We start from the raw sequence: 118,074 nt of genomic DNA on the forward strand, positions 1-118,074 counted from the left end.
GCCCCCCCCCGCCTGCTTTTGCATTCATTTCCACCCCTTCTTCATTCCTCCCAGCTGCTCTCTTTTCTGCTGCCAGAGCCTCTGGTCCGGAGCCGTAGGGCCTGCTTGGTGGAGAAAGGCACACATAGGATGAGGGTCAGAAAAGCCACCTTAGGGATGAGTCGACCTCCCCTCCCTCCTTCCCCTCCCCAAGCCCTACAAACCGGGGCCATACCCACAAGAGGGAAGCGAGTCACTCATGCAGAGCTCAGGCTGGCGGGAGCGGAGAGTGCAGACAGGTAACATACCTGCAGAGGACGAAAAGTGAGGAGCAGAGAGAACAGGGACCCCGGCAGGGACCACTCTGAGCCCTGGGGGGGGCGGCAAAGAGCAGAGGGAAGGATGCGGGAGGCTGGGGAGTGGGGCAAGGTGGGAGGTAGGTGACAGTGCTGGGGTGGACAGGGAGGGGAGCAGGAGGGAGGGTCTGGAGGAAGAAAGAGTTTAGTGCAATCCCGAATAGATGGACAGTCTGCAAATAAAAAACATAACCGTATATAAACCAAACAGTTTAAAATACAAAGCAGCAGCCACGGTAACAGCTCTCCCCTGTCAGCTTTATCTCCAGAGAGACTCCCGCTCCTGGAGAGGACTGCCCCCGCACCCCACACCTGCCCTAGTCCTTCCCTGCTGCTAGCTGTGAGCTCTCACCAGAAAGGTGGACGGGTCTATGCTTGGGGGGTTATTTTTATCATTTTCCTCAAGGATTTGCTGCACCTTTCTCCTCTGCTTCTGCTTCTGCCTCTGCCTCCTCCTCCACCTCCTGCTCTTCCTCCTCCAGGTCCTCCTCTGTGCTCTGTGGCCCAGCATGCAGGACAAAGGGAAGAAAGAGTGGAGATACTTGCAAGATGAGCCATTGCGGTTCTTTCTGACACACAAGGGAACAAAACAATGGTCATGACACTGGAATAAAAAGGGACCTTTCCCCATGGCCAGGACAGCTCTGGATCAGGGAGCAAAGAGACTTGTCTTCCTCTGGAGCATCATGTCATGGCTCTCTAACCACTTACAAGTGCTGCGATCCCACTGCCCAACAACTGCCATCCACCACTAGTGCTCCTTCCTGTATCCAAGGTGTCTACAGGACGTCAAGCACTGCCACACGTTTCTGTCCTTCCCTCAAAAGGGGAACAGGTGATCTCCTGCCCCGTAGGCTGGGACTCAGCAAAAGGAAAGAGAACGCTGCAAAACCTTCAGGGAAATCACACCCTGGCAGCAGAGTGACACACACAGCATGGTCATGAGGAGGCATGAGGGGGATGTTAGAGGAGCATGAGAAATGCAAGGGTCACTTGCTATAGCCATTTGCCACACGCAGCCAGACACCACCACTCTCAACACACACACTCCTCCTTTTGGGCAATGGGTGTAATGCTATGGTGCCGAACACCAGGACAAGCCCCTGTATTTCACCATTGAGGTTCCCCACAGTCCCAGTGGGGAGCGGAAAGAAAGACAGAGCAAAGAGTGAAGGATCTCATAAGCAATGGGAGCAGGGCCATAGCAAAGTTGGCCTCACCTTGGCTTTGTGGCTGGGCTCAGAGCTCAGGCCGCTGGGGGAGTTGTACAACTCTTTGGAGACCACGCACAGGAACTCTGTCTGATCCTCATTCCCATAGTTATAGGATGAGCCAATGTTCACAAGCTAGAAAAGATGACAAGAGCGTGTTACTGCCAACAACCACTTCACCTGGGGAGCAAGGCAGAAAGCCCACCATGCAGCATGGAGTCCAAACCCTACCCTCAGTAGAAAGGCCTCATAATTAAGCTGGGAGGCAGCACAGAGAACCAGGAGAGGAGACAGCCACCATGCAAAACAGCTTTACCTCACACAGCATCCTCTAAACTGCTAGAGATGGGGCAAGAGACAGCCCACGTGACAGCACTGTCAATGAATGTATCCAATATTCTCAGAGAGGGAATGTGACTTGCCTGGGGACTGTATGGTATCCATGATCTTTTCCCCAAAAGACAACTCCTGCCCAGCCTCCTCTACCCTCTCCATACCTGCTCAAAGCACCATCCATCTGACATAGTGGAAACCATCTGAGTGAGCTCTTCTTCCTGGCACTGTAGCACACGGTAGACATGCTTAGGAGGCACCTGACAGCAAAATTGCAGAGCATGTTGACAACGGTCAGATGCCAAAGGCTGTTGTCCTCCTGCAGAAGGAAGTGGTAGTACCCCTCCTTGACAGACCTGTCCTCTTCCCCATGTCCCAGGATAAAGGGGAGTGGAAACCACAACCCACCTTCCTACTATAGTGTTGTGGGGAGCAAGAACAATGGTATCTCTTCTGGAGAGAAGGAACTGAGCTGAGAGCTTCCTGCATTGTCCCCAGAAGATACTGGGCTTTTTCGATGGGGAGTTTGCAGTTGTCATTACAAAGTCATTTATGCAAATGCCACAAATGCTGATGGGGTTTTGTGAGCACAAAGTGACTGTGTTGCTGGAGGCTTACAACCTGAGGCAGACATGATGAAAAGTGAGATATCAGCTGACGCTCCCAGAAGACAGATTTTAAAAGGTTATTGGCCAAGACAAGGTGTGGTTGTGCCACAGGATTGATTCCTTGTGCCTCATTGTCTGCATTTAGCTCTTCCACAGACATCTCTTCACTTGTTCCCTCCAGGTTTCTCTACAGGTATCCCCATGCTCTTCACTGTGATTACACTCCCAAGGTTCCCCACACCAGAGCCCTCCTCCCAACGCCTCCGCTCCCCTCACAAACATTCTTCCACATCCCACAGCAACTAGCTGCCTTCTTCCAAAAGCTAGAGGAGCTGATTTGGTTTCAGGGGCTACATCCAGCATTACTTCTGGGGATGTGAAACAAGCCTGTAACTTGTTTATTGCAACTAAAATGTGGTAGTCGGTCCCCTGCAAGGTTTTGCTAAGTAGACATTAGCCCATAAACTCTAATTAGTTGCTTCTTTCCATTCCTTGCTGCTTCTCCCAAGTCTGTCCTCCCTCTAGACTCACCTCTCCCTTTCCACATTCCCTCCTTCACCCACCCTACTCTATCTTTCCTTGACATTTGTCTCCATACCTGAGTTACTGTGTAGTCCTTCTCCTCTAGTCGATCCCTGATTATTCGGATTAAAGGACCAATGTTATAGAACTCGGCTTCTTCTAGGACCCCTGAGAAAGGAAGAGAGAAGGACCACAAAGACAGAAAGTTAATAGCCCATCTTTGGGTTTTGGCTTGCAAAAGATGAACTCTGAGCTTCCCAAGCTCCATAGGGAGAAATGACACTGCAGCCTCACTTTTTAACAGGTTTCTGTTGCTTGAAAATCTTACTGCAGAGAATTGAACCCTGACTGTCTGCATTGTGTTTCTAATGCTCACCCCAATTCCTTATGCTGCCTCCTAATACAGAAACAGGCACTGCCAGTGAAGGCTTGTGCTGAGGACTGCTAATACCATTCCCAGAAAACTAGCCAAGGAGAATAAATGTAAGCTCCAGCCTCTCTCAATGACCGCTAGTTATCACCTTGTTCAGGTCCTTTTCTTAAGGCAGAGAACCACAATTTGTTTTGACCTTGACACCAAAAGACCCTAGAAAATCCCAACTTTCCTCCTGGGCCAGTTGGAGTTGCACCCACCTTGCAGCCCCATATGACTTTAGATGATCTTTGGCTCTCTCCCCTGTGCTTCACCTCAAAGCAGATAAACAGAGAAGTGTTTTGGTTTTTTTCTCTATGGTATCTGCATCCATCACCTCTCCTGAGATACACTTGTTTGCTAACAGGCCTTCAGGGAAAGGGAGGTGGGTTCCCAGAGGGCTAGTGAGGGAAAGGTGGCTAGGAGCCAGCACTCACATGTCCCCAGGACAGTACATAGACAATGCAGGTGGGGAGATTGATCCTTCACTATCTGACACACTCAGACCTCTTCTGAGTCCCTCATTCAGACATGAATTGTCTAATGGGTTAGTTATATGCCAGCCTGAGTGTGTGCAGCACGAACAAAAGACAATGTTAAACTATGAACGGGACTCCTGTTCATGCTTTGGATTTGATGTTAAAACCTGTGGATGAACTCTGTCTGACCTCAGCACTACAAGAAATGTCAAGTAGAAAACACCTCAGAATTGTGTTTACTGCAATTCTGTACCATTGCTCAGATATTTTTTTGGAATTATAAGACGATTCTGAAGAAAACTTTCCTTGCATTAGATAAAAATATGTAAGAGAGAGAGGCAAGAAGACTAACGAACATGCAGAAACTGCTTGACAAGGTCTGGACAGCATAGCCTGTCTTTGGAATTGTCTCCTTGTTAGACTCTAGCATCCAAAAAATAACGAGGCATTGGGGACTGCTGGCTGGTAACACCATGCTGTTACTGAGTTATCCTATTGGACCCTCTATCAACCTCAAATGAGGGACTGGTTTGTCTGGCTTGCTCCACCGGAATTGCTGAAGGCCACAACCCACCAGAGCACTAGTAACCAACATTGCATATCACTGATTAACGATGGTCTTTATTACAGTCAGTAGAAGAGATGAGCTTGATTTTGTTTGGTCTTCTTGGTTTTCATTCCTAATGAGAAACACTCAGTCATTAACAGAAAACTCAGTCACAGAACCTGGTTAAAAGTGGATCAGGGACAAGTAATAAAATGGTTTATTGAGGCAGAGATCTTGCCTACTTCCATCTTGGTGACATCTCTGCTGAGCGAACAGTCATGAAGCCACAACACCTGTAGGATGCCTTCCTCTCCTACTCCAAACCCCTTTAGTAAATATCAGTATGCTTTCCAAGAGCTGCAGGGATAGTCCTCTCAAATCACCTAACACCAACCTCCAGAAGAAGAATGAGAGACAAGGTCAACGAGTCCTACTGTGTCATGGCGACAGCAGCGATGTTAAGTGGGAAGTTTCTGAGCTCCAAGACTCACCCTCTTCAGCCATATCTTTATTGAGGACCAGCTTCCCATGACGGAGGAAATTCAGGATGGGTCCAAAGTAGGTGGGGTCCCGGTCTATTAGGTATGCGCCAGTCTCATCCTAGCAACAGAGATAGACCGCAAGTAGAAAAAAAACCAAACATGAGAAACTTGTAACCAACTGTCAAGTGTTCCAGACTACAAAAAAATACAAATCTAAGCAAAAATGTCCACTATTTCTAAGGCTCCTTGGAAACCATGGGCCCTTGAGAGTCCCTAGCCAAGTCAGCCCAGCTTGGATTTTAACTCCTGTATTGACATGCTCAGCGTGCCCACATCAGGATGGAACAACTCAGCTGAGAAAGCCAAAAAAACAGGCCTCAATCTCCTTCTGCAACTGTGCATACAGCCCTGTGTGAAAAAGCAGAGTCCCCTTACAGGGGACATGGCTGAGTCAGGCAAATACAACTGGGAGGTAGACCCAGGGGATGTGGGGTGATAGAGAGGTGGGAGAGAAGAGGCAGGGGGGAGATGGCCTCTCTTTTCCCCAGCTCAGGAAGACCAGTGCCAGGCTACAACACAGCAAGGTGGGATCTGGCAAGGGGAAACCCTGCATGGGAGAAGGAGGAGAAAGAGCAGGCATTGTTCACTCAGTTACTCCTGCAGCTTTCAGGGTCTGGCTCCATCCCTTCATCCCTGCATCCCTCCCCATGCTCGGTGGGGCACGGTGTGGGAGGCAACCCAGCTGCCTTACCCGGTCCGACTGTAGCTCCTCGCCCTGGCACAAGCGACACAGGAAAGATTTCTGCTCCCGGCACAGGGTCTGCCTGGTGGTGAGGAAGACGGTGCCCCCCACATTGAGCCTCACCCACTTGGCCTGCGTGCCAGCGGGTGGTGGGATGTCCCAGGTGCAACGCAGCCCCACGGCACCCTGCATCTCCTCCCTGCCCTCCATCCTCATCCTCACCCTCCCTTCCCCGCTGGCGTGCAGGGACGGCCGCAGGTGCTGCCTGCCAGGGAATGCTGGGATCTGTAGTTTATCTGCCTCTCTCTCCGCAGCAGCCGTGGTTCCCGGGGGGCGACAGGGTCCTCCCTGTGACCACCAAGGGGACCCCGAGGGGAGGAAGGATGCTCTGTGCTGGAGGAGATCGCTGCAGCTATTAGGAGTGGGCAAACCCACAGCTCCACGGTGCTGACTAACAAAGGGCCGGCCAGCCCTTTGGAGGTGCAGGGTGTTATGCAAAAATCGCTGGCATTTATTTCCATAGACATCCTCTCTGGGCTCATTAAAAGGTTCTGGGAACTGTAGTTTGCAGGGACATGCACAACAGGGTGCTGGGAACTGTAGTCTTCCCAGCCCGCCGTCCCTGCAAAAGAGGATGCTGTAACGAAGGGGGCTGCACTGTACTACGTGCCCCCAGCCCTGTGGCTGGTGGGTTGCCTGCTTCCAGTCCTGGGTCTTCCCTGCAAGCTTCCTCAGAGTCAGGAAGAACAACCTGCCGCTCCCTGGCTGTCGGCAGATTAAGCCCGTCAGCGCTGTACTCCCCATCCCCAGCTTTCCCTTCAGGGAGAGCCATTACCCCAAGCTCACGGCTCGGTGCTGCGCAAGTTGCCACACTGTTCTTGCTGCAAAATGTGCAGACGGTTGCCTTCTTGCTAACGTGTGTATGGACACTTCTGGGAACTGCATCCTGCATCTGCATGAAGTGCTGGCAGGGGGGCAGGAAGATTTTTTCTTCCAGCTCAGAAGAGTGGCTGACTCAGCAAAATCCCCCCCTGCGCTGCCCTCCCAGCGCAAACCATGCCAGACAGAGGCCCCCTGCGTCCTTCCTCCGTGCTTCTGCCAGCCCTCTTTGTGTTCTGGGCAACAGAGAGCTCAGATTTTAACTTAGCTCCATGTGGAGTTTTTACCTCTGCCCCAGGCACATTGTCACCCGCTGAGGCTGATGTGCCAATCCCCCCCTACCAAATCTATCCCTGCCTCTCTGCCAGTGGCTCCTGCCAGGCTAAGCCTGGAGCTCCGCAACTCCTGCCCCATGGGACTCTGTTCAAATGCGCTCCTTGGCACCGACACAACCCGAACAAGCTCTCTCTCCAGCAGTTCTGCTTTCCCCACTCCCATCTAAGCACAGCCGTGCTTGCCAGCAGCTCGGGCATATTAGGAAAGGAAAGCAAAGGCTGATGTTTCACCTGAATGTGGCCCAAAGCCTTCCTTCACCTAAGCAACTTTCTGGCTCTTCCTTGCCAGGGCAATGCAGCACTGCAGAGACACCGTGGTGCCTTGCAGACGCTTCACTGTTCTTCCACCTAGATCTTTGTGCCACTTGAGGTAGGGGTTTGTTGGGGGAAGAGGGTGGATAAAAAGAAAGATTATGTTTTACTCTTATATTCCTTTCCTTTTTGTCCTTCCCTCTTTTCTTTTACTTATAAATCACTACCTTTTATCATTACAGCCGTGAAGGCAGTGCCACCCTTCCCCCAAATCACACAGGACTTCCTTGACAAAGACAGTATAACTGTGTACTTTGCTCCTTCTGTGGAGGAGTGCAAAGGGGAGGAGGGGAAGAGAGGGTAAGAAGGAAAAGGTTTCGAGATTGCTGACCTCCAGCTAATTTAAGCACAGGAACAATTCGGCTGCTGCAGGCTGCAAATTCAAATAACTCTGGATCTCCTTTAATTCATATCAGGAGCTGGACAGCACTGGAGTGATCAATAACAGAGAGAGGATGAAAAATTATTTTTGCCTAGCTGTATGAAGCAGGCTTTGGCCCAAATTAGTGCCCAGCCCTTGAACCAGTCTCCACTGAGCAGTGGAGATGCATCAAAGATGCTCTGGCTAACACTGCACTGAGCTGAAGCATCACACAATGCAACACAGCTCTGGGTTGTGGGACTGTTGCCCTTCTACTTCTGGCTCTGAGTCAAACCACGGCAAATCTGAGAGCTCTGCCCTGCCGCTCTGGTGTGCAAGGGATGCGGGACCCTGTCTGCACTGGCTGCAGCTCCAGAAGAGAATTAGGGTGAGGACTGCAGCTCTCTGATAGGAATATAGCAGTTGGGTGGCAGCCTATAGCCCCTTATCTTCTCCTCCAATAAATCTGCCCTGCCTTAGTTTTCTTCCTTCTATCAAGGGTTCACCATGTCTCCCTTTCTTCTTCTCACAGCCCCTCAGCCTCTTGCTGCTTTTTAGGTCTAATCTCTTGTTTTTGACGCCTTCTTCCCCAACCTCACCCATGCCAATGCCGCTCAGGGTTCAGGGTTGGTCTCTATTCAAAGCATACCTTCTTCCATCACCACCAGCCTCCCTCTGTGGCCAGCTCTTCAAGTCTTGGTCACCCCAGGGCCATGGTGTGAAAGGTTGATTGGCAAACCTGATGAGGTATACTATGAGTGAGGAAAGAGGTCAAGGTACACCACTCCCATCCCGAGAGCCTTCTTTTCTGCAATATACAGCACGAACTTTACTGGAAAACCCCCAAGGTAGGGTGTTCCCCGTAGTACCTGAAAGTGCTCTGTAGGAAGACGTCAGTCCGAGGTGAGTTACCAACCGAAATGCTGTGACGAGTCAGTGGTTTGGGCTAGATACAGGCCTGATTTGCACACCATCACCAGACATAGTTCTGAGATGCAACTAGCATGCCCTTGTTAAGGTCCATTAAAATTAAGCAACAGAACAGAGGAGAAAAAAATTTAAATGATCAAATGTCTGTTCCTCCTGCTTTGATGATAACTATATATAAAACACATGCACAGAAACAGAGAGACGCAAGAGTTTCCAATACCACACAGGTCCACTGAGTACCCAGTTAAATGATGGGGATAACTGCACAGATGGACTAGGGGGCAGGAAAAGCTGGACAGCCACCAGGGAGGTAGGTGATGGGGCTGAACAAGAGTTGAGGAAAACAGAACAGGGGGTAAACTGAGAGTTTGTTGGTTCAGCAGTCAGTAGGCCTGTGGTGCAAACCTGCAGTGTGCCATACGTACATTGCGGCCTGGCGAGTCAGCTGGGTACACCGAGCGCAATACATCACTGATGTTGTGGAGCTGCTTTTAGGGAACTGTTGCATTGCGGAGCTTCAGTGGGAACAGGGATCGCCGTGTGTTGGTGTCCTGCTTTAAGGTAAAACAGAACCAATTTTCCGTTCAGCAATTTTACTTTTTAGCTAAGCCTCTTCTAGCTAACTGAACTCTCTGAAACTAATGGTGTATTTTTAAGACTGTAGTCTGCTCCCAGAGTGATAAGATCTGATTATTTATAATTTATGCCAAGAAATGGTATGCAGAGAGTCTCTTGCTTATGCTTATTGCTATAACAACCAAGATCAGCTAACTTTGTTGTGTGCCCCGTTGGAGGGTCAGAAGCAGAAAAGCGTAGTGGGGTCCCACCTGCAGGGAGGAGCAGACAGGGCAGGTGACCCAAAACTGACCAACAGGGTATGTATGCCATCCCATCTGCCTCATGCTCAGTATAAAAGGTGAGGGTTCAAAGGCGTCAGCCTCTTTCTTCCATGGCCGGCATCCAAGGAGGACTCTGTCTGTTCATCTGCCTCTGATCCCAATCTGTGCACTCCGGAATCCAGATCCAGATCCAGTTCCCATCCATCACTGAGTCCAGTCTGGGACTTTCTCTGTGCCTGCCGGTGACATGTCATCGTTCTGGGAGCTCGATAGGGTTTTGTATATATTGTATATATTTCATTATTTTCTTTTTTATTAATTTATTCATATTTTCATTAAAGTAGTTTAGTTTTTTTCTAAACTCATAAGTGTCTTTCTCTCTCTCCCTCCCCTCCTTGGAGAAGAGAGGCGGGGGAGAGCATCCGTCATTCATTTCAGTGGCCAGTCCAGCTCAAATCACGACAGTTGGCACAGACAGCATCACCACTCTGGCAGGCTGGGATTAACCTTTCATGATCATTTAGTTAATGAACGCACAGTGGCATGAGGTACCAGAGAAGAAACTGCCTCCTCTCTCTTCTCTCCAGGAAGTGTGGTGGGGAGGACAAGTAATACTGTGAGATTTGCCATTAAGCCAACAGCGAACTGGGCAAAGAAAACTCTCCGCACTGGACTTGGGGGTGGGAGGAAGACAGTTCACTTGTAACCAACAGAGCCCAGCTTGACTGCCAGCTGAGCCAGGCTTATTGGAGCTGGAAGAGAAAGGTCCCATGGCATACAGGCGAGCTACTCTTTTCTCCAGCTCCTTGTGCTTGGTGCGGCCTGTAAGCAATGTACCTATATTCAGAACAGTGTGCGATGTCTGTCTGTGCGCATCACTTAGCACCTCTACTGGAAGAGTGTTGGGAGGAGGAGAGAAAACAGCCATGAAGCACCTGGTTGTGAGCTGGAACCAGGCAAAATGGGAGGAACAAGAAAAGTCCCTGCAGGTAATCGTGGTTACCATCGCTCATGCGGTGGTCACTAGTGGGAAGGGATAGCGGCGCTGGCAGAAGAAGGGCTGCTTTGGGATTTGGGAAAGTTTGCAGGGGAACAAAAGGTTTGCTGCAAAAGAAGGTGGGAAATAGCACAACCTGACTGCTAGGCAGCAGTACGGAAGGATGAGGACAGCAGGGGATGAAGATGACATGTGAGGAACAAGGGACTGTGGGATTACTGTTGGAGAACCATTGACCAGACTGTTTTTCACAGAGTCCAAAACTGCTTCAGGACAAAAGTGTTACAGACAGTAAAATATACGAATAAAGAGTTTACATGCTGGCTTGGGATTCTCAAATTTAGAGCTGTAAAAGCTCCAGTCTCAAGTTAGCCAGTTAGTGACCCTCTTCCTACATCAGGGATGCTTTTTAGGCTAATTTTTGGCCACCATTAGCCTTATCCCACCAAAGATATGCTATTCCCCTCTCCCTGTGGCAAATTTTCCACTGGAGGGTCATGAACGTTAGTGATTTGCATTCATATCCACTTCTCCCCTTCCCAGTTTCCAGTTCCCATAGGAAACCCACCCACTGAGTCAGGGACATAAAGATCTGCAGAACATTTATAGCCCTGGTGCAAGTCCCCTCAGCTGTTCCATATGTCCAGTAGCATCTGTTATGGCTCAAAATAGGTTTTTGAACAGGCTTTGAAAACATTGTCTCTGTCTCCACAGTGTTCTCAGTGCTTTGCCTGCAGTGTTAGAACAGATCTCAACTAAAAGGAGGGAGAATATCAGAAGACACTCTTGGACAGATTTTTGATATGTGACATAACAGGGCATACCCCAGAAAGACAAATTGTCTTGTTGTGGGGAGGAAGTTCTCAATTTCTCCTCTGTGGAGAAATCAAGGCAAAGCTAAGCATCTGGCAAAAGATTTGCCAAAAGTTGGTCAACTGAAGAACCACTGAGATTTTGTGGTTCAAAACCCAGACAGGAGACGGCCAGTTGAGTACTGTCAACCTTGACACATGTAGGGGAAGGGCCCTGCTAGATGTCATCGAGCCAAACAGCCAAAATGTAGAGCAAAGGGACAGCAAAATCTTTCACTTAGTTTGCCGTCTCCAGGGGGATGGCTGGGCTGCACCAGACACCTCCTCATGACACACAGGTCAGAGAAAAGCAGCTCAGTCTCATGAGGATGCAGAGAGATTCCCAGCAGTCCCTGGGGTCAGTGGGAAAAAAAGAAACATAGTGCTTAAGCTGCATTGCCAAATGTTCCAGAAGGACAGGAACAAAAGGCAGCCTGCGGCATCCACTAGAAATGATTAACAAAGTCTGAAAAAACATGTCAATTTTCTTTAAATTTTTCTGGAAGAACAAAGCAGGCACAGCATTCCTGTTTATCTGTTTGTACATAGGGGCCTGGCCATACAGTCACAAAATTAGTCTCACCTCCCAGCCACACCCAGGGTGTTAAACTTTAATGACCCATCACGTGAAAGCCTCTTAGCTTGGCCGATGGTGGCAGAAGCTAGAAATCCTTAACTATGTCACAAGCCAGACCCTGCTATAAGATCCCATACTGGACAACACTGTCTGTATAAGTATCTTTATGTTAAAGTCTCTTAAAAGCAGCCCCCTTGTTCCTCAGATTGGGAGACCCCTCCACACAGAGTTCAGCACCACTTGCTGTTTCCAACAGACACTCCAGCCAGTGCTTACCCTTTTGTTTTCCTGTCAACACCATACTTCAGCTTAAAAAAAAATGTTTTTTAAGTGCTGACAGTTACAGACTGCGATCAGATGTTCTACGTGACATACCGACTAGTTCTTCCCTTTCCCCTGCAGGAAAGAGTTGCGAGAAAATTACCCTACTTGGGATAAAGCAAGGTGTTGCTACCAGCCTTTAAAAACACAGTGATTACCTGGGTGGGGAAATTCATAAAACATGGGAGTAGAAAACTTTTCCCTAGCAGGAACGAGAAGAAAATTAATTTAACTGTCAATTAGATCCAGAACTGCAAGTCTCAGCAATTTGCAGGGCATGCTGTAACCGGCAAAGGAAGCCCTTTTAGGAAGTCTAAGCCCAAAGAACTAAATGGAAGCTGGCAAATATAAACGTTTGTTATTTTATCCTGATCTGTGTCTTGCACTGCGTAGGACAGGGTCGCTCATTTCAGACCCCTGCACACTCTGTGTACTCAGCACTTGCTGGGATGCCAGCCCCATGTCCCTGAAGAGCTAGGTTGTTAGACTAATGTAAATGGGGAAATTTAATGCTTTCAGTCACTGGAAATGGGTGGAAAGAAGGGTCAGGCTGTATGTGTGGGTAGGGAGGACACAGGAAGAAATCCTCTGGACAGTGAAACTCTAGCTCCACAGGAGGCGAGCAGAAACAGAGCTTGTGTGCATGCAAACCAAGCCCAGGAAGAAGCCAGGGTTGCAGCCAACAGATGCCAAAGGAAATGCAAAGAACAAACACTCTCCAACAGGGAAGGATACAGCCCTCGTATTCAATGGCTAGGAGGGGACCCTGCAAATCTGTGACCATAAGCATCCATAGCATCCCTAGAAAGGGCAACCCCAGCATCCTCAGATGTTCACTGGTACCTGTTGCTGCAAGCCCAAGAGCAGAACCTGTCTCATCAACTTCCTAAGTTACCAGTGGGCCAGAATAGGTGCAAGGGTGGGGACATGGGGGTTGTTTGTGGTTTTGGGGGGGAGGGGATTTTTGTGTGATGTTGTGTTTGGGTTTTGGTTTTTTTTTTTTTTTTTTTTTTTTAGGAGGAGAAAATCCTAGCGAGAACAAGTTCTTGAACATTGTCAAGGATACCCAGGGGAATTTCAGCTCCCAGATATAAGGCAATGGTCTTGGGGAAAAATATGTGCCATTGTAGGCTATTCCTCTGTAGGTCTCAGTTCCTCTAAGTTTTTTTTAAGGTTACACGGTAAGACTCATGGAAAGAACAGAAACACCCAGGCAGTCCAATTTTCACCATGTGAACTGATATCTAGTCTTTGAAGAAGAGAGCTGTGACTGACTAATGTGGAATTTTAGGCCAAAAAGCAAATGGACAAGGACTGAAAGGAAGAAGATGGTTAAAAGTCCCAAGAGAGAGGCGTGTCATTGTCTTTCCTGGCCCAAAGAGCTTATAAGGTAAGAGGTGGAGAGCAGGAAACATCTCATGGAATCATGAAGACAAAGGGATCCCATAAAGTTCATGGAATCAGCCAAGCAACGCTCACATAAGCTCCATACAGCAGAAAGACCTTGAAACACATGTTTATTTACTCTTTTTTTTAATCCCAGTATCTTTTCTTTTTTCCCCTCAAGGGGGATTTTGGATAATGGGGGTACAAAACTGGCTAAGTACACATTGCAGTTAGAGTCCAAGTGCAAGAAGAAATCCAAACCAAGTCTCTAATGTAAGTGCCAACCTGAAAGACACATTTGATCCTTTAACATATATGTCTTTCCCCTAAGTTTTGCACTCAAAACAGCCATAAAGTGCACAGATGGCTTCTACGACAGAGGCAGAAAACAAGATCATGAGGCACGGTTATACAAGTATGACCATCCTGCGAGTGAACATGGTGGAATGTCCTGAGTCATGAGCTTGACTTGACTCAATTACTTCCCCATGCTGCCACCAGCACTCTCTCCCTTCCATCTGATACTGTAAAACAGTCACAGCATCACAGAACAGCTAAGGTTGGAAGGGACCTCTGGAGATCATCTGGTTCATCCCACCTGCTCAAGAAGGGTCACCTAGAGCTGGCTGCCCAGGTCACACTTACATTCCTAAGCAGCAGTGGTAGGATAAGGAGAAAGTGCCAAAGCACCATCTGCCTGTACTTGTTATCCAACACCTTCATCTCACAACACTTAACCAGGGTTGCTAAACCCATCTTTTCCAAATCCTGTTTCAAGGCAAATTATCTGCACAGGTGGAAGACAAAGCAACTTATTATGCTGTCTTCCCCTTTCCCTCAGAAATAATATTTTCAGGCTGTGCCCGCATGTACCATTCCACCCAGGCCCCATCATACACAGCAACATCTGGTTTGCCACAGAGGTATGCCCCCAGAGCCACGTGGCAGGCAGTGACCCCAGAACCACATGTGGCTACCACTGGCTTTAAGAGATCCACCTTCTTCTCCTGGAACAGACTGCGGATCTGCTCTGGCGTCTTCTCTAAGCCAGACTCTGTAAGGAAATCGGTGAAGGGGATGTTCATCGACCCAGGGACATGACCAGGCTCAATTCCTGAAGGAAAAGCAATACAGATAGGAATTAACATCTATTGTCTAGGACAAATCCATTGCAAAACCTGTTCTCTGTTTCAGTGGGGATATTTATGCTTTATTGTATTTGTTATTTATTATTTAGTGTATGTTGTTAAAACAAATACATTTATTTTTGTTAAACTTTGCTTTACTAGATTACTGATTACTCAAGAAGAATGGCTCTAATCTTCAGGTTACCACATGGACACGTGTACTGTCAAGTTCTGTTCCTCCTCCTCCCAGTTCCCTCCACATCTTCCCTGCATCAGAGCGACCCACTCTGATAACGCACTGATCAAAGCGCCTCCACAGGCCCTTCTGAGGGGAAGTGTAGCACCAGTACATGAGGAGACCAATGATTATCTTTGAGGTGTATGAAAGCTACATTCCTCATCCCAGTCCCTCGTGATAAAAAAAAAACAAACAAAACCACTGCTTCCCCACTCCTAAATTTTCAAAAAGAGCAGCACTTGCTAGTCAAAAGGAGAGGAGGACAGGTGGATACACTGTCTCAAGTGCCATCCCATAAAGTACAACTGTATTTCCCTTCATTACCTCTAAAGGAGTCAAACTGATGGGCACCTTAAATGAAGCCCCTTTTTATTATGCCAATGTTTCAGGAGGCACATACCATCTCGGGGCTCTGGCTCTACTCCCCGGAACCGTCCTGCAGCACGCGCATCCACTAGTTGGAAGCGGTGGGAATCCAAGTTATCTAAGATGTCCTCGTACGTTTTCACCAGGGACTTGTCCAAGGATGCATGGAACTCAGAGGGAGCTACCTGGCTTTTCCCAGAGCTCAGTGCATTCCCCTCTCGCTGCCAGTTCTTCAGGCCGCCATCCAGAAGGGAAACGGCTTCATGTCCAAAGGCCCGGAACATCCACCACACCCGGGGCGCTGAGAAGAGACCTTGGTCGCTGCCATCATACACCACAACATGGGAATCATTCCCCACACCCAGCTTCCCCACATACTCAGCAAAGTCATCAGCCTTGGGCAGCATGTGATCATAAGGTGAAGTACGGTCGCTGCATTGGTCAATGTCAAAGAAAACCGCACCAGGGATATGGCGCTCCTCAAATTCCCGCTTCGGGTCACGCTTCATCTTTGGTAAATACCAGGATGCATCCACGATTTTCAAGGCCAGACCAGGTTGCTGGGACTTGATGGCTTCTGAAAGCCATTTTACAGACACCAAAGCACGGTAGAGGAGTTGTTGTGACATTGCTCCAGTACTGGCCGAGATTACCCGATACCTGGGGTTTGCCTGAATCTTCCTGACTGCAAAAGGAAGAAAATTGCAAATTAGCAACAGGCCATGTGGAAACCAACCGGACAAAGGTGCATCTTAGGACCAAAGACTAGACCAAAGAGGTCTGCGCTGAGGTGCTGGCTAAGCCTACAGTGAGGGGTCTGAAATGCTCCAGCCCTGAAAATAAAAGATTTCCAAAGATCTCGGCCCAAACTCTGCCCCAAGCGGGCCAGCCATGGCACAGTGCTGCCCTGCACCCAGCACCCCCCATAGCCCAGCTGGACCCTCCACCTCCAGCGACCACCAGCCAGCGCAGACAGCAGCAGGAGGGCAGCGGGGTGGCCCCAGGGACTCCGAGCAGAGAGGACCAAGCGCCCCGGGGCGAGGCGAGGCGACGCGAGGCGCAGCACCACGACAAAGCCCCCCGGAGCCCCTCACCAGCCGAGGCCTTGCGGGGGCCCTGGCGCCCCTCGCGCAGGCTGGACCCCCGCCGCGAACCTTCCCGCCCCGGACACCCCCCAGCCCCGGCGGGGCCGCGGTTCCCTCCGCGCAGCAGCAGGGGAAGGAGCGGGGCCGATCCCCCCGCGCCGCCCCGTACCTCCGTGCTGGGCCTCAGCCGAGCAGCACCCGCCCTTAGTCCCCACCAGCCATGGCCGCCGCCGGGGGTGGAGGGGGAAGCCGGGGCCCTCCCAGCGGGCCGGTCCCGGGCGGTGCCGCCCGCCCCCGCACCGCCCCCTCGGGCCGCGCCTCCCGGTCTGCGTTACACACACAACCCCCTCCCGCCGCCGCCATTTTGTGTGTGTGTGCGCGCCTGTGTGTGTGCCCGCCGGCGGCGCCCCCTCCCGGCCTCAGCCCTCTGAGATGGCGCCGCAGGTGCTCGGCAGGGCGCTGGTCACCGCCAAATGGCTCTCGGAGGCCGTGCGGGCCGGGCGGGTGGGTCCGAGCCTGCGGATACTGGACGCCTCCTGGTACCCGCCGCAGGAGCGAAATGCCCGGCAGGAGTTCAAGGAGAGGCACATCCCCGGGGCGTCCTTCTTCGACATTGAGGAGTGCCGGGACCAGTCCTCCCCTTATGACTTCATGCTGCCCAGCGAGTCCCACTTCGCCGACTACGTGGGGCGCCTGGGTGTCAGCAACGACACCCATGTGGTGGTGTATGATGGGGACAAGCTGGGCACCTTCTACGCCCCCCGCGCCTGGTGGATGTTCCGGGCCTTCGGGCACAAGGAGGTCTCCGTCCTGAACGGCGGCTTCAAGAACTGGGTGAAGGAGGGCCACCCTGTCACGGCAGAGGTCAGCCAGCCTGCCCCGGCCGTCTTTAAGGCCAGGCTGAACACAATCCTGCTGAAGACCTTTGAGGAGATGATCCAGAACGTGGGGTCCCTGCGGTTCCAGGTGGTGGATTCCCGCCCCGAGGGCCGGTTCCGGGGGACCGAGCTGGACCAAGGTAACGGAGGTGGGAACGGCACCCACCCCCTGCAGCAGAGCGGGATGAGTGTCGATGCTAGCCCAGGCATACCATCTCCTCCCAGCCAGCAAACAGATTTTCCTAACGCACAGGCATGCCTCAGCCTAACTTGTTCATTTACCTTAAGGGATCTGCAGTTGAGCGTTCGGATCCCAGTGCCCTTGCAGGTTGCTTTTCTTGTAACTGGTTGTAAAGCTGCAGGAGAAAATAGCAGGAAGGTGCTGCAGTCAGTTGGCTCCAGGATCCCCCATCCCACACCCTGCAGAAGTTAATCAGACAGAATGCAAACATGGGAGAGGAGAGCTCCCAGGGGTTTTATTCAGGGTCCTATCTAGCACGAGCAGACACACACAAACTATCAGTATTCATACAGGCACCTCTCACCATAATGAATGCACCAGCAAAAGCCAAGGTTTTAGGCAATAGAATGACCCAAGGGACATTTTCCTTCTTGCTCTGGTTCCTTGCAAATAGACAACTTGCTTGAGCTGATCTTTGTCCTTTTGCTCTCTGCTGTGAAATCTAACAAGCTTAAGTAAGAAGAGCCCCAAACCCTTCCCAAATGTATGGGCTGTCAACCTCTTTCTTTTGGATGCCCCCAGTACCAGGAACAAAAATTTATTTTGTCACCTTGGTCAAACACTGGACATGCAAGCAGCAGGGGTGGGAGAAGTCCTGTGCAGTGAGGACAACTGGTACAGCCATGTGCCTAGAATGAAATTCAAGTTGGTTGTTAAAAGAGGCCCTTCCTGCATAATTTAAGCCTTGGTATATCCCATAATAAACTTTCCTCTGAAAGGGAATCACAAAAATGGTTTAAAAAGAGATGCAGAGTTTCAAAAACAAAGCACAGAAAAGTTCAGTGATAGTTGTTGGGTCTGAGTTGAGGTCCATGCTGCAGGATGGGTGTGCAGCAGCCTTCTGCAGTCCCAAAGCAGTGCTGCACTGCTGCCTGGTGTGCAGGTTGTCATTCTGTTCTGACTGTTTTCTGATGTGCGTGCTGCTGTACAACCATTGAGTGTGACACAGTGTCCTGAAATAATTTCCAGCATCCAAACCTCAGGAGCGTTTGGTTGTAAATGGCTTTGTACACGTCGTTCACCAAAGTGCCTACAGTGAGCACCCCCAAACACACTCAACCTGTGCAAGACAGCACGGAAGGTGAGAAAGGTAACAGGATTGACAGAGGAGGCTGTTGCAGGGAGAGAGGGGGAGTTAGGCTTATCGCTCATTCTGTTTCTTCGCCTACTGCAGCCCATCAAAGTGAAGGTTGAATTTTAACCTCAAGACGTGAATAAAATGCTTCTTGCTGGGAGCTGGTGGATTTTGTATTCTCTTTCACAAAGTGGGAGTTGTCATCAGGTGACAAATACTGCAGCCCCTGACAGCGTCTTGAAAACAGATTTTTCCTTTGAAATGAGTCAGCACAGAACAGTTTATTTGTGGTGGTCCAGTTTTGCTTCCCACAGCAGATCCAGCAGGATAAGCACTCCAGCTGCAGCTGCTCATTCCACAGGAGCTTGACAGCCTTCTGAACCAGGCCGGCCAGTAGCTATGCTACAGCCAGCACCTAAAAGAGCAATTTGAAATCAATGCTGATTAATTACAGGGGTCATCCAATCAGGGAAGAGAAACATTGCCTGCAATTTAGAGAAGAAAAATGGTCTTGAGGTTAAGGAACTTGCTGTGTTCTCAGGTGATTTCAGTTTAATTATTGCCTCAGCTCTTGACTTCTTAATTAAGTCAATTAATCTCTCCAGTTCCATGAACTCCATCTCTAGAAGAGGCTAATTTCAGCTGACTCTTTTGCCTCTTCAGTTTTTCAGTTCCTTGTGGTAAGAATTAGTTGTCCCTGTTTTATTTTTATGCAGTATCTACCTTGCTGGGGCTTAGACCTCTGTAGCGCTTAAGATAAGCCATAACACATGGCTAATTTTTCAGTGCTGGGAGACATTTACCCAGGTTGCCAGGATGGAGAAAGATGGACGGTGTTTCTAGAAGCCAGGTCTCATAAGTCTTAAATGTAGGTATTGCTTTGGGTGAAAAAGCTTGGCTATTCGTGCATGGTGTGCAGTGTAAGCCCATCAGATGTGCAGCACTCACCTGTGCACTGACTGGTTAAAGGTGTCCCTGCACAGGGCTGTGTTTCTGGAGGAACGAGCAGCTCAGGCCTGTTCACTAGCTGTGGTTCAGCAATGGCCCAGCTGGGTTCTGCAAGGACCTCCTTACTCAGGCCCTGTAGGATGAAGGTCTGTGGAACCAGCATGAACGGAGGCAATCCCAGGCAATCCAGGGGCCAATAATGAAAATATTTACACGATGGTTACCAGTGCTGACTCTCTTTAAGTATTGGGCCCTGAAAACTGAGGAATAAGAATTTAGCTGAACAAATCCATACAGAAAAGTTGCAGATTTCTGAATTCTTTTGCAGACGCCTGAGAAAAGAGGGAAAAGTTACCAGACAAGAAATCTGTCACCTAAAAAAAGAAAGCAAACCCAAAGTCGTTTTGTGAGCTTCCAGCTGTTTTTCTTCTCATTCTCAGCCCTTGGGTAGTCCTTGTCTCCCTTGCGCATACACAGCTCTTAAGGTTTTGTCCATTTCCCCAGCTCTCAGTCCTTCCTGCCCCAAACATAAAGATTTTGCTCAGCTTGAATGTTCAGTGGCAGTGAGAATGAAATGTTGCTGTTTCTGCCCTCTCCTCTCCAAGTGGAGCTGGGAGTGGTCTGGCGCTACTTTCACCATGAATTAATACTCAAGGCACAACATGGAGACTGAGAGACTTTGTATCAAAGTCTGTTTCAACCTACAGGAACCTACAGTCCAAAGCTGTCCATCTGGGTGACGAGGCTGGTAAACATCGCCTGCCAGAATTAGCACCATGGCCCTGCTGGTTCTTAGAGTTGACTTTTCTGGCTGTATAGGCACGCAGTATGTTGGCATTGGTGGCAAAGGCCTATTGATCTGACTGTGAGGACCAAGCTTAGAGGTTCCTTCCAATGAGTTCTTGTAGATTAGGTGAGATCACTAATGGTCCCTTCTGAGCATACAATTTGAATGGAAGAGAGAGATAACAAAGGAGGCGTTTGGAAAGGAGTAGCTATCTGCAGCCAGCCAGCTCCAAGACCACAGGGAATTAAATGTGGATATGGCACACCTTTTATCTTTTTGACGTTAAGAAATTACATCTGGAGCTTTCATCACAAAGGGAAAGGCTAGAGAGAAGGGGCTGTAGTCTCAGCTAAATAAATAGCCAATGAAAAAATACATATTTAAGCAGAGAATATTAACAGATGTGGAAAAGGGGATTAAGCAGTGAAGAAGATAACATATTACATGTTATAAATTGTGAGGGAGGATTGCCAGAAGCCAAGCTGAGTGAGACTTGGCAAAAGGAATTAAAACAAATAACAAAAACTGCTGGAGCAAAGTGAATAAAAAGAGAACAAGGGGAGAAGGGATAAATAGGGTTGCTATGCAGTTAGCAGGGGTTCCAGATGAAAGATTATTTGTGTACAGCCTCAGAATTATACTGAGTCTATGCTACCAGTTTGTTTTTTTTTTTGTGAGGACAAGTCTGTAGAGTAGGGTGAGGGGTAGCAAGAAGAAGGGGAAAGAAGTGGAAATGATCACTTCTAAAGAGGGAGTATAACTGAAAGATATCCATGTGCTCGGATCTGCGAGGCAGACGATCTCCATCCCAAATATGTGTCAAAAATCATTTATGTGACATTGCAAGTCCATGAGGCAAGAATTTAATAAATTTAATCAGAGCATGGTTCTGTAGGACAAAAAGACTAGCAAAGTTTGTATTTGTATTTAGGATAGGAGGTACAGCACAACCTAGGCAGCTGTTGATCTATTATCATAACATGGAGGGACTGGAGGGCTTTCAAAAAAGTCTTCAAGAAAAATTATTTAAAATGACAGCAAAATTGAATAAAATACCTTGGTAAACTTGCACTGCAGCTGAGGGCTCTGTTTCCTTGCCAACAGGATTTATTTGCCAGATAAGACAAATGGGAACACACATACCTGGAAGTTATGTCTGATCTTTTCTTCCAGCCATTGGAAGCACCTGCAAGGTAGACTTGTTCCATTTGGACTTCATTAATATTTTAGACATAATATTAGAGGGGCAATTATTAGTTCAATGTGGGAAGAGGGCAAATAGCACAAGTACTGTTAGATTCCCGAAAAATTCACTTAAGGGGAGATAAGAATAGCTTGTGCTGAAAGCAGATCTGTGGGGCTGGAAGTTGCCATCATGTTCCCATCATTATGCTTCTGTGTTTTATTTCATATTTTTCTGAATCATCGAGGCACTGAAAATGGGGGGTTGCTACTGAAATGTGCTGCTGGCACAGCCTAGAGAAGGTTTAAATGATCACATGGGGAGTACTATGTGAGGTACCACCTGCAGTGATAGAAGTGACAGGAAATACAATGCTAGAGAGCAAGGTTGGATGCTTAGTAGCCTGAAATACATAATTCATAGAATCATAGAATCATCTAGGTTGGAAGGGACCTTTAAGATCATTGAGTCCAACCATCAACCTAACACTGCCAAAACCACCACTAAAAACCATGTCCCTAAGCACCACATCTACCCGTCTTTTAAATGCCTCCAGGGGTGGCGATTCCACCGCTTCCCTGGGCAGGCTGTTCCAATGTTTGATAACCCTTTTGGTGAAAAATTTTTTCCTAATATCCAATCTAAACCTCCCCTGGTGCAACTTGAGGCCATTTCCTCTTGTTCTATCAGTTGTTACTTGGGAGAAGAGACCACCCCCCACCTCTCTGCAACCTCCTTTCAGGTAGTTTCTAAGGCTGACTTCGTGAATCTGGTGTGGAGTATGCTCTCTGTCATATGAGGCAGGGCAGGTGTATCCTCTCCGCTGTTCAGATCCCAGCTGCGTCCAGCCTTGCCTTCCAGTCCTGTGTTTCTCTGCTCTTGTCCTAGCAGTGAGAACGCTGATAAAACTTCCTCAGTCACTCAAGAGCGCTTCTTAGGCAGTGCAAGGGCTTGTGGTTGTGCAATGTCAGCTCTTTCTTTCAGTTGAACACCCACGTACATGACTAAATGCAGTTTCTACAGAATTCCCCATCTTTCACTCACAGAGTGCAAGCACTGGTCTCTGACTCCAACAGACTTTTGAATCTCTGGAGCAAGGAAGTCTCCCTATAGATGAAAGTCAAAAATGCTCTGAAATGAGACTGTTCTTTTCAGATCTGCTCAGCTCCTAACTGAACAGTTGTTTAAAGGTGGTGAGTGTACGTCACAGCAGTCTGCAATAGAGAGTGGTACAAACCTACCTATTTTAAGATGCGTGAACAGTCTAGAAAAGTGACCATGACCGTGGGGCCTGGGACACCTAAGAACTGAATTGATGGTCCAGCAAGCTTGTTTGAGCAAGAGCTGGCCCTTCTAGTTCAGCCTCCAGGACTTCTTGATCTTAGTACACTTCCCAGTGCCCCAGGATGGTGTGAGAGCATTGTTCTGTGGCTCACAAACTTGTCTGTATTGGAGTAGTCACCAGTACTGCAGCAGAGCCTTGCAGAAATCCTTTGCCAAATGACAGGGTCAGGACCATTCACTCTGTAGGAAAGCAGTAGCCTAACCCAGGAATTTAACTCTCTCCAGTAGGAAGCTCTGCAGTCTGAGAACTACAAAGTTTTCTCACACTCTTTTTTTGTATTATTTTTGTTTCCTCTCTGTCATACAGACACTATATTAATGAGCGTGGGTTCTGCAGTTCTCCGTGCTGAAGTGGTGAACTGTTGTTTTCTGGAACTGGAAAATATGTGATGAAAGCATCAGTACAGAACACTGTCTTTTTTTTTTTTTTTTAAGTGTTAGTCCCTCCAGAAGTCAGCAGTTTTTCTCCTGGCTTCTCCCTGTAATGCTAAACACTTCTGAAGGATGCATGAGGTGATGCCTAGGCAGCAGTGCCAGATTTCTAAGGAACTCAGGGAGGATGAATCAAGAAACAAAGAGGGTCCATCTGGAACAGGGAGAGATCTTGTGAAGCTGACTCAGGGCAGCTTTGGTTTTCTTTAGGCTCTCATTCTTTGTCCAGCAGAGCAAAAATCCCCTCCTCAATACTGGGCCAAACCCCTGTTTTCCCCCATCATAAGACATATCTCATCATGACATGACATCACTCTGCATGAGTGATAAAACTGTCATGATGATGTGTGATGTCAATCTCTGACTAGGTATACTTTAATCATTTGACTGTGACAAAGGTTCCCTGCCCCAATCTCCCATCTCCTGAGATCAGTTACCCTGATGACTTAGGCAAGGGGGAAGCTGTCAGTGAAACAGATTACTATTTATATGATTTTCCCAGAGCTGTCTCATTAGAAGTTCAAACCTAGCAAGGAACCATTCCATAAAATGCATTTTCGACATAATATATGTTTCCTGCTCCAATGAGGCTTGATCCGAAGACTCTCAAAGTCAGTGGAAAAGCTTCCATTGAGTGTATTGGACTTTGATTAAGCCTATAGTGACAGAGTTTGAATTTCAAGGGCCTGATGAAAATCTTATCCCTTGTGTTTTTTTATCTCTTTCTAAAGACCTTGTTCTTGAGATGCAACTTTCAGCTTGCCTGAAGTGGTCAGTTACACCAGTAGAGAAACAGAACCCATGCTGATTTCATCCATGGAGTGGATAAAAGTGATACAGAATCTAAATTCTCACTTCTCTGACCCCATTGCTCCAGGACAGCTGCCTAACCAGTAACGTGGCTGAATTTAAGGTTGCTTTACGTCTCTGAAATATGATTTTAAGGTGACACAGGAATAAACTGTGAACAGAGAACTACTTTCACAAATTCCACATACAAGCCACACTTCCCGCTTCTGAAAGCTGTGTCGCTACACGCTGCTGACATACTCGGGGAAGGCCAGAAATGCACTGCTGCATTCCTCTCTACACAGATCCCCTTAATGCCTTTGTTAGGATCTTTTCGGTGGTGGTTCTTTGATTCTTGTCACGTCTAGGGCTTCTTCAGGTTCCTGCCTCTCATTGCTTTCAGGGGTGAATAGTTTGCTAAATATTCTGGTTGTTTTGACTTCAGCAAAGTTGAATAACCTTTTTCCTCCCCTTTTCAGCCCCATACTGCTTTTTATCTTCATCATCACCTGATTTTATATCTTGGAGAGAGTGGGAGTATCTGCAGTGATGTCTCTTTAATGCCTCTTTTGTAGGTGTCTTTCATCACCTACGTTAATGTCTCCTTGCTCATGTTTCCTTTTCTTGTTCACTCTTGCAGGGCTGGAATCTGGTCACATCCCTGGTGCTGTGAACATACCCTTCCACTCATTCCTAACAGAAACTGGCCATGAGAAGAGTATTGAGGAGATCCAACAAATATTCCGTGAGAAGAAAGTGGATCTCTCAAAGCCACTGACAGCCACGTGCCGCAAAGGTGTCACAGCATGTCACATTGCCTTGGCAGCCTACCTGTGCGGCAAGCGTGATGTGGCTGTTTATGATGGTTCCTGGTCAGAGTGGTTCCACCGTGCCCCACCTCGCTACAAGGTCTCTGAGTTGAAGCGCAACAAGGCCTAGAGGGGGAGTTGCTTCTTGGGCAATGAGATCTGCGAGCTGTCTCCAGCCCAGAGTACAGGAAAAAGGAGGAGGTGGAAGTAAAGAAAAAATATACTGATTTGTATTTTGCCAATTTTTCTAAGAACGATGAGTAGCTTTCTGTCTATCTTTCAGTTTCTCACAATGAATAAAATCTGCTTCTAAGATGATGCATCTGTGAATATTTCTAATTCTTCCCTGTTGCCTGTGACCTGCTTGTGCTGGGTGGGAGAAGCAGCTTTGCATCATGAAGGAGAGTTGCACTCTTCACTGGAGACTTACAGAAATTCCAGTGGCCTGGTGAGAGCTCAGGTCCATGGTGGAGCAGAACAGATGAGAAGTCCAGGGCTAAAATATAGCACTGGGTACTGGCCAATCTGTTGTCCTGTCATTGTCTCAATGTAGGACCTTTTACCAGCCCACTAACTCCCCTTTTCTAATGTGGAAAATGGGGGCACCTTCCTCTACCTGTCTGATGGGGGTCAGTGAGCTCATGTAAAGTGTTTGGAGATGCTAGAAGACCCAGTTCTGCTGAAATGCAGTCTTGTTGGTTATCACGACAGTGTTATGAAAGTCTCCAAGAAATCCTATGGATATGATGAGATCTTCTGGGCACAGGTGTTTCATGAGACACCAGCCTTTTACTGTCCTCCTTGTTTGTTTTTTTTTCATCAGCTAGGATGACCCTGATCTCTGCCATGTTTCTTCTGGTTCCCATGGAGACCACAGCTCATAGAGGGAGGGTTGTTCCCTAGCAACCATCTCTGCTCTTCAGCCTTCATCCCACCTCCATTCCTGGATTTCAGACTTGCCTGCTTGCTTGTACGAATCACTGTGTCACCACATCAGGGATCATGGACCAGGTGAGAGAGGCAGTTGTGGAAAAGGCTTTGCCTCTTGTTAAGTGCTGGATCTTTTCTCTTTTCTTTTCTTTTCTTTTCTTTTCTTTTCTTTTCTTTTCTTTTCTTTTCTTTTCTTTTCTTTTCTTTTCTTTTCTTTTCTTTTCTTTTCTTTTCTTTTCTTTTCTTTTCTTTTCTTTTCTTTTCTCTTTTCTTTTCTTTTCTTTTCTTTTCTTTTCTTTTCTTTTCTTTTCTTTTCTTTTCTTTTCTTTTCTTTTCTTTTCTTTTCTTTTCTTTTCTTTTCTTTTCTTTTCTTTTCTTTTCTTTTCTTTTCTTTTCTTTTCTTTAAAAAAAATAAATATAAAAGATCCATTTTGACACCCATGGGGCTTCTCAGGTCTGGAAAGTCACTGAAATCTCAAATTTTGAGGGCCCAGCCAGATTTTGAAGGCATATGAGACCATTCTTGACCACATCTGATGGCTGGCGAGAATGGCATACCAATTGCTCCACCTGTCTGAGGATGTTAATTTTCTGCCTGGGAAAGACAGCTCCCTCTTTCCTCCATGGCTGCATGGAGTCAGGAAAGTCAGAGTGTTAGGCTGTGCTAAACATACATTTGGGGGGGGGGGGGGGTGTCATGCAGAAAGAAAGACCAAGTTTAATAATTTTTAGCTCTTTGATCAAGATAGTCTTTTGTGGTATGTCCTATGTTGTCCCTCACAGAATTGGCTTAGCAAAGGAGTACGTAGACATAGTTCTGTGGCTTCTGTTATCCAGGAAGATGGTCAAATGACCTTCAAGTCCTTCTTGGTGTCAAGATGTAGGAGTCTCAGAGTGTGCTTTGACTTTGGACCTTCAGGCTCAGAAGTAAAATGAACAATAAGCAGTAACAATAACATCGTATACAGTTACAAACTAGAAAGTTGGAATAGTTGCAGGCTTCAGCGTCATTTTGTCCAGAAGGAAGTGGGGAAATGAAAGTTATCAGTGAACGGGATTTGGGAAATGGGCACATTGCCTAATTACACAGACATTCTGCTTTGTTGGAAGAAATGGGAGAAGAGGAATTTATACAACAGCAAACTGGAATGTTCTTTCCACTGAATATAGTAATAATAACAAACAGAGATGGTTTTGTTTTAAGTAGGAGGTGGGAGTTAACACAGGAGTTTATTTAGCAACCCAGATTCCTGCACTTTGATCATGTGTAAATGTTTGACTCTTCTTTAAAAAGAACGAAAAGCAATACAGAAAAGAAGCAGATCCTGCCCTGTGTGCCAGGACTGGCTTCCTCTCTTCCTCTCTTGTGGCCCTGTTCTTTTTGTGGGAGACTTTCTGTCTCTTAACACATTTGCAGAGCACACAGCACTGACTCCTGGAATCTGATTGATACAGTAACTTCAGCTTTGGGACCCCAATATTGTACCAGAAATGCTGCTGCAAAGTACTGGCACAGTGTAAAACAAGCTGCTGGTTCAAGCCGGCCCTGGTGAGTTAACAGAAGCGGTAGGCTTCCTGCCCCGTTGGCAACTGTGTCTTCATTCCAATGACTACCCTCAGGAGCAGAAAGTAAACATATATGTCACATCATGAGCTAATTCGACCAATGCAAACATATATCCCTACCTGATCCAGATCCCATTTGTACTGCTGCTGGTGCCAGCAGGCTCACAATAGCCATATTCACCACTGTGGGCCATGGCTCCAGTTGTAACCTGTCACAGGTTTCACAGGGCCTGTAGGGTCCCGCTGGGATGAGGAACACCAACCATCAGCAGGACACGACTGAGAGTTGCACACAGATATTCCCTCTGCAGGAAAGGCATGAGCTTCCTCCTAGTGCAGGAAGCAGTTTGTGAAGACTGGGTGTTAGATCAGTCCCATCAGCAGGACTAGCAAAGCAAACCAGGAGATAGTCTGTGCCAGAATCAGGGAAAAAACCCTTTTTCCAGCCTGTCTCCCTTCCTTTGCATAGCCGGCACTGCACAGACATTTCATGTTCATCACCTCCTCTCCCCATTTTTCTGACTTTACTTTAATGTACCGAAGGAAGATGTTTTAATTGCACGGCACATGACAGGTCTGACATCTCTACGTGCTTCAGAATAAAAAAAAAAGACATTTTCACTGAAGTGTTTTTTCCATTTTGGCTTGTGTCTGCACCACTGCCTGTGAAAACTCTTGCAGCTCAGTATTCCCCAGCAGCACTTGTTGGCCATGTCCTAGGCAGGCTCTTCTGTGTGAGCTGTTAATGTGAAATCCTGTAGGACTTCTGTGCTTTTTTAATCTAAGAGGATAATGAGTTGTAGGACCAACCATGCAGGCAGGCAGGGACAGCTCTATCTTGATCTGGAAAGGTGGAATATACATTTGTGTGAGAATAATCTATGTCATCTAAAGATGAGCAGAGCCACCGTCCCCTTCCTTCCTTCCTTCTCATCTCTGAGCCTGACACAGCCTTTGTTTCTCTTCCAAGGGTGTGGTAGAGGTTCCAGCTTCCCTTACACCTGATGTGGCAGGAAGAGACTGTGTGCTGTCAAACGGTACTTCAGGTAAGCAAGATGACAGAGAAGCCATCCCTCCTCTAGAGCTTGCTTTGCAGTACAGGTTGTGAGGCTGTGTGTCGTTCCTTCTCTCCTTTCATGCCGTCCAGTTTTGCATGTACCTCTGTGAGTGAAAACTACTCAGGCAGGGATATCAAGTGCCATGGGCTGATGGATTAATATCCCCCCTCCCCGAGTGTGTTTTCCTCCACTGGTGGACTTGTCTCACTACCACCCTGCTCAAGCTCAATAAGCCACTAATGTGCTGTAAAATCATCAGCAAATACCCATGAGCCACAGAGACTGTACGTGCATGTTCACAAGAGTGGTCATGGGTTGGAGGGGTCCCTACACGTGAGAAAACACAGACCTTTGTGTGCGTGTCTGACCACAAGATTTTTACTTCCGCACTTCTGTACATGTTCATCTCTCAAGAGCATTTAAGACTCCTGAGGAACCTTCAGCAGGAAGATTGGTATAATGCTGCTAGGTTGTTTTTTTCTCTTTTCTTTCCCTCTTTGAGACTGTCAATTTTTCTTTTGTTGTCTGGCAATGACACAATGACATGTCCAGTTGTTTCCAGCTCCATTTATGGTACCACCTGTCGTCAAAACAGTATCAAATTCATTTAGCTATTATTTTTGTCTTTTAAGAGGGACCTGAGAAACAGAAAATGGAGCATGTTGCAGAAGCATGTCCCAGCAGTCAAAGAACATCCCAAAGGAGCTCCAGCAGTGCCTCCTGGAAGATGTCCAAGGGCCCGGTGACTCAGGGAACAGCAAAGAGTTCCACATCTATTAAATCCCAGGCATCTCCTTCTGCAAAGTGTGTTCAAACTAAAACCCAGAGCAAACAGAGTCTCCAGGCCAAAACTCCCCTCACACAGAGTCTTCGTGCAAGAGGACTTGAAGGGGAAAGAGAAGATACTTCTCCCACCAAAGACCCCATAGTGGGGCATGAGCTAAGAAGGAGGAACAGCACTTACCACCTGTCTGCAAAATACATGCAGAGGAAGGCAGAAGACACCAAATCCATCTCAAATGTCAAAGAACCAGTAGCAGGCCAGCACCAAACACTGAGGTCTAGAGGGCCTGGATCTTCCCCAAAGACCATCAAAGCCAGCTGTAAAAAAGCCAAGGAGACCTGCAGCAGATTAAGTGCCAAAGAGTCCTCAGCATCATTAGGGTCAGATATGAAAGCAGAATGGAAGCTCCTTCTGGAGGACAAAGAAAGCTTGATCTGTGCCAACAGCAAATATAAATTTGCGAGTGCAGCTGAACTTACCAGTGATGAAGAGGTATTGAAGGAAGCTATTTCATCTATCCTTTGTGGCAGGTTGAAGGCTGTTTTTATGGTGTAGCAGGGGGCTGAGTGGGTGGGATATTAGCAGTATATTAGCAGTTTCTAGAAGACATGTAGAGAGATGTATTTGGGCTTCACACTACGGGGCAGAGACACATTCCACAGACAGCCTTTCCCATGTCTTTTTTTAGTTTTGTTTTTCCATCGCCCTTTCATTTATAAGGTTCCTGTAGCCAGGCAGAGTCCCAACTCAGTCAGGCAAAACAATGTGCTACCAGGACCCAGTCCAGGGCCCAACACCATCATCCCTTTCTAATTCGCCCCCCTTTTTACCAGTCCTAGTTGTCCCATGCAATTACAATGCCGACAGAAGCCGCTGAGAGAGACTCAAGGACATGTTATAGGTTAGTCCCACAAATTGATGCGAGGAGACGGAGCCAATTAAGACTGAAGTATTTATTTAGCAAGCGGCAGCAAGCAAAACAGTGCTGGGCAGCCCGGGAGTCTCACTCTGCCGACGGCTCGCGCCCGGTTCCCGAAAGTCCCTGGTTTTATACTCTTCTTTTTCTGGTAGAGGGGTACTCTGCATCTGCACGACACGACTTGTTGCTAGGGGGTCGTTTTCTGCTTTCCTTTTCCTCCTGGTTGTCGCAGGGATGAAAGATTCATGTCTTCCTCACATCATGTACTCTTCGTCTTCATGAGCCCCCCTCCCCTCCTCCAAGTCTTTTTCACATCCTACTTTGTTTGCATAACCTGACCTTTGCAGTTTTAGCCTTGGTCGCTCAACGGGATGCTGGCTATCTTGCAACAGCTGGTTCAGCAATTGCCTTTTTGTAAAAGTGTAACAATGTAAGTTTCTAGGTTTGGTGAACAAACAGCGCTGAGCTTATCACAGACAGACCCAGGTCCCAGGGATTAGTCATAGCTCAAAGACCTACGCAGGGGTGGAAACGCCAGGAGTTTGCTGCATTTAGGAACGTGGACTGACAGTGGTTCCTTGTTGTTCATGTTTTCAGGAACGGCGAGCTCTGTGTGAGGCAGCATTAATCATGGGACAGAAAAGACTCAGTGACCGTACCGAATTGCTAAACCCCTTGAACTCTACATCTTTTGCTGATTACAGCCAGTTGGGTTTCAACCTGAGATCAAATATCTTCCAAGGTGAGGGGACACGCGTACCTATGCTTGACCTTCAAAGCTGGTTCCATCTACACTTTGCCTGGGCTCAGGGCAGCCACGCTTCTTTGGGTAGAGATCTGACTGTAGGTGATCCTCACTTTCCCCTCTTATTCCTTCTATCCACAGTCACTGCTTTTCCAGTGTGTGATGCTTGAGGAAGTGAAAGCTAGAAACCTCCCTTTATATCTATTACATTCCTTTCTTTTCTCTTCTTTCACTCTTTTTTTTTAATCAAGGTGTGAAAAGTGAAGGTATATCATGACCCCTGTCCTCTGTGTTCAGAGCTGTCCAAATGGAAAACATTTGCAATTCAACATCCTCTGCCATCTACAGTTCCAAGTTACCTGCAGTTCCAATACTGATTTTATTTCTCTTCAAGACCTTTAGAGATGTGGGGCTCTGAAATGTCTTCCCCGAATCTCTGTTTCCAGGGTACCCAGGGATCCCTCCATCTAAACAAATATTCATTCCATTCTTGTTACCATCACATCCAAGAAACTTGGAAATAATTATCTTTGATTGCAGTTTTGCATGTGCCGACACGAGACAGATTCCTTTTCCTTATACAGTATGTTCCATGACGAGACCTTGCTGTATTGAAGACTGCATTGTCCTGGGTTTGTGCAGTCACACAGAAAGGAAGGACATCTTTCCCCAGGGAGCTCAAAATCATTATTGTCAAGGAATGGGTACAATAAAAAGGAAGGTGAAGAGGAAAGGATGAGAGATTAAAATAAAGCCCCCTCTAATGGTTAAAAGTCAAGAGGGGATAAAAAGAGAAGTCATAGTTGGGAACTGTTTGTTAAGTATGGTGGCCAGAAAAGGAGCTCAAGAAGGCCTGGAGTGGTAAGATGGTGCTTTTTGTGGAGCTGTGCTGCTGAATAGGAAGTTACTCACATGAATGAGGGGATTCAACAGGAGATAAGTGGGCACTTGTAAGGAAAGGGCACTGGGATACAAATAAAGATGATACCTTGCTACTTGAGGATGAAAAGCAGATAAATTGGCAAAGACAAGCTCCCTCTTGGGTGATGATGAAGCTATTATTCAGCACCTAGCCACACACCTGATCAAAGGTATTACAGTCAACGTGTGCCTTTTCTTGAGCCCTTGAAACTGCCAGTGTTGCTCTCCTGCTCAATTCCAGGACTGCAGTAGGGTGAATTCTCCATACAGTTCCTTATTTGCTGTTCCTTGCAGGGGGCCCACTGGAGAGCCGAAGCTTGATGAAAGATTCCTATACCCCTGATATACTTCAGAAGGTAATCAGGGATCCCAAGAACTGGCACGGAAGGAGGACTGATGAGCTAGGTATGGCTTCCACCTGGAAAAGTACATTGCTGAATTCCTGAGATGGGTGCTGCTTCTGCCAAGGAGAATGGATGGGTTTGGTGCAGGGGGACTAAAAATTGGCATTTTCAGAAGAGAGCAGCTCTACATCTAGAAAAATCCTCAAAGGATAATAGTATTAGAAGGGAGGCTGCAACTGAACTATGATTTGCATTTTTTTCAGGGAAATGGCATCGGAAAAATGCCTTAAATCTTAACCTGCAGAAAGCATTGGAGGACAAATATGGGAAGAAAAAAAGCAAGCCTTAAAAGATGAAGGTTGAGGATTGGAGGGCATTCGACAAGGGATCTTTTACCTCCACTGTCTAATAAACCTCCAGATAAAGCACGAACCCATTGCTTGCTCGTTGTCAACAGCAGATTTGTTGCTGGGGCTGTCTTCCTCTCACAATTAAGAGTGTCTTTGGGGAGAGCAATACAGGATAAATCTGAACATGAATACAAAAAATATCACTTTGTTAGTCACGGGTAAGGTGGGTCTGATTAGTGTGTGAGACACACACCCTTGCAGAGAGATGTGGTGGTGAGAGGAGGCCGTATAGAAATTCATCTGCTCAGCACATGAGGTGGAATAGGACCTGTGAGCAGTGTAAGATGGGGTGGGAGGGTGGTGGTGTGTGCGTGTGTGTGCAAACTCATGTTTGCTAGAAAATTCAAGGTACTTTGACAGCTGCCCCAACAGTCCAGAGAGAAGTACAGAGGATGCGCTGGGGATGAGCCAGGGTTGCCCAAGGACCTGAATGCTGCCCACCTCTCCCCACACTGAAGGCTGTAAAACTGCGGCTCGGAAGCTTCAGAGCTGTGTGTACATAGCAGCTCGACACACCAAGCACAGAACCAGCTCCCTTCCAAGGTGAATTCAGGCTCTCTTGCCAGAAAGGCACCAAAGAATGTCCACTCAATAGCCTGGGCACAACTCCGTATGATTGGCGCCAGATGCCTACGTGGGGCAGGAAAGGAGGGTTCTCTGCCCACCGGTCTAGTTTTGTTGTTACATCTGCCACATGGAGGATTTTGAGGAAAGGTGTTACCTTGGCAGGGAGCAGTGGCAATGTGTGAAAACAAATGCAAACTCACCTGAGAAGAGGAGGCATCAGGGTATCCCCTAAAGCCCGCGCTATTTGCAGGCCAAGCCAATGCCAAAAAAAACCAAACCCAGCTTATCCCACCTAAAAGGAACAGGAAAGCTGTAAGAAGCCCCAGGACTTCTTCGATCTGCAGATCACCCCACAATGTGAGTGGACGCTTACTGAAGTTCTCATAAGCCATACTTGCCCTGTCAGCCGTTTCCCTGACTCAAAGATAAGTGTCTCTCAGAGAGAAGCACATGCGACCACCATACAGTCTGCATAATCTGAAGTTCAGAGGGGGTATCAGGACAGTAACCAAGGGCTTGAACAATGCAGGGCATGCAGGGTCTTTTGGGCTTCCTGACATGTTTTTCTCACAGTATTTAATGGCCCTCATTGCAGGATCCTGCCTTCCAGCTCCAAAGCGTAGCAGTTTGGTGCAGCAGTCACAAAGTATGTGTCCGGGAATAGCAATGCCCTGATCTTTCCCATCTGGTCCCAGGCTTTCACCGTTTTAAAAGATTGATGCTTTGCTCCCTGATAGGAACTGTTTTGGGGCAGAATCAGGATTGTTACTTCCCCCTTCATCAGCTGGGAATTAGATAACAATATGCTGACTTCATAAAAATAGTGAAGGAAGTTAAAATGTAACTAATGATAATCAAGTGATAATCATTTTCCACAGCAATAATTAACCATTTGGAATTCGGATGTTTCCAGGCTCGTGTCCAAGTCTTTCAAATTAAGGAGACTGGCCAAATGGCAGCTTGTAGAAACCTCCCTGTGGGTTTTGCTTGTGCATCAGTACCAGGTGGCTCCTGCCTGATCACACACCACTCCAGCTTCAGCGGAGCAGCACAGCTCTGTAGGAACAACCTGTTCTCTGTGTTGCGTCCAGCACTGATGACCAACGTGACTCCAGCTACACAATAAATGCTGTCTTCTGAGACCTCAGCAAGTCCTAATCCAGAAAACATGGAGCTGAAATCTACTGACATTGCTTGGCATGCTGGAAGCAGGCAGTTCAGGGCACAGTCAGCTAACACATAAAACATAACATGTGGGCTGAATCAGTATACAAATTTACAGATCTATTTCCAATAGACATTAGAAATAGACATTAGGGCAGGTAGGCTGCAGGACTGTGGCACAGCTTGAAGCAAATGCCCTTTGCTACCCATGAAAGGCTTCTGAAGAGATGAGATCAAAAGGGAAATGGACTGAAAGGTCTTGTTGGTGCACCACCAAACTGTGGTGTTTGCCTCCTGCAGTGGAGTAAAGTAACTTTGTACACTTTTTACAAATTAAGATATGTTTATAAGCATTTAAATAATACAAAACAATTGGCATCGTATAACGTGCTCAAATGTGCAACAGCTGTTTGATGCCAAGTGGACATACATGTGGCAGTCCCCCTTCATCATCTTCTTTGCTTTGCCAAATGTTACAGCTCAGCCAGGGGCAAACGCTTTCTGATGGGTGACACATTGAAAGCTGCAGAGATATCTGAGATGATAGCTTTCAGTGAGACAGCTCAGCTACTGGGAGCAATCAATAACTGAAGTCTCTGAGAGCTGAACAGGCTAATTTAGCCAGAACCTTGGCAAGGAACATTACCCTGTGTGGCACTCCATGTTGACTGGAGTGTTTCGGGTACCCAAGCTTGTGTATTTAAAGCCAGCTTTGGAATCTCCAAATAGCATATCAGATGCAGTTAGACAAGAACAGGGCTGAAATCTCCCTTCTACCCATTCCTCTGCTCTCAGCAGTTCATTCCTTCTTGCTTGTCTGTGCTGGTGCTGACACATGCCCACACTCTGAACTGATTCAACCTGGTAAAACAGCAGATAAAATCAATACAGAAGAAAAAAGCAAAGTTAACAGGTTAACAAATTAAATTTTCTAAGCAAAGGACCTTGTTGTAGACAAGGCAATGAGTGATGGGGTATGCAGATATTGGGGAAGAGGATTGGAAAGGGAGTGGAGGGGGAAATGGCCTTTCACAGCCTTTTTTATCCAGTGAGAAATTAGTCGGTCTTCACTTTATCGTCCCACTGAACTCGGCACATTGCAACATAGGTACTCTGTGTTAAAGTGATTTTACGAGGTCTGATCATTGGGTGGCAGCTCTGAGCCAATGTTTTTATCTGGGAAGGCAGAACTTCGAAAAAAAATGGGTTGTCCTCCAGTTTAGCTAAACCATTCACCAAAAAAACTATTTAAGAATTGGTTTAGTCATCTATAAAGAGTCAATGCACTTGAAAAATAGATAATAATTCTGTAGCAATTTGACATAGAAGAAACCAATTACATACAAGCTTCTGCAGCACTCTCATAACTTCTGGTATTTCCGGCAGAAATGGAAATTTCCCTGTTTAGGCTTGTGCATCCCTGCAGTTGAGGCACAGATCATTCTGCAGGATATCCCTTTTTGTTATGGTTTGAGAAACCCACAACAATTTATTGTCGTTTAGACAATTATTCTATCACCCAATGACCCCTCCTCACCTGGGAAGGGGAATCAGGTAAAAACAAGGAAACCTGAGGGTTGAAATATAAACAGATTTAATAGAATAAGACTAAATAATTAACATTAATAATACTAAAGAACCAATACTGATCCTGAGGCCAATATAAAATACACAAGGATTATACCCAGCCAGTTCTATCAGTAGGAAGCTGCACGCTCCCAGCACTGGACAGAAAATGTCAGACATCACCCGCACTACGGCTTCGGGAGGAAGGGAAGGGCTCAGGGGTCTGGCAATGGGGCAAGAAGTTCTCAGGATCACAGCCATCACAGAAGAGAGAACTTTACAGCAAACTTTCTAACTTGTATTGAATGTGATATTCATGGTATGAAATAACCCTGTCGGCCACCTTGGGTCACGTGCCCGGGTCTCGCTCCTCCTCGTCCTTGCACCTGGTGAGCTCAGAAACACTGAGACCTTGAAACCCACACACATAGCTAGCTATAAAGTAAATATTTTCACAGATTCAGACACTAGAGTCTTCTAAAAGTGCAGTTTTCCCAAGCATTAGAAGAGAAACTAGTCCTATGTCACTCAAACCAGGACACTTTTTGTAAGGATTTCCTGTTCTCCTGTCAATCTTTTTTTTCTTTTCATTTAACCCCCTGACTTCTGCCTATCTCATGCTATCCTGAATGATTCCAACCTTTGGTATCTCCACTGCAGATGATTTTGAATGGCTCATTTTGAAATGGTAACAACTGTAAGAACAGGAGATAGCCACTGCAAGAACTCTTATCAGAGTCTTCAGTCTGCTATTAAATTCAGTCCTTTATGCTGTAAAGCTTGCAGTGAAATAAAACTTAAATTCAGAGCTACATCTATCCTGAAGTAAGCCCAGTATTCCTAAAAGAATGGAGTACTTACTGCTGATCTTGACTATAATGGGATAAAAGAGAAATCCAGAGCTACTTGAAGTGACTAGAGATCACAACAAAGAGGGAGCAAGTGAATTGACTTCAGTGGATTTCACTTTCAGGCACTGGGGTTGAAATACAATTCTGTGTTTAGTTTAAAGGTATTTAAAACACTTATCCATCAAGACTGAACGGTGTTTTGAGGGTTGGGAATTACCTGTGGTGTTTCCTTTGATAGTGGTAGAGCATGGGAGCCATGGAGCAAGAAAATAAAAAAAAAAAAAAAGACAAAAACCCAGCAAAACCCAAATGGTATGTTCCTCGGGGTTCTCTTTGGGTTTTGTTTGCCCCAGACTCCTCTAGGAGGATCCTGCTTAGTTGATGGAGGGCGAGCAGTGGACATTGTCTACCTGGATTTCTCCAAGGCTATTGATACAGTTTCCCACAGCCTCCTCCTGGAGAAACTGAAGGCTAATGTTCTAGACAAACCGTCTGCCTGGTGGGTGGGGACACGGTGGCTGTCAGGTTGCACCCACAGGGTGGTGGTGAATGTCTCCTTTTCCAACTGGCAACCTATCACAAATGAGGTACCCCAGGGATCGGTATTTTGCCCAATGCTGTTTAAAATCTTCACAAGTGATCTGGATGATGGGATCAAGTGTACCCTGATGAAGTTTGCTGATGATACCAAACTGATTGGGAAGTGGACATTTCAGAAGGGAGAGCCAGCCTGCAGGAATATCTCGATAGGCTGGAAGAGTGGGCTAACAAGAACCTTATGAAGTTCAACAAGGACATGTGTAAGGTCTTGCACCTGGGAAAATATAAACCAGGAGTACAGCACAGGCTGGGATCTACCCAGCTGAGGAGCGGCTCTGTAGAAAGGCTGTCCTGGTGGACAACAAGCTCACTGTGAGTGAACAGTGTGCTGCTGTGGCAAAGAAAGCCAACAGGATGGTGGGCTGCATCAACAAGGGCATCACTGGCAGAGACAAAAGAAGTCATTACCCCACTCTACTCAGCGCTTGTCAGGCCAACACCTGGAATACTGTGTTCAGTTTTGGTCCCCGCAACATAAAAAAGATATGGACAGGCTGGAGAGAGTCCAGAGGAGGGCCTCAAAGATGGTCAAAGGAGTGGGAAGCCTGCCATATGACGAAAAGCTGAGAGAATTGGGTTTGTTCAGCCTTGAGAAAAGAAGGCTTAGAGGAGACCTTATCACCATGTTCCAGTATTTAAAGGGTGGCTACAAAGAAGATGGAGACTTCCTTTTTACAAAGAGTCATGTGGAAAAGATGAGGGGTAATGGGTACAAGTTACTCCTGGGGTCATTCCGCTTGGACACAAGAGGAAAATTTTTCACAATGAGAAAAATCAGCCACTGGAATAATCTCCCCAGGGAAATGGCGGATTCCCCAACATTGGACGCTTTTAGGATTCAGCTGGACAGGGTGCTGGGCTGTCTTGTCTAGTCTGTGCTTTTGCCAAGAAAGGTTGGACCAGATGATCCTTGAGGTCCCTTCCAACCTACTCTTCTATAATTCTAAGATCTGAAATGTTGAGGGGGCAATGTGGGACTGTGGACAGAACCAAGGCATCATGGGCTGAAGCTGCCAAGAGCAACAACCCAGTATCAAAGGTGGGATCACTGCATTGGAAACAGAAAGAGAGGTTTAAGAGCAACATCTCCTTACAGATGGACAAGGGACTCTCTCAGCTCTGGGCAAAACAGTGGAGTGGGCTACATTACCATGAAGCTTTCAGGTTCTATTGCTGATTTTAGTAAATAGGCCTACCAGTGTTTATGCTGAGTTGCCATTTTATCCCTTTCAATAAAATTCCTTCTCTTTTAAACCCTTGGCTTCATTGCTCTTGAGCAGGAAAACTGATTACCTGAGCTCATGATGTGCCTAAGCAAAATCATTTTCTTTTCCTATAACCTGTGAGTCTTGTACTGAAATTGATTACCTATTTTTAGAAAGGAGCCCTATCTAAATCTGGCTTCTTCCCCTGCCAATCACACCTATCAGGGGAATGAGAAGCAAACCTATCTAAATGCAGGTACATGGGAATTATGGCCTGTCCCTTTTACCAAATACATTAATATAACTAAGAAAGAGGTAGAGTTGCTTGAAATCTTTCACCATGTTGGACTAGACGCTGGAGAGGAGAAGTAGTATTTGCAGAAAGAAAATGGGATTATAATGGAGTCATTTTTCAAATTTTTGTCTTGGTTACCTAAGACCCCTACAACTCCAGCAGGCTTTTCTGAACCTCAAAGCTGGCTACTTTCCTTTCCACAACAGCTCTCTTTAGTATTCTGAAGATCTGAATGATATCCATATTCTGTCCATTGCCTTCCTTGCCACTGAGGGATCCACCATCATGTGCAGGCTATTTCATAATTTTAATGCCTTTCCAAAACTTATTTACTTGTCTGCCAGATGCCCACCAAGCTGCTCTATCACTTCCCCTCTTCAACTGGACAGGGAGAGAAAAATATGATGAAAGACTCATGGGTCAAGATAAGGACAGGGAGATCACTCACCAGGTACCGGCACAGGCTAAAAAGACTTGACTTGGAGAAATTAATTTAATTTATTGCTGTTGTGGTTTAACCCCGGCTGGCAAATAAGCCCCACACAGCCACTCGCTCATTTCCCCCCTGGTGGGATGGGGGAGAGAATCAGAAGAGTAAAAGCGAGAGAACTCATGGGTTGAGATAAAGACAGTTTAATAAATAAAGCAAAAGCTGTGCATGAGAGCAAAGCAAACCAAGGAATTTATTCACCACTTCTCATCAGCAGGCAGGTGTTCAGCCATCTCCAGGAAAGCCGGGCTCCATCACGTGGAATGGTTACTTAAGAACACAAATGCCATCACTCCACATGTCCCTCCCTTCCTTCTTCCCCCAGCTTTATATACTGAGCATGATGTCACAGGGTATGGAATGTCCCTTTGGTCAGTTGGGGTCAACTGTCCCACCTGTGTCCCCTCCCAACTTTTTGTGCGCTCCCAGCCTGCTCACTGGTGGGGTGGTGTGAGGAGCAGAAAAGGCCTTGACTCTGTGTACGCACTGCTCAGCAGTAACTAAAACATCCCTGTATTACTGACACTGGTTTGAGCACAAATCCAAAGCATAGCCCCATACTAGCTACTATGAAGAAAATTAAATCTATCCCAGCCAAAACCATCACAATTGCCAATCAAATCAGAAAAGGATAATGAGAAATAAAACCATATCTTAAAAAACCACCTTCCCCCCACCCCTCCCTTCGTCCCAGGCTCAACCTCACTCTCAATTTCTCTACCTCCTCCCCCTGAGCAGTGCAGGGGGATGGAGAAGGAGGGTTGTGGTCAGTTCACCACATGTTGTCTCTGCTGCTCCTTCCTCCTCACGCTCTTCCCCTGCTCCAGCATGGGATCCCACCCACAGGAGACAGTTCTTCATGAACTTCTCCAACATGAGTCCTTCCAACGGACTGCAGTTCTTCACAAACTGCTCCAGCATGGGTCCTTTCCATGGGGCGCAGTCCTTCAGGAAAGGACTGCTCCCCACAGGGCCACAGGTCCTGCTGGGAACCTGCTCCAGCGTGGGCTTCCCATGGGGTCACAGCCTCCTTTGGGGCACATCCACCTGCTCTGGTGTGGGGTCCTCCACAGGCTGTAGGGTGGATATCTGCTCTACTGTGGACCTCCGTGGGCTTCAGGGGGACAACCTGCTTCACCATGGTCTTCAGCATGGGCTGCAGGGGAATCTCTGCTCCAGTGCCTGGAGCACCTCCTCCCCCTCCTTCTTCACTGACCTTGGTGTCTCCAGAGTTGTTTCTCTCATATTCTCACTCCTCTCTCTTAGCTGCTGTTGTGCAGTAGTTTTTACCCCTTCTTAAATATGTTATCACAGAGGTATCACCAACATCGTTGATTGGTTCAGCTTTGGCCAGTGGCACATCTGTCTTGAAGCTAGCTGGAACTGGCTCTGTCAGACATGGGGGAAGCATCTGGCATCTTCTCACAGAAGCCACCCCTGTAGCCCCCTGGCTACCAAAACCTTGCCACACAAACCCAATACACTTGGGGCTCTTTCTGACTCATCTGCACCTTCTTACTGGGTTTTAGGTTGGGGACAGGGTAGCAACTGCCCATACTGGAGGAAAATTGTTATGGTGCTGCCAGGATTAAATTTGACTACATAGTTCTCCAAAACAGGTTCTTCAGGAAAAAAAATACTCCTCTTCAAAAAATATGTAAGGACATGTTTGTGGGTTCTGAATGTCCATGGAAACCTGAAGTGTCTCCAAATGTATCCATCTGCAATTCAGGAGAAGAGGTTGGTGCTTGACCTGAAACTGGGACTGTGACACCAGTTTTCCCAGGAGAAAACTCATGGCAAGAGTGGTCGCTGGGGGGCTGGGGCTTCTGTGAGTCACAAGGTGACTCCCCAGCAGCGACAAGCAGCGGATGGTTGGAGTTCCTGGCTGATGGCAGTAACAGGCTCTCTGTGGTGATGTACCCCAAGGGGCACTGCTGAGGAGACCTGATACAGCTAAGAGCCTTTGGAGATTTCTGCTCTTCTGTTCTCACGTTCTTGCCTTTCCCACAGGCTGAGGGGCCAGTGAGAATTCTTTCTCATCGTCAAGGTGTTGTGTCACTTCCTTCTGATCTGGGAGCTGGAAGGGCTGTGAAGGACCTGCTCCTGGCTGTTCTTGCCTCAGTGGAGCCTGGGGACAGTCTTCCTTTGGGAGGGTCACATGCTGAAGGGAAACAGATTTCTTGCGGACTCCCACTGGGTCCACTTCCAGGGTCGGATGCATATCAGGCTGGGAGGACATCACTGGGCTGTACAAGTATGGACCATTGAAAGCAAAGCAAGTCTTGGTAACAGTACTTGCATGAGCAGCATTCTTGCTTGGAAGCTTGGCAAACAGGCAGGCTGGACCAGCAGTCTGATTCAATGGGCAGACAAGTGCAGATGATGAAAGTGAGGTTTTATGTGGCACTTCACAAGTCTGGCACAAGGTTTGTGGAGCCAGTGTAGCATGGGAAACCTGCACTGTCTTTGCCTCAGCTCCATGGAACTCTGCTGGACTGCTTTTTGTCATCCTGTTCAGGTGAAAAAACACAGGACTTACCTGTTATGGACAGCTAAATAACAGCTCTCTAAGGTGATAACTGCATACAAACAGGAGATGCTCTAAAGGGGTACACTGTCTTCCAGGAAGCTAGAAGGAACCTTTGGCCACATCTCTTGTACCTTCCTCAGAAGTGCCGTGCCACACAGCTGTTTACCGCCAACTCCAACTTTTCTCAATGCCAAGATATGCAGGCACAAATCAGCTATTGAGAAAAGCTATGTTTTTGCTGTAAATATAACAGAGCCAGGGACCATTCTTTGGCCCTCTGATAAAATGGCATAGACAATCTGTGTCCACACTGTATAGCCATGGTAGTCTTCTGGGTCTCCCACAGTGTCCCTGCAGTCTATAGCACAACTAAGGTTTTGTGTCTGTTTTTCAAGTTCAAAGCGCACAGCATAATGCAACCGCTGTATTAGAGCTGTATTCACAGTGTGAAAGAGGATGTGCGTCGCATGGCCTGGGTACAAAGCCTGGTTGAATACCGTTGAAGGACATCAGACAAAGCCTAACCTGGTACAGTTATGTCCATGTTGCCCACTGGGAATGGTTGCTACCCTGTGCTATGTCCCAAACTGTGCCAGGATGTTATCTTGGAAAGCACTAGTTGGCACAGGCCAAACCATGGCAGGAAGAGTGCTGACAACAAAGCAGTGCGAGCAGTTACAAGGCACTGCTTGATACTACATCTTGGCCCTGATTTATTTAGCAGTGTAGACTCGGGCAACGTGACTGCTAGCATCAGCATTTATGCAGGTCTCAAGCTTTCAGTGACGCTTTGCAGTTACTTCTTCAAAATAAAGGGCCACTGTCTCTTACATGCACTGAATGTGAAGCTAGACAAAGGGAGAAGATAAAGATTTCAAAGAAGTAATGAACATAACCCAAAACCTAGGACAATTTCCTGAACAGAGCACTGTGGTCACCTCCCCACTCTGTCTTTGAAGACCTGATACAATTTTGAGGCTGTATGGGTAATTTGGAGCTATTTCTGATCAGCCGCACACTGGCTGGAACCACTGCAGCTTTTCGTTGTTCACATTCCCCTTTCACAGTCAGACTTTGCTTCATGGAGCAGAAAGTACATAATTTCTAAAGAATGAAGAGATAAGGGAATATGTGAGTTTTCATGAGAGGGAGGTTGTGTTCAGGCATGCTGGGAGGAATTACGCCAACAAGATTTCCAGCCTATTAGGTCAATGCTTTTTATTCAAACCTATTTCCAAAGGAAATGCAGAGAAAGAAAGGGAGCAGGTTTCTATCTTTAAACTTCCAGCCAGGGAAGTCAAGGTCTGCAGCTGCAGCAATTCATTACAAGTTCCATAGATGCCTGGAAGGTGTACACAAACTTAGGAAATATCCAGGTGAAAATTCTTTGTCCTCCCCATCACAATGGGTGACATCTATGTGCAGTCTGCTTTTACCCCATGATTAGTAAAGAAGCTTTCAAGAAAGGAGTCAGGAGCGGGCTGCTTACTTACCCTTCCAGCACTTGAAGGCAGTTAACCTGCTCCACCTCCTCAGAAGTGTTCTGCCCATTGAAGTCCATTTGGCTGGCTGGCTGTTTGCTGACAGCTTCCTGAAGAAAGAAAATGAAGATCGTGACACTTGTGAGAAAAGAGAGATCACATTAAGGCCCAGAGGAGCCAGGAGCCATGGGCACAAAAACGCTAGTGGCACATTTGTGATAGGCAGTGCAAGAATGAGCTTCCAAGCATTCACATTACAGGATTAGTTTTACTGGTTTATCAACCTATGTTTTAGAAATAATCTTTTCTAAATAACTTTTGTCCCAACAACCTTGGGACAAAACACAGTAGTAATATTACTACAGGCAATATTTAATAGATTGATGCCAGTTTAAAAAACTGCCAGTCCGAATGTATTCATGGCACCTTCATACCACTTTGATTTGTTCTAACATCTGTCAGCTTTTCGCTCCTTTGTCCTGCTCCAATCTGCAGATCTCTTCACATTTCAACCTTCATTCTCTAGTCAGAACAAGCTGAGATCCATTTTTCTTCAATCTGCCAATCACAATGGATGGTAATGTGGAAGCAATCCCATGGCTGTGGCTGCAAAGTATGTTCTGTCCTCCAGAAGACCATTCCTTCACTTCCACATTATCTTTATGCAACATAGGAGTCAGGAGCTGCTGCAGCGGCAGGTTCCTGTCACAACAAACTTCAAAGCTGCTGGTTTGTGCAATGCCTACTCTGATTCAGCAGCATATGAGGACACTCTGAGCAACGTTTCACCCATAGAGCTAAAATGACTGTCCTTCTGTGCTGATGGACCAGAGAAACAGAATTGCTGGGATGTTTGCAAAGTTTAGGATAAGGGAATTTGCTACAGGTGAAAACTCTCAAAACCACGAGACTAAGAACAGAGAGCACTTGTGGATGGAGAGCTGGGTATGAGATGGGTAACAAAGCTACTGTGATGCTTTTTAGAGTGGTGGATGGCCTTGTACTGATGTTGATTATTGTGCGTGGACAGAGAAGGAAGTGGATGAAGTCTGTCGACAGCCAAATTAATCAGAAGGAATTTTAGAACAATGACTGATCTGCAAGGGGGGTTTACAGAGCCTGCAAAACACGCAGATATGCATCATAGAAAGAAGTCTGGTGTATCACACTTCCCCTATATCAACCGCTGACAGGATGCATGCCTAAGAGACATTGCTTGCGGACTGAGTAAGAGGCTCAGAAATACTGGGTGCTAAACGAACAGTTAGCTGAGGACCACAACAGCCCACCATGTGCAGCACCTTCACAAGCAATGCTAAAACCAGACTTCCCACTTAAGGTGAAAACATAAAATGGGACAAAAGGACTTACAAGGTAGAGAGTCAGGCTGATGGAGAAGACAGAGGTGGAAAGCTAAAAATGTTGCAACTGGAGAAGTAACTGTTAAGCTAATCTTTGTAAAGGCCACTCTTGCCTGGAGTTGTGCATCACTGACTTGCGCTGCAGGGAGCCAGAGATGAGGTGGAAGTCATTTAGCTTAAGTAGAAGATAAAACATAGTGGCAAAAATAGCGTGAGCTCTCTGTCTGTAGAATGGAGATTAGCAACATTGCCTTAAGGAGCTAGAGACGTTAGAGACGTGAGATCAAATACAAATCCAGCAGTTCCAGGGGAGACTCACAGATAGATAAGGCTGTGGAATTATGATAGTGAGAAACTGAAAGTCGCAAGAGTCAGCTCTGGGAAGGAACCTAGCCACTCCTGTCGTAAAACTCCAAGTATGCTTCATGCAGTGCCTTTTTTGGTGATATCCGCCTACTGGGATATAATTTCTATGTATCACAAGATTTTCATGGCCCTTGCAGGTGAAATCAGGAAATGGGTGAGGGAGAGAGAGGGGAAAAAAAAAAAATGCCACTTACTTTTAAAAATGCCTCCAAAGATAAGACTGTGCAAAGCATACATTTCCTTTCCTTTGCCCTCTCCTTTCTTATATGGAGGAAAATGTCCATGACCAGGAAGGATAGCATGTAGAAGGAAATACAGCTCTCACACTGTGAAGTCAACCTCCAGTGACTGCAGTGGAGTATACTGAGAGGTAATCATGCAAAGATTATAGAAGGTGGCACTGAAGAGAGTCAGGGAATATCCTGGCCAGAAACAGAGAAACGTCAAGTCTATCCAGGGACAACACATTACATGTATGAGGAGTCTGGGAGGCATTTTGCAGACAAGGGACGGCAAAACCGACCAGATGCAGCAGAAGGGAGAGTTGGTTTTATTTTTTAACTCTCAGGTCCTGGATACAAGGTAGGAAAATAGGCAGAAGACCAAAGTCTGTAGTGAAGGATTTCATGAGGCTGAGCCAGGCTCCATAATGCTCCTGGACAGGACAGAGTCTGTTCAGTGACAGTCCAGACCCTGAGTTGGCACCTCCCCCTCAACCAGACATCCCAACACACCCCTCCCTTCTTTCTTTTCACCCTGAAATAACTTCATGTTGTACTTCTCCAGAAGCACCCTCCAAAGTACAGTGCCCTCCTACCTCCTGGTAGCTCTGGATCAGGAGACTCTTGCTGGGGTTCGGGATCTTTTCCTCCCACATTTGCTTCTTCCTGCAACAACAACACACAGTTGTCAAGATTTGCTTCTCAGTGGCTGCAACCCAAAAAGACTGTGCCCCATACGCCACACTGCCAGGCACTGTGAGCACCACCAAGGCCCTGGCACACCACAACCCAACTCGCACCTTTGCACAGATGCACACAAGGCTGCCCATTGCACACCAAGGCTCATCTCCACATAGACCTCTCTCTCATGGGGGACAAGGAGTGCCTCAGACTTTACGCCACCCACATGGCCAACACGCTGCTAAATCTCCTGGTCACAACGCAAGCCTACCTGAGGAAATACTTATAGCTGCAATAAGCAACTATTAGCAAGATGATGATGAGAACTGGGAGCATCAGTGGGAGTAGGACTGGTGGCAGAACTGAAAGAGAGAAAAGAGAAATCAGTATCCACCTGCAGAGTGGCTGCTTCCCATTACAGGTTTTTCACCTGGGTCGCTCTTCCTGCAAGCAGATCAGGGAAATGTAGGTGGCATGTCACAGGATAGGATCATGAGGCTTTCAAACTGTTGGGAAAGCCTCCAAAATGGGAGAGACCAAACATGGCCTGAACAGCCTACTGACCAAAATGGTTTACTGTTTCCTTTACTGATTCTTTTTTATTTTCCATTGACAGCTTTCCTCTCCAATAGAGCTCAGACTGCTACAGTTTCTGAATACATCCATGAACGCCCCTACCTCTGTTCTGATCCACAAATTTATCTGATTTCACATTGGCCATGTTTAATTCTCACAGCATTTAAGTTTCAGTATACCTCAGGCTTAAGATACACATATCATGTGTGTGTACATACATGCCTGGGAACGTTAAAATCAAGTGACTCACCACAAATTTCTGATAAATCTTGAAGCCAAAAATATTATCAGACATTTTGAAAAATGGAAGAACTTTTTGTTTCTAAGCCACTGTGTGAAAACTGCTCTATCCTCAGCTTGCTCATACATTTCCGGGCCCTGATCTTCACAGTGACTTCATGAAGCTTTGCTCTCCATGCTTCCACAGTTTTGAGAACAGAAGGACAGGCCCAGCCAACAGGAGGACTCTGGGAGGAAACTTGGCTTGATTGTACCTGCCACATCCCCACCTGAAAGGATTCTTTTCCTAAGGAACAAATCACTTTTCCTACCACTCCCTTACAGCCTAGGAGAGAATCCAAACTGAAATATACCGCTCTTTGTTTCCCAAGTGAACTCCTCGCTCCATTCACTCCAAGGCCCCTTGAAATAATTTGGCATATGCACCCTTGCCCGCATTTTTATGGTATAAGATGTGGATGGCTCCAGGTTCTTCAGGTAGTAATAAGGCTCATCATTTTTAATGTCTATGGAAAACTGAGGAATAAAAAGAAAAAAACATGAAAGAGAAGAAATAACTTTCCCACCCATACTGCTCACAAGACACCCACAATCCCATGCATTACATCACCTACCTTTGGCATTTGGCTGGTTTTCCAGTATTCAGCTTCATATCTCTGTTTTATAAATCTTTTATCGAAGGTGTACTTTGTCCATCTCAGCTTATAATCTTGATCTTTTGTGATTGTCACTGTTACATTTTTGGGGGGTAGCACCTTGACTGGAACACAGTTTTGAGAATACGCATCAACACAACCACATTCCTGAATACTCTTTTCCTTCCTATGCATCTTTTTCCCCTTTTCCGCACTATATATAGTGTGGCTGAAGTGCAAAAGATGCAAGAGAAGTGTGCTTCAACTGGCACTTCACAAGAGCATCTTTTCCCTGACGTTATCTTGCTAATCAAGTGTAACAGCCAACTTCGATAAGTTCTTGAGAAAGCTTCTGCTTTTCATACTTGTCTTCCTCAGCCAAATCTAACAACCATGTATCATAACTGAAGAATTAAGACAATTTCAGATACATTTTTAAATGTACTAACAAGTACAGAAAAAGCATTGGTGAACCGGGGCAGTCCACAGGGGCCACCAAAATGTTCAGAGCGGGCTGGATCATATGATGGATGAGGAGAGGCAGAGGGAACTGGGCTTGTTCAGCCTGAAAAAGAAAAGGCTGAGAAGTATCTAATTGTTATTTTCAACTAACTAATAGGAAGTTGTAGAGAAGATGGATCCAGACTCGTCTCAGAGGTACCTAGTGAAAGGACGGTAGACAATGGCTACAAGTTGCAACTCAAGATAATGGTGGGGGAGGAAGCTACCGTGAGACTAGTCAAACACCGGGACAGGGACCCAGAGAGAGGGTGAAACCTCTGTCCCCGGAAATATTCAAAACTTACCTGAACAAGGCTCTGAACAACGCCATCTCAATGATCTGCTCTGAGCAGGAGCCTGGACTAAACGTCCTCCATTCTAGGCATGGCTTTATGAATCTATGATTTGAAGCAAAGCTCTGCAAAAGCCACATATAATCTGTTGGACCCCAGGTATTTCTTTAAGGTATCACCACCTCTCTACACAGATTGCAGCTATATCCGAAATCATTTCAGCCTGACTTCTGTCTGGCTGCTGACTTCTTCAGATTCTCTGAAACCCCAAGCACTTGTGTTGTCAGAGACCTGACACCTGGAAGGAAAGACACACTACATGGCTCTTAAGCGTGTTTTTTCCAGTGGTAGTTACTTGTCAGGGTCCTCTAGATTTCATATTATAAAATTTTTACAAAAGCCTTGTCAGTATGTGCACTCGCTAACTCCGTTCCTAGGGAAGTTCTTGGTTATGCTGTGCTATCGTGGTCTTTCAAAGAGAAGCGCAGGGACAGGATCATCAATGGATGGATCAACAGCATGTTCTGCCAAGGAGATAAAAGCTGCTGTGGGGAGACAATTAGAGTGTCTTTTTACATAGGAAGCACTAGAAACATTATACTGAGTGAAGAACGTGAGTGGCAAGACTGGTGGATCCAGCCCTGTGTCGTGGGGCAAAAGGGTTTTTGAGAGACTTTTCAGCCTGGCAGTAAATATGGTCTTTGCAGCATGAGTGTGATTTGCTTGAGAACTTGTTAGCCATGAGTAGTGAAGACATAAACCGGTCACTTCAACACCAGTTATTACCAATTTAAATGCAAACTTTCTTCCAAGATGTGGAGTTTTCAAACTGATTTATTCAGCATTTGATACTCGTTTGTTTCTTCTAAAAATTTGCTGAAGTGTGCCGTTATGGTAATTCTTTGTTTAGCACCTATATAATCTATTTATGCTTGTAAACTCCACTAATGCTCGAGGTTTTATTCCAGTTCTTATGGATATTCTTGGTAAGTTACCTACAGAGCATGCTCACCTTCAAGTACACTTATGTGGACTCAATTGCACAGTGTTTTCTGTTTCAAGAGCACTGCAGGAGTGTTTACCTCAGCTTCTTTGGGATAGTGCAGCTTCCTCTGCTTTTTTTTAAAAATTGAAGAACTTCAGAAATTATCAGAATCGGTAGACCTTCCCATGCTATGGCTTCTCCAGAAGAATAATTGTCTTATCACGTTCCTGTTTTGTACTACTATTGCACATTTTGTTAACTTCACTTTGACAACGCTCATATGAGACTGTGTAATAAACTGAATCAGTGAAAATATCTGAATATCACAACCAAACAAAACCAAACTGCGTTCAAGGAGAGCTTATTCCCTCATTAACAGAAATTAGTTCTGTTATGAGCTGGAATTCCTAATGAAAATTCTCAACTTGCACCTGACTTTTCTGATGCAGATTGTAATCAATATCTCATTTCATATCATAGACTCTCTATGCATTTTATTTTGGTACATGGTTAAATAAAAACCTTTAAAGTGGTTTGTTTTGGGTTTTTTTTTTTTTTCTGTGTGGGAACCAAAAAACACTCCTGCAATAACTGTAGCCTATTCTACCAAAATTAAGATAAAAAAAAAATACTAAGAACCTAGAGAAACAACGATTACCAGAAAAATAGCCATTTTCTGATCAAGAACATAAAGTCCACGGTCCATCCTTTGGTTTCCACGTACAGAAAAGCAGTAAAGCAATGTTTAAAACTTGTGTACTGGTCCGCCCCATTTTAGAGACTTCTAGTGCTCTTGGAGTGAGTACCTGGAATTTTCCTCTTCCCACCCACTTTTCCTCACCACTGCTGTCCTCAGCCCCACTTGTCCACACAGGCATCTCTCCAAGAAACAAACACGAGAAGCAAGACACAACACAGCCACTCACTGTTCTCATGGGATTTAATCAATTTCTCCTCCGTCTTGGCCCGGACAGACACACGGTACTGGCTCTGACTGCTGGAGTTGCTAACAAGGATCTCACAGCTCTGGACCACATACGGGACGTGGGGCAAATGCTTCTCATGCACAGGAGAGCACTCCTCTTCTCTGAGGGGAGAAAAAGAGAGGTTGAGCTGAGGTCAGGAGGAATGGGACAGAGCGGAAACTCTGTAGGAGAGGTGCAGGCACGCTGCCATGAGCAGAGCACGTACGCTGATGCTGGAGTGGCCCTGAAGAACAAGCCAAAGAGGACAGAGGTGATGATGGCTTTCTTCACTTCCCAGCTGCACCTCAGACGATCTGCACCATTGAAGAGACAGCGAAGGTTCCTGGGCTGAAGGCCACCTTCAGAAAAGATGAGAGTAAGCTAAGTGACAGGGAAGGACTGGCTTTTCAGCCAGTGCCTCCAGCCCTGCACGGCCCCACTCCGTCCCACGCTACCTTCAGGGGTCTCCCATGACACCTCCGTGCTCCACTCGCTGTACTGCCCAGAGAAGCCACTGGCCCGCCCCGGTCTGGCTCGTACACGGGCAACGTAGCTGCTCCCCGGGACAAGGTCCTTGTGGTTTAGATGGCAACTTGTGGTGTTGGAGAGCAAGAGCGAGGCAGCTTTCTGTCATTGGGGGAGAGGAAAGCAAAGGATATGCACTGTTAAAAACTTAAAAACATCAAACAAAACACACTTCTAGAAGGGGAAGCAGCTCCAAATGTATTTTGCTATTCTCCCACACGGACCCACAGGCTTCTGTTGGAACGTGATTTAGTTTCAGTTGGGAGGCATTCAGGGCAAAATCAATTCCAACTCAAAACCCAAGCACAGTGCTTTTTGTTCAGCGAAGAACAGATCTTTACATTCAATTCAGAGCAAGGGGTATTCCACTGGGCAAGTCACTTGCAAAGAGAAAGAGAGGCCCTTCTGCCCAACCTGAAACAGCATTTGTCGCCATCTCCTCATAGTGCCTGAGAACAGAAAGGCCACTCATTTGCACAACATTTACCACAGGCTCTCCACTGCCCAAAAGGGTGCAGCCCAAACCAGGACAGCCCGGCTCCTCCGCTCTTACCTCCCAGGACTCCCACTCCCGCTTGTAAGTGACTTCATACTCCAGTGCGTTGCGCAGCCCTTGGCTTCCATCAGCTGCTTTCCAGGTCAGCAAGAAGTCTCCTGATCTCACCGAGGTGACTGAGAGGTTTTGAGGAGGGAGGGTCCGAACTGGAAGGTGAAGGTACAACACATGAGAGGTGATAGTGGGGACAGGGACATGAAGAGGGGAAGAAATTTCCTAGCTGATATTCTCTGAATGTAGAATCTGGATTTTTAACAAATTCCCTGGATTGCTACAAATAATCCATGATTCTTTTTCACTGCAAAGTGCAAACTCTACAAGACCTGGGAAATATATCCATGAACAGAAGTGGAAAGTAGGGAGAGCAGTGCAGTTGTGCAGCTTTATAGTGACTTTGTGACAGTATATGCTGTAATACATGTACAGCATGGTGCCGAAACAGATGGCTTTTTCATTATCTTCCCCCAGTCCCAACCAAGACACTGGTTAGCTGGTTAACTCTTTTTTTCCATTGTAGTCGCTGAAGGTAGACTCAATTTTGTCTATCCTGAATACACTGAGTTTGAAGGTTGTATTATGGCCTTCGAGCCATTTAACTTCACTCTTGCTTACGTTTCAGATTAAGGGATAACCTAAGTATCTTTTAAGGATTCAATACATTAATCTGATAATCTTTTAAGTACTCAAGAATAGAGACAAGACTTAGTGGTTCATATTTACCATTCTGAAACAAGTGGACATTTAGCTCTGCCTGCAGTGTCAGGTCAAATTTGAAGGTGTAGTTTTCTTGATCATATCCATGGATGTCACACACCCAGTGCATTGTGAAGTTCTGACAGTCAGTGTGGTTTTCACCTGTGTGGGACCTGCAGGTCATTTCTTTGTTCCTGGTTACACAGAAAAAAAGCATGACTATCTGAATAGGAAGCTGCTAGATGACCCAAAGTGTGGTTTCTGAAACCTTCCCCAAATGCTATTTTATTCTGTTTCTAAATCAATGTTTATCACTACATTATGTTAGCATACTCCCATAGTTCATTAAGTGACATGAAAAAAATTCTCTAATAGCAAGCACCTCTGTTTTATTCTCTCTTCCTTTCCTCAAAGGAAGATGCACTCACAATAACTGTCTTGGGTTGGTAGGTGTCTGGGCCCTGAACACAACCTCTTTCACATTTTCCCCCACAAGGGGTTTGGCTACCCATGCTCAAGGCTGTCTAAGATGGAATCAGCCTGACTGAGGGCTTCCCCATCTTCACTCAGAAGCTGCTTTTAATTTCAGGCCCTTGCCTTTGGTCCTTGCCTGAGCTATGACACAGCCATATCTGTACCTGGTGATACACGTTGTTGACTGTGATCCGTGGAATTGACTTCCTAGCTTGACCTTAAGCCTGGCTACTGGATAGGGACTTCCTTGGGGATGTGGACTGATGGCTGATCCTGGTCACTCTCACTGTTCTGCTTTTCTTGTTACTGTGGCATTATGCCATTGTCAATGAGGTCAATGCCTTGCTGTCAACCTCAGCTCCTAGCTCACCTTCCCTTAGCAAGCAAAGCTTGTTACTTCCATAACAGTAGGGTTGCCAGTTTACATGTGTACTTGTGTATGTTATGCTATGCTTACACTAGAGAAGTCAAAGAAGGTCAGCCAAAGAAATGCAGCTAGCAGTTGGGACAGAAGTTTAGTGAGGACTATGGGACTGCAGTCCTCCTACACAAAAATGTTATTTCCACACAGACCTGTGGAGTCCTTTGTGCCACAGGAACAGTTCTGTGGTTTGTAGACCTCATTCCACAGCAAAGTACTAACATTTGGAATGTGATTCAATACTCTACGGACTGTAAGAAGCACCTTCTCCATTGACTTCAACAGCTGTCAGGTCAACTCATGAATGAATCCTACAGCTGTGTCTCAAAAATAAAACCAATATAACTTCTTCCTATTCTTATTTCACATGTTTTCTTCTCACCTTCCAATCTCTCTGCTGCTTATCCCTCCATTTCCTGCTTCTACTATTATTCTTTTTCTCTGTCCCCTATCTCTTCCTTCTTCTCTGCCCCTTCCTCTCTCTCATACTCTCCAGTTTGACTGTTCTTGAAAGGAAGCAGAAGTAGCAAAAAGATAGTGCAAGACGTAGCCTAGTATCTCTGAGAGGAAAACCAATGAGTGAAAGAAACACATACAACTTCTGTTTTTCTCACAGTTTGTTTTGCAGAATTTATTTCAACATAGCTATGCTCTTACTGGCCTAAGGAAGAAGACAACTTCTTAGCCATTCTGATTAGTTATTATCACCACTGCATCTAGTGTAACACATCCTTCTCCGCTTGGGTGCAATAATTAACATGTCCTGCCATATTTTGTGTGTGGGCTATGACAGTAAAAGCAGGGGAGAGTGATTGAAAAGATAATGAAAACAACTTGATTAGCATGTTCTCCTTCCTGTTCTTCCTCATCCTAGCCTTGACTTTCTCCCTAGCCTTGACATAACACTGGTGTCTGCAAGCTGGATACTATGCTGGCTGCAAGCCCGGCCCACTGTCCTTTCACCCAGCTCCATCTCTTAAGTTCGGGAGTCAAGCCCCTTTAGACCCTTCACAGAACACCAGCCACACTTACATTTCACAGCTGTTGTTAAAGTTCAGAGTCACATTCAGGAATTCATGAGCCTCTGAACACTCCATCCATGTGCAAGTTGTAAGAGAGACGTAGTCGTTGTAACACTGTAGGGTCTTCATTGGGATGGTCTCTGAAAAGAGGAAGCAGTGAGAAGATGGATGGGTCTTGTCGTGGGGCTAATGGGGGTAGTGGGAAATCATAGAATCATAGAATGGTTAGAGTTGGAAGGGACCTTAAAGATCATCTGGTTCCAACCCCCCTGCCATGGGCAGGGACATCTTCCACTAGACCAGGTTGCTCAAAGCCCCATCCAACCTGGCCTTAAACACTTCCAGGGATGGGACATCCACAACTTCTCTGGCACCCTGTTCCAGTGCCTCACCACCCTCGGAGTAAAGATTTTCTTCCTAATATCTAATTGTAAAACAAACACAAGCTTTGCTACTGTGCTGGAGAAGCAGAGACAGTGAAGTGAGGAGCTGGGTGATGAGACCCACTGGGAATATAGAAACAGAATAGTTTGGGTTGGAAGGGACATTTAAAGCTCATCTACACCAACCAACCTGCAATGAGCAGGGACATCTTCAACTAGATCTGATTGCTTAGAGCTCTGTCCAACCTGATCTTGAATGTTTCCAGGGATGAGGTGTCTACTACCTCTTTGGGCAACCTTTGCCAGTGTTTTACCACCCTCATTGCAAAAAAATTCTTCCTAATATCTAGTCTAAACCTACCCTCCTTTAGTTTAAAACCATTACCCCTTGTCCTATCACGACAGGCCCAGCTACAATGCTTGTCCTCATCTTTCCTGTAGGCCCCCTTTAGGTACTGAAAGGCCACAATAAAGTCTCCACAGAGCCTTCTCTTCTCCAGGCTGAATAACCACAACTCTCTCAGCCTGTACTCGTAGGAGAGGTCTGATCTCTCTGATCACTTTTGTGGCCCTCCTCTGGACCCTCTCCAACAGGTTAGTAAATACACTAACAGGCTTCTAGTCCATGAAGTTTGGGGTCTTGCCTAAATACCATTCACAACTCTCCCATTGGCATACATCGGGAGTGTTTGGTATAGCCCTGGTAATTACCTACGTGTACACTCACAGAGTGTCCTTCTCTTTCTGTCACCAAGATGAAAGCAGAAAATAAAGGGCGGATGGAGAAATATCAGGCTAAAAGAAAAGGAGCAATAATAGAAAAGAAAGGAGAAAAAAATAGAGGTAGGGAGTCTGAAACTCACCTTGAACAGATCTAACCCCCAAAACCAAGCATGGAGCCAGAAGAAGACTGATGAGCTCTCTCATCTTTACACCTTTGCACATGAGCATGATCTTATGTCAGGCAACAACTCCCTGCACCACTGGTTGTTCTTCCTCAAGTGCATGCTCAACAGCCACCATTCTTCCTCCGTTGTCACCAGTTGTAGCTGAAAGCAAAACTCATGTGATTAGCTGGGAAAGCCTTGGGCCTTCTGTTGGCCCCAAACCACCTCTTCCATCAACGTGATCTCTCAGAGTAGCTTCATATGAAGGTAATTTATTAAGGGGAAAACTTTTTGCCTCTTCATTAGAGGACAAAGACAAAGATTGTTGTTTGGAAATAGTGATAGGGCTTTCCACCTCCTTTCTTCACCTTAAGATTAAGAAATAACCCCTAAATTATGAGAAGGAATTAATTATCCATGTTGATTCACCCATCTGATCTGTACAGACTACATCCTGCTGTTCCATTGAATCATGAACCTGTCCAAAAAGAAACATTTCCTTGCCTCTCTACCACCCCTACTCCTCACAAAAATGTGCTTCTGGTGAACTGAGAAGAAAACCCTATTTCTTCACTTTAAGATCTGATTCACAGGGCTTTTAAGTCCTTGTTTGTTTGAGGAGAGGGGGCTCCTTGCCAATTCCTTCCCCACAGTAACAACACATTTGCCTTACCTGAACGCTGAGTGGCCTTCAGGGCAGGTGCTTCACAGCAAGTGGCTGTTTGACTTTCTCATTTATCATTCACGTGGAGTCGGTGCAAATGCAACTGCCGGTGGGAGACCCGCAGCCCTACCCCTTCAAATGAGCCTGTGCTCTATTCCCCTTTCAGTTGCGCGGTTGTAGTCTGCAGCACCAGAGGCATGTTTGATTTGTCCGCTCCGACCTTCCTGTTTATAGCATAGGTCCAGCAACTAGGTTCCTAATCAGATGTCGTACAATTAATAGGAAGAGGGAAGGAAGTACTTTACACTCTTCTATTTCACTTAAACAATTTCCAAGAAGCGTGACTAATTTTTCCGCAAATAAGAAGTAACGATCTCTTAACAGAGGCTGAACTTTGCTGCTTGTTCTCTTTTCTGTTGATCTGCACTCAAAACCTGTCCTTTAAATCATCATTCTCCTTGTGTGCAATGTTTTCTGAAAGGAAAATTCATTGCCATAAAGTTAAATAGTCATGAAATAAAACATTAGTTTACATTGTGAATGTTGTCTTAAAGACACATTGCTGTTGCTAAGTCTGACCTGTCTAAAACTGTCTCCATCCAAATAGTAGCACTAGAAGTGTGCATTCTACTTAAACCAAACCCACACTGTTACAGGATTAAAATTCAAGCCACACTCTGATTACGTATCTTATTTAAGTGGTAATATCACTCTGCATCGGTAGAAGTAAGGAAAATACACTCAAATGGAGACAGTGTAATTTAACACATATTTAGATCTTTTTAATCTTAGGAAAAAAAGGACAAGGAGTGGTGACATCTAATGAAGTGAGAGGCAGTGAAGCTTCTCACTGCTTTCTCTAACTTAGACTGCAGTCTCTGTGCAAAGACTACTATAGTTTTGGGCAATACCTTTATCAATTGAAAGTACCAGAGTCCGGGCAACTTTGGATTATATTCTCCATAGCATACACAATCTCTTATGAATCAGTAGCAGCTGGAAGTGCATTAGAGAAAATTTTAAAGACCTAAAAGAAAAGCAGAGTAAGCTAAAGACAGGAAGGAGAAGGGAAAGCTACTTGGCAATACTTCTGAGGATATGCTGTAAAAGTGAACGTTGCACACAGTGTATGGACATGCACTTGAGAATGGAGACTTTTCATCTTCACAGTTCCCAAAGGGCACAGATGCACTCTCCTTCTCTTCATGCTTCTTTCACACATAAAAAAGTGGTGTATGTTTACCCCTTCGGTTTCTTCTTAACAGGCAGAAAAATTATCCCACTTCCATGCAGAGGTCTCAGTGGAGAAAAATGAGAATTGGTAGTGAATACCCATACACTATGTCTCTTGAAACTTCAGTCATTCATCAGTAATTGCTTTTTGTTCTTTTCAGGCTTGTTAAGCACACTCACACTGTGTGTGATTCCAAGCAGCGCTCTGTTACTCCTCTCACTTAATTTACTCCAATTAAGTTTTGGCATCGCTAGACACGAAGGATCTACCTATCAGATGGAGTGCTTCTGCAACAGAGCAATGCTTGGTGAACGTGAGATTAAAGTTCCCTTGGATGGGACGAGGCATGCCTCTTCAGCAAAGCTGCTACGGTAATTTGAGCTTGTACGGAGTGTGACTGGATCAGTGATAGCAAATTTACCAGGCCAGTCTCATAGCAGGGTCCAACACCGGCAGTTACCTTATTAGTTCGCAGAGAAATCACCGTGCCAAGACATACCTATGCTACAAAGGCCTGAAGAGCTTTGGCTTCAGAAAGCTGAGAGAAACCTTTGTCTAGATAATCAGGCTGTGAAGTGATGTCTTTCTTTCTAAAGGCCTCACAAAGGGAGTTAACTAGCACGTTAATTCCCTATCTAAAGTGAAATCCAGTAACAACCTTTAGCAGCAAGTTAGGGTAAAGGTTGAAAAAAACTCTTCTGGTAAAAAGACCAGGTATGGGGGATGAGTCTAAAACCCTGAATTTCTCCTGCTCTGTTTGCTGAGCCATCGTGAAAGCCACTTTCATGGGTGTATATATAAAAAGGCAGTGAGCAGATTGCCATAAATTCAGTGGCAATTTCTTCAGGACTCCTGGGATGGGCTGTTTGACCAGAAAGATTTTAATTAGTCCTTTCACGAAACAGAATCGTGAATTGACAAGACACCAAAAGGCCATTTGTCAATCAGTTAAAATCTTTTATCCCAAAGTGAGATATAACTTGACTGAATGGATGGACAAGTCAAGCCTTTCAGCTCCAAGACAGGACATGAGGATGAAGCCAAATCTTACTTTAGACACTGTGTGGGTCTTGTCATATCTGTATAGGCCATCCATAGCCTCTCTTGCACTCAGTGGAATTTCTGTCTGGCATGTGATGTCACAGATTGATATTACAGTAGCCCAGTATCCCTGGGTGGGCCGAGAGGACCTCATCTGCTGGATCTAGTCTTCACCTCCGCGAGGAGGTGAACTCCCCAAAAGTGGTCCTGGGTGACATGAACGATAGCCAACACCGTGCCATGAGTTTCTCAACAGGTAGCATGTGCAGCAAAGGCTGATAGGTGTCTTAAGTAGGATGGGCTGCCTTCAGGAGCAGAAAAAGGAAAATATTTCCTTCATTTCTAATAAAATTTAGATCATGACCAAGTAAATAAAAAAAATGGAGAAACATTTTACTAGAAAAGATGCATGCACTTGAAAAGATGGCACATACCACGAGGAATCTAGACATTCTCTTAGAAAGCGCTAAGACAGACCCAATGGTTATGGCCCATATGCACACCACCACCAAAGAAACAGCAGGTGAGAGGCTAAAAATGCAATCCTACATAGTCCCATTCTTCAGGGGTCCTGATTTTATACGCTGTGTCAGATAGCAGAAGCTCAGTGCATGATTGATTAAACTGTGTAGGGAAAGGGGGTTATATTTATTAGTATCTGGTACATTTTTGAGGCAGATTAAGTTTATATAAGATGGGTTTCACCTAATCAAAACAGAATCAGTGCTGCTGACATTTAAGATGAAAAACACTATGAGGCAATTTTAAAATGAAAACCAAGGAAATCATGCCAGGTGTGGAAAGCAAATTGTTCAGACTGATATATCTGTGTGGTCTGAACTCACAGAAAGCCTATGACTTAGAAAAATGGATAGAATAGAAGGTAAGAAAAAAAACAAAGAAAAACAATAACAGAGGTAAGCAGAGCGTATAAAACTATGCAACCAAATCAAGACAAATGCCCAAATATGTCTATACAAATACTTCCCTTTTAAAATACGGTTTAAATGGCAGAACAATTGGCAAATGCCTTTAAAAAAACAAACAACTCAAATGTAATAGGCATTATGGAAGTTTGAAGAAAAGAAGATATTCAGTGGAACACTGATACATAAATATACATTCTGTACAAGAAGAGTAGTTTGCATTTACACATTAATGCTAAAGAAAGTATAGTGTCAAACAGAGTATGTGTCAACAGTTGTGTTGTATGACAGAATTTCAAGGGCTGCAGAATTTCATCCCATGCTAAAAGAAACTGTATGCTGTTAGTGCTATGCTATCAGTCACCTGACCAAAAGGAGGTGATTGAAATGCTAGAGGCAACCAAACACCCTGAAGGGCAGACAAACAGTAACAATGGGACAGTCCAGTCATACTAGACTACGTAAACATCACAGTGAACCGTGATGGGGCTATGTCTGCACCGGTAGACTAAACCAGGACAAGACAAAGGTTTGAGCTCTGGAATGAGATCATAGACTCCACTCAACTGTTAGCCAATGCTTTGACATGGTTTTTGTCTATGTCAATGAGCAAGCCAGGGACAGTTTCCAACATGCAATGTGGAAAAGGCCACCTTCTACGGTTGGGGAAAAGCCTGGACACACAAATCTTCCATGACTGCTCCACATCAGTTGCTCTTACGGCCAGAAAAGGACCTTGGTCTATTTTGTTTGCTGGTATGGATCTAGTCACAGATACTGCTTTTTTTAGCCACTAAGAATGATAGCTTCTTGGAGCTATTTGTGAAAGCACTCACAAGAAAAGAAACAAACTGATTTAGTCCTGAATAATATACAAGACCTAGTACAAGTTGAAACAACAAAAGACACAAGTTTGCTACAATAATGTTTTAAGGGCATACACAAAAATAACAAGACTTGCAAAAATAAGCCCAAGAAGCTGTTAAAAGGTTCAAATGTTTGCAATGCCAAAGGGGCTGTTTAAAGAATAATTTAAAAACTCAAAAGTGAACTTGGGCCTTTTGTAAGTCTACCCATGCTATAAAGGTAGGGTTATTGTAGCCTTAATGTTCTGAAAAAGTAAATGAGGCAAGACATATAGCAAAAAATTGTAACTTACAATGATCTTTTCCAGTTAGATCTTTCAGTTTAATAAAACATAATTACTTTCTTTATAAGCCTTGCATAACCTACATTCTCACTCAATTGCTTTCTTGCAATAAAATCTGTAAAGGAACTTAAAAATTCAATTGCCGAACAAATAGTTGTAGTAGATAATCAAAGGCTTTAACAGGCCTCAGTATCAGAGAAAAAGAAGTACCAAATGCAAGTTTTTGAGAAGAATCATGTCAGAGAAGAATCCAGGGAACTGCTGACCAATTAGACTGGCTTTTGTACAGGATAGGTGATACAAACTGTAATGAAAAATAGAAATAATAGAATGTTCTGGGGAAGAATTAACATAGCTTTTGTAGAGAGTAGTCATGCCTCATAAAATGAGTAGAGTTCTTGGAAGAACACCAGAAAGCAAAGTGATACAGGGTTATCCAATCAATGTATTATACCTATATGTCTAAAAAGCTTGATGAAGTCACTCGAGGAAGGTGCTTGTGTAGATTAAAGTCAGTTAAAGACAAAAAGCAAATGAGAGAAATTAATAGTTAGTTTTCATATTTGAGGCAAGCTTTAAATGAGTTCTCCCATAATTCAACATTATTATAAATCATATGGAAGTCCGAGTTATGGGAGATCTCTCACCTGAGAGATCTGGGTGACTGAGACAAAATTTTGTTTAGGGTACTCCAATCTAATGATGATAGATGGAACACTAAGCTATTAGGTATAAATGGGGTATAAAATTAGAATCATAGAACCATAGATTCATAGAATAGTTTGGTTTGGAAGAGTCCAAACCCCCTGCTATGGGGAGGGACACCTTTCACTAGTTCAGCTTTCTCAAAGCCTCCTCCAACCTGACTTTGAACACTTCCAATGATGGGGCATCCACAAATTCTCTGGGCAACCAGTTTCCATGTCTCACCAGCCTCATTATAAAAAAATTTCTTCCTTATATCCAATCTAAACCTATCCTCTTTCAATCTAAAACCATTGCCCCTTGTCTTGTTACTACAAGCCTTGGTAAAAAGTCTTTCTCCGTCTTTCTTACAAGCTCCCTTTTATATATTGAAAGGCTGAAATAAGGTCTCCCCAGAGCCTTTTCTTCTCCAGGCTGAACAACCCCAACCATCTCAGCCTTATTTCACATGAGAGGTGCTCCAGCCCCTCTGATCATTTTTGTGGCCCTCCTCTGGACCCACCCCAACAGATCCACATCTTCCCTGTCCTCAGGATTCCAGAGCTGGACGCAGTACTCCAGGTGGGGGTCTCACGAGAGCGGAGAAGAGGGGCAGAATCACCTCCCTTGCCCTGCTGGCCACGCTTCTTTTGATGCAGCCCAGGATACGGTTGGCTTTCTGGGCTGCGAGCTCACATTGCTGGCTCAGTCTAGGTTTTCACCCACCATTATCTCCAAGCCCTTCTCTGCAGGGCTGCTCTCAGCCAATTAATCAATTCAGAGTTAATAAATACTTAGAAATTCATGTGACAAAAAACTAATTCTAACTATACAACAAGATCAAAGAACCTGTGAGAGCAGGCAAATAATAATAGTAACGGGAGAGTCCAATTATCATGGACTGGCTAAATAACATGTTTCTTGAATACCATACTCAGTTGTTGTCATCTCATCTCTGAAGGAGTACTGTAGAATACTCTGTAGAAACAGAGAAAGTACAGAAGTGTTATCAGAAATATGGGACCTATAGGAAGAGGGACTAATGACTATGGAATTCTTCAGCTTGGAAAAAGAAACAACTGAGAGATGATTTGACAGAAGCTTCTAGCATCTCAAACAGGAGATGGTGAATAAGGAATGATTGTTTATCGGTTCTCCTAGAACAAGAACAAAGGAGCAAGTTATACAACTGGCACAAAATGAGTCAAGGAAAATGTGGGCATTTTTTTTCTTGAATGTTTTTATTTATAAACAAATGGACTAATTTTTTACTATCAGACATGATGAAACCAAAAATGAAGTGGTTTTAGAAAGGGATTAGTTGAATCTTTACAGGCCAGAGCTGTTAAGTACATATTATCTACAACAGCTTAGATGTAACCTTCAACTGAGGATGGCTCTGGGCCACATACCAGGTAAATATATTGGTTAAGGATTTGATTATTTACTGTATACTTTTCCATGTATACTACACCCTGGCTTTAAGCATCCACTGCAAATATTGGCAGAGGCAGAATATTTGGCAAGATGGAATGACTGTTTAGACCCAACGTGTTAGTCTTATGTTCCTATATTACAGCCTCTGCTGCAAGTAGAAGGGGAGAAAAGGGTGTCTTTTGATGCTGAAACAGCATCATGAATCCATCATGAATCTGCAGTGAATGAATAAACTTGAAAATTTACGTCAACATCCTATATGTACCTCCGAATGCAGCAGAAGGACAAACAGGTTAGAAATACACTGCAAGGCCACGGCGGATGCAAAAGTACTCATCTCAAGTTTGCAATGTATGTGCATGCTGTGAACAAGGAGCTGGAAAATTTTTAAAAAGACAATAGGAACAGCTGTTTCAGATAGTTTTACATCTACTTTTCTAGACAAACAAATTAGCCTTCAACAATGAGGACCATGTGCTCCGCTACTGACAAACTCGAAAGGACACAATGAATCTACAAAGCTTTTGACCTAAAGCTGGCTCATGTTGAGCAAGTTTGCAGAGGAGTCTGGGTTCACCTACCTAACACCATGGTGAAACATCCATCATGTAATATGAGTTGTTAGGATCAAGGATGGAGCACACGGTATCCTGGCAGCCACTTGGAAGGACTTAAAATGGGCCAAAACAGGCATGAAGTCATTGTGCTACTTATTCCCCACATACAGAACACGACACGCGGGGAAATTTCAGCTCTGTAGTGAGAGCAGAGGGAGCGTGTGGGAGAAGAGGCAGAGATCATTCATGGGAGTTGTATGGGAATAAGATTGTGTGTACAAATGTGTTTGACTGAATGAACAAGAAACTGCACAGGGACTAGCAGGATGGGTTGGGATTGTTTTCCGTTACCCTGCAGAGATAGAGCATTGTCAGAAATTTTCCAGCTATTGTTCCTTGAGGCCATGGAGGGCTTTCCACTGCAGGCTTCCTTTTCTAGCAAACCATTCAGCCTTGTTTTCCTCCCTTACATTAAAGACAACCCCCAGGTTAGCAGAAACAGAACAACAGGCTAGTTCGCATGGATCTTAATTAGAACTATTGAAGTCACAATACACTTACTACCCTAATCTCATGCAAATTCAGGTAATACATTTCTGGTTGAGGAAGATCATGATAAGGGAATAATAAACTGATTACTTCAGAGCAACAAAGGAAAAATACCTGCTGTTAAAACACAGGCAGAATCTTGGATGTTTGAGCAGTAAGGAAAGGGTTGCAAGGATTTCATAACTGTATATTCAATGTAAATAGAGTTGTAAAATATAATTTACAGTATTAATTGAGATGCCTACCTCTCCTTTTTTGACTATATAGGAAACATTGGTGAATCATCACTCAGATATACAGCCTGAGGGGCTGGAACTACTTAGTGGAAAGCCCTACAGAGAGGACCATGTCATAACTGGCTCCTGAATCATCACAATGATGATTCCTCTCCTGCATATCAGTACTTAGCACTGGGGAAGGTAGCAGCAACCTTCTTTTGCACAGCAACTTTATAGCTCAAGCTAATGATCAGGAAGTTGAAGACCTGAGACAGCTCCTAAGTCTTGAATCACCAGGTTACAGGATTGTAGAATGCTTTTTACCACCCCCCCACTGCAGCTGGACCTCATGCAGAAGAGAATGGAAGATTCATAGGATCAGCAATAGATGAAGTTTATGGAAGCTTTGGTTCTGTAACCCACTAAGAATTGGATTCCTCTGGCACAGCAGAGCCATAGGTTGTGACCCCTGCTTCCCATGTTCATTATATATTATATTTAATGATGCTTAGGTGGATATTCAACTGTGAGTCCCTAGAGCAGAAACTTGTTCTGCCCTAAAACAATTGTTATAATCACAAAAGCAAAACACTGTTCAGCTCCCCCAGCCTGACAATGGCATGTTACTCTGCAAGTTCCAGGCTCCAGAAGTGATCTTCAGGTCATATCTGCTCTGTAGGATCATATCAAATGTTCTTGTATCGATAAATCCTGTCTCCAAAAGCAGCCTCTGCAAATGTCTGGTGAAGTGCAGAAGGACAGGAGGAACAGATAGCTCTTAGAGTGTTGATCACAATGCAAATGAGCTTCATCCAAAAGTCACTGCACTGAACAAAAGTTCTCCAACTCACTGTTCTTCTTGGTTATTGTCCTGGTTTGAGGTAAAACAGGACCAATTTTGTTCAGTAACTTTTTCTTGTTAGCTAGGCCTCTTCTAACTACTGAAATTAACAGCATATTGTGCAGACACTGTTCGCTCTCAGAGTGATAAGAGCCATGTTTATAGTTGATGCCACGGAATGGTATGTAGAGACACTCTTGCTTACACTTATTGCTATAACACCCAAGGCCAGATAATTTTGTTATTTGCCCCATTGAAGGGTCAAAAGCGGAAAAGCGTAAAGGGGTCCCCCCTGTGAGGAGGACCACACAGAACAGGTGACCCAAAACTGACCAACAGGGTATTCCATCCCATCTGCCTCATGCTCAATATGAAAGCTGAGGGATCAAAGGGTCAGCCTTTTTTCTTCAATGGCTGATGTCTGAGGACTCTGTTCATCCGCCTTTGATCCCGATCCTGAGTCCAGGTCTGGAATCCAGTTCCCATCCATCACTGAGTCCAGTCTGGGACTTCCCCAGTGCCAGCTGGTGTCATGGTCGTCATCCTGGGAGCTTGATATGGTTCTGTATATATTTCATTATTTTCTTTTTAATTTATTTTATTATTAATATTCCATTAAAGTAGTTTAGTTCCTTCTAAACTCTTAAGTCTCTTCTTCCTCCTCTGCCTCTCTCTTTGAAGAGAGGTAGGGGGGAGCATCTGTCAGTCCCATCTGGGGTGCCCCATGTCCCCAGTAGCCAATTCGGCCTAAACCACAACAGTTATTAAAACCACAGCAATTCAAGGCCCAGTGAGGTGGTGCATATCTAAGATGTGAATCCAGATACCAAATTTGCATATCAGTTTGTACATTTCCTTTTAGTACATGCTTAGATAGAGGACAATCATACAGCCTGGAAGAAATTGTTTGTGCTACTCTAAAAGGCCAAAGAAGAGATTAACAAAAAATTGCATTGATTAGGAAAAGACTAAATTGACAATCTTTTAAAGTGTTCATTAATATTCTCTGTCAGCGGCTGCAACTGCCTGGCTTTTGCTGTCAAGAACACCAAATTGAATTTGCACACCTTTCAGATTTAAAATGGTATTTATAAGGATTTAAATTCTGAAAAAACAATGCATTTCACTTCATTTTCTGAATCAGCACTGTCCCATTAACCCAGCAGGAGGAATCAGCTGGCACAAACACAAACCTCCTTCTCATTATCTCTGTCAGATATAGCAAAGTCAGGAGAAAACATCCTACCTCACAGGTGACGTAGCTGAACCGACAGAATTTTCTGCAGCCTGTTCAGATGAGCTAATAGCAATGTTATTGTAATTGCAGTGCTCTTAACATATGAAAGGAAAGATTTATACGAAGAAATAACGTTTTTGTTAGTACAAATTTTATATTTGAAAAAAGAAACATGTTGTTTTAGAATGCAAGCCCACCTTCAGGTCTGAAACCAAAGCCTTTCACTGAGTGACACTTTCACAGAGTGGCAGCTCTGAACAAATGCTCTGACCTTGCACCACTTTCTTTACAGCAGAAATGGAGGAAAATGGCTCCTCTTTCTCAACAGTTTATTACTCGGAAAAAAAAAAAAAGCCACTAAGAATAAATTACATAGTTAAGATTTGTTATATCATGCATAAACAGCCAATGAACTTAAAAGAAATTCAGATAGTACTTCAACCCTTAGAAACAGAAAAACCCCAGCAGATACATGCTTGTGCACCTTCACATTTCTTGCCTGTCATTTTCTGTTACCTGCCCCACTCCCTTCCTCTCTCTGTACCTTACGAGTCCTTGGGTTTTCATTCAGTAATATATCTTCTTCCTCATGGCTTTCTACAGCCTAGTTTATGTATCCCAGTAATGTTTCCTTCTTACCAATAGAATACGCTGTGATACACTGCACCTAAATATTAAGAAAGGTTTCCTGGACTTCAACATGGTTTTCTCATTTTTTATTTAAACTTCTATTACTGTATGGGTTTTTTCACCTTAGACAATACATATTTCATGCCAGTAGTGGAAAGGTAGAGATATGAAAGGTCCTTGGTGACTCTTAGATCTATTTTACACACACGCAGAAGTTCAATAAAATTGCTCTTAAGCATATAAGTTTTCTTTCCAAGGTTTACAAGCCTGTCTTCTTCTGATAGCATTTCATGCTGTTAAGTCTGCATTTCCTGCCACAAGTTTTGCCTCAAGCGATCTGGTATTATTGAAAAATGACAGTGATCTGTCACAGGACCATGAGGGGTCTAAACTGTTCATTGTGGATAAGCCAAAAAGTTTGAAGAACAGCAAAGGGCAATGTTTGGATTGTCTTTCATGCCAAATCTGTGAAGGCCATTGCGAAGGATATTGAGCTACTGCAAATCTTTCAACATGTTGGACTGAAAGCTGGAAAAGGGAACTGGCATTTAATTGTTCTTAGGTTTGAGTTTTCATTTCCATCAGGCAGTTCAACCTCTTTCAGTTACCTGTAGCTTTGATATTCATTAATATTTGCCCATTTAACGGATTTCTGTGATCCTCAAAGATTGCTGCCAGGAAAAGTAATCATCTGATTTCAAGTTTTTGAAAAGCTGAATAGCCTGCATTTTTGATACATCCTTGTCCTTGCCAGTGATGGCTTCTTCATCAGATACAGGCTTCCCAGGTGTTGTCTTGCCTTCAGAAGGTTTCTTGACTTCGTGGTTTTCCTGACTAATATCCATCTTCACACTGGATTTTAGGCTGTGGAAGCAATAGTCACCAACCTGGCAAAGGAAAATTGGCTCAGTGCTGTCAGGGTTTAACACCACCAAGTTACCCTCTGACAAAGGCTGCTTTCTAAGAAGATCATTTTTCTTCTGTAAGACAGGCAAAGAAATCTTTGTGGGTTCTGAATGTCCATGGAGACCTAAAGGGACAGTAAGATAGTCTCCAAATGTATCCATCTGCAATTCAGGAGAAGAGGTTGGTGCTTGACCTGAAACTGGGACCGTGACACCAGTTTTTGCAGGAGAAAACTCACAGCAAGAGTGGTCGCTGGGGGGTTGGGGCTTCTGTGAGTCACAAGGTGACTCCCCAGCAGTGACAAGTGGCGGATGGTTGGAGTCGCTGGCTGATGGCAGTAACAGGCTCTCTGTGGTGATGTACCCCAAGGGGCACTGCTGAGGAGACCTGATACAGCTAAGAGCCTTTGGAGATTTCTGCTCTTCTGTTCTCACGTTCTTGCCTTTCCCACAGGCTGGTGGGGCCAGTGAGAATTCTTTCTCATTGTCGAGGTGTCGTGTCACTTCCTTCTGATCTGGGAGCTGGAAGGGCTGTGAAGGACCTGCTCCTGGCTGTTCTTGCCTCAGTGGAGCCTGGGGACAGTCTTCCTTTGGGAGGGTCACATACTGAAGGGAAACAGATTTCTCACGGACTCCCACTGGGTCCACTTCCAGGGTCTGATGCATATCAGGCTGGGAGGACATCACTGGGCTGTACAAGTATGGACCATTGAAAGCAAAGCAAGAGATTGCTGTCTGAGAAGCAGTACTTCCACCAACACTGTTTCTCCTTGAAATGGGAAAGAAATGACCAGCAATATGACTTGAGCAGACAACTGGGGCATGCTCTGGCTCATTTAAAGCATGGTATGAGTTTTGTAGGTCCAGTGCAACAGGGGAAACATCTGTCCTTTTAGCCTGCCCTTCAGGGGACGCTGCCAAAGTCTTCGTCTGCCTGAATGTGGGAAAGTTAAAAGTTGCTCATGAGAGATATTATTGTGGTAAACAATAAATATAAAACAAGCTTAGTTGAAAACACACGTAGCTACACATAGGGTTAGAAAAAGTCTTTTGTGGAGAAGCAGGCTAACCCAGATAGCAAAACAATTTAGCTCTTCTTCAAAAGCAACTTGTATAGGCTTTTTAGTGACAGAACATTTTATTATATCTTGACATGACTTAAGGAGCTCTTTGACATTATCATCCACAGTGTCACTCTAATATGCTGTTCACTCACCTGTCCACAACTTGAAGGAAGCTAGCCTGCTCCATCTTCTCTGAAAGGTTGTATTTGTTGAAGTCCAGCAGGCTGCTTGTTGACCAGTTTCCTAAAGGTACTTTCTGAAAATGAAAAAGCAGTGTCTCACTGGCAGTAGAATCAAGAACCATACATTCCTCATGGACAAAGAAAACGAATAGGAGAGCCTACAGCATCTGGCAATAGGGATACAACATCAGTAGTATGACTAGAAGGTGTGTTCTGTTCTCCAGAAGACAGTTACTTCAGACCCATATTGCCTTACCACTGACCTAACTACAAGTACTCAGTGAGCCAACTAGGAAAGATACCCTCCTAGACTTGTTATTTGTAAATAGAGAAGGACTCGTGGGAGATGTGATAGTGGGTGGCTCTGTTGGCTACAGTGATCACGAAATGATTAGGTTTAAAATTTTCAGAGTAATGAGAAGAAAGGACAGCAGAGTTGCTACCCTAGATTTCAAGAGAGCAAACATTAAGCTATTCAGGGAGCTACTTAGCAGTGTCCCCTGGGAATCTGCTTTGGAGGGCTTGGGAGTCCACAAGTGGTGGTCAGTTTCTGAGTACCACCTTTTAAAAGCACCGGAGCAGGCAATTCCACTGTGTCGTAAGTCAAGCAAGCAGGGCAGACAACCAGCTTGGCTGAACAGAGAACTCCTTCTGGAGCTCAAGAGGAAAAAGAAATGGTATGATCTCTGGAAGCAAGGTCAGGCTTTGAAGGAAGATTGCAGAACTGCGGTTCATATATGCAGAGAGAAGACACAAAAGGCCAAAGCTCAATTAGAATTGACACTGGCTAGTGTGTCAGACAAGAAAGGCTTTTTTAAGTACATTAATACCAAGAGGAGGTCTAAAGAAAACATTAGACCAATACTTGTTGATGATGGTCACCTGACTTATAGGGATGAAGAAAAAGCAGAGGCATTCAATGTGTTTTTTGCCTCAGTTTTTAATACTACTGATAGACCTTGGGCTGCCTAGTCTTCTGAGTTGGAGGACCATGAGTGCAAGAACAGTGATTTTCCCTTTGTGGACACTGAATTTGTAAGGGACCAGCTGTATCAGCTGAATGCTTTTAAGTCCATGAGGCCTTAGGGGATTCATCCCCGAGTATTGAAAGAGCAATTGGATGCTACAGCAGACTTCCTCTTGTTCATCTACCAAAGGTCTTCAGAGTCTGAGGAGGTTCCTGCTGCCTGGAAGCTAGCGAATGTTATTCTAATTTACAAAAAAAGCATGAGGGAAGACCCAGGAAACTACAGACCTGGTAGTATAACCTTAGTTCCTGAAAAAATTCTGGAGAGGATCATACTGGGTGCTATTGAAAGGCGTTTAAAGAGCAATGCAATCATCAAGCACAGTCAACATGGGTTCACAAAGGGAAAGTCCTGTTTGATATTCTTGTTTGATAAGATCACTTGCCTAGTGAATGAAGGGAAGGCACTGGATGAAGGTGTTTTTTTTATTTTAGTAATGCTTTTGACACTGTCCCTCACAGCATCCTTCTGTACAAGTTGTCCAGCTGTGAGATGAGCAGGTACAGTGTGCTGTGTGAAGAACTGGCTGAAGGGCAGATCTCAAAGGGTTGTAGTGAATGGGGCTACATCTGCTGGTGACCAGTCACCAGTGGTGTACCTCAGAGCTCAGTTCTAGGGCCAGTTCAATATTTTTATCAGTCATCTGGATGCAGGAGTTGAAGGCACCATTAGACAAGTTTGTAGATGACAGCAAACTGGGATGTTTGTTTCTCAAGCGACAAAAGGCCTTGCAGAGGGATCTAGATAGATTGGAACATTGGGCAATCATCAACAGAATGAAATTTGAGAAGTCCGAATGCCAGATTCTTCACCTGGGACAGAGTAATGCCGAGCACAGGTATAATTTGGGAGAGAAGCAGATGGAGAGCAGCCCTGCAGAAAGGGGTCTGGGGGTGCCGGTCGACAGCAGGTTCAATAGGAGTCCGCAGTGTGCCCTGGCAGCCAAGAGGGAAAACCACATCCCAGGGTGCACCAAACACAGATCACCAGCTGGTCAAAAGAGGTGATTATCCCAGTGTATTTAGCAATGGTGTGGCCTCACTGTGAGTACTGTATGCAGTTCTGGGCCTCACAATTTAAGGATTTTAAGGTACCTGAATGCACCCAGAGGAGGGAAACAAATCTGGTAAAAGGGCTGGAAGGATTGTCCTGTGAGGAGAGACTAAGGACTTTGGGTTTACCCAGTTTGGAGAAAAAGAGGCTGCGGGGTGATCTCATTGCTCTCTACAGCTTCCTGAGGAGGGGAATTGGAGAGGGAGGTGCCAATCTCTTCTCCCTGGTATCCAGTGATAGGATGCGTAGGAATGGTTCAAAGCTGCACCAAGGGAGGTTTAGGCTGGTCATTAGGAAGCATTTTTTTACTGAGAGGGTGGTCAAACATTGAAACAGGCTTCCCAGAGAGGTGGTCAATGCCCCAGTATTTAAGAGGCATTTGGACAATGCCCTTAATAATACGCTTTAATTTTCGGTCAGCCCTGAAGTGGCAGGCAGTTGGATTAGATGATCATTATAGATCCCTTCCAACTGAACTATTCTATTCTGTTCTATTCTATTCTATGCTACAGTACGCTACGCTATGCTATGCTAACTTTACATAGCATAGGGGACAGGAGCTGCTCCCTTAAAGAGCTCATAGAGATGCTGCAGGTTCCTACCACAGTAAACATCAACACTACTGCTTTGTGCAGTGTCTACTCTTTTCCAGCACCATATGAGGAGGTTCTGGGCAATATTTCACCTATAGGGCTATAATGACCATCCTTCTGTACCAGCTGACCAGAGAAACAGAATTACTGAGATGTTTACAAAACTTAGGATAAACAAGATCCAGAGATGCCTATGCTACCCTTTCCAGATGCTGGGGCTTTTTTGGAAGGGAGGAATAAGGGAGAGAGGTTCTACTTAGACAGCTTTGACCAAATGCTGTCTAAGTGTGTTCCTCGATTTCCAATAAAGAATGCTTGCCCTGATAAGAGATAGGCACGTGGTAACATTTATTCCAGAAAATCCAGTTCCTTAAAATAAAAGTTTCTTTAGTAGGGCTACCGCCTCATTCTAAAAAGCTCTGAATTAGCGTTGATTACTATTTGGTGACTAATGAAAGCACCAGCTGATAAAGTTTCCTAATGACACTAGATTATTTCAGTCAGTACCCTTCAAGGTACAATTCCCTCTTACCCCCTGGTAGCTCTGGATCAGGAGACTCTTGCTGGGGTTCGGGATCTTTTCCTCCCACATTTGCTTCTTCCTGCAACAACAACACACAGTTGTCAAGATTTGCTTCTCAGCGTGGCTGCAACCCAAAAAGACTGTGCCCCATACGCCACACTGCCAGGCACAGCGAGGAACCACCAAGGCCCTGGCACGCCACCAGCCAACTCAAACACTTGCACAGATGCACACAAGGCTGCCCATTGCACACCAAGGCTCATCTCCACATAGACCTCTCTCTCATGGGGGACAAGGAGTGCCTCAGACTTTACGCCGCCACCCACATGGCCAACACACTGCTAAACCTCCTCATCACAATGCAAGCCTACCTGAGGAAATACTTATAGCTGCAATAAGCAACTATTAGCAAGATGATGATGAGAACTGGGAGCATCAGTGGGAGAAGCATTGGTGGCAGAACTGAAAGAGAGAAAAGAGAAATCAGTATCCACCTGCAGAGTGGCTGCTTCCCATTACAGGTTTTTCACCTGGGTCACTCTTCCTGCAAGCAGATCAGGGAAATGTAGGTGGCATGTCACAGGATAGGATCATGAGGCTTTCAAACTGTTGGGAAAGCCTCCAAAATGGGAGAGACCAAACACGGCCTGAACAGCCTACTGACCAAAGGAGTTCATTGTTTTCTTACTGATTCTTTTTTATTTTTTACTGACATCACTATAAAAAATTTTTGTTAATGACAAGATGGCTAGTTTCCTTACTCCACCATGAACAATAGGCATTTCTTCAGGCATCTTACTCTGGGCAGTCCTGAAGAGACAGGTTTTCAGAGATTTTCTTAGAGCTTCCTCTCCTAATGGCCATAACTGATCATTAACAACATACCAATTTCTTCCTGAGTACACTCATCAAAAATTGCCTACTGTCTTACCACTACAAGTCTCCTCAGCACAAACATGGAAGATCATATTAATTTGGACAGAAGACCATATGATAGCAGCCATTCTGCCTCTAAGTGCAGAAACAGCAAAAACATAAAGTTTTTTAGTTCCACTAGACTCTACTGTGTGTTTTATACAACCCTATATTCACTCTGCAAATATAAAAGATATGCCTTATATTCTGTCTTTTTGCAGTCTCAGGCTCTTCAGTCAGTGATAGCAGTGCAGTCACGAAACAAGGATCATCCTTTGGGCAGGATCTTTATTGATTTTCCATATGGAAGCCTTTACAGTTGGTTGTATTCACCTTGTGAAGGGAAGCAGGAAAGAAGCTTAAAAGGTCATTCCTGCTCACCTCCTTCATTAGCATTGCTGCTGTACCCCAAGGGTGTGGACAGGACAGCTACCTTGTTAAGCAACCCCAGCTAGCTCAAGGCTGGACCGAACTTCAACCCCAGCTGAGAGAATGTATTTTTCTATAGAGGCATTCCAGCTATTAACACTCCACAAAACCTTAGAGAAGTAGCCTGCATGGAAAATACCATTCTCAGTTTTCCAGGTGAACTCCTCACTCCATTCACTCCAAGGCCCCTCATAATCCAGAGGCGTATTCACCCTTGCACGCATTTTCCCCCTATATTCTGTAGATGGTGCCAGCATCTGCAGGGTGAAGATGAAGGGAGGTTCATCATTGCTGATATTTAACTTCTGGGGAGTCTAGGGAAAAGAAAAGCACAATTGATGAAGACGAGACGAACTGTCTTTCCAATTTGCCCAGCAAAGAGAAATCACGGACTCCTGCACTTTCTAAGACTTACCTTTTCGTATTGGTCATTTTTCCAGTACTCAACTTGGTATCTCTGTTTTATGAAGCTATAACCCAAAGTCTGTTTTATCCACTTCAGTTCATACTCTTGGTTCTCTGTCACTGTCACTGACACATTTGTAGGCGGGAGCACCTTAACTGGAACACACAGAATGTCTTAGAGTGCTTATCAACATACTGGTCTAGCACTCCCTTTCACCACTGTGAATAGTTTCCAGAGACTAAAAACCATGTTGTTTTATGCAATGTAAGAAGTCTCAGCTTTTTAACACTTCTTAATTCTCTGCATCTGCATTTTCTAGTCAAATACAATAAACCAGTAAACACATTCAATAACAGAATATCGATATCCATTAATATTGACAGCAATCCCTGTGTACAGAAAGGCAATAAAGCAATATTTGAAACATCCTTACTGGTCCAACACATTTCCAGAGATTTTCAGCTCTCTTGGGGCTACTTCCTCATATTTTCACCCACTACAGGAGCTGCCCCAGCTTTAGACTGTGAAAAGGAGCACCAGTACCTCAATACAGGCAGGCAGAGATGATCCACCTGGTGCACCTCACTCAGCAGAGGAACCCTGCCTCATCCAGTGCTCCAGGGGTCACTGCACAAACCTGCAAGAGCTCCACTGGCTTCTTGAGAAATCACATAGTGACACACTCCCCACAAACACCTCTCCCCACAGCTCCCTGTCACCTGGGACACTCGTTAAGGTCAATCACAGAGAAGTCAGCAGGGTGACAATTGCTCACTGGGAAGCTCTGGGTAACAACCCAAAATTCTGCGGAGCAGTTTCCACTGCTGCCACCTTCCTCAGACTAATGAGTGCCACTGAGGAGCTCCACTCCTACAAGCCACTTCTAGACCTCTGACCTGACACAGCATCTAGTTCCTTTCTTCATACATCCTGGTCTCTTCCTCCTCCCACCCACCTTTCCTCACCACTGCTGTCCTCAGCCCCACTTGTCCACACAGGCATCTCTCCAAGAAACAAACACGAGAAGCAAGACGCAACACAGCCACTCACTGTTCTTGTAGGCTTCAATCAATTTCTCCTCCATCTTGGCCCGGACAGACACACGGTACTGGCTCTGACTGCTGGAGTTGCTAACAAGGATCTCACAGCTCTGGACCACATACTGGACGTGGGGCAAATGCTTCTCATGCACAGGAGAGCACTCCTCTTCTCTGAGGGGAGAAAAAGAGGTTGAGCTGAGGTCAGGAGGAATGGGACAGAGCGGAAACTCTGTGGGAGAGGTGCAGGCACGCTGCCATGAACAGAGCACGTACGCTGATGCCGGAGTGGCCCTGAAGAACAAGCCAAAGAGGACAGAGGTGATGATGGCTTTCTTCACTTCCCAGCTGCACCTCAGACGATCTGCACCATTGAAGAGACAGCGAAGGTTCCTGGGCTGAAGGCCACCTTCAGAAAAGATGAGAGTAAGCTAAGTGACAGGGAAGGTCTGGCTTTTCAGCCAGTGCCTCCAGCCCTGCACGGCCCCACTCCGTCCCACGCTACCTTCAGGGGTCTCCCATGACACCTCCGTGCTCCACTCGCTGTACTGCCCAGAGAAGCCACTGGCCCGCCCCGGTCTGGCTCGTACACGGGCAACGTAGCTGCTCCCCGGGACAAGGTCCTTGTGGTTTAGATGGCAACTTGTGGTGTTGGAGAGCAAGAGCGAGGCGGCTTTCTGTCATTGGGGGAGAGGAAAGCAAAGGATATGCACTGTTAAAAACTTAAAAACATCAAACAAAACACACTTCTGGAAGGGGAAGCAGCTCCAAATGTATTTTGCTATTCTCCCACATGGACCCACAGGCTTCTGTTGGAACGTGATTTAGTTTCAGTTGGGAGGCATTCAGGGCAAAATCAATTCCAACTCAAAACCCAAGCACAGTGCTTTTTGTTCAGCGAAGAACAGATCTTTGCATTCAATTCAGAGCAAGGGGTATTCCACTGGGCAAGTCACTTGCAAAGAGAAAGAGAGGCCCTTCTGCCCAACCTGAAACAACATTTGTCGCCATAGTCTCCTCATAGTGCCTGAGAACAGAAAGGCCACTCATTTGCACAACATTTACCACAGGCTCTCCACTGCCCAAAAGGGTGCAGCCCAAACCAGGACAGCCCGGCTCCTCCGCTCTTACCTCCCAGGACTCCCACTCCCGCTTGTAAGTGACTTCATACTCCAGTGCGTTGCGCAGCCCTTGGCTTCCATCAGCTGCTTTCCAGGTCAGCAAGAAGTCTCCTGATCTCACCGAGGTGACTGAGAGGTTTTGAGGAGGGAGGGACCGAACTGGAAGGTGAAGGTACAACACATGAGAGGTGATAGTGGGGACAGGGACATGAAGAGGGGAAGAAACCTCCTAGGTAAGCTTCCCCATTTTCAGAGTATCTTATCCCTGCCACACTAAGTAGCTCCTGATAGAGTCCCCCTTCCAGGTCCAGCTGCTGCCAGAAACTTGCCCTCTCCCCTCCCTGCCACATCCTCTCAATGTGGAACCCTTTGGCTGTTTTCACAATGGATTTGTGTTTCATTTCCTAACTGAACAGCAAATACGTTCTCAAAGATCCTTAATATTCACTGGAAAATGAGACTTTGGAATTTAATCCTTACCATTTTGGAGAAGATCAATGTTTAGTTCCGCTTGAAGCATCTTGCTAGGTTTGAAGCTGTAAATATCATTTACCCCTATTCCAAAATTTTCTGTGGAGAGGTGGCAAACCCAGTGCACATAGGAGTCTGGAGCCTCATGTAAGTCATTTTTTGTCTGGCGTTTGCAAAGCATCTCCTTGTTCTCCCTGTGTATAAAGAAAGTGACCCATAAAGATCTGATCTGGACACCTATAGTTAATGCAAAATTAAATGCCTGAAACAATTTCCACCCCATTCTGTTGTTACAATTTACTCGGGCACTTATATCTTCTCCTTACTGTACAATTAGTCCTGTTTTGCATCAGTTAATATGACAAACATTTTTAAAACCAGGGTTTTGTCAAATGCCTTCCCATTTCAAATCTGTGCAGCAGAATGTTATATTTTGGTACCACTCTACTTTTGTTAGTTTTTAGCGTAATTCTACGTAATCTCATATTTTTTATGTGAGAAACAGTATGATAAAATATAATGTCATGGAAATACACCTTTTACTCAGAGTGAAAGGCAGTAAAGTTTCTGGTGATCCTTAGCTTCTTGAAGACATTTATTTTGCAGTCCCACAAAGACATTTAAAAAAAAATTCTCTAACCAAAATGTACTTCTGTATCCTTAGTAGTTCTGTTCTGCCAAGGGACCTTATGTATTCATTAAAGATTTCATCCAGAATGTTAATCATCCTTTTATATAGCCTTTCTACAGGCCAAGGAGCATCATGAAAATTAGAAACTATATTTTAAACTAGACAGGAGAGGATAAGCTTTGTGTGCTTGGAGTAGCCTGAGCTGCTGGAGAGATGTGTTGCTTCTTTTTTGTACCCTCTGGAATTCTGTTTGTGCTATTGGCTTCATGCCCAGTATATTATATTGTTCCAGTTCAAATGAGAAATACTAAGTTGTGAATATCTAAGGCCAAATGCTGTCGTCCAGGACAGGATGGAGTCTCCTAGCCAACTATGTGTTAGCAACCGTTATTCAGCACTATTGCTACTTTTAAAAGTTTGGTATTAGCAAGGAAAGCAGGGATATTCCTGAAGTATGAGTGAGACTGACCATACATGTGCGTACCCTTAAACAAAAGAGTCAGCCCAAGGCTTGAGAAGTCCTGAAGATATTTCTATCTACTCACCAGCATTACTTTACAGTTTGCGATTCAGTCAACTATTCTTCACCTATGAGCTGACCTTGTTAAATTATTGACTGTTTTGGTTTCAGCTGTGTGACTGTCCACGCTAAGTACCTGCTTGTCTGATCAGTTCATTCCAGTCATGTTTCCTGCGTGATCCACACACTCCATCATGTAACAATGTTCCAGAGAATCCTCCAAAGGTCCAAGTAATTTTATATAATCTTTTCCCAGAAGCATTAGCTTCAAGGTCCTGTTCCAAAGACCTTCCAGTGTTTTTAGCTGCTTTTAGGTCTGTTAATTCTTTCTTCTTTACAGTAAAATCAAGAGTTCTTTCTCTTTCCTTTCCTTCCTGTATTCCCAGACTCTAATTCATTTTCTTCTCCGCTTTCCATCTCTGTCTTCCTCTCTCCCTTGACTATTCTTGCCTCTCTGTCCTTTCTTATCCTCACAACTGATCCAGTCTGGTGACTCAGTTCCCTTTTCAAAAGGATGTAATGGAGAGATACTGTCATAAACAGACCAGTATATCTGGGAGGAAAAGTGATGGCACAGATGAACTCACCAGTCTTCTCTATCTCACAAACACAGAGTCTAGAGATGTTTCTCAGAAGCGATCAAAGCCACGCTCTCAGTGATGCTCCCAAATGGGCAAAATAAGAGGGGGAACATCTCCTCCCTTTTAGGTTTATAAACAACACTCAGACTTACACTTGTTCTGACACCGTCTTCTCCACTCCATTAATAGCAACCTATATGCCCCAATTTATTTCACGTCTATGATCCCACAGTCAAATTATGGGAAAAGAATTGTAAAGGTGATAAAAATAACTCAACTATTCATTCCTCCCTTTCCTAGAAGAGGCCTCAGAAGCAGGCACAAGTTTTCCTTTAACCCAGTGACTGAAAGAGGTGGCAACGCTTTCTGAAAACCTGACTGCCGGTCCCCAGGATTCCAAGCTGTGGACAATTTCCCTTTGGGCTTTTATCCAGCACAGCACATTTCAGGTACTTACATTATAATATTATCCCTTTGGTAAAGAATCATACCAACGAGGGCATGAGCCTCTGAATGTTCCATCCACGTGCAGGTCAGCTGTGAGTCGTAGTTGTTGTAGCAGCTCAAGCTTTTCATGGGGATACTCTCTGAGAAAGGAATATCAGGTAAAAAAAGATGCAGTGATTACAAATGTAAACAGTGAGAGACAGCAGAAGGTATAGTGATTCTGCCAGCAGAATGGGGAAGGCACTGGTGACAGTACTCTCCTCATGACACCGAAAAATGACTCTTGGTGCAAATACGTACAGGTTTGTGGCCATTCTATACATCTCCACAATACGCAAGCGTCCAAACTAAGCTACAAGTAACAACAATGAAGTGAGACCTTTGTGCCTGCAAGGCACGTAATTCCAGCCAAGGTATTCCTTTTCAAACACTGATTGTTTCCAGGGATTGGTAGATAACATGGTCAGCAGGCATATGGTGATCACTTCATCTTTGTGTGTTGTCGTATGGGACTTCTTTGCCACTAACCTCCTAGTAAAGGTTATGAGACTAGAAAGGTGTATTTAAAAGTGAGATGCTCTAAGAAGAATCTTGTTATGACTCAGAAGAATGCCCAAACTGATTTTTTGGAACTAGATTTATGACACAGAAATGGCCAGACTTTCCATCAGGGATAACTGTTGTGGTTTTTTTTACCTCACAGCTGTGAAGTGGGAAAATACAGGCCACCCCTGGTACATTCGCTATGAAGTAAGTTGCTTTCTTCTTTATTTTCTCTGAATGTACTATTTATGCTGCACTATTGGGATATGACCTTCAGATGACAGAGATGTCAGCATGCAAACATGAATAAGCTTTCAATTTTTCTTGATAAGAACAACTATCGGTTTAGTTGAGGGGCTTTTTACAGGCAAAAACCATCAGAAAAGTATGATGGTGTCTTAGTTGGCAGGCATAAGAGGGACCTTACTTTGATCATCTACTGAAAACCACTGCAAAGTAAGTTCTATGACATTCCTTGCATAACCAGAAAACGGAGCATCCTACATAGAAAGGGATGGTCTGAATGTAAGGCTAAGACTCGGAATGCCAAGAGACCAGTTGGACTTACAATGTAATACATTTTCCCTCAGACATCTCAAAGGGAGATGTCCTGCAATTGACTTGGGGCCAGGCAGCATAAATCCCGCAGCTACTGCAGACATCAGGCATTGGCATCTGTCTTGGAAAAGGCAGATGTCCACGAAGAACACCGTCTGACAACCCTTTTATTCTGACATGTTTAAAGTGGGTACAGGCTTAGTCTTGATGTAGACATGGTGCACTGGGTGATCCAAGGAGATACTTCCCATTTCCAGCTCAAGGGAAGGGAAGGGAAGGGAAGGGAAGGGAAGGGAAGGGAAGGGAAGGGAAGGGAAGGGAAGGGAAGGGAAGGGAAGGGAAGGGAAGGGAAGGGAAGGGAAGGGAAGGGAAGGGAAGGGAAGGGAAGGGAAGGGAAGGGAAGGGAAGGGAAGGGAAGGGAAGGGAAGGGAAGGGAAGGGAAGGGAAGGGAAGGGAAGGGAAGGGAAGGGAAGGGAAGGGAAGGGAAGGGAAGGGAAGGGAAGGGAAGGGAAGGGAAGGGAAGGGAAGGGAAGGGAAGGGAAGGGAAGGGAAGGGAAGGGAAGGGAAGGGAAGGGAAGGGAAGGGAAGGGAAGGGAAGGGAAGGGAAGGGAAGGGAAGGGAAGGGAAGGGAAGGGAGAAAGAAAGAAAAGTAGCTCTTGTTGCATCAGAAAAGGAAAGACATTAAATTCAGAAACACAAGCAATGGATAAAGAGCAGATGGTCTCTTTACCTGTCAGCAATTCCACAAGAAGAAAATCAGGACATCTGGATGTTGTTGGTAGCCCCCACACATACACCCGTCTTGTGTCTGTCTACTTGTCTCTACTCCTGTACACTACCATCTGAATCATGCAGTCCTTCATTTTCCTATTTTTTCATTAACTATCAAGGTCTATTATTCCTTCCTATTCATTCATTAACCAGTCAGCTTGCTCACCTCATCCATTTGTCCAGTATTTCACCTGCCCATGCCACTAACCTACAACTCATTTGTCTGCACATGTACGTGCTACACACTGGTTTTGATCAAGATGCCTGTTCTCCTACAGCACAGAAGATGGTGGCAGAAGGAAGCAAAAAAGCAAGCAGAAAATGTGGAAGAGCATTAGCTGAAAGAAGGAGACAGATACGAAAAGAAAAGCAATGATGGAAGGCTAAAAGAAAATATAAATTTAAAACTCACCTCGAATGGCTTGGACACTGATGACCAAACCCATATTCAGCAGAAGGATGAAAATCTCTTTCATGATCATACTGTCCTTTGTGCACAAGTTTGATCCTAATTCAGAAGACACTTGATTTCATTTCCCACTGGCTACTCTCTTGCTTTGCTTTTTGTGGAGCTTCTTGTTTTCATTTCATATAAAGGGAAGTAAAACTGAATTAGGGAACTTCTTTAGGCTTCATGTTGGAGTGACATTCAGAAAGAACTTCTACCAAGTATTTATTGTAGGACAAATTCTATGTGTTCTTATTGTGTGAGCTTGCAATATGAGCAAAGAATGAAGTGAATGCACATTTCCAAGGAAGTGCAGGAATTCTTTCAGCTGAGTAGCAGCAAGAAACAATCCTAATCTGTGAAGAGAACTCAGCCTTCAAGTTTATTCATCCTTCTGCTCTTCATGTTCAAAGCCTTCCTAATTAACTGTCTTTTACCTTTCCTTTAAAATACGATCCCCAACCACATAGCTCCTGGGTTGAATTTTGGTATTCATTCACTTTTCGATTTCTCTTCAACATGCTACTTTTCCAGCTGCTCCCCAAAGAAGTTGCAAATCGTAGAAATAATACCAAAGAAACTATTTATCTTTCTTTTTTTTTTTTTTTTGGGGGGGGGGGGGGGGGGATTGTTGAGATTGAGTAGTTCAAAGACCATGGACCACGTTGTTCAATACTGGAATTCAAGTCCTGTTGGCCATCTCTCATTGTTCTCTCAAAAGTATAATAAACTCACCTACTTAAGTATGTTACAGAGCTGAGACTCTTTTCTACTTTAGGGGAGCATGGAAAAACTCCTTTTAAATTCCTATTGACTTTCAGATTCCTGAATGCCACTTCCTTACACCAGAAACAGCTGGCTGAGCCCTTGAATTATAATTACAGCTAAGGAATCCCTTAATGACTCAGAAGCCTTTGTATGAGAGCAGGTTCTCTGCCATTTTGTTTTCCCCAGAGAGGAAGCATTTCCCTTACCTGGATCCAGAGCTGTCTGTGAGGCAGATGATTCAACCTGATGGGTGACTCTCCCTGTCCAGCCTTCCCCCACAGCATCAGAATCCTCTGATGCAGAAACCAGCAAAACCACACTTCCCTAGAACTGGAGGCAGGAGGTATACACCAACCACAGGATTTTCTTGGCAAGTAAGTCTTCAAAATAACTGCTATATCTTCCGTGCGCCTCAAATGCCACTTTCAAAGTAGACCACGCCCTTTCCAGGAAAGTCTGTGTAAGTGCCTGTGAAATAGGAAGTCTGTACTTCCTATTTTAGCCCCCAAAGCACACACTTAGATGGGACTGTTTAACTGGGAAGGGAGGGGAAGGAAGTTTGTCATTGCCGATCTGCATGTTAACAATTACCAGATCATGGGACTAATGTATTTTCAGAAAGAAAAAAAAAAGAGGATTGACTGCAGCAGAAGTGAGAAAAGCTAAGAATTCTTAGGTTTTTACTCCAGCGCTGTTTCTTGCTTTACTCTAGGCTAGACAATCTTCAAGGCAGGGATCATTCTGTACTTTATTTGTACACATATTTATTGGGGGGGAGGGGAACTAACTTTATCTCTGTAACCCTTTAATTTGAGTAATATTTTTAAAAGTAAGTTTTACCAATTTCAACAGTTAATAATAAATTGGAAGTATTACAGTACATAGAGAAAACAAAAAAAACTTGTGAGAAGAGTTGATCTGAAGTTATCTTGCATCCAAGGCACACACACTGTTTCAAATCCAGCTTTAAAGCTTAGCCCAGTAGGCTTCAATAATAAGATCTATAGGAAGGTTAGGTAGCCATAAGCGAAAGACAAACTCAGATTTGTGCTCTCAGGGGTAAACTACCAGGGGTAGGGTGGTGCAGATGAGTCCCTAGACACAGAATACAACTGCCAGAGTCTGTCTGTCCTGCACTGCTACTACACCTTCTCTAAATCCCTGTAGTACTGACCAAAACCACAGTTAGCACAGTTAGGCTCTCGTAAGAACTACATCAAAATACAAGGGAAAAAATGTATATATATATAAAATATATAAATATATATATATTTATATATAAAAATGTAAGGGAAACAAGAAGGAGAATATGAGAGTATCTGATGAAATTGTGTGTCGTTGGGACTATCAGGAGGTGTGGCTGATAAAATCTGCAGACAAGGCAGGGAATATGCAACTTTGCTGGATAGTCAGAATTTACTTTGCAGTACAGTATAAAGGCAGAAAGGAAGTCTCCTGCTCTGATTTTCAGAGAACGGTAAGTTTACGTATGTTCTTCCCCCACCCTTAGAAAAGAGGTTTCTTGTTTCCCAGCAGACATCTTCCCTGCCATTCCTTCCTCACTCAGACAGCTCCTCCAGCTTCAGACAGACTTGCTGAGTTGCTGGGTACATCCCAGGATCTAGCTGTCAGTGAAAATCTTCAGATGTTATTTGCTCTGTGTAATCCTGCACACCAGAAGCTTTGCAAGCCACGCATGCCGATTAGCTTTCAAACTTATAATGCATGCTTTTATGTATCACAAGGTGTAAGGTTATTAACATGATCATTGTATATTGCTTCATCTTCTTCCTAAACCACATTGCTACAATGCCTTTGAACTGGAAAGGTATATTTTGTAACATTTTAGTAAAATAATGTAAACTAAAACCTTCCATCATTGGAAAAAGGAAGACATAATCTGTGTCTCTTCCAAATATATGTTATCTAGCTCTGAAATTTAATAAGCGTGGATGCTTCAGGTGGAAGCTTTGTACTGGGAAAGCAGATACGACCTGTAGCACATCTTACAACTCTTTGGAGAGCGTATTTTCTTATACAAGTCTGTACAGGATTGGTATACTGCTAGAACTCTACCCTAATAAAGTGTCAAGTAAGAAATGATTTATGGATCCCCATCTAGCAAACAATATATTTATCTTTAAATATGAACTCTTTCCTTTACTTCCAATACACTCATATGCATAAATGCAGGGCTACAGATAATAGAATATTAAAGCTTATGCATATAAATAAGTTTATGTAGATACATCAGGAAGAAAAAAAAAGTTTAAAACTTGTTAAAACAAAACTTGTTAAACAAAAGTTTAAACACTTTTGTTGTTGTTAAAGATCTTGTTACCTGATAACATTACAGGTAACATCTAAGAAAAAGAGAAAACATTATTTTGCCGGTTTTGGGAGGGGCAGGTTAGTTATTCGTGCATCGCTAGTTAACTGGTTCTTAGTACCTTCAGATACTTGTTAATCTTCACTTTCGCCTGTACAAATTTTAGCCGCAGATCAAGGACAAAGATTTTTTTTAAATGAGGAATTGTAGCTTAATGCCACAGAAACTAACAGTCAAATCCAAAGCATGGTGTTTGAAAATGGTTTTAACTTCTTACTTTTTACTGATTATATTTATACTTGTGGTATATTTTAACACCATGACTGCACGGTGTTTTTAAAATACAGTATTTAAGGTATCAATTTATGTAAAACATACATAACTTGTAATTCTTACAAGCAGCAGTAAATTTGTTCAAGAATAAAATATTTTAATTGCATGAACATTAAAGAAATTGTTGCAAGATACATTTTTGTTCAATAATGAACTACTCCTTAAAGAAAGCTGAATAAGTAACATTCAAACTCTTCTTCAAAATTATCTCACTTTCAAGCAAAAAAAAAAAGTTCAGAATTATTTCATCCCCCCAAAGAAATCCTTTTGAATAGAAACTGATAAAATATACTCATATGTAACTTTATATGTTGAATAATCTGATAGAGTAATTTCTTGTTAGTTCTACTTTGCAACGAGGTGTCAGAAAGCAGAAGACAGAGAAGAAATTGCTATTTGAATAGGCATCACACAAATTTTCCCAGAATGCAGAAATAAGTAGTCTGTACAATTATAAAAAGGTCTATGAGGAACACCACAGGTGTACTAGGTTTGATTCACAGAATTCAAAATATTGGTCAGTGAAAAGAAGAAAGCAAAGGTGGGATGTAATTTCTTCACTGAAATATGAAAAAGTTTTCTTGATGCTCCCCGAACAAGCTCTGAATGCCCAGTCAGATTCCCACGTGATAGAAATAATTAGGCATTCATAAGCACTGGCACACAAACCTTCATATCAGCAAGTGAAGAGAAAATTATAGCAGTCTAGAAAAAAGCTTACAAAGACATTCTGGACAAATAACTAGCTTTGGGAGTGAGAACAGAGATTAGAGCAGGTCTTGCAGCTCAGAACACTAAACCTCTATTGCAGGCTAACACTGACTTGCTTTGTGAATATGGCCAATGATTTTATTTCTCTATTCCTTACTTTCTGTGGTCTCTGTGTAGATGTGTCTATTACAGAGGAGTGCTAAAAAGTTGAAAAAGCTAAGTACAGATGTTACATTGAAAGGTAACATATTACTAAAAATTACTCTTTTCAAGCCTACTTTGAAGGTTTGTTAAAGGAAACTGTCTGCAGAGAGGGATTATGGAAGGACTGTATAGGTACCTACTGGAACATCTCTGCACAGCACTTACATTGCCCTTACTGTTTGAGTAGCACCTATTCCTGGACTAGTGTTGTAGACACCCAAGTCATCTTTGTGAGTGATGTGCAGCTTCCAAGGGAAGAAATGCTTCTCAGAGGGCCTAGTCCTGCTCTGACACACCATGAGTTCAACATCTTGATCAGAGAGCAGTCGGATCAGATCACCATCAAGGTCCCGGTAATTCAAAACAATGTCATCTTGGTCAAACTCCCGCCTGGTAGAAAAGAAATGGATCGATTCCCAGAAATCAAGAAATGCCTGGGAGGTGCTGCATAATTAACAATAAACTGGCAATCTAATTTATTCTGCTAAAAGCCACACTAAGCCTTGGGTGTCTTGGCATTCTTGATACAGCTAGTACTAGGAATCATACAGCCACATTCATGCTGTATTGGGTTTAAGCTAAGAAATCTGTCAGAACCAAGAACCATTTCCAATAACACCAAATGCATGGCACAATAATCTGTGAATTTGACAAAATTCCCATACATAAGAGTTGACTGTAGTTACTACCCACTTTTGCCTAATGACGGTTGCTGTTTTTGAAGAGGGGGGCAGGTTAAGGAATGGAAGAGTATTAGACCAGGTGTTCTATTACTAACTTTTGATGTTCTAATGTTTTGATGTTCAACACTAGATTAATCTAGTTTAACAGTAGCTTAACAGGTGTTAGAAGGCAGTGTCCTGCATCCTGAAGAAGTATATTACACAAAAAATTCGTACATGGGGGTACGGCTCTGATCTTAGAACTGGAAATGGAAACTTCTACTCAGCATAATTGAGTTAGAAGTGTGTAGCATTCCATACTTACTGACAATCCTAAGGCAGACTACTGTCTGCACAGATGGCCCTAGGCCAAGTCAAAGTACAACTTCCTTAGGACACTTGAAAATTATTTCACACCCAAAACATGTTGATGACAAAGTAGAATGTGGAAAATCTAGGACTGGAATGAACTTGACAAATGTTTAAATGTTATTAAACATACAACTAACTGCTTGCATTGTACCTCATCAATTCCATGAGATCTTTGAATGATGGAATGCTGCTCAGATCCTCTTCCACTGAGATATCCCTGTGACAAGAACAAATTTAATCATTACATATCATGAAAAGAGAATTGTCAACAATTGTTCAGCAGCAAACTGGAAGACTATTTTCTTATTACCTGACAGTGCTCACAGTCTCATCGTGGTAATAACAGCGAACTTTATTAACTGTGTCTTCCTGCTGTGGTAAATCTTTTATGATCTTCACAAAAGCACATGGGAAAATCCCAGTGGCATCATTAGCTGTTCCCTGGAATGATAAGAATTGTTAGAATTAAGAAAACCATGCCATTTTGGCCACATACAATAAGTTCTGGGATTCAATTAATTTCCATGGAAACAACAGTAAGAATCCTATCTACTATAATGAAGAAAACAAAGGCTATGGAAGTGACCTGATGGCATCCCTACAAAAAGATTATACAATTGTGTCGTCACATACAAGGCGAAGGAGTGAAACAGCATGTAAAAAATGAAAGTCAGATGGTTACCAAGGAAGGCTGTGGTGTTTTAGCAAGCAGAGATATCATATCAGCAAACACACAGTATGTTCTCCTCATCCTTTTTCAGAGCACTGCTGCATTGCCCAAGTTCTCTCTAATCAGGCTGACGTGTGTTGTGGTATGAAGCATGAAGTATACAGCAACTCACCCCGAGGCAAGAAACCAATTAATCGCTGAAATGGAGTTTCCATCTCCTTTCTGTGGCCTTTTTGTGTTCTAATCACTTCCAAAGAATTTAAAAACATTGCAGCAGAAGCAAATGCAAATGCAAACTGAAGTCTAGAGGGCAGAAAATTTGTAAGCTAAAAACCATCAAGGAAGGAAACAATTTCAAATTTGGAGTCAAGGATTTATTCTTGACAGTAAGACCTGATTATGATACACTTTCTCCCTGAAAGGAGGAGACAGGTCCCAAGGACTAGGAGAACCCTTTCTATTCATATATTTCAAGGTATGCTAATAATTCAGTACCGCTTTTGAAGTCTTACCTCCAACCAGTCTTTGTTTACTCTGCTAAGTAGATAGATCAAGTCTCCCTTCTTGAAGGTGAGTTCCAGTTTATTGGTTCCAGAAAAATCGAACAGTGCCTATGGAAAGTAATAACACGGAAATTATTAATTCACAGAATTACAAAAGTAGGACACACTTTGTCATCACAGATGTATTTCGGGGGAAAGGTCATATATATGACCGTAGTCGGCAGTTCTCACAATTTCTTCTACTCAGCACACACAAAAATGGTTTGAAGAAGTGGTAAAAGCACTAGGATAAACATGGCCCTGAGAGTGCTACATGCCAGAATTCTTAAAATGCAGGACACTGAGCACCAGAGAAATAAATATAAAGAAGTTGAAAACACTTAAAAGCAAGTAAGTCAACAGAGCTGAAGACAATTGACAACTTGAAAACTTGAAATCCTGAGAACTAAAAAAATATATATTATTTCTGATTGCAGTTTTACAGCTTTCTGATTTGCTGCAAAATACCACAGAGCCTTAAAAAATTGCAGAATTGTTGTGTCCTAATTAAAGGGTAACTAACTGTTGTTTTAATGTCTAGCTTTCAGGCCTGTGTGCTGAACTGAGAGATTGGGGGAAGTCTGGGAAATTGGCGTGTAGTTAAAATGGAACTTAGATGCCCACTTCAGGGGGGTAAAAAAAGAAAAAGGAGGTAAGCACATGCTATCACCCTAACAAGCTGTTTTTGAATAACTGAAGCAACCACGTTATCAAAAATGCACCTCTCCCCCATTGTCCTTAGAGAACATGGTAGCTATTTAAATGCTTTTAGAGGAGCAAAAATGAAAAAGTGTTCTTTATTCTGTGTTGAGATGGTTCTTTTGGTCTTGTTAATACCAAGAGTTGTCCTAATAAAAAAAAAAGACAACGGCTACTGTCGTGCTAGTAGTTCACAATTCTAATCAATAGCTCTTTCAAAAGCCTTTTTTCATCTATTGAAACGTTTTGGTAGGTATGTTCAATATTAATAAATTCATAGATAAAACCCAAGAGACATGACTGATCCAAGACCTGCCATACTCAGTGTAAAAAGCAAAAGCAACAAACCTCAAACCACTTGCATGTTTTTTTTAATCTTGGCAAAGTCACATGTTCCAGGAAGCAAGACAATGTTCAGACAAGTACTGGTTACAAAGCAGTTCCATGTGCTTAATACCAAGACAACGTACAGCAAAAGACAAGGGTATAGGCACTTTTCAGTAAAACATTTATGTTACAGAAAACACCAAGATGTCTCACCTGCAAATCTTTTAAACTTCTGCTGAAGTCAATGAGACTGAAGCTTGTGCTTGTTTGGAATTTAATTTATGGGTATCACTACGTAAATATGGACCATTTGGCAGTAAGATGTACATGTCTCTCGATTTTGAACCTCCTGTCATTCTGACTTCACAGTGGACCTGCTTATTACGCCAGTAAGGAGGAACAGAGCACTTCTTTCCATCCTTTATTTCATTCCCTGTTGTTAAAATCAATTGCTTTCCTGCGTCAATTTCACTTTCCCTTCTTTCCCCAAGCTCTAATTGGAAAAGGCAACCTGATCAATGAGATACCAAAGGAAAAGAGAGTTTAATCTCCTGTTCTATGACAGATTGTGAAGAGTACTCACCTCAGCCCGTGGAGCTGCCATGCGGTCAAAAATAGGCACTTGAGGTGAAATGCTTTTACTGCAAAGAAAGGAGACAACAGGGAGGTAAATGTGTCTTTCTAGTCATCAAAAATACTACACCAGCAGTAGCACAGTGTCTGCATTTTCATTATTTAAGAGGCAGGCAAGTCATAGATCACTGGAGAAACTGCATGAGAATCTGTGTGCAGTACTGAAGTAAATAAATATGGATGCAACAACATTGCCCCAGTTCTCTCAGTTTCAGTGCAGATCAGCAGCAATCTGATGATGTCGGTCTCTGAGAACAGATGGAATTTTCAATAGTCTGTATCCTGGACCCCTCTTCCACAGCACTGCTCAGCTCCCCTACTCTGCCTTCGGGGCATCCCTGTTTCTAGCATTTATGGCATTCAGTTCAAACTCTGCCATCATACACGCGGTCAGGAATGCATGCACATGCAGTTTTTGCACTGTTTGAGGTAAGTGAAAAGGAAACGGGTCCATCTTTGCTATGTTGAAAGGAGAATTAATTTGACTGAAAGGTAATGAAGTATGACATCTACTTAGCAGTTCTCCAAAGGGGTGTCAATGCTGCTATGTAGGACAGGCCCCTGTTTAGACAAATGACAGGAACAAATTAAGTATTTAGTTTCATTTAGTGTCTGAACCAGATCTCACTGAATTCAGTGCCAAAACTCACATTGACTTCAGTGGTGCGAGTCTATGTCCTTAAGCTTGGCATGTATATTCTGCACATTATAATGGATACTACCATTAAAGAATTATCAGCAGATAGAGCTGAGCAGCATTTTTTTTAAAGCGAGCTATACTCCCATTTTGGAATTTTCCTTTAATGCACGTACCACATCCACTTTAAAAATTTGAGATTACTGAAAACAAGAAATACCCTGTGTTCACTCTGCGGGAAAGATCCTCATATTAGGACTTCATGGATTCACTTAGGAAACACAGTGGTGATCCTCATCTCTCTCTCCCCCCAAAACTGGACAGCATCTCTTACATCAAGCAATGCTGAAAAACATGTCAATCACTTACACTCGGCGTGTCCGTGGGCGAAGCCGTCTCAGTCTGTGAGGCACCTGTTCACTATCAAAGGTTGAGTGGTAGAAGAACAGCCGGACCTCTTCATCCATCAACACCCAAACGGGTAGGCAGAGTAGGTTCTGTGCCAAGAGCAAGTAGGAAGCAGAGTGTAACAGTGGGAGAGACCAATTCTCTATTTATTTACATGTAACAAATATGCCTCTCTGACCTACAGGATCATGGAGAATATTCATTACTGTCAGAAATCTCCCTCCTCTCCCTTCTCGCTCAGCAGGACACGGCTGAACAGCTGACAGTTTCTCCTGTTTACTCCTGGAGTTGGCCAATGTATTGCTTCACTTTTTGTGCCTAATTTATTGCAGAAGGAGTAAATTGCTCTTTGTGTTTCCCTTCAGAACATGAATGACTGCGGAAAGAAGGCAACCTTAAGTACTAGAAGTCTTGGCCAGTCCTTCAGACTTATACTGATTTAAAGTCAGGTCTTCAGTTAACCTGCACACAAAGAATTTCTCTCCTCGATGTTACTGGCTGTGTCTTCACTGTAGAGCAGGTACACCCAGAAGCCCACCTCGCTTTCCTAGCCCTTTAGGTGCACATACCAACTTCGTATTCACACAACACCTGGACTTTCACCATTTCCATCTTGGGTTGGTTTGGTTTTTGTTGCTTTTTTTTTTTTTAAGGATAGCTATCTATACATGAAGGCAGGGAGTGAGCCTTTGTGAACTGTGTACTTCAGCAGACGCCACAGTCTGAACAATCTGGGTAATAGGACTGCGGTTTGTCCCACAGTGTGGACACTGTGTCTTCAGGAAAAACACTATAGAGAGAAGCAGATAGCTAGGACTACAACAGTACTGTCTCTCTTAGCTGATTTCAAGGGGTACGTATCTGCAGTGCTCAGTGCAATCTCTCCCTTAAAATTAAGTTTTACCTTCATGTAGACGTTTAGGATAGGAATCCTGTTCTCAGCAATTTCCTTTTTGGCCCCAACGTAAACTTTTCCTGGAAAATATAAAACCTGTGACAGTTATTGAAGAAAAAAACATGGAGGCTGTCAGAGAAACGAAACAATCAGGAGAAAGTAGGATCTCCAAGAAAATACATATTTTCTAAAGGATTTTAGGTTTCTAACTGAACTTTACCACAAGTGGAGGGATGGCCAATGGAACTTGACTTCTTCAGCATCCACAGCTGGGCACTAGTTCTTTGTCACAACTACTTCCCTACTATGCACTCCTCTTTAGGACAGACTGGGGCTGAGAAAGCTGTTATTCATGCACAGATTTGGTACTGACAGCTTACCTGGCAATATGGGGAGTGTGCAGGTAAAAGGGCTATTTTTGCTCTCTGGCCCATATCTCTCCTCTAGTTTGGTGTGCAGGGCATAGAACTGACGATAGCGTCGAAAAATCAGGTATCTGCCACCACCTTTAACCTTTACTTCAATTACAAACATCTGAAACAGAGAAGGGGGATTCAGGCTGATGTTCCTACTTAGAAATACTTATGAAATAAAAGTGAGACATACAATAGGAACATAAGATCAGTGCTTCAGTAGTGCGAATATTATCTTAGGGGCAGAGTGGAAAGTGAGACTTCAGTTAAGCATCTGCAGACTCAAGTACTAGTAAATAACAAGTTAGCACCAGACACTGTGGTATATGTGTTGGTCCAGCTTTTGCATAGATCATGTCCCCATAGCTACTTTCTGTTACATAATCTTAAAAGGAAACCTGAAATGACTAGATGCTATTTTATGCTTACACACCTTCCCTCAGTGACAAACAAAACATATTAGGGTGGTAAATACAATTATTTTACAGTAGGATGCTTTGGACATCTAAATCTATAGACAGACATCTAAACTACTTGATTTTCTGAGTCGAAGGCATTCATGCTTCTTTTTTCTTTAAAGTATGCAATTTCAGAAATTATGGTCTGACCTCCCCCAACGACTGTCTTATTTCTCATCTCTTGCTAAAATTGATTTGCTCTAAAGGAGCTTATGATTTCCATACACTGACCTCCAAGTCACGTTGCAGCCAGATCCTTCAGAAAATGTAAAGACAGAACAACTAAATGTCACTATATTCCAGGGTAAAACCTGCATACTGCAGTGGGAAGGTTTTATGAGCAATGTCTCCAGCAAAAGCAGCACACCCTGCAGAAGTCAGACTGAGCTGATCTTATCCAAAAGCCATCTTCAGAAAATCTTATAGTGCTTTTCCCTACTATTCCCATCCTGTATGCTTGTTCATGACTTATTAATATGCTACCTTTTGTGTAGATGGAAGCATCCTAACTTGCCACTACCATAGAATAATGGAGACAAGACCCTGCCCTCTTTGAATTTCTTTCCCACTATCTTCACCAAAAGTACAGCACTCTAACAGGAAATAAATCAGAAATTAGGTAAGAATTTAGAAAACAAGCAATGTTAGAGGAGACCTCCATCACATTTCACCCAGACAATACATTTTTAGACTAAATCTGTGACAGAATAACCTCCATACCAGAAAAAAGAAGCACTGAGAATTTCTCCGCACGGAACTATTCATGCCAAAAAGCAACTACACCAGATTAACTGCATTTTGCTTCCCAGAACCAAACCAGTCACAGATGAGGGCATATAGAGACAGGATAAATCTCCCTTCTTACATAATAATTAGTAAAACCTTTCTTCTCTTCAATATCTGCAATGTTAGCTGAAACAGGTACATCATCCGGAAGCTGGTCAAAATCACTGTAAAGCAAGAACAAAAAATTTAGGTTACTCACACTGGCATCAGCTTTCGGGGTCTCTATGCCATACAGAACAAAGATAGCTGGGCAACATCACATTATCTAGTGTCAAAGCCAAGAAGTTAGAAACTCATGGTGTCATTCTTTTCCTCTGGAGGTCTGATCTTGAGATGCCAGCTTTCCATAAGTTCAGCACAAGTCAGTGACCATTGTGAAGATTCATCAAGCCTGAAAAACACCTCTACCATTCCTAGGCTTGCTAGAGTAGCAGGACTACAAAAGAAACACTTGAACTGGTAAGTTTTTCCTGAGAAATGCGATCAACTGTGGATGTATTCTTAATCCTTCCTACAGCATCTAGTAGACTTACAATAACCCTGCAGCAGTATCACTTATTCTAAGGAGATCATTATATACCATGATTTATGCTGTTGTTATTACTGCATTACTGTAGGGAATAGGAAGGAGTTCTGTTGTGCTAGGTGCTCTAGAAACTGACAGAACAAAGCTAATTCCTAAAAACCTTACGCTGTATGTGTAAGAGGCATACAATGTACCTTATACATGTAAGAAAGAACAGAAAGGTAAGCACAAACAGAAAAAAAAAAGGCAAAGAAACAAAGACATAGTATTGTTCTATATCATAACTAGTGGTGCCTGCATCAGCTATCAAAATGTTGTCAAGTTTTCTTGTAAATATCACCGTGAAGCAGACTCTTACAGAAGCTTTGAAAAAAGAACTAGTAGCCTAGCAAATATTTACAGGGAGACCTCCCAGTCACAGCAGATAACCCAAAGCAAGCACGAAGATACTTGTTTGAAAATGTCAAAAATGTGTGAAGGAACACATGATAGTGGGCAAGGTTAGAATAAGCTTTACGGATCCTAGAAAGTATTGGATTTGAAGCAAGAGAGAAAGAAAGATCCCTCTAAGTCTCTTTTTCCTCCTCTGCCTCTCTCTTTGTAGAGGGGTAGAGGGGAGCATCTGTCGGTCCCGTCTGGGGTCCCTCGGGTCCTCAGTGGTGGATTTGGCCTAAACCACGACAAACACCTAAAGAGCAGCCATATGACCATACTCTCATGTTTCTTGTCTATATTGTCCACACAGTAAAACAGCATGGATTGGCAGGTGCTTTTTCCTCTGGGACCTTCTCCTTGGTACAACATCTTTGACAAACAGAAGACAAATTCACCTTTGCTTCCATCATATAACTCAATGTTGTTAAAGTGGTATTTATAGTAACACTTCAGTAAAAAGGATCAAGAATGAGGAAAAAATGATAATAAATGAGGTAGAGAGAAAGAGAAACTTTAAAAACTATCATCTAAGAAATACCAAGCTGACACGATGTTAAATATTCTGATAATACAAAAAACATGGCAGTTGGCTCAGTTTATTCTGCTAGGAGAATATCCCAAGCAGGGGCTTCCACAATGTGTAGCCCATCTGAAAGGCTGAAGTAATGATGCTAAGTCTTGCAATAGCTTGCTGTATGGGCAGAATTACATGAATCAGCACCACCCTAAACACTACCACTTACTGTGAAGAGGGATGTGGCTATGGAGATCAAGAGATATAATTAGTCATATCACAAACCCCAGTAAAAGGGAAACTGTTTGCAGCTATAAAGAGGACAATGACCCACTATTGCCCTAGGTGCTGAATATTCCCCAGAAGAAAGTCCACTCCAATTTAAGAAATGGTCTGCTCCACACTGAGCAGCCTAATAGTTTGGAAGCTACGATAACAACCTTTTTAGAATCACCAAAGCAGCTTGAATCCAAATCAAACAGATCATAGCAGTTACAGGGAGGCGGGAGGAGGAAGAGACATATTACCTCTTTTCTCGCAGCTGTCGGGGAAGAGACATGGTTTTCAGCTTCTTAAATCCAGATGGCTGAACTCTATTCCTCCACTTCTTGGGCAGTTCCTGGTTGAACAGGATGAACAGTCAAAGCAATTCTCCCTGCGTGAATCAAGACTCCTTTGCAAGGCCTCAGGGATCTTTTATTTTAATGTTTCAGTGTCAGACGATTTCTTCTCTACCTCCCCACCCCCATGAGATTGAGGAAGTACTAGAGAAAAAACAGTCACAAAGAAAGACTGCTTTGTGATGTCTGTCATGTATCGAAACTGCCACAGTTGAGAAACCAAAAGCCCAACAAAAAGCAGAAACTATGAGACACATATTCCATTGTCCACCTCTTCAACGAAATATCTGCCTCTGTGGAAAGCCAGTACGAGTGGGCTTAACAAAATCTATTTTGACCCAGTTAAAACGTCCCCAAATACACCTCTACATTAGTGTTTGTAAACTAGGATGAATATTTCTGAATCCTTCCTGAGGCTCTGTGATTCCCCAGAAACCTCCTTTCCATGGACCAAGAGCCAGGAGGTGGAGCTAAAGAATAAATTTTCAAGTGGGAGCAGAAAGTATGGTCGGGAAATTCAACCTTGTCAAACATATGGGTACCAGGGTATCAGGCACAGGAGATTCAGAAATGAGCTTTGAAGGATGGATCAATGCAAGTGAGACATGAGTCCTTGAAAGAGTAGAGATCTTTTCAGCTTCATGTGTTCAAAACAATCCCCATTTGCCCCCTACAAAGACAGGGTAATGTCTCAGCCAAAGAGAATCCTGACTATCTGGCCTTGTACACAAAGAGTAGTGATATAGCATTTATATAATATCAGTTGACAATCTTTCAAGAAGAAAATAAAAGGAAGAAAGTGACAAGGAAACCATAATTTCCTAACACTGCAGATAAGTTGCGGCATAGCTTATGTGCCTTAGTCAAAAGCTGTCATGTACAGTATCTTTGCCTCCCCATTTCAGCCTCCGACTCTTTTCTATTTTCATGTTCAATACATATTTGGTTCCTTCTCCTCCTTCCACCATCAAGCACAAAAATTCTCATCTGAATGAAACAAAAGTCAACCAGCATCCTTTAAAATAAAACTGTATTTACAACTGCAATTATCAGCCTTGAGCGTAAGCTGCATTTCACTGCATTTTAATGAAGTAAATTCTACACCCTTCTCTTTCCTGTGGATAACTGAAGGCACCATTATAGAATTTGAGAGGGGATAGAGTGTCTCTTGATCAGAAGAGACCAGGAGAAGCTACAAAATTCTGAACTGTGTTTTCTGAGTGATCTGCTATGCTGTGCTGCCCACACAGATTTTGCAGAGTACTTTTAAGTGGTGACGCTGGATGTAAGTATTTCCCCAGACCTTCATGCTCTGCTGTGTATTCCATTTTCTTGATTAGGCCTGCTAAATCAGCAGTCCTCATGTAACCTAAAGTCAGACTCATTATTCTCTTCCCTTTGTCTTGAGTGAGAGAGACAATAATCAACTTTTATAACTGCAATCCTCATGTTTTCTCCTGACATTCAGAATGAAATAGGAACAGATCACCTTCACCAGAACTCTTAATCACAAGATCAATATACGTGAACTCATAAAAATTCAGAGGGGCCCTCCCAACACATGCAAAGAAGATTGTGGAAAGCACAAGAACTGCACAAACTTTAATAGAAGTGAAAGAGAAAGGCTGGGGGAGTGCTTTTAAGGTAACTGCTTATATTTGATGGATATCATAGTTTTGACAAGAAAATCATAAAAAGGATACACTAATCTTTTCAAATCTCTCAGAAGATAATCGAGATACAATGCAGGTACATCTTTTAAGAGACAGAGGACATGACACAATGCAAAAATACTTGCTCATTGTTTACCTGAAGAGATGGCTTTTCAAGAACAAGTTGACAGACAACCTCATAGGCAAATTGTCTATGCAGCTCTTTTGCTGTAAGCTGAGTAAAACAAATTGAGAGCAGCTCCTCAATTCCACTACTTTCTACTAGAGATTATAGCCAGTAATACTACTACAGAGTAATGCTAAATCTGCTAAGAAAGTTTCTGATTCTGCAATATTTTCTTGTTCTGAACTAAACTTTAGCAAGGCTTTTGACACTGTCTCCCATGACATCCTCATTAGGAAGCTGAGGAAGTATGGGCTAGATGAGGTGACAGTGAGGTGGATTGAGAGTTGGCTGCGGGACAGGACTCAGAGGGTTGTGATCAGCGGCACAGAGTCTAGTTGGAGGCCTGTAACCAGTGGTGTCCCCCAGGGGTCAATACTTGGTCCTATTTTGTTTAATATATTCATTAATGACCTGGATGAGGGGACAGAGTGTATCCTCAGCAAGTTTGCTGATGATACCAAACTGGGTGGGGTGGCTGACACCCCAGAGGGCTGTGCTGCCATCCAGCGTGACCTGGACAGGCTGGAGAGCTGGGCAGAGAAGAACCTAATGAGGTTCAACAAAACCAAGTGCAAGGTCATGCACCTGGGGAGGAAGAATGCTAGGCACCAGTACAGGTTAGGGGCTGACCTGCTGGGAGATAGCTTGGAGGAGAAGGATCTGGGGGTTGTGGTAGACAGTAAATTATCCATGGCCCAGCAATGTGCCCTTGTCGCCAAAAAGGCCAAAGGAATCCTGGGCTGCATAGGGAAGAGTGTGGCCAGTAGGTCGAGGGAGGTCATTCTCCCCCTCTACTCGGCACTGGTGAGGCCACAACTGGAATACTGTGTCCAGTTTTGGGCTCCCCAGTTCAAGAGGGACAGGGAACTGCTGGAGCGAGTCCAGCGAAGGGCAACTAAGATGATTAAGGGCTTGGAGCACCTCCCTTATGAGGAAAGGCTGAGAGAGCTGGGACTCTTTAGCCTGGAGAAGAGAAGGCTGAGGGGAGACCTTATTATGGCATACAAGTATCTAAAGGGTGGGTTGAAGAAGGATGGAGCCAGGCTCTTTTCATTGGTTCCAAGTGACAGGACGAGGGGCAATGGGCACAAGTTAGAACACAGGAAGTTCCGTTCAAATACATGGAAACAGTTCTTTACGGTGAGGGTGACAGAGCACTGGAACAGGCTGCCCAGGGAGGTTGTGGAGTCCCCTTCCCTGGAGATTTTCAAGACCCACCTGGATGCAGTCCTGAGTAATGTGCTCTAGGCAATCCTGCTTTAGCAGGAGAGTTGGACTAGATGATCTCTAGAGGTCCCTTCCAACTCTGATAATTCTGTGATTCTGTGATTCTGTGATAAACCAAAACAAAGACCTTCTTTTCTGATGAAAAGGCAGATTCCTACCTCAGAAGAGTGGATAGCTGATTGGTTAGAAGGCTCGCTTAGGCTGTGAGAGACTAAGATTTGAAACACGGCTTTGCCATGTTCCTCTGTGCCAAATCAATGCCTCAACTACCAGGTGTTTTCTCTCAACTTCCACTATTGTGCTACTAAAGCAAAAATAGCAATTTCTGCTATTTGGGCTGAGGAAATGGGCGGGGTCTAGTCAAACCCACATTCTCTCTCTCTGCTCAAATAATTACTTTATTATTGATGAATGAAATAAATGACCATTACAAAATTGATACCATAATGACAGTACCCATGTCAAGAGATAAGTCTGCACTAGGAAAGGATCCAATTTCACCAGGGTCAACTGTCAGTTTTGAGAAAACCCACCCATACACCATGGGCAGCATGGTCATTATGGCACTATGCACCGACCCTTATCCATGTGCAAGAGAAAGCAGGCATGCAGGTGCAAGAAATACTAGCAGACTAATTAATTAAAGGAGACTATTAAGAAAATCTTCAGATGACTGAATCATGACCATATGCTGACACGATTACATACCTTTTCGCAGTTCAGCACCTACTATATTATTCTGGCCGTGTGTGCCTGTGAGCTGTGAAATTGTGGCCTTCTGTCTAATGAACGTTGTTATAAAACACTTGTACAAGGATACATAGCACCTTGGAAATCTGAGAGTATCAGCTATAACCAAACAGCCAGAGCAAGCATGGAATTTTAATGAAAAATGGGAATGAAGTCCCTGGAAAAGTTCAAAGCCAGGTGGGACAGGGCTTTGAGCAATCTGGTCTAGTGGAAGGTGTCCCTGCCCATGGCAGGGGGGTCAGAACTAAATGATCTTTAAGTTCCCTTCCAACCCAAACCATCCTATGATTCTATGAAATCACTAAAGATACGTGAACAACTAATACAAGGTAAATCAAAGGAACATAGCAAAAATACTCAGCTGAATCAATTCTGATGACAGCACTACATACCATATCTACTAGGGCAGCAGCTACTTTATCATTTTGGCTGTGCATGTCTTTACACTCCAGGATAATGACTTCTCTCTGATGCACCTGATGTTAGAAAAGCGCTGCATAGTTATGTTCAATCAGCAGCCATAGAATAAATTTGTTAAGTGACAGAATAAAGTGAACAAGAATAATATTCTTAAAAGATGTCTGGTCTCATCAAAGATTAATCTGTAAAAGCAATAACACTTCAACAATCACTGCAAGGAAACTGAACATCAAATAGAAACACATACAGCAGAGTTGGCTTGCAAGATACTTTCATTCATCCTACTGTTTTCAAAGGGTATGTGGAATATTTGTTTCTGTGGCATACACATCATTAGCAGTTGAGTGTCTTTTCTGTGGTTGCTTGAGGCTGAGCTGCAACTGATAACACCAATTTGGGAAAAATGATTTGAGGCTATATTCCATTTTCCATTCGTATTATGTATTTGTACAGATTTTGCTTTTATGGTTACTGTCAGCTTTATAGAATGCTTTAACACACCTTTACAATATACTTTCAAATACAGCCATGTTTAAACTCCTTATCATTATTATAACAGCTCATGAATAATCATAGAACCATAGAATCATAGAATGGTTTAGGTTGGAAGGGACCTTAAAGATCATCTAGTTCCAACCCCCCTGCCATGGGCAGGAACACCTTCCACTAAACGAGGGTGCTCAAAGCCCCATCTAGCTTGATCTTGAACACTTCCAAGGATGCAGCTTCCACAACTCCTCTGGGCAACCTGTTCCAGTGCCTCACCACCCTCAGAGTGAAAATTTTCTTCCGGATATCTAATCTAAATCTACCCCCTTCCAGTTTGAAGCCATTAACCTTCATCCTATCACTACATGCCCTTGTAAAAAGTCCCTCTCCAGCTTTCTGGCAGGCCCCCTTCAGATACTGCAAGACTGCTATAAGGTCTCCCTGGAGCTTTCTGTTCTCCAGGCTGAACAACCCCAACTCTGTCAGCCTGTCCTCATAGGAGAGGTTCTCCACCCCTCTTATCATCTTCATGGTCCTCCTCTAGACCTGCTCTAATAGGTCCATGTCCTTCTTGTGCTGAGGACTCCAAAGCTGGATTAAGTATTCCAGTCAGGGTCTCATGAGGGCAAAGTAGAAGGGTAAACTCACCTCCCTTGACCTGCTGGCCACGCTTCTTTTGGTGCAGCCCAGGATGCAGTTGGCTTTCTGGGCTGTGAGCGCACATCGCTGGCTCATGTCGAGCTTCTCATCCACCAACACCCCCAAGTCCTGTTCCTCAGTGCTGCTCTCAATCCATTCTCTGCCCAGCCTGTATTTGTCCTTGGCATTGCCACGACCCAGGTGCAGGACCTTGCATTTGGCCTGGTTGAACCTCACAAGGTTTGCACGAGCCCACTTCTCAAGCCTGTCCAGGTCCCTCTGGGTGGCATGCCTTCCCTCCAGTGTGTCAACTGCATCACACGGCTTGGTGTTGTAATGGATTACAGCTCTGCAAAATTTTTGGACAAAAGTTACATAAGATAAGCTACTCATGTCTGCCATATAATCTTCAGTGCTCTTTTCCAGGCAGTACAACAAAATCCTTAGAAGGCAGTTGGTCCAGTGGTAAGTAACAAGACTCTCTGGCATATGCTTTCAGGACAGCTGAAAACAAACTCATCCAAAAAATGTAAAAGTTCTTTGAAGTTGTCCTGTCTTTCTGAACTTCTCAAAAAAAACCAAAGAGGACATAAGTTGAGCTGATTGGTTTTATATTCTTCACTAGATAATGGCTCTATCTATATTGGCTGAGTGCATGGATACTCTCCCTGTCACACATTGTGTTGGGAGGAAAAAAGGCACAGAAGTATAGATAAATAGAACTTTGGAAATTTGCTTTGATTTAAATCTGGACACGGTTTCCATGACTGCTTGTTTAGGGTGAAAAGTAACTAGTGGGCATTTGCAGAAAACGACTATGATCATGCCCTGCCGATATAAACACAACTAAACAATCCATTGTGACCTAAAGAAATTTAAAGGTCTGCATCTCCCACTGTTCCTGACAGTGGAATTTGATGGTGTCATTTCTATAATAAATTACTACTCAACATGAAAGGCCTTTACAGAACCAAACAGTAAAGAAACAGCAGCCTTTTTTTAATGTCATTTTTCTTGGAACGTCAAACTAAATCCCATAACAGAATCTTGGCTTTTGCACCTCAATTGCTTGAGCAAAACAAGTAATAAGTATTGCAGGAGAAAATACCCCAGAAAGTGAGGTTTTTCTTTAGTCATTATCAGCTGTTTTGGAAATAGGCATTCAACAGTATCATTTTGGGTTTTATTAGTTCATGATGCCATAGCCAGGTCTTGCCAGCTTTTCTTATGCAGAGCAGTATCACAAGCAGTATTATGATCCTCCTCTCAGTGGAAAACAATTCTTCCTTTACAATAAATGTGCTTTCTTTAAAAATCTTTTAAAAAGATACAGGATTTCTCTCTGATATAGTAGGATCACTTAAAATTGGAAGAGTTAGAGGAAGTCTTACCAGAACTGTAGCAACCTCTCCTTGATGAGCAATGGGACTTTTTGTTCTTGCAGAGTTCGGATGGACATTGATGCCCAAGACTAGGCTAAGTGATAAAAATGGAAGCTCAGAAAGAGCAACAGAACATTTCTTCATCCAGATAGCATATCATTTCCAGAATAAAATAGGCAAATAGGGAAGAAATAGGGCAGAGCTTGCCACTGCTACGGTGTATGCTAGATGCGGGCTGGAGGTGGACCTGTATACTCCAGTCAACTACCAATGTCAAAATCTAGTAACTGGCCATTCTGGACAAAGAAGGAGGATAGCTCCATCCAAGAGCTCCTGAGACAGCTATGCCTACAACCATTCCTTCAGAAGCTTAAAACCTAGTTTTGAGTGCATAGCAGCAGTGACCCTTTGTGGCAGGAAAGTTTCTGTGTTTTAGTCTCCTAAATCATCTTGAGAATCAAAAATCTGTCAGAGTTATTGCTGCTGAAGACAAAGAAAATCATGCTTCATCCATTTCACTCGTTCAAAAGACCTGTCAAAATTATTAAAAAAAAGTAAATTCACTGAACTTTCCCAAATCTCAAAATAGGGCTGGGATTTGCTAAAGTTTGTGTGGTGCTGCATACAAACAATCCTACACTGTTCCTAATAGTTTAATTTCACCATCCATTTGATGTGAGCAAATTCCTTTTACTTCATTTAGAAACTTTAGATAAGTGCCTTTAGTTAAGTGGGAGTTCTCTGAACAGACAGTGAAGAGAGACAGGCACCACTGGCCAGTAAATCAGACCTCAAGTGGGCCAACTCCCCCTCTGAAGGTTTTATCTGTCTCCTTGGAATATACGTGAAATATAAAGTAACTATATTCCCAGTTTTGTCACCTCAGGTTCCTAAAGTTAAGGAAATAAATCTGTGCCTTACTGTGGACCTAGTTATTACTAGTATAAAGGTACCTTCCCATTCGGGACTGAGCTATATTTGGATATGCACTTTTACACTGGTATAATTGTCTTTACCCTAGGGGAGTTGTACTACTTAAGCTACACTGATATAGTCAAAGAAGCACAATTTTCTGGTGCAGACATATCCAGTCTGCTTATTATAGAGAGTTTATGGCTCATTTTCTAATGGTTCATAAATTGGGACAATATTCCCTAATAAAATTGGGGGGCAAAGGGGGTAGAGATTAGGATAGCCAGGCAAGTGGCAAATACAGAGGCAATAAGATCGTCTAATTTTCAAGGTTCTGTTCTGTCAGTATTCCTCACAGGCGTATACTTACAGGCTGTCTCATCTGCTGCCTCACCTACTGGTCTTTTATTACTTCAGCCTTTATTCCTTGAAAGATAAACTTGTGGAATATGTCCATCAATTACCATACCAATAAGAAAACTGATCCCAAGCCAGGTGCCAGTTTGTCCAGAGGAAGGCTGCCTTGTTATACGAAGCTGGGTCTAAATAAGAGACTTCTCAATTAACTGCATTCAGTTCAGCCACTGGCTGGCTACATGATTCCTTATGTCTCAGCTTTGCCATCTGTAAAATGGGGCTGACAGCAATACTTTTCTCATGGGCGAGAGTGAGGAAGAAAAAGGCTCAACCGAAGTATATTTCCTCGGGAAAGTCAGGTGAAAGGTGAGAAACTACAACCATTATCCTTAGCAACCCAAATCTTAGCACTCAAAATCACCTACAGTGCAAACTGAAAACAATATAAAAATGTAGCTTTTTTAAAATGTGCCGGCAATGCTCTGATGCCAGGCCTTAGAACTGATTCCCAAACCCTCAGAAAAGAATGTAGTTGCTAAACTATCACATATGTTAAACAGCAGTATCCAATGGGCCTGTCCTACTATGGAAAAGAACAAGGAAACAAAATGAAGAACAGCTTTCTGGCCCAGAGTGGTATCTGACCTGGGAATATGTCATCCTCTTTGCGATTGCTTCAATAATCTGAGCCAAACAAAGGTAATGGGGAACTTTGAAGCTGTGATTTCAAGAAATGAGTATATGGTGACGGTACCAGCTTAGGAAATTCCTTGTCTTCACGTACTCTTGCTTTTTCCTGCCCCATAAGAAGGCACATCTGAGGCTGTGCTGCAAAATACATCAGCTAACTGATCCAGCTGTAAAAATATTTTTTTAAGCCACGGATCAATTTCCCCACCCAGCTCACAGCACAGACATCAATATGGAGAACAAATGGGGAGGAATACATTAAACCAGCATTGCTGCCTGATAACTTTGTCTTACAAAAGCACTCTGACCACACAGTGAATGTATGTGTGTACATGTACATCCCCAAACAATTCAGGCAAGTGTACATTTATGTCTTTTGGCAATTCATCTTCGCACACAGATGCTAATGCAGCCTCTCTCACAAATACGCTTCAGGGCTTGCTGTGGCAAGGATTTTACCGCTTTTATGATATAAGGAAGGAGCCAAAACACACCCTCAAACTGTGACCTTTTCTGTAATAGTTTTCTGAATGAGATAGCTGCTACTGAGATAGTATCTAAAGAATCCAATCTTTGAATAGCTGCTTCTCTCTGCCTTAGTGCCTTTGCCCTGTTTGCCAGCACTTTGTTTAGTTTTCCAGATTTCACTACAAACAACTTTGTATAAGCTGTTGCAGAATTTTAATGTAGTGCCACCACAGTGTGTTTCTCACCAGGAATCAGACCACAGGAGGGTGGAAAGGAGAGCAGAAAACTGTACATCAATAGGCCTCTTCATGAGCGAAAAGCAATTTCCTTGTGAAAAGACAAAAAGTAAGAAATCTTCAGAATAAAGAAAAAAGAACAAGTTGGGGGGGGGGGGGGGGAGAAGGAAGAAAAATCAAACATCCCTATTACTAAAGCATACAATAACATCTATTTTCTACCTAAATAATCTTTGCTCCAAGCCAGCTGGTTATGACACTCTCAGATGTGTCTGCTGCAAAACAGTAAAAGGTAGAGGGGGATTGATGTCCCGTTCCAGTTCTTTCTGTTCCACCTCTTGCCTCTGAGTTCTGCTGAATGTGACATTTTTCCCTGGCGCCTAATACACAGAGCTCTGCTGCTAATTTTATGCACAGAGTTCTCATGCTGTGTAATTTGAGGCCAGAGACTCCTCCGTCAGCCTCCCAGAGTACACACCCTTCAACGCTGCTTCTGCTGCAGAGAAATGGGGGAAGGGAGAAGGAAATGAGCCAAACAAGAAACAAGAAACAAGCTTCCAAACTTGTCCAAGATGTTTGGCTGATTTTTGGCTCTCAGATGTACCGGGGATCTATCTCCAGATCTCCCTATCCTGTTTGTCAACAGACTGGTCCAGCAAATTTGCCAGCAATTACAAAGGCTCAGTCAACTTAAGGCGCTCACTTTTCTCCTTTTTTTTCCCATATTAAATTCTATGTGGCTGCTCTAATACTAAATCAGGCTGTTGGCCACAAGGTTCTTTTAATAATACCATGAGACACAATAAGAAGTGATTTCTGCAATATTATAATCAACCATTTAAAAGCGAATCTGGTGCCTCTTTTCCCCCACCTTGGTTAACATCTCTGCATCTCACAGATACAGGCTGCACTGTAATATATTCCACTAAAATGAAAGCTGACAAGTAACCCTCAAAACCTGGCCTGATCATACTCAAAAGAGGATTGAATTGGGTGTATCCCCATTAACTGACTAGAAAAGCCTTTGTGCCAGATACCCCTCTTTGCTTCCAGCTAACTGGACCAATTTTTGCTAAAGCCTTTTAGTGGAATCATCACTTTCCACAGTAGAGAAAGTATTGAATTAGATCCATTTTTGATACTACTTACTTCTACCCTGGTGTTGATAAAGCCAGAAGGAGAACACCCCATGCTACTGCCTTCTCCCCACTCTAACTTTTCTTTCTCTTGACTGTATCAACCAATAGACAGTGAGGGAACTACAGGATAAAAAGAAAAAAAGAACTTTGATTACAGAATTATATCAATAACTTCTCCTGCTGCGAAAATGCTATACCAGAACAAAATAAACTGCACTGCCTAAAGACTTCTTTGGATGGTACAGCATCCTCCTTCCTAATGCTTCCTCTCTTATAATTATGTTGACCAGCAGAATTAAGTACAGACCTGGTCTTAAAAATAATGAATCTCAGGCCTTGCTGTACAGCAAGTGCTATTATAGCCCACAGACCTATCTGAGACTAAACAAAATCTTTCTTGAGAATTTGAGAAGAGCTGGGACTTTTACCGCTGTTCAGTTGACACAGTATCTCATGAGCTTTGACATTCAGAGAACTTTCTTTGCAGTCCCTCTTATCGTGAAATATATGCCTATGTAGAGAGAACAAGAGAGGAAAGACTGCGAAGAGGAACGTAGTTCTTTATTGCGTATCTGGGGTTTGGGATAAACAAAATATTAAGGATAAAAGTCAGATAAGTTCGTATACTGATCTGGTACAGCCATCAACACGCTCAACTGGAGAAAAAGAAGAAAATGAGATGAAAAACAGGGAAAATGCGCAGTCTACGAAAAGAGGAACATAAAAGGGAAAAATAGGGATGCACAGAAACAATAAAAGGTAAAGAAGGATTGGGAAGAATCCATCCCTCCTCTAAAGACATGCATTGCATTTCCAAACTTGACCCACATGTGTCTGGCTATCTAATTTATGAGAGACGTGAAGCTGACCAGCCAGCAGGCTGGCCATAAATTATCTCTCTTAGATAAGCCAAGATGATTTACATCAGGAGAGAGGAAGGGAAAACTGACGAATAAGAATTTTGCCCTTGCCCTCCTGGGCACGGCCTGGGATATACTCTGTTGGCATCTAAAAATCTGCAGGTGTCCTGAGGTGGCAATATTCCTTGCCAAGAACTCTCCATTATAAAAGCAGATAGATCAGAGCCTTTTTTCTACTGCCTAGAATAACTACACTTTCAGATCCACGATACTTGCAATTGTGCTGACCAAGCTCTGCTCAATTCCTTGCTTTTCCCTCTTCCTTCCAATATCTTAATTGTTTATCATCTCCTTTATTTCTCTCTATATATGCACTCTTTTTTTTCTTCATTAGCAAAAGAGTAGCCATTTGGGCAAGAGAAATTCTTTTTCTTCTCTACTAAATGCTTATAAGGCTGTATCTGGAATACTATCACTAGTTTTGGAGTCCCCAAAACAAGAGAAATATTGACAACCTGGATAAAGTTCAACAGAGGACAAATAAGGCTGGAGACAAGAATTACAGGTTGCCTCAAGGGAAAAAATCTCATTGGACATAAGAAAAAATAATTCAACATGACACTGGAACAAGGGCCCAGAAAAGCTATGGGATGTCCATCTGGGGAGATTTGCAAACTTTGACGAGACAAGCTTGACCTATCTTTTGTATTATCCCAGCTTTGAGCAAGGCATTGCATAGATGATGTCCAGTGGCCCCTTCTAACTTTATTTATTCTATGTTCAGGTACCAGATGCTATCTTCAGCTAACCAAAGTCTCCACTGGAGTTACTGGTCACCTTATCCAAGACAATCCGATGGGCATAAATTAAAATCTCACATGCGTTTGGCAACTGTGAACATTTCAGAAAATCTGTGGTACAGTGCTATAAAATTAAATTTCCTTTATAAAAAGGAAAAAAAAAAAAAAAAAAAGGAATGGGAGGAAACACAAGTTCTCCTAAAAACAAAAATTCTAAAAATATTAACTTTAATGACTTCACACCAAAACATATTGAGGGACTGCCAGTAAGAAGCAATCATCTGACCTCTGTGCCTTGCTTATACTACCTATCTTATGCATCTGCAAATTCTTTTCTCCTTGAATACAAATTTTTCTCTTCTCACCATTTTCCCCTTGTGGCACTCACCCCTCTCCTAGCCCATCTTCCTCTCCAACCTACTTTCCACATCACCATTTTTGTCTTTTTTTATCCTTATCTCATCCTTTTTTCTTATAGTCCTAAATCTCTGATCCTGAGTTGGAAAAGAATTCTTCAAGGCATCTCCCCTAAACACCAGCTAATTATTTGGCTTTGGGCCTGCTCCTGCTTTGTGAGCTCTCTCTTGTCAACAGGTCTATCAAGTGTGTGAGGAAGCTTTGGAATGACCAAGAAACCCGTAAACTGACCTGGTAATCCCAGGGAAAGCCTGATCTGCATTAATGATCCTTGTAAAATAAACAAGAGAGTTTGATGCCTAAAGTACCTTAGAGCAGCCTTCCTCAAATGATGTCTGACACATTAAGTATTCAGTGCTTGAATTGGAGGGAGGAGGGGAATACAGCTACCATAAAAATGAGTAGAGAGACTAAATTTATGCACCACACAAGCATTAGACCTGCACTAATTTTATTAGCAATAAATATAGTTCTTCAGGTTTTCTTTTGCCATAGTAGCTTGTCTTACGTTACCCTCAGTAACTTTATTCTTGTTAGTACTGTGGCTTTTAGACACCAAGAGCCTTACTGTAAGAAATACATTGGTTATAGAAACTTAGTATGCCTAGCTATATGTCTGGCAGTGAAAAAAGGGATGAAGAAAAAATTACACAACTTGAAATTGGACCCTTAAGACCATTAACTAGTGAGCAATCACACAGGCTACAGAGTTTTACAAACATGTCTGGTTCAGAGAACAAGAATCACAGAAGATAACACTTTCACCACATAACTACCTAAGTCCAATTGGTATTTCAGAGACATAATTTGAAAATTCAGTGTAATTTTGCTCTCAGTTACAGAAAAGTTGCTGTTTATGTATGTTTGAATGTCAGACATAATGCTTACCAGTCCACCTATGTCATGATGTAACTACACAAAGAGTTTATAAACATCAGAAATTTTTAAACTAGAAAAATTCTTAGTTTCTCTCACTCCTGAGTTCATATTTTGATTCATCAGAGCAGACCTCCTGTATTCCTACTCTGAATACTTTCTTTCCAATAGTGCTTTATTCCATATGTTGCAGAAAAAAAGAATTTGAATACCAAGCACACTTGCTTGCCTTGGCAATATAGTTCACATTTTAACTCCTACTGATGATTGTCTTATGCTTTCAAAGTCTACCAGATTTAGCTACGCTAAGAGCAGATACTCTACTTTTATATATAATCCTTCCTCATATCTCAATAAACTCTTTGCTGAAATAATAGCCATCCAGCTGCTAAACCCCCAAGATAATTAAACACTGTGAAAGGACATTTCATTTTAAGCAGATTTAATTTTTATCAAATGATTACTCCATCTAAATTTGAATAATAATTATTCAAATACTTTTTTCTTTTTAACCTTTTCACACCTAAGTCCTTCCTTGGGCCCTTGGGCAATAGAAAAACTAAAAACCTAACTGTGGGACAGCACAAGGCAACGTGAAGAAGGCAAGAAAAAAAAAAGGCATTAAATAGTTACTGGATTTTTATTTAGGCTCTAAATCTGGCTTCAGAGGGACTATTCATAGTTTAAAAGTTAAGCATAAAGCAGAAGGCTGTGCAAGATCACAGTGTCTTTGGCACAAGAATTGTTTCTCGCTATGAGACATAAAAGTACAATACTTATGAAAGGCCTAAGTTACAGTTGGATCTACAAAAATTGATGCAGCATAAAAACAAGTGAGAAAGAAGCATCTAGTAAAAGAAACTTCTAGCAATTACTAACAAGTCTATTCTCCAAATAAATATCTGACTGTGTTTTCTTGTATTGATTTGGTTTCAGTCTTCATTTTTGACTGCACATATGAAGTACTGGTCAACACATCTACTTTACTATCCGCAGACAGTGTTAAGAAGATGCGGTAGCCATGCTTAAGAATTCATACCTGAATTAATGCTGCCACAGAAGTGCAAAGACTTTATCTAAACATGCCAGTCTATAAAAAAAAGATGTCATGGGGAAAAGGAGTTAACAATAGCTATTTTTATGGGCTAGCAAACTATCTAGAACTACAGGAGAAGGGTGTTTGCTATATGCTATTACTTCCAATCAGGATATCCTTTCCTTCACTTTGTAAAGGGATCAACTCTCTAAAATACTTACACATTTGGTTTTCTTTCTCCAAGTGTCTATATCTACAAAAATCCCTTCTCACCTGAAAACGACCTATTTATTTCTCTAAGCTACAAGTGTATGGTGTGCTACCATTCTAAGGGAGATTTTAGCAGATGTTTTTGTTTTGCTGTCTCATCTTCAGGCTCCTTTTAAGGAGCTATTAGTCTTTAAGGTTCTCTAATCCCCCAACTAAATTTATCAGCAGTTGATTGCAGCCAAGAGTTAAGCTAAATTAAACTCTGAAATCCCTGTACAGTGTATCAGATGCACTTCTGGTAGGGGAGGTGGAACAGAAAGCTCCAAATGTTCCACTTACCAAGAGGTAGGAGAACCATGCTTTTCTCTAAAGGTTTCCTCAAAGCTGCCACACATTTTGCAAGATCACCACAATTTCCCTGATTTTATAAGAGCAAGAATTCAACTATTGAAACAACTTGTCATTCAACTCCATATCAGGTGTGTGCATCCATATGTGTGCATAAATTTGCACACAGTACCTACTTTCCTCTACAAGCGTGTATATTATGTATGGAGGAGGTATGTGTACACACACACTTAGGTTAAGGCTGCTTGCATGCTTGAGATATTCATTCCAACTTACACACATGTAGTAAAATGGTATTTATGTATGTATATATATCTTTTTCACCTACACACATATATATGTGTGTGTAGGTATGTATGCATCTGTCCCCCAGTCTTTGTCCACACACAATCAGTCCCTTGTTGGTTGTCACTCACACTTATAAATAATTATCAGAACAGATATCCCTCCTGCTCTCACTCCTGTTCTTAGTGAGTAGTAAAATACACAGTGTCTTAAATAATTTGCATGTCAACATCAACAGTTTGTTAGTTTTGTTGACAATATATGATAATACCTTAACCCAGAACTGTGAACTTCTATGGTACTTCCATGTCAGAAAAGGGACAACTATGTATCCTTAAACACAGAAAAAAAAAGAAAAAAAAGAAAAAAAACACACAAAACAAAATATACAAAGGGGCAGTCCAGTATGTACTCTTTGTTAAAAATAAAAAATATGGATTCTTAAGAGGAAATGGCATAAGATACAGGTTTTTTACCTGTGGACCAGTAATTGCAATTCAAACCATCAATAGTTTTCAGAAGTCACTGATATCTAACAAGAGATCCGTACCCACATAGATTGATGGTGTCAATCAAATTCCTAAAAGATTGGGCTTCTGTCTACAAAATAATTATTCAGTGGTACTAATCGATCCCTATGTCTTTGCAATTTCTGTAAATAGCCCTAGAAGAGGGGCCTGGAGAAATCTCCATTAAAAACACCAGAAAGACAACAAATGACAACTGTGGAAGATGGCTCAGGTCCTAAAAAGACAACTGAGTTGAGACTACAGCTCTCTGGATGTAAAAGCAATTCTTGAAAACCAGGTTACAGTAAACTGGTGAAATAAAAACAAACTTTGTCTCCAAAGACTTCATAGCATTTACTCTGAGGACACATCAAAGATTTTTTTCCAAAATCATTTGTCTATCATTTTCACCAGCTTTTTTTTCAGGAGAGAAAGTGTGTGTGAGAAGTGTGATTTCTGCTGTCTGTATCCCCATGGCTACTCGAAACAGCTAGAAAGGGAATTGGGCACATCACAGCACACAAAATGTCAGGTTAACAAATTCCAACACAACAGCTCAGAGAAACAGACGCTTGCTTTCTCCCACCTTCGTCCTCCCATATGACACTAAAAGAAAAGGGGGGAAAAAAGAGTCAACAACAGAAAACTAGCCAAAGCCATGTAAGGGAATCAAATATGTTCTTCAGAAATGCAAACCTCTCTAAAAATAGGATGAAAGGATAAGTAAGTCACTTGTTTTTACTCATAGCAGTAATAAAGGGTCCTTGTAAGGGATTCGCACAAGTTCTGCACTGTTACAGTAGCATCTGTCTCCTCATTGCTGGAGAGAAATGGTGAAGAGGATTTAGAGCGTGTGTAACCTGAGAGAGAAATCATCTGTCATTCCCTCACAGGCCATTAGCAAACTTTCCCTCTCTTGGCAGAGGGAAGAGCCACTCTCCTTCCCCTGCCTCTTGTGATTACAGCTTTAAGCATTATCATTATGATGATAAACTCGCTTATGAACAATATTAATAATTAGGAGAAAAAAATCTGTATTAAGAAAGGGTAAGAGAAGCCCAATTGAAAAGAGACAACATTCTGTGCAATACACAGGGTGAACCTGGCAGCAATAAGACGCCAAGTAACAAACAGATCCTCTGTGTGAAAGGGGTGGTCCCTTTGCTCCACCCAAGTGAAACTGCTATCACAAGCAATGCTTCTCACAATCAAAGTCTAGAGCAATAAAAAAGAAAAGGTTGGTCCATTTTGGAAGATATTATCCCAGGACAGGATGCAATATAATATTTATTGTGCCACTATATTGTGTGGTCTCATGCAAACAGTTGATTAGTTGGTGTTTCAGTGGTCTCCCCTTTAACAGGAGAAAGTGTTGGAAAAATAAATCCCAAGACAGTCAGACAATAGTAATGGAAGACACAGAGGTACGCTACCTCAGAGATCAATGAGGTTTTTAGTATGCCCTGCTACCTGTTCTTTCCTTCCCAAAGTAGAGGGTAGAAATGTCAACAGAAATGCAGAAAAAGAACAGAGATGATGCATTTCAAAGAGGCAAAATGCTGCCAATCAACACATCACTTGTATCTTGTGAGTCTGTGTTTCATCCAAAAGCAAGATATTAATGATCAATTTACTGAAATATCTCATTCTTCTTCAAGACAGCAGCTTCTGTGTCCCACTGAGATGAAAACTCAAAGGGCCTGGGAGCTACTGCCTCTTACTGTCAAAATACCATAGCATGAGCTAAAACTGCTGTTGCATATCATTCAGATCTGTACCACATGCCACGATGCTCCACTTCTAGATTAAAACATTTCTTTGACCTACACAAGGAATATTCACTAAGTTTTGAAAGGAGGAGTGCAAAAAGGCCCTGCAATAAGGTGATTTATGTAAGAGGGGGCCACCGCGAACCTTTTTAGGAGGGAGAAACAATACAAACATCCAAGAAAAAAAAGTATGCCCATAATAAGCATCAATTCAGATGTGTAGACTATAAAAAATGTAATGTAAGTTTCTATAAAATGGGTTAGGCCAATAAAACTATTTCTTTTTTTTTTTTTTTTGCAAATAATGCTTAAAATCATGCCAATAAACTTTTTCACATTGTCTATGAAAAAAAAAAAATCCTTGTACATAAGATCATGAACAAGGTGATAAGATGATTTTCAGAAGGAATATCTAAAAGGCAATTGTAAGAAGAAGTTGTGGTACCCTAGTAATGGCAGGGAAAATATACTTCCCTTAGGAATATGCCATTGAGTCTTTCTTTGATAAAATTCTCTCCAGATGATAGAGGATAAGGACGTTACACAAGATAAACTCAAATTTTCAATTTGACATTTACCTGAGGGAATCCCAGATGCAGCAGCAGTGAATGCTGCTGGACAAGCTAGCACTTCAATGTCCGTCCATTCTCTTAAGAAGTTTATCATAGGTAACAAGAATAGACATTTCCTTCCTGCAATCCTCCTTTTAGGCAACCTAAAGAGATAAAGAAGAGAAAGTACAGGAGAATTCAGCATTTGGGTCTGATTCAGGCCATGAACTACATGGAAATATTCCTTTAGAGCAAATAAGTTTGTTTTGTGTGTATCTTTTTATTAACAACTGGACTGGGGCTGTTCAACTTATTTCATCAGGGTGACTGAAACAGTACTACGGAATAATGACTTTTATTTACTGATATTCTCCTTGACTGGATTCAAATCATGACCTAAACCTGAAAAGATATCTCATTTACCAACCATGTAAGTGGAAGAATTGTTTTATAATGCAATATTGACAATAAATAAACAGATGAAACTACCCTGGGGTTTTTTGCTCCTAGTTATAGACTTTCTTACCCAGCAATTTCCATTTGGGAGGTTGGCAGGAAAAGCCCCAATTTGCCATTTGAGCATTACTGTTATAAAAGTCTTCCCACTTGCTGTTTACCCAGAAAGATATGACTCCTTTACAGACCTCTGACTTTTAAATCCATCTTGCTGTGCGCTAACAGCTTTAAAAAAAAATTATAAGAGCATAAGAAAAATAAAACAAACAACAAACACAACAGATTCATTAAAGAATAACTATCAAAATTTGGGTTACCACAGAATTCCAACTGCTAAAACTGAAGTCAAATTTCCCCAAAAGCTGTTTACCCTGATCTAAATGCTTTGACTGCTCTCCTACCAGCAGCCTAGCATAAATGGGAATAAGTAATGAAGCCATCTTTCTGCTGTGCTAGTTTTTCTGGAATATAACCCCTGTGGTAATAATTACATGGGCTTATCCATCCCAGTGTGAACAACACCAGAGTGTCAATTCTGACAAATGTCTGATACCCACAAGTGTCTGTTGTAAAGAAAACCAACTGTTTCCATTCTCTTAACCTTGGGGTCAGGGTTTCCCACTGGGACTAACAGGTTTTTTTCCTGCTGTAAGTATCCATTTGAGAGGTGCTAAGAGGTGTTATGATACACAGACCTACTCTTTCAGCACTATCTTTTTTCTTGTTTGGTAATCTAAGCCTAAATCTCACCAGGGCTTTACACAGAAACACCTATTGCTGTTTTTCATTTGTATTATCTCCTTTGGGTGATACTGTTCAAGACATTTCACTTTCTTTTCCACACCTTTTGCAATACAAGCTGGAGAGTCCCCAAAGCCCACTGGTAGCATGGACTATTAGTGACCTACTTGTAGCCTCTGGGGAACCTCTTGTAGCCATTTTCTATTTCCAACTTTTGAGCCAATTATCAGAGGAGTCATATGTAAAAATGGAACCACGAAGCTTTGATCCCAGGAATACAGACTTCTCTCAGACAAACCAAAGGATTGTCCATTTCATGGACTATGAAGAAGTTATGGAACCTAAAAAGCCTGAATCAGTCTGATATGCTCCATCTGGTAGAAGAAATCATAATTAGTATATACAAAACAACTGACATTTTCAGTCACAGGGTGGTAGTGTAAAAAATATATATACTTAAACCATATGCTCATATGCAGCCTGAAGAGGGCATATATGAACTCAAAAGCTGCACATAAGCAGAGTCACAGTAAACATGGACTGAAGTTTCTTGTTTTATATTAGCAAAGAAAAAGATTTTTTTTCTATGGGTACTGCAAGTCATTCTTTTAACTGATTTATTTTTCATATACATTCTTTCCACCTGATCCTTCCACTTTTCACACGTGTGTGGTATTATAAATTACACTGAGGAAAATAAGTTAAGAACCATCACACCGGATCAAAATAAGTTTCCTCTAGTCTTCTAACCCTGTATCCTGTCCCCAACAGTGGACATAGACAAAAGCCTTTGGAGGAATGTAAGTACAATGTAAGTACATTATGACACTTTCCCCTAATCCTGTCCCAACCACTTTAGCTCAGAAACTTCACAAGCTGGATGTGGCCTGTATGAGTTTGGTAACTTTTGATGGATCTCTCTTCACTGAATTTGCCCATTCTCCTTTCCAACACATAAAAGCTCTCAACATCACAACATCCCTGGCAGATTGAATTTAATAGGTGCTACATTCTTTACTATGTAAATGTATCTTTTGGTAAAGCTACAAGTTGTACTCACCAACATGAAAGGTTTAGTGGTACTTTGCCAGGAGAGGTTTGTCCTAAAATTCTGGACAACTTCTAATGTGGGTTTTGCCATTTCATCTTCCTAATAATTCCCAATTGTGTAATATTAATTAAAACTCATATTTACTTACTTCTCCAAAAGAGTCTTGGTACAAGATTTATGGAATCCTGAATCACAGTACTGTATGGGTTTTCGTTATATGGAGAACCTAAGTCATGTCATTTCAGCTAAGAAGGACAGCAATATGATATTCCTTTTTTTAGAAGTAAGGTGAAAGAGGAAAATATACCTAGGACCTTGTGAGAAGGGGCAAGTTTGATAGCAGGAGCAGGAGGAAAAAACATACACTTATGTCATAACTTACAGTGAAAACACCGAATAAAATACAGCCATTGTAAGGATTCCTATCCTGCCTCTAAACATAGGTGAGACCAGCACTGAGCTTTGCCTTAGAGGAAAATTAAGGAGTTCCTATATAATTAATGTTGGCTATAAAATGCTTCAAAATGTTTTTAACAAGAATACACTGCAGGCATACAAAATATTTTTTAAAATATTCAAAATTGCTGCATGAATTATTTCCAAATCTAAATGCAATGTGGATGGGTACTAGATCGTATATACATCTCGGACTGCAGCAAATTCAACCTGATTTATCATTCTTCTCTTATGCAACAGGTTGGAGACTATAACAGATACTTGAGAATACTCTACAAGCTCAGACAGCAAAGTAACTCCATATTATGCTGGACACCACAATTCCAAGACAATGCCAACAAAAGTGGAGGAATACTAAAAAAAAGTAAGAAGAAATTATTACAGGTCTAGAGAGGCTGATTCATGAGAAAATAAATAATTCTGTATAGCTTGGTTAACCCAAGGACTGAAGGATATTATAACTGTTTGCAAAATCAAATGAAAGGTATAAGCACCAAGAAGACAGTGAAAAAGAAGGCTGATCCAGAGACTTATATGCGATATTGATGAGATAAAAATGTATAAAACAAATGTTAACTGGTAACCAAGAAACATTTCTTATCAACGAAACCAAATGAATTTTAGCATATGCTTTCAAATAAAGGCAGTCACATGGCTTCTGTAAAAAATAAGTAGGAAAAGAAATGCAGGGCAAGCGCAAGATTATCTGACTGGTATCCCTGAGGACTGAAGTTGCTTGTCACAACACACGTACTAGACATGGGAGACAGCAGCAGGACAAACTTCCTTTTTAATGTGCTATGCTAGCACTATGACGGTAACATCAAAAATTTTGGGTACATTGGCTGATATGGACCTGGAGCACCTTATTATTCAGATTACAGTCATTTATGTGTGGTGGGAAAGAGAAAAATTATAATGGATGAGCATCCAAATTAACTCCACAGTGTATACATATCCTAATGGGGAAGCCCGGTCCTAATCTTCTCCTGAATGAACCTGATTGAGCCGATAGTAAATATGTAACCACATTACTGAAGCTAATGAGTGCAGTAACACAAACTTCCTCCCTAAATTCTAGCATTTCACATAGGTGAACTCTCAGTGATCCTGTTGCCCCAGCTCTCCATGTCTTTCAGCTTCAGGCAGCTTTGTATGAATCTAGAAGTGTCAGATTTTGATTGTACTCTTCTTACCACACACACACCAAAAAAAAAAAAAACCACAAACAAACAAACAAACAACAACAAAACCCCTTTTAATTAATTAAATACTTGACATATAACAAAGACCTCACTACATGCCCGATGAGGTCATAAATCTGCTTCTCTCTTTGTAAATAAGCCTTAGTAGGAACTAACTAAAAGGATAAGAAGGGATTTCCACTAATCAGGATTGCTTTCACATGGCTGAATTACACAGAGGAATCACAATGACTAGCCCTGCATTTGCTCTCCTTTCACCAGCGGACAAATGCTCTCAGTCCAATGGAGCAAACAGAAATGGAAGTCACAGTCCAGTAGCCAAAGAGAGTCCAACAATCCTTATCCTCTCTAAGCTGCCAAAAGAAGGTAAGAGAGAATAGTTGTTCTGCCAGCTACCAAATGGAAATAGACCATCCAGCTAACCACCACAAGATACTGGTATCTCTAAACCAGAATCTAATCTTGGTACTACATCAAGGGTATGTAATATGTGAAAGTGTAAAGCACACACCACACCACTGAACTTAGAGAAGAGCACACTGTGAATCATACTGCTCCAAAGGCAATGCACCAGTTGGTTGAAACGTTTGGACCCGCAAGAGTCAGCTATCTCATACTGTAATTAAATACAAAGTCTCACCTGCTCTGAGCTGGGACACAGGCACAGTGTTTGTGAGAAATAAAAGAGGCTACCTGAAAGATAATATTACTTCCCCTGCCAGTGTAGCACACTGAAAATTCAAAAACCACTACAGGAAGTGTAATACAAATACAAAAGAGAGAGAACATTAAACTGATTGAATTAACCTTTGTCATGTTTGATTCAATAAAGCTTCCTCTTTAGAAATTATCTAAAGCTGCTGGAGAATTTCCAATTTATCACATAACTCGGCATCAAAATTATACTGGCAGAAGAGAAATATTTTTAAATATTCTTATCCCATACATACCTCAATTATCTTTCCTCCCTTCTACGATCAGTTAATTGAAGTAGAAAAAACAAATCTTGCTTTTGCAGCACCTGCTTTTCCCAAAAGATAATTTAGTTGTATCACAACAGTCTTGGATGCTTTCTAACCTAAGAACTGTTGGGTTTGAGTCCTGAAAGAGAAAAGATTTTTTTTTTTTACTCACAAATATACTCCAGATAAATGTGATGCATAGTCCTTTATAAAATGATTTCCCTTGCCAGAAAAACATTAAATATCAGGAAAAGTGTCCCCAGATGGATTACAGAATGGGAAATAGGTCTCAATGGCATTTTTATTGTTGTTATCATTGCTTGACAGAGTAAAAGTAGAGGTGTCTTCAAAGGTGTCTTTCCCTGGAATGAGCAACTCAGCATAAAGAGAATTTATATGCTGAAAAGGTTACAGTCAATGTATTATGACTGTATATATAGTATCTCTTCATTTACAACTCTCTGCCTCTACTAAGGAAGCTCAGGTTGTAAATTTTTTAGACTTCTACAGCGCCTTGCCCATTGGGGCCCAGAATGGAGTTTTTGGATGCCCCTGTAAGCTGTTGCTTGCAGGAAAAAATTATTTCTGCCTTCCTTCAAGGCCAAGAGGTAAAGCTGAATTTTGCAGCTTTGGGTGCGAGAGGCAGTTTAGGGCTGTTCTCTCGTTTCGGGTAGTATCTGCCG

At 43.4% G+C, this 118,074-nt stretch overlaps 7 protein-coding genes across 7 annotated transcripts; 2 read left to right on the forward strand and 5 right to left on the reverse strand.

Moving 5' to 3' along the window:
• Nucleotides 1-247: 247 nt before the first annotated feature.
• On the reverse strand, nucleotides 248-5,887 carry KCTD17 (potassium channel tetramerization domain containing 17; the record flags this gene model as incomplete). Its single annotated transcript, XM_082498338.1, is given in 9 exon segments — nucleotides 248-330; nucleotides 333-477; nucleotides 480-508; nucleotides 754-832; nucleotides 1,556-1,681; nucleotides 2,044-2,139; nucleotides 3,086-3,177; nucleotides 4,939-5,047; nucleotides 5,681-5,887. Coding segments are annotated over 9 exon segments (966 nt in total).
• Nucleotides 5,888-13,573: 7,686 nt separating this feature from the next.
• On the reverse strand, nucleotides 13,574-16,499 carry MPST (mercaptopyruvate sulfurtransferase). Its single transcript, XM_082498185.1, has 3 exons — nucleotides 16,445-16,499; nucleotides 15,225-15,875; nucleotides 13,574-14,573 (listed from the first exon to the last, which is right to left on the reverse strand). Exons 2-3 carry the CDS (start codon nucleotides 15,817-15,819, stop codon nucleotides 14,275-14,277), a joined length of 894 nt encoding a protein of 297 aa, XP_082354311.1. The 5' UTR covers nucleotides 15,820-15,875; nucleotides 16,445-16,499; the 3' UTR covers nucleotides 13,574-14,274.
• Nucleotides 16,500-16,658: 159 nt separating this feature from the next.
• Nucleotides 16,659-25,115, forward strand: LOC309684270 (thiosulfate sulfurtransferase). Its single transcript, XM_082498186.1, has 2 exons — nucleotides 16,659-17,293; nucleotides 24,593-25,115. The coding sequence occupies exons 1-2, from the start codon at nucleotides 16,708-16,710 to the stop codon at nucleotides 24,889-24,891; spliced, it is 885 nt and encodes a 294-aa protein (XP_082354312.1). The 5' UTR covers nucleotides 16,659-16,707; the 3' UTR covers nucleotides 24,892-25,115.
• Nucleotides 25,116-28,994: 3,879 nt separating this feature from the next.
• CIMIP4 (ciliary microtubule inner protein 4) lies at nucleotides 28,995-32,377 on the forward strand (the record flags this gene model as incomplete). Its single annotated transcript, XM_082480486.1, has 4 exons — nucleotides 28,995-29,591; nucleotides 30,616-30,760; nucleotides 31,979-32,089; nucleotides 32,292-32,377. Exons 1-4 carry the CDS (start codon nucleotides 29,043-29,045, stop codon nucleotides 32,375-32,377), a joined length of 891 nt encoding a protein of 296 aa, XP_082336612.1. The 5' UTR covers nucleotides 28,995-29,042.
• Nucleotides 32,378-40,822: 8,445 nt separating this feature from the next.
• LOC309686333 (cytokine receptor common subunit beta-like) lies at nucleotides 40,823-54,768 on the reverse strand (the record flags this gene model as incomplete). The annotated part of the gene is given in 13 exon segments (XM_082498973.1): nucleotides 40,823-41,196; nucleotides 41,199-41,532; nucleotides 45,735-45,804; nucleotides 46,091-46,181; nucleotides 46,989-47,141; nucleotides 47,246-47,395; nucleotides 49,976-50,136; nucleotides 50,241-50,373; nucleotides 50,470-50,641; nucleotides 51,093-51,241; nucleotides 51,816-51,982; nucleotides 53,716-53,845; nucleotides 54,741-54,768. Coding segments are annotated over 13 exon segments (2,112 nt in total).
• An 11,446-nt stretch (nucleotides 54,769-66,214) lies between these two features.
• Nucleotides 66,215-81,539, reverse strand: LOC309672691 (cytokine receptor common subunit beta-like). The gene is made up of 13 exons (XM_082484260.1): nucleotides 80,334-81,539; nucleotides 78,060-78,189; nucleotides 75,880-76,064; nucleotides 75,410-75,558; nucleotides 74,784-74,955; nucleotides 74,555-74,687; nucleotides 74,292-74,452; nucleotides 73,251-73,396; nucleotides 72,975-73,149; nucleotides 71,863-71,953; nucleotides 71,501-71,570; nucleotides 68,265-68,368; nucleotides 66,215-67,982 (listed from the first exon to the last, which is right to left on the reverse strand). Exons 1-13 carry the CDS (start codon nucleotides 80,401-80,403, stop codon nucleotides 66,785-66,787), a joined length of 2,784 nt encoding a protein of 927 aa, XP_082340386.1. The 5' UTR covers nucleotides 80,404-81,539; the 3' UTR covers nucleotides 66,215-66,784.
• A 3,249-nt stretch (nucleotides 81,540-84,788) lies between these two features.
• Nucleotides 84,789-94,250, reverse strand: NCF4 (neutrophil cytosolic factor 4; the record flags this gene model as incomplete). Its single annotated transcript, XM_082497688.1, has 10 exons — nucleotides 84,789-85,104; nucleotides 85,900-85,965; nucleotides 86,059-86,189; nucleotides 86,931-87,029; nucleotides 88,570-88,627; nucleotides 89,626-89,753; nucleotides 90,569-90,639; nucleotides 90,940-91,093; nucleotides 92,296-92,380; nucleotides 94,219-94,250. The coding sequence occupies 10 exons, from the start codon at nucleotides 94,248-94,250 to the stop codon at nucleotides 84,876-84,878; spliced, it is 1,053 nt and encodes a 350-aa protein (XP_082353814.1). The 3' UTR covers nucleotides 84,789-84,875.
• Between the last annotated feature and the right edge of the window lie 23,824 nt (nucleotides 94,251-118,074).

This window comes from Vanellus vanellus, assembly GCF_965231255.1.
Source record: "Vanellus vanellus genome assembly, chromosome: 1".
Lineage (NCBI taxonomy): Eukaryota > Metazoa > Chordata > Aves > Charadriiformes > Charadriidae > Vanellus > Vanellus vanellus.

Excerpts from the sequence above, each read along its gene's own strand:
- MPST (XM_082498185.1), bottom strand. The coding sequence starts at position 15,819 with ATGTCACAACAACTCCTCTACCGTGCTTTGGTGTCTGTAAAATGGCTT. Across the intron at positions 14,574-15,224 it reads AGAGCCAGAGCCCCGAGATG|GAATTGAGCCTGGTCATGTC; the intron begins GTATGTGCCTCC and ends CTTTTCCTTCAG.
- LOC309684270 (XM_082498186.1), top strand. The coding sequence starts at position 16,708 with ATGGCGCCGCAGGTGCTCGGCAGGGCGCTGGTCACCGCCAAATGGCTC. Across the intron at positions 17,294-24,592 it reads GGGGACCGAGCTGGACCAAG|GGCTGGAATCTGGTCACATC; the intron begins GTAACGGAGGTG and ends TCACTCTTGCAG.
- LOC309672691 (XM_082484260.1), bottom strand. The coding sequence starts at position 80,403 with ATGATCATGAAAGAGATTTTCATCCTTCTGCTGAATATGGGTTTGGTC. Across the intron at positions 75,559-75,879 it reads CATTGATCTTCTCCAAAATG|TTCGGTCCCTCCCTCCTCAA; the intron begins GTAAGGATTAAA and ends TTCACCTTCCAG. Across the intron at positions 71,954-72,974 it reads CACCTGGAAAACTGAGAATG|TTCTGCCACCAATGCTTCTC; the intron begins GTATTTTCCATG and ends TCTCTCTTTCAG.